This window comes from Muntiacus reevesi, chromosome 13, assembly GCF_963930625.1.
Source record: "Muntiacus reevesi chromosome 13, mMunRee1.1, whole genome shotgun sequence".
Taxonomy (NCBI): Eukaryota; Metazoa; Chordata; class Mammalia; order Artiodactyla; family Cervidae; genus Muntiacus; species Muntiacus reevesi.
In genome coordinates, this window is record NC_089261.1 from 57,818,365 (window position 1) to 57,943,637 (window position 125,273).

The window sequence follows — 125,273 nt, forward strand, 5'->3', positions numbered from 1 at the left end:
ACCGTCCAGAACCCACCAAGCAAACTTTAAATCAAACAAGCAGAACTCACCTGGAAGCTCCGGGTTCGCAGAACCTTCAGCAGTCAGCCAGACATCCCTCCGCACCCGCCCTGCGCTGCGCTCGCCTGTCCCGGCAGCCCGGCTGCTTTGACTCCTACGGTCCCCGGCCCCCGGAGACAGCAGACACCGCACTGCTCTGCGTTGCTGCCTCTCACTGAAGTGGGGTCGGGGGCTGAATGCTCCTCCTCCTTATGGACCACGAGCCCACCCATTGGCATCACCTGGATCTTGTTAAAGTCCTGCATCCTAGGCCTTCGGCAGCAGACGGTTAGAGGATCTGCATTTGACAAGGTTTCTCAATTATTTGTAGCTGCATTACAAACCACTCCACAACGGAGATGCTAAACCAGTAAACATTTACACCTTTGCGGAGGGTCAGGGGACACGTTCATTGGAGGGCTTCTGCCAAGTGCTTCCTAAGGCTGCAGTGGTGGTGGTTTAGTCGTTCAGTCATGCCTGCCTCTTGCGGCCCCATGGACGGTAGCCCGCCAGGCTACTGTGTCCCTGGAATTTTCCAGGCAAGAGTACTGGAGTGGGTTGCCATTTCCTTCTCCAGGGGACCTTCCCTACCCAGGGATGCAACCTGGGTCTCCTGCATTGCAGGCGGATTCTTTACCAGCTGAACTAGGAGGGAAACCCCTGCAGTAGAACATGGCCAAGGTTTTCCTTGGTGGCGGGGGAAATTCCACTCGCTGCCTGGCCAGTTAATACTAGTGTGACCAGAGATGACAGCTCTTCATCCCGGGGCCTCTCCACCCCACAGGACAACTTGAGTGTCCTGACAACGTGGCAGCTGGTGCCCCATGCCAATGGTCCGAGAGAGCCGGGAGGACGTCCCAGCGCCTCCAAAGTCACCTGCATCATTACATAGGTCATGTGTAATGACATTACCTGCCTCACTCAGCCTGGGAGGGACACCCAGGGCCGTGACTGCCAACCAGCAGGCTCACTGCGGCCGACCTGAGGCTGCCGACCCTGCCCAGAACAGTCGGGGTAGCACCAGCTTCACCCGGAGCTCACAGCCCTGATGCATGGGAGCTGGGAAGGTTTTTGAGATTCCTTGGTGATGGCAGGATGTGGGGCCTCCTTCAGGGCAATGGGCTGCTCGCACTGTCCAGTCAGGAGAAGCCTCTCCCAGCCCTTGCTGCAGACGCCAGAAGGATGAACGCATCCAGACTCATGGACGTGCAGACACGCAGGGCTAATTGAACCCCACATGGTGGCTTGTGAGCACCACTCTCTTCCCAAGGAGCCTAGGTGGCTGGCTCTCACACTAGCATCTCCATCGCTCTGCCTCCCATCAACACAATTTCTATGTTTACCGCTTCGGTGAGTGTGAAATGGACCTCATCGTTGTCATGTGAATTCCCAAGATTAGTTACTAAGGCTTCTAGCCATTTAGACTTCCTTTGTGTGAAACACCCATTTTTCTACTACACGGTTTCTTTCTTGACAGTTGACATCTTTTATATATTTTGGATACTAATCTTTAGCAGTTACATGTGTTACAAACAGATAACAATTCTGATGCTGGGGTAAACTACCAGATGCTGGGGAGATGAAAGTAACCGATTGACTCCTCCTCCGCTCTACCCCCCAACCCTGATCATTCAAGCCTTCATTACTTAACCTCCCTCAATAGCCATAGTCTTGGAGTGGACTTTTTCTTTATGAAAAATTAGTATTGGAATGAGGTGCCACTTCTGCTGTGTAGCCAAGAACAATACCTTGGAGGATACTGCGTCCTTGTAGAGAAGGATTAAAAAACAAAGCCCTAAGTTATGAAAATGTGAGGCAAACAAGCTATCCTGCCAGTGAAAGTTTGTGTGTAGGTGTAGGTGTGTAAAATGACTGTGTTTGTTGCTTAGCAACATTTGACTTTCTCCTTTAGGCGCGCAAGGGGAAGATCCCTTGTTGGGAGGAGTCAAGGTGGTCCCATCCAGACGGAGCCAAGCCGGCGCTGTGGGGAAGATTTATTTCAACACCTCATGAGGCTGGGGTTGGGTTTTTTCCCAGCATGGCCCACCTGGCACTGTGCTAAGCTTTAAGGGGAAACGGCTGGGCGTGTGACTATGATCTTAAAGAGAAGTGTCCTCAGAGTTCAGGGGGACGCTACTGGGGTGATGGAAAGAACAGAGCTGAATCAATAGGAGTCTCTTAGCAAGCATGAACAGATTTCCTGCCATCAGAGTGTGCAGGACCACCTGTAACCTCACATGGCAGAGACCCAAGGCCTGGCGTTCGTGGACTGGTCACGCTTCCGGGTTTTCTCTCTCTTCCTGGCTTCTTGTTGCAGAGCCGATCTGCTTTGAACTAAGTTCTAGTGTCCCTACCCAAGCAGGGTGGTTGGGGGGGGCTTTGGGAAATAAGGAGACTTCCTGTCATTGAGGGCAGGGGGGTGCTCAAGCAATATACTGAATAAATAAAAGGTGAGGTGTTTGTACTTCAAGTTAGTGTGTGGACCATTCCAGATACACTACTGACACAGATTTCTACCCCAGTGAGTCATTCCCCTTACAGTCTTTCTCTAAGTTTCTTAAATGTATTTCCACAGTACCTGCAGTTAAGCTCAGTGTTTCTGGGAATGTAAGAAGCAAAACACATCTCTGAGAAAAATGGACCACAGGGTAATAACGGGGGCTTTGAGAACAGGAAATCTGCATGTGCTGGTCTGGTTCTTTATGCTTCTTCTTGCTCACCTCCCAGCAGGCGGCCTGTCTGAAGCCATCTCTAAGGACGCTTGCAGGATCCTCTAGGTCGGCCATCCCATGAAAGCAAGAGTTCTGTGTTCCTTACTGACCTACGGGAGGGCCAGTTAGAAGTTCAGTAAATATTTATTAAAAAAGAAGAATCTAGAGAGCTAAGGGACATGAAAGTATCTAAACATTACCCTGTAGGATTGAAGATGGATGACGGTTCATTTCTGCCAATTGAAAACCCTATAGGGAGGGACCAGTTTCCTCGGAGAAGATTTGGTACAAGGAAGGAACACATTAATACAGATACCCTGGGGAGAAAGCCTGTGTGATGGAGGGCTTCAGCCTAGGTCTCTGGGAGTTAAAATGAGCCAAAGAACATTTGCTTACTGACAAGTATCCATACCAAGAGGAAATAAAGAGCTTCAAAGAAAGGGAAGTAAACCTCAGTATTCTGGGCCTGATGCCAGATATTCCAGCGCATGAAACATGACAGACAAAGGAGACAGCACCTCGAGACCTATTCCAGACTGTATATTTTCCTCCCTTTGTGGGTCAGCCGCTGTTGAGTAATGTGTGTCCAGGAAGTAATAGAGAATGTGAGGAAAGATGTTTTCTGCTGCTCTCTCTGTAATTTTAGGAGCCACACTGTCAGGTAGGCTCAAGGTCTAAGTCATGTGGTGATGTCTAGACTATGTGAGAAGAAACAGGATGACGGTAAGATGTAGCTTATCCAAGGATGCTCGTGGCTGAACATGTACTCATAGTTTGATTCCCCCTCCCCCTAGAGTGACTGAAGGGTCAAGGCAGCCTCTGTGCTCTGCTCAGTCACTCAGTTGTGTCTGACTCTTTGCAACTCCATGGACTGCAGCCCGCCTGACCCCTCTGTCCATGGGATTCTCCAGGCAAGAATACTGGAGTGGGTTCCCATGCCCTCCTCCAGGGGATCTTCCCCACCCAGGGATCAGAACCCAGGTCTTCTGCATTGCAGGTGGATTCTTTACCGTCTGAGCCACCGGGGAAGCTGCAAGGTAGCCTCTACTTACTGGGAAAGAGGAACATTTTATCTTTTTTTTTTTTTTTTTTAGTTGTTGCCGTGTTAGGGAGCTCTATTGTTGCAGGTTTTCTGGGGCTTTGTACCATGTTTTTCTCCTTAGGCTAATATAGAGAATGATCTAGTAAATCACCTGTATCTTACTACTTGTTCAGCTCGCTCTGGTGTCTCAGAGTCAGACATGACTGAGTGATTAATACTAACTCTTGCTACTTGCAGCAGGGGAAGAGTTTTGAAAAATGTAGAATTTTGAAAAGGCACAGGGTTTATCTGACCTGAAAGGTTTATACCTAATTCAGGCAAAGTGGGGAGGCTTTCTGCAAAGATGAGAATTGCAAAGCATGGGAGTCTGAAAGACTGAAAGAGCTATGGGCTCTAAAAATCTTGAGTAGAAAAATAAAAACTTTTTAAAAATTTACTCATGCAGGCTGGGTTCTCACTACTGTAAAAGTAGAGGTAAGACTTAGCAGGCCACAACATTTTTACAATTTATATTAGTGAAAGGACCATTTAAGAAAAGCAATTTTGACAAAAGAATAAACCCATAGTGAGACTGTTTTACACAATTAGCATTATTGACACTTAGGAAACCTAAGTAGAATAAAGTCAATAAAATTATAACAGGTATTCATCATGTTCTTCCATTTTGATTCAGTGTATTCCCTTATTAAATATATATATTTCAGCATAAATAGTATATTGATCACTTAACAACAGAAACTCAGAGCCCAAAAATCTGAATTTAAGTAAATAAACACTTGGGAAGTTACTTCCTTCACCAACGTGTACTGAGCACCTATGATGTGGCCGATTCTGTAGCAGGTCTCTTGAACACGTGGCTGAATAACGCCCAGGCACTTGCCTTGTGAGCAGCTCGTATAATCCAGGCAGGAGCTGCTCACACAAAGGTAATCCACAAAATAGGGTCACTGAGGTCATGCCAAGTGCCAGCCAGCACTATATGTAATTCTCACAATCTCACCACAGAAGGCCTATTAACCCATTGTATAGATAAAACAAAGAGCGTCAGTTCCTTGCCCAATTTCACAGGGCTAATCTGGCTCCAGAGCTCTTGAAGCTTTCCTCTGCTTGTGCATAATACATACAATGATGGGCCTGTAAGTGATGGACACACGCACAGTATTATAAAAACACGGAACTAGCACTTTTGACTGGGGTGGTGGGAATAATGAGGGAACGCTTCCTAGAGGAAGCCAGGCCAGAAGGAAATCCTAAAAGATGTATGAGTATTAATGTTGCCAGCCAGGGTCCTCAGTCTTCCCCAATCAGCAGAAATTGATGAGAGGCCAGACCAGAAATTCCGGCAAGGCTTTATTGGAGCCCCTGCGGCAGCGAGTGTGAACTCTGACAACAGGGTCCCTTGCTTGCTTGCTCCCTAAGGGGCCTGAACTTGTTCCTTATATGGGGTGAGGGTGGGCGTGTGTCTGGGCATTGGGCTGGAGGGGAGTTTAAGGTGTTTTGCCCACCCCTCTGGTGGTGGTGTGTGCAGGCGACAATGCCCAGTACCCTGCCTTCACTCCTGGCTCCTCAAAAGTGGCAGGTGGGATTTTTGGTCTCTTTGTATCTTTTATTTGCTCCAACTGTGCCTGTATGCAATTGTTTTTCTTCTCATACAGTTTCTTTGCATTTTGTTGCTCAAGGAGCGGTGTGTACAGGTGTGAGCATTGCAGCAGTGCAGCACAGGGTCCCGGGTCCCAGCTTGTCTCATGAAGGTGATGGTTGAGGGAAGGTAGGCAGGAACTGGTGATGGGGAGTCCTGTGAACCTTCCCACGGAGCTTGGACTTCTCCCTGTATTCAGGGAGATTCTACCGAAAGGTTTTAAGCTGGGAAACAACATGGCCAGACTTATGTTTTAGATCCACCTTCTCTGATGGCATTTCAGAGCGGTGGATCTCAGAGTTAAGCATTTTCCTGAGGGCTTTTGCATTTCCCTGGTGGCTCAGCTGGTAAAGAATCCACCTGCGATGCGAGAGACCTGGGTTCAATCCCTGGGTTGGGAAGATCCCCTGGAGAAGGGAAAGGCTGCCCACTCTAGTATTCTGGCCTGAAGAATTTCATGGACTGTATAGTCCATGGGGTCCCAAAGAGACTTGACTGAGTGACTTTCACTTTCCCAGAAGGCTTTTAAAACAGAGGGCTGGGCCCCATTTACTGAGTTTCTCATCCAGTCGCCTTGGTGTGAGACCTGAGAATTTGCATTCCTAACAAGTGATGCTGCTGTGGCTGCAGGCGCCACACTTGGAGACCTCCACTGTTGTTGTGTAGGATGTATCTGAAGGGGGTGAGGCTGGAGACCATTTAGGAGGCTAATATCAGTAATTTAGGAAAGAGAAAAGGAACATCTAAAGTCAAATCTAGAATTAGAGTATAAGCTTTATAAGAACAGGAATTTTGTCTCTCTTATTTAATTCTGTATTTCCACCATCTAGATTACTGTCTGAAAGTGAACATGTTAGTCGCTCAGGCGTGTTCGACTCTTTGTGATCCCAGGTACTATAGCCCACCAGGCTCCTCTGTCCATGGGATTCTCCAGGCAAGAATACTGGAAGGGGTTGCCATTGCCTTTCCTAGCGGATCTTCCCAACCCAAGGATCAAAACTGGGTCTCCTGCAATACAGGCAGATTCTTAACCATCTGAGCCAACACAGAAGCCTCGATTACTCTCTAGCACCTAGTAAGTGCTCAATAGGCGTTCACAGAAGAAAAGATGGAGTTCCAGGTTTCTAACCTGAATCACTGAGTGATGCCATGAATAGTGCTATATACTAAAGGATGAAGGATAGCTTTGGGATGGAGATTGTGATATGTTTTGGATATGTTGCGTCTGAGCAATGTGTGAGAGTTCCAGGGGAATAAAATCATATGATAGCTAGGTATGAGAATCTAAAGCCCAGAATGTAAGAGCTCTGGGTCAGAGATACCCATTTGGACCCCACTGGCAAGTGGATAGCTGGTAGGTAGAGCCAGGACATTGGTCAATGAACTTGCTCAAGTGGAGCAGTTGGAGTGAGAAGAGCCAAGAGTTTAGAGTGAAGCACCACAATTTATGGAACAAGTAAAGAAGAAGGAAGACCAAGATGGTGGTCAGGGAGGCAGGAGAGAGCTAGGGGAGTGCAGTCATGGGAGGCAGGGGTTTTAATTATTTGCTTTACTTTTAATTATATAAAATTTCACACATAAAAAGAGTGGAAAGAGTAATACGATTTCCCATAGAGCCCTCAACAATGGTCAACTCACAACCAATCTTATTTTACTTATGTTTCTACCCACTTCCTCCTGCCAACTAAATCATATTATTTTTTAAATGAAAAATACACATCATATTGGTTCATTAGCAAATATTTCAGTATATGTCTCTAAAAGGTAAGATCTCTTTACAAAAACATCACCATTATGTTAATTCAACTAGTCCTCTGGTTGAATGGCTATTTGGGTTATTTCTGGTCTTTTACACAGTCAAACTTTTTGAGAATGAAGGAACAACTCATAGTGCCCAGGGAATCTGAGCCATCTAATAGAAGACATTAAAGAATTCATCTGATTTTTCAATATGAAGGTCACTGAACTTAACCAGGGCTAAGGTGTGTATACATAAGCTACCCAGCAGTATGCAGTACCTAGCTTGGCAAGGATGGTTTTGACGTCATGGTACAAACTGAAACCAGAATATTGCAGTCACTGGGTGACTGTAAGAAAATGGAGATGTCAGAATGTATAAACTACTCTTTGAACAAGTTGGACAGGAAAGGACACAGAATTGTAACTGGATAAGTATTTAGAAATAAGAGGTTTTATTGGGGGGCTCTGTTTTATATATTTATGAATGTATTAGAAGATATACAGTGTGTATGGAGATATAAAGAGAGTTGAAATGAAATGAAAGGGAATGTTGATGGCAGAGAAATGCTGTAATCCTTCATTTTTGAAGAGAAGACTTGCAGTTGTTGAAAGTATGGTTGGAAAATCTAAACATGTAACAAGCATCTTTAAAAAAAAAATGCTTTTCCTGAAATGTTTAGGAACTCAAGTTGCCATGAAAAGGCAACTTTCACTGACCTGACCCTTGTCCCCTTGAAGCTTGCTATAAAAGAGGCATCTGTCCTTACAACAGCATTCTATGATCTCTGCTACATTTCTGTCACTACCGCCTAGCCGAAACCACCATCTTTTCTTGTGGCCACCATAGCAGCCTCTGTCCGGCCAGCCTGCTTTCACTCTTTGTTCTTACGTGGTTCCCATTTTCTCCAGAGAAGCCAGGAAAATGTAACTCAAAATCCTGCCTCTCCCCTGCTTTAAGCCATTCAGTGACTCAATATTGCAATTGAAAAAGACTCCAGAGTCCTTGGAAGAGTGTGCAGATGATGATCTGTAACTTTTTCAGTTTCCTCTCACTATCCACATCTTAGCTCAAAGATCTTCGCTTAGAGGGGCCATCTCTGGCTGCCCTACCTAAAACAGAACCCTGCCCATTCCCTAAAGTCACTGTTTATCACCACGTCCTGTTTGTTCCCCCTGGCTTAAATGATCACATCTTCACTCACCTTGTGTTCATTGTCTGTCTCCTCAATTAAAATACATACCAACCAAAAGGAAAAGCTTTTAGTTCATTGTAGTAACCCTGAGGCCGTAAACAATGCCTAGAACACAGTAGCCACTCAATAGACATTTGCTGACTCTTTTAATACTCTTCTTTGCCTCTTGCAAGGACCTGTTATCTTTGTCCCACTTATTTTCTCTCCTTTGCTTTTACACAAAACATTTCAATTGAACAATTATGACTTTGGGGAATCAAACTTTGAAATGGACAAAATGGAGTTTGAGTTCCTTAACAACAAAATGCAAACTTTAGGGAGCTTTATATAAGCAGAATGGAGTATCCCTGAGTTAACTGGAAAAAAAAAATCCTGATCACCTTGTCTCAAGTGGAAAAGTGCAACATTAGCCTTTCTTTTGAAAGATGAGATAACTCGGGATATGTGCTGATGCAGAGTGGAAGAATCCTTTAGGGAATCAGAAGAAGGGTATTCTTGGTGACAGAGTAACCCTTTTGATCCAGCTGTACAGATAAATTGCAACCCACAATGCTAATGCCTGAGACTGCCTAGTTTGGAGGCAAAGTATTAGCAAGCCAATTTGGCTACAGATCTATGGCTAAATATTCCAAGCTACTTTATAGATAATGAAGATTGTGTTTTGAGTTCCACGTCCCTGACTTTTGGGTTTGGTTATTATTTGTCCCCATACTCAGGAGACAAAGGAAGTGTTGTTTATCAACTATCCTCCAAAAATTCTTGAGAAGACAGTGGCTTAAATGTGATTGATCCACTTGGATATCCAAGCCTTATAGATCAATTATTGCTGATCATTGTTTTCATTTTCAAATAAGTTTCCTCATCACAATGGCTATAGTCAGAAAACATTAGCTAGAGTAAATTATAAAAAGCAAGATTTTTTAAAAGAAAAATCTCTTATAAAAGAAAAAGCTTGACTATATTTACACAACAGACTTTAAAGGTGATGCCCTGCGCCATGCCGCGCTCAGTTGTTTCAGTCATGTTCGAATCTGTGACCCCATGGACTGTAGCCCACCAGGCTCCTCTGTCCATGGGATTCTCCAGGCAAGAATACTGGAGCAGGTTGCCAAGCCCTTTTCCAAGGGAACTTCCTGACCCAGGGATCAAAGCTACATTTCCTGTGTCTTCTGCATTGCAAGAAGTTTATTTTCTCTCTCTCTCTCTTTTTTAAAATTATTTTTAATTGAAGGATAGTCATGTATGGATGTTAGAGTTGGACTATGAAGTAAGCTGAGCACCATAGAATTGATGCTTTTGAACTGTGGTGTTGGAGAAGACTCTTGAGAGTCCCTTGGGCTGCAAGGAGGTCCAACCAGTCCATCCTAAAGGAAATCGGTCCTGAATATTCATTGAAAGGACTGATGTTGAAGTTGACACTCCAATACTTTGGCCACCTGATGCAAAGAACTGACTCATTTGATGATACCCTGATGCTGGGAAAGATTGAAGGCAGGAGGAGAAGGGGATGACAGAGGATGAGATGGTTGGATGGCATCACCGACTCAATGGACATGAGTTTGAGTAGACTCCAGGAGTTGGTGATGGACAGGGAGGCCTGGTGTGCTGCAGTCCATGGGGTCGCAAAGAGTTGGACACAAGTGAGCGACTGAACTGAACTGAATTGCTCTGCAATATTGGTTAGATTGCTGCCATACATCAACATGAATCAGCCATAGGTATACATATGTCCCCTCCCTCTTGAACCTCCCTCCCACCTCCCATCCTTTCCCACCCCTCTAGCTTGTTACAGAGCCCCAGTTTGACTTCCCTGAGATACAGCAAATTTCCATTGGCTTTCTATTTTACATATGGTAGTGTGTACACTACCTAGCTACTCTTTCCATTTGTCTCACCCTCTCCTTCCTCTCCCTCATTGTGTCCACAAGTCTGTTCTCTATGTCTGTGTCTCCACTGCTGCCCTGCAAACGGGTTCATCAGTACCATCTTTCTAGATTCCATATATATGCCTTAATATATGATATCTGCTTTTCTCTTTCTGACTTACTTCACTCTGTATAGTAGGCTCTAGTTTCATCCATCTCATTAGAACAGACTCAAATGTGATCCTTTTTACAGCTGAGTAATAATCCATTGTATATATACCCCACAACTTCTTTATCCGTTCATCTGCCGATGGACATCTAGGTTGCTTCCATGTCCTAGCCATTGTAAATAGTGCTGCAATGAACACTGGGTACATGCATCTTTTTCTATTTTGCTAATATGCCTAGAAGTGGTATTGCTGGGTTGTATGGTAGTTTTATTCCTAGTTTTTAAAGGAATCTCCATCCTGTCTTCCCTAGTGGCTGTATCAATTTACATGTTCACCAGCTGTGGGAAATTGTTCCCTTTTCTCCACACCCTCTCTGGCACTTGTTGTTTGTGGAGTTTTTGATGATGGCCATTTTGATCAGTGTGAGGTGGTCTCTCCTTGTAGTTTTGATTTGCATTTCTCTAATAATGAGTGATGCTGAGCATCCTTTCATGTGTTGATTAGCTGAGCATCTTTTCATGTGTTGATTAGTCATCTGTATGTCTTCTTTGGAGAAATGTCTGTTTAGGTCTTTTGCCCACTTTTGATTCCCAGGGTAGGCCAGATGGCTTCACAAGTGAATTCTATCAAACATTTAGAGGTGAGCTAACGTCTATCCTTCTGAAATTCTTCCAAACTTGCAAGAGAAGGAATACTTCCAAACTCATTCTATGAGGCCACCATGACCCTGATACCAAAACCAGACAAAAACATCACACACAAAAAGAAAACTACAAGCCAAGATCACTGATGAACATAAATGCAAAAATCCTCAACTAAATTCTAGCAAATAGAATTCAACAACATATTAAAAAGATGAAGTTGGGTTTATCCCAGGAATGCAAGGATTCTTCAATATATGCAAATCAATCAGTGTGACACACCATATTAACAAATTGAAAGATAAAAACTTTATGATAATCTCAATAAAAGCAGAAGAAGCTTTCAAAAAAATTCAGCACCCATTTATGATAAAAAACTTTTCAAAAAATAGGCATAGAAAGAATCTACCTTAACATAATAAAGGCTATATACAACAAACCCATAGCAAAATTATTCTCAATGGTGAGAAACTGAAGGCACTCCCTCTAAGATCACGAATTAGACAAGGGTGCCCACCCTCATCACTGTTATTCAATATAGCTTTGGAAGTCCTAGTATGGCAACCAGACAAGAAAAAGAAGTAAAAGGAAATCACATTGGAAAGGAAGAAGTAAAACTCTCACTATTTGCAGGAAAATTCTTTACCACTGAGCCACTGGGAAAGCCCTTAAAGGTGACAAAATAATACTAAACATTCCAGTCCTTGAGTCCTTTCACCGTTCAGCTAAAACTATCACAGCATCGTTAACTGGCTATACCCCAATACAAAATAAAAAGTTAAAAAAAAATAAACTAAAATTTTTTTAAATAAATAAAAACCAAGTTTTAAAAGATATCAGCCAAAGAAATAAAAAGTTAAAGACAAGTTTAATGGAAAATTTCAAAGGCTTCTCTGTCAGTCTTATTAGTTTATCATAAGAGAAAGATAAAGGAAAATCTAAAAGTACAACTGGCAACTCTAATTTCTATGTGACTTTGTTTCTGTTGCTCATTTTGAAATGCCCTAAATTGTATTTTTGAGGTAAAATCCTGTGGGTGAGGTCATGTTCACCAGCCCTTGAGATTTACTTTTCAATTTCTGGCTCAGGTCCTGAAATCATTCTTCTTATGTTCCCTCTCCAAACCAAAGGGAAGGGATTCTTTGTGTCTATCAATGCTGTGTTCTCAAGGGCCTGGTTGTGTTCAAAAGGAAAGCAAAAACAAGACTTACCTAAGGAGTCTCCTCTTTTAAGAGTGAAACCCATCAGTTCCTCCTTATAATCAGGAGAAGAAAATGTTCCCCCATACTCTTTTTCCAGGAATAAATTTTGAAAAAAGAAATTATTTTAAGAAATTTTTACACCTCAGTAGAGTTATACCTTAACTCAGAAAATCTGGTCTGTCTTCGCGAAGCTTGATATGACAGTTGTCTAAACACAGCATGCAGGGGCTGTTTCTGCACATGCATGAGTCTTACCAGAACAGAATATTTTTACATAAAACTTTTCAAGTTCCAGGACAGAAACTTACAAGTGTTTTATGTATCCTTAGCTTAATACCAAAGAAAAACGTTTACAATCTCTAAGAAAATAATAAAACCTAATCTAAATGGATACACCTAACATCTTTACACAATAAAAAGAGGGGGGTTGTTAATATACCAAGTACTTCAAAAGATTATCTGGTGAAGTGCTCACAAGCCTCAACCATTAAGGTCAGAGATAAATGACAAACACGGAAGGGCTTCCCAGGTGGCGCTAGAAGTTCCAATGCAGGTAGAATAAGAGATGTGGGTTGAATCCCTGGGTTGGGACGATCCCCTGGAGGAGGGCATGGCAACCCACTCCAGTATTCTTACCTGGAGAATCCCAAGGACAGAGGAGCTTGGCGGACTACAGTCCATAGGGTCACGAAGAGCCAGACACGACTGAGGTGACTTGGCATGCACGCAGAGTGTGGAAGATGAGAAGACTTCTGTAGCAGGGACTTCTAGCTACCTATCCAGTATTCAGCAGGATGCTGGTATATATGTCTAACAACAACAAAAAAGAAAGAAAGTCTTAATTTTTTGGTGTTTGTCTGTTTTTGTGGTGTAAATGCTCCCATTGTGACATACTTCAGGCTACCGATGTGTTTAACAACCACCTTGTTAAAAACAAACAAACAAACACCTGAAAATTTAACCATTAGTTCTCACAAGCCAGAATGAGCTACTTGGAGCACATCACTGCGTTTATCCTCCTCTTCTTCATCACTAACAGAAATTCCATTTTGTTGCACTGACAATTTTCTAAGATTAAAAACAAAAGAAAGGCATTTTCCAGTCATTTTTTTTCCCCAGTCACTTTTTTTCCCCAGTCATTTTTTTTCCCCAGTCATTTTTTTCCCCCAGTCATTCTTGAAAACAGACCATAAGATACCATGTGCTGATGAGAAGTATGCACAGGTCATGGTGGCAGTGATGCTGGTGGTGCGACCCTCAGAAGAGCTTCAGAGGGGTGCTGTGTTGAGAATACAATTTCTGCATCCACAGTCAAGTATTTTAGGTAGACTCACTCCAACAAGATATTTAGTGGATTGGTCAGTCTTTAAAAGGCTTTGGATGCAGAGATTGTATTCTCAACACAGCACCATGAACGTTGAGTGAAAAGAATATTGGCTGCCATTATTGAACACCTCCAGTATACCAGATACCACGACAAGCACTGTAGAAGCACCAGCATACTTGTTGTGTGACCTTGGGCAACCCACTTAACATTTGGATGCTTCATGTTTATCTATAAAATGGAGATAATGTAATAGCTATATCATGGGGTTGTTTTGAAAGTTAAAGGAGTTAATAATATATATGAAGGTGTTCAAAGCAATGCCTGACAAACAGCAAACACTAAATAAATGCTAGCTATTATTAGCATGATTATTATTCCCCACAAACGCTACTGGATAGGCACTGTTATTACCAGCAGATGAGGGTAAGGGCACCTGTTTCATAGGGAGGTTGTGAGACTATCAGGAGACGATCCCTCTCAAGTGTTTAGCATTGTGTCAGGCAGACGCTCAATAAACTCTAGCTATGATGAGTTCAGTACAGAACAGCACTCAGATGAGACTCTTCAGTGAGATCTGTGCAAAATAGTGTGGAGGAAAAAAGTTTTGTGGGGATGGGCGTGGGTGGGGGGTGCGAGAGAAGGTTAGTGTTATTCACCTATTCCTATAATGTACTTATGGTGCCTTGTGATATATAATTAAGCTCTCAGAGGATGAGAGATATTTGACATGCAATAGATATGAAACAAATATATGGACATGGCAAGAATGAAAAGGAGCGAGAAGACTTCGGCTTGGGGGCTTTGGCATAGCAAAGAGAGAACTCGGGCTCAGGGAACCCGGAGTTGGCCCTGATTCTGCCATTTAATGGGTTTTGACTTTGGGCAAATTATTTAACTTTTCACTTCCCTCATTTGTTAAAATGAGAATTCTGAACTCAGTGCACTCATCCATCCCAACTTTTTGTTGTCTATTAATTGATTTATTTATGTCTTCGGCTGCACCAGGCCTCGGTTGTGGCATGCAGGATGTTTAGTTGTGGCATTCGAACTCTTAGTTGTGTCATGTGGGATCTAGTTCCCTGACCAGGGACAGAAACCAGGCCCCCTGCCTTGGGAGCACAGAGCCTCAGCCACCGGGCTACCAGGGAGACCCCATTTCTACTTTAAGTAGGAATTTTGTTTGTTTAGTATCTAGGAGATGATGTTGGACCATAAAGAATAGGCCAAATTTTGGAAACTGGAGCTGCGGGTTCATACACCAAGTATGAATGCAGGACATAATATTTAGATGCATTGGGGTAACACTATTGCAAATTTGCCAGCATTTTGCTTGAGAGTATGAGTGAGACCAGGAAGGAAATGTGAGTCAGGGTCATGCTTTGAGAACCTTGGGTACCAGGCCTTGAAGTTAGAAGTGTATTGGAAGCACTGCTAAACTACTAAACTTTTCTCTTTTTTAATATTTATCTAATGATGCTGGGAGGGATTGGAGGCAGGAGGAGAAGGGAATGACAGAGGATGAGATGGCTGGATGGCATCACCAACTCGATGGGTATAAGTTTGAGTAAACTCCGGGAGCTGGTGATGGACAGGGAGGCCTGGCGTGCTGCGATTCATGGGGTGGTAAAGAGTCGGACACGACTGAGCGACAGAACTGAACTGAACTGAATTATTTATTTGGCTATACCAGGTCTTAGTTGCTCCATGGGAAATCTTTGATCTTTGTCACAGCATTTGGGATCTTTATTTTGTTTTTTTCTAGATATGGCATTAGAACTCTGGTTGCAGCAGTTCCCAGACCAGGGATTGAACCTGAGCCCCCTGCATTGGGAGAGTGGAGTCTTAGCTACTGGACCATCAGGGACATCCTCACTGAACTTTTCTGAGCAGGAGAATGACATGCCCAAATCACTCCCCTTGGGAGATTATTTCAGCAAGGAGAACTTTTTAAGGATCATCTGAGGTATGGGGGAGGGGGAGAGGACCACTCTAGAGGCCTAGGCATGAGATCAAAGCAACTGGGGGCATGGGAAAGGAAGGATATGAGAGAGTGTCAAGAAGGATGTGAGTATCACATGGAAGGGATGAACCCGTGGAAATTCTCCCATATGATTTAATTGGCAAGGCACTGATGTGACAGTTCAGCAGTTTAGTGCAGAGTCATTCATTCTTGGCACAACCTAGGGGTCTGAACATTTGTTAGGTGAATTTGGAAACAACAGTTTGAACGGTAGGTGGTAAACTCATAAACCCAGGGATCAGCCTTTGTTAATAATGGCTGAATCAACAGGTTAGATAAGCAAAGAGAACCCTATCGATTTATTATAGTTTAGGAATTCGGTAGCTTTAATATTCACTGTGAGTTTGGGGCGATAGCAATATTGAAATTCCTTGTGGTAGAAGAAGGGAGGAAGGTCTTCAAAGGCCAATGACTAGATGCTGCAAGTACTACCTGACCCAAATGGAAGCGTGGTCTCAGAGAATATATAATGCTAAGCAAGGATTCTAGAAGGCCCCACACACTTCAGAAACTGTTGAAATTCTTCCAAAATTCTACTGTCCCCGGGATATTTATCATCAAATGTCCACAGTGCACAGACTGTTTTGAAACTCTTAAGGCTAACAGCTTTCGACAAATTCTTAGAAGTATCATTGGATCTGAAATTTAGAGTTGAGAGTGAGGACCATCATGAGAAAAAAAGCATTACTGTGAAGTATGTTCTACTCTGGGTTTCCCAGGTGGTGCTAGTAGTAAAGAAACCGACTGCCAATGCAAATAGATGTAAGAGACTCCTTCGATCCCTGCGTTGGGAAGATCCCCTGAGGAGGGCATCTAGTATTGCATTTAGTATACCCTAGTATTCTTGCCTGGATAATCCCATGGACAGAGGAGCCTGGAGGCTGCGGTCCAGAAGGTCGCACAGAACCAGACACAACTGAAGCAACTTAGCATGCATGCATGCATGCACATGCTCTACTTTAAGAATTGGAATTTTCACGGTCATTCTATTACAGATTTATTTCTTCAGCAAATATTTGAGTGTCTACCGTGATAGGTCTGTGCAAACTTTGGGGATGTAATGAAAACCAAACCAAATAGAGCTCCCACCTTCATATTACATAGAAGGCTGTAGTCTTCCCATGAATATTCAACAACATGCCTAAATACGTCCACAACTACAAGCAGTTCAAAGTTCTCTGGAGGGAAGGGTAGGATGAGAGAAAGGGATACCAACATCCAAAATGTATGATTCTCGCCACCCCATTATCCCTGGAACACCCCCCCCCCCACTTTATTTTTGCCTCCTGCTTCTTTTTCCTTCTAGTTTTATTGAGATGTGATTGATATCCAGCACTGTATAAGTTTCAAGTGTATAGCATAATGACTTGAATTACATACATCATGAAATGATGACCACAGTAAGTTTAGTGAACATCCATCATCTTGCCTAGACACAAAATGAAGGGAACTTCCTTTATTAATGTGAAGAACACCGCACCAGTGATCCTTGGCAGGCTCCTTCCTGGGAAACATTCACTTCAATTCACTTAAAAAGCTGATACACAAACTCTACATTGCATTTATTTTTTTCTGTAGAACCATCTCTCAACATAAGCTTTTGGGTTCATAGTTTGCGTGTATAAAATTTGCAGCCAATTTTAAGGGCCCACCTTTTGGTAAATGATTAATGATTGATGGACAAACTGCTTACATAGCAAAATAAAATTGTCTTCTGCCCCGTGATACTTCCTTTTCTGCGAGAATCTGGTCCACCACCCTAGTTCAGCCCATCCACTTTCTCTGATCATACTGCTGAATCTTACCATTATCCCAGACTGTCCCAGCTCCAGGATTTTAATCTCCAGCATCCCATTCTCAGACTGTTCCTCAGCTTTGGGGAGTGGCTCCCAGCTCCAGCAGTTGTCAGCGCCCTCCCCCACCCCAGACCATCATTCCTTCGATCTTCTCACCTTTCCATCATCATCACACTCTTCTGTGTCCTCACCTCCTTCCTTATCACGGCTTTTCAGAGTCCTCTCCCTTGCCTACATCCTCTGCCTTCTGACCCTGGTTCCCCCATCACATCTACCTGCAAAATTCCAGCTCTGCCCGCTTAGGCCGACTGAAGCTAGAGGAAAAGCCACAGCCATGCTGACTGGCCTCGCTTTAAATTCATGACCACTAACCTCAAACAGGCACTTAACAGCACTGCCTGGTAAATTTGCTCTCAAACTCTTCCCCAGAAGATAACTGTCTCACGTCTGCTCCTCTCTCTTAAACCTCCAGCATCTCTTCCCCCCTCGCCATTGTCAGGAAGTAGGGTCTGTGGCTATTTCACCAAGATAAGAGACGCAGAGACAAGAGAACATCCCTGTGTTTCCAGCTCTGCAGTCACCAGCCCGTGTGTAGCTGGCTTCACACACTGCCTTCCCTCCCCTGCTAGCTTCTCCCCGCCTCTTCCGTGAAAGGGGGAAAGAAGACTCAGCTTCAGGGTCCTTTGCACTTAGAAACTCTCGCTGCAAATCCTGTGGTAGGCTCCCTCTTCCTTTAGGACTTCTTTTTTTGTTTGTTTGTTTGTTCGAAAGGAAGTAAAAATAAGATTTTATTATTTACCACTCTAATGGATAGGATGTCTAAACATACCATTAGATAATGCTGTTCCTTTAGTCCTGTCATTTTTTTTTTTCATTTATTTTTATTAGTTGGAGGCTAATTACTTTACAATATTGTAGTGGTTTTTGTCATACATTGACATGAATCAGCCATGGATTTACACGTATTCCCCATCCCGATCCCTCCTCCCACCTCCCTCTCCACCTGATTCCTCTGGGTCCTCCCAGTGCACCAGGCCCGAGCACTTGTCTCATGCATCCAGCCCGGGCTGGTGGTTCAACAGTGTCAGGCTCTGCGCTTGGCACAGCGGGTATAGCGATGAACAGACACAAAATCCTGCAGTTTTGGTGAGGGAAGTCCTTAGGTAGTGATAAGTGAAGTGATAAGTGAAGTGCCCATGCCAAGCAGGGAACGAGGATACGAAGTGTATGTATTTGGTGGAGATACGGTGGGGGTGGGGTGAGATTTCAGAGGGACCAGGGTAGGCCTCATTGAAAGAGGAATGTCTAAGTGAAGACTGGAGCGAGGTGAGGGAGAATCCTGTGGGCATCTGAGGGAAGGGCTTTCCAGGGAGAAAGCAGCTGGTGCAAATGTCCTGAGGTGTGAGTGTGGCCCGGGTGATTCCAAGACTTGTGAGGAGACCACGGTGACTCGAGGAAGGAGCAAGGGATAGAGCAGGAGAAAAGGTCCGGAGCAGTCAAGGGAGGCAGGAAGGAAAGTTCATGAAGGGCCTTCTCCACATTGTGAGAACTTTTGAGTGAAATGGGGAGTCAAGGGAGGATTTGGGAGCATGCAATGATATCAAGGCAACCCACATTGAAGTTTTCACAACTGTCTCAATTAGGTCCTTTTAAAAACAGTTCAATTTTCTATTGCTGTTGAAAGAAATACCTGGCACCGGGGGCAAAATCAGATTTCATAGCATGTGTGGACATGAGTGTGGGTCAACTCTGGGAGTTGGTGATGGACAGGGAGGCCTGGCGTGCTGCAGTCCATGGAGTCGCAAAGAGTTGGACACAACTGAGCGACTGAACTGAACTGAACAGTGGTATTAGTAATTATCATTTGGGGCTACTAGACTTTGCTGGGTAAGATCATCTATAGGTTAAAAAAATTAACAGCTCTTTGTCTTTTTATAGCTTACCCCCAGAATCCAAACGGATTAATCCTCATGTCTTTTTTAAAAACAGCTTTATTGAAATAAAATGGACATGTCATATAAGTTGCCCACTTAAAGGGTACTGTTCAATGAGCTTTAGTATATCTATATAGAGTTGAGCCATCATGATCACAGTCTAATTTCATTTTATTTATTCATTTATTTTGGCTGCACTGGGTCTTAGTTGCAATATGTGTGCTCAGTTGCTCAGTCGTGTCTGACTCTGTGACCCTATGGACTGTAGTCTGCCAGCTCCTGTGTCCCTGGGATTCTTCAGGCAAGAATACTGGAGTGGAGTGTCATACCTTCCTCCAGGGGATCATCCCAACCCAGTGATGGAACCCATCTCCTGCCTTGAGAGGTGGGTTCTTTACCTCTAGCGCCACCTGGGAAGCAGTTGCAGTATGCAGGATCTTCATTTGAGACATGTCGGATCTAGTTCCCTGACCAGGGCTTGAACCCTGGCCCCTGCTTTGCCAGCATGGAATCTTAGCCATTGGATCGCCAGGGAAGCCCCAGACTAATTTTAGAACATTTTTGTCACCCTTAAAGAAACTCCATAACCTTTAACTATCACACCCCACCCTCAGCCCTTCCATTCCTCCAAACACAGGCAACTATCATTCTACCTTCCATCTCTATAGGTTTGCCGGCTCTGGATATTTTGTATAAATGGAAGCTTACAATCTGTGGTCTTTTGTGTCTGGCTTCTTTCACTTAGCATAAAAACCCACTCCGGTGTTCTTGCCTGGAGAATCCCAGGGACGGGGGAGTCTCGTGGGCTGCCGCCTATGGGGTCGCACAGAGTCGGACACGACTGAGGTGACTTAGCAGCAGCAGCAGCTTGTGTCGGTGCTTCATTCCTTTTAATGACTGAATAAGGTTCCATTGTATGGATATAGCATACTCTATTTATCAAAGGAGGGTTTGCACAGAGGAATGACCTGATCAGAGTGGCATTTAACAAGGCTCACTCCAACTATTGTTTCAAGGAGTAGAGAATGAAGAATTGTGTCAAATGTTGATTTTAGGGAAAATAAGATGAGGCCCAAGAATTGTTCTGTAACTGCTCAAATCATTTAATGAAGAAATTAGCAGAAATATTCTGATCTGTGTATAAACAGGTTTTACATATTTTGGGGGACTTGTTGCATTTCCTCTGAATAATTAAACATGGATGCAGAAATAATAAAATAGCTAATAAATAAGAATTTTAAATGAATGTGCACATGTAAAAGTACATAAACAATTGGAGAGTACCATTAATTTTCTAAAAATACTGGAGGTAATGGTTCTTTTCCTACATGTGAAATTTATTCCTCAGAATAATTATTCGCCTCTAAACATAACTCAGCATTATGGTAATTATCCAAGATTTCGTGCCAGCTTACAGAGAGCTGGCCAAGAGAAAAATTAAATCTTACGAAAAGATACTGTCAATGTCTATGCAGATCAGGTTGCTGGGAGCTAGTTCGTTTTTATTTGGAGAAGTTGGTGTCATTTGAAAGACTTAGAAACTGGTTGGAAAAATTGTAAAGTTCTATTGTGGCATTTGTCATCTGGAGCAGCCAGGTAACCAACTGGAATCATTAGATCCCGAACTGGCATAAAACACACGTATTGATTGATTCAAGGTTTGGTATAAGCACAGGCAATAGTCATTAGGTTATCCAGTTCTGGGTACGTGCAACTTCTGGGGCTTGCAAATCGCTAAGTGAGGGGCAAAGAAAACTAGACATTAAAAGGGCGAGCCTCGAAAGGTAATTGTCAAAATGCACTTCTCGTTTCCAGTGCGGTTCGGTGGGCACGGTGGGAGTGTGGATGAACATTTCGGAAATAAACACTGACAGCGAGACTTCAGCGGCAGGTAAGGCTCAAGGCGGTTCCCCCTGGACGGAAAGAGGCAGGGGCAGTAATGTTTTCTCCTCGCAACAAGCGGGGCGTGGGGCGGAGGCGGGGGAGGCGGCGCGGGCCCAGCGCTCGCGCCGGCAGGGCCGGGAATTTGGAGAGGATCCCTGGTCGGGCGGCGGCGGCGCGCGAGTGCGCGTGTGAGCGAGCGAGCGAGCGAGCGGGCGGGCGGGCGAGTGCGCCGAATATTGGCAGCCGAGGAGTGGAGGCTGGGCGGCTCCGACTCCCTGACGCCAGCGCGACCAGATCAATCCAGGCTCCGGGAGCGAGCGAGCGGGCGGGCGGGAGGAGGAAGGAGAGGCCGAGCCGCTGAGCCCGGGCCGACGCTCGGGGAGGCACCCTGCGAGCGCAGCGCGGCGCAGCGCCCGGCAGCCCGGACCGGGGCCGCGGGGAACCCGGCTCGCCCGGCCAACTCGTGCGCCCGCGCGGATGGGCGCGCAGCCAACCCGGTAAAACGAAACAGACCCGAACCCAACTTTCCCCTCCGCCGCGTCCCCGCCCTCCCCTCGGCGCCCCGGGCTTTCCAGCGCCGCCGCCGCCGCCGCCTCGGGCTGGGGCGGGCGCGGGCGGGCCGGCCGGCCGAGACGGAGCGCGGGGCCGGTGGCGCGGGCTGCGGCGGGGAGGGGGGTCTCTTCCCCGCGTGGGGCGGATCGGGGGACCCCCACCCCCGCCCATGATGGCGCCTCCCGGCCGCTCTAAAGGAGCAAACCTGCCACCTTTTGCCCTCGGCGCCGGACCAGCCGGGCAGGGCTCGGGCCGCGGTGCCCCCCGCGTCTTTGTTGGGTCTGCGGTGGGGAAGCCGCGCTCCTGGGCTCCGGGGTCCCCGGGCTCCCGGCCCTGCCTGCGCCCGGCCCTCCGCGGCCACCCTCCCCCTCCGCCCGTTTCCCTTTCCCTTCCTGCAGCCGGGCTTGGGCGGTCGGCGCGGCCCGCGGGCCCATTGTGTCCCGCGCCGGCCCGGGCGACCCCTGCGGGAGTCGGAGGGCGGCCGCCGGCGCTGCTCTTTCCGCGGAGCCGGGCTCGCGCCAGGGGGACACCCGGTGCCCTGGGTCCCTCCGCGTGCGGGGCGGGCTCGCTCCTCTGCCCCCCACCAGCCTCTTGGGGGTCGAGGTCAAGGAAAGTTCGCACCGAAATTCCCTCTAATTTATTCAAAGGTCTGGCAGCGGCGTGTAATTTTTTTTTTTTTCTCTTCCGCCTATCCCCCCTCCCCCTCGCCGAGTCTCCGACTGTCGTCTCATTCCTTTCCCTTTCCCGGATTCGATTGCCTCACTGCATGTGTGTTTGTGAGTTCGCGGTGCAACAACTGTTCATTTACTCTGAGCCCGGTCTTTGTTAAGTGTTTCTCCGGGTTGTTGCTGCGGGAAGGTGGGGGTGGTGGGGGTGAAAGAGAAGTGGACTTGTTTTTCTAGTTGATTTATATATATGAAGGCTTCCAGGGAGAGCGTTTTCTTGATGTACTTTGGGAAGGGCGGGGGAACCGATGCCCGCAGGTTCTTGTAACAACAGTAGCTGCGGCTTTTATTTTGCGGCGCGGACGTCGTTTCCATGCACTTGCAAGATCGCCGGTAAGGCACTTCCCTTTCTGAAAATCCGGGCGCGTCTCCCAACCATCTCCCGAGAAAGCATCGTTGTCTAAGGGCTGTGACAACCGGCCGCCTGTTTCTTTCCCCCGAGGTTCTCTTGCCGTTGTAGCTGAAGTTTCTTGAGTAGATGGAATGACACAGAAGTTGCCTGAATTCTCGGTCTGTGGTTCCTGCTGCTGAAACTTTGAGCTCACCGCTCAATCGCAGAATGCCTTGATTTCAGAACATTTCTCGCTCTCGTGGCCTGCCGTGGATAGCGTGCTTACCTTCAGGAACACAATGAGGAAACTGTTCTCTGCGCTGGGTTGATTTTTCATCTTGTTTCTAATTACCGCCTGATGCTTTATTGGAGGTAGGTGAGCTGTACTGAAGCCACGATTGAAAAAGAATCGGGCCCGAATCAGTGTTCACGGCCCGGGGTTTTTCAGTGGTATAAATATTTTGCATCAGTGTTATTCTGTTGGAGGGGCCAGGCCTGAATATGCTGTAACTGATTTAAGTCCCCTCTCCCTCCGTCTTTCTCTTTTGCAGTTACTTGATATTTCTGTGCAGGTGGTGTACATTTGTGCACTATTGCAATTCTTTAGGAAACTGTAACCAGGGTCTTGGGAGATGGTTTTCTAGAGGTGGGTGATGCCAAAGCCTCTGGAGGATTCCGGCAGGATCGGGTTTCTTCTGAGGGTAGGGATTTGTCCTTGATTTAGTTTTGACTGCTCCAGCCATAGGTATGTAACAAAATACATTTTTCCTGTTTTCAGGGTCCTTTGGTGTTATACCCCGAAGGAGCTGATGACCTTTGCATTTTAGAGAAGTGACAAATTTTATGCCATTTAACATGTTGACTTGTTATACCTCTTGGAATTCAGTTTTCTACTAAGCTCAGTGAAGCATTCAAAGGAAGTGTCTCATTTTTCCAAATACATTTATTAGTTGAAAACTAAATTGCAGTTTGTAATTTTGATTTCTAGTAATTCTGGGTTTAATAACTTGGTTAGATTGGAAAAAGAATAAACTTGAGTGTAATTAGATGAGTGTATTTAAGCTGCAGTCGCCGCCATAATCAAGGCCAAGTTGTGTGTGTATAAAAGATCTCATTTGTGTAGTCTTACAAGGCTAATGGAGGCATCATTGAGGCTTTATAAATAATGTAAGTTGTGTATAATGTAGAGTCTCCAGAGACGGCACAGAAAGCATCATTACCAGCCTTTTCAACCTGCTTGAGATCTTAAATTGATTTACAGCACTGAACTGGTGCAAAATGATACATCAGGATGACATGGGGTCAGCCTGTAAAAGTCTATGATGTCAGCCTATTAGTTCAGTCATCATAATTAAACCGTATTACAGGGGCAGCTGAGCAGGAGTCTGGCGTTATCCTTCAGATATGGGTGGTACATGGATTCTGTTTATAGCGGAAATGCGGAACTGGTGAAGAACACTCGTATTTCTGAAAAAGAAGAAAGGCTTTCAGAACTCTTGAGTTTCTGAAAAGAATTGTAGATAAATTAAGGGATGTTAAGTCTGCGTTAAGTAGCTTTCCACTTGGTAGTGGACAAGCAGATGCTTTGGGGGTGCTGATAAGGACCTTTGCAGCTCTGATCCCTGCACTGAATCATGCTTCATTGTGAGCTTGAATTTAACTTGGCCTTAGAGACCTTCTAAAATAGCAGAGGATCACATACTTTGCATCTCTGATCCTTAACATGGAGTCACACTGTATTGAGGTATCTGCTGATACGTTATTTCTTTAACTAATCAGAGTTACCTGCTCTCTACTGAAAAGAGACACTAATATTTGAATTGAACATATGAACAGTTCAGGAAAAGAAGATCCTTATTTTCTGCTTAAATTTCTGGCACTCCTTGTTCAGTGTATCTGTCATCTGGGGTTGTGCTATCCAATCTGGTAGCCATAATCACATGTGGGTATTTAAATTGGAATTAATTAAAATAAAATAAAAATCCACCTTCCCAGCAGCACTAGCCACATTTCAAATGCTCAGTAGCTAATGTGGCTAGTGGCTGCCACATTGGAGAAGGTATACACAGAATGTTCCCATCGTCACAGATGGACAGTGTTGGACACTGCTCCTCTAGAAGCTTTGCCTCTCCTCATCCTTGCTCTCTACTCTTCTTTCAGCTGCTACTCTGCCTGTTACCTCTATGGATGAGTTTGTGGGGTCAGAGACAGAAAAAGCTGCATCACTTAATTTTGCTGTTTACTAGTTGCTTTTGTTAAAAAAGCTTGGAAGTGACCATTGAAGCTGCTGCATAAAATGAGGTTGACTTTTCTGTGGATCCTATTTATCATTGGTGTCATGGACACTAATTTGATTTGGAGCTTTGGGTAGGAGAATTACTAGTAGCTGATTTTTTTTTCCCCTGGTATTTTACCATATCCTTGTCTTTAACACTTGTATCTCATTTAAGCCTCAAAACTTCCCCAAGTACTGTTGTCAACATTTTACAGGTAAGGAAACTGAGTTCAGAGTAATTCATTGTCTTGCCTCAGGCTACATAACTAGTGATTATATTCTTAGCAGTGACGTGAACAAGGCCGCCTCACTCTAGAGTCTCTTTTAACTGTTCTCCCCCTTTTAACTGACTTTTTTAAATTGGAGGGTAATTGTTTACAGTGTTGTGTTAGTTTGCTGTACAATGTCAATCAGCTTTAAGTATATATGGGATCTTTTCTCATAGCTCAGTGGGTAAAGAATCTGCCTGAAAGGCAGGAGACTGGGTTTCGATTCCTGAGTTGGGAAGATCCCCTGGAGAAGGAAATGGCAATCAGTATTCCTTCCTGGAGAATCCCATGGACAGAGGACCCTGGCAGGCTGCAATCCATGGAGTTGCAAGAGTCAGACACGACTTAGCAACTAAACCACCACCATAGATATATCCTTCTCTCTTGAGTCTCCCCGCACCCACCCATAGAGCCTCACTTTTAAATATATTAATATATCTAGAGTACCCAACTCATCATTGTTCTGCTGGGCTTTATTATTCTGGTGTAGACACAGCTTTAATTTTATTTTTACGCTTTTAGGCATATTTGCCTTTTCTTACTGCGCTCTGCTGGGTCATTTTCTGTTGTCTTTTAAGTGCTTAAGAAAGGAAACAGTGATTATACGTAACTAAGCAGAACATAATTAGAGGAATAATTCTGGCATAAAAGTAATATATTTCAAAGCCAAATTAGTTTTATCTCTACTTGTCTAGAAACCTATCACTTTCTTTTCCCTTGCTTTTTTCTTATATAAAATCACAAACTGATCGTGCTAAAAAAAAATGTTCCAATAGTCCTGTTTGTCTCATTAAAATTAATCTTCCTTTGGTTGGTAAACACTGCATCTTGAGATGCAAATAGTTCACTGCAAATTCCTTGGAAAACTTTTTTCTTTACGTTTAATGTCTGCTTCAGTGTAGTCTTGTAGTTCAGCCATTGTTAAATTTGGGTGGGGGCAGGGCCATCAGGGCTGTTTAAGAAATCTGATGAAACCCTGGATCCTCTGTCTCGCTTGCATCCTCTAATCCAAACATGCTTATTTGCTCTGGTAAGCTTGTGTGTACACAAAAGTACCCCAATTGCGTGATATTTCAGGTGAAGGACATCCATGGGCTTGCCTTGCCAAGTGTGCTGATAAACATAGGATTTGTAATTTCTTTCACAAGCACAGAGATACTGAGTGTTAAAAACTGTTCGGATGACTTTCTGCTCCAGTTGGTTCCTATCGAGTTGAGTGATCAGGGATCAGGGAGGGACGGCGGACTTGGCTGAAGTCACCGGCCAGTAATGGAGGAGGGAAGCCCACGCTTGGATCTCTCTCACTGTCAAGTTCCCAGGTGTTTGGTTTTTTTCCACCATGCCTGCAGTGTTCCTGGGCTTCCCTGGTGCCTCAGATGGTAAAGAATCCGCTTGCAAGGCAGGAGATGTGTTATTCCTGGGTTGGGAAGATCCCCTGGAGAAGGGAAGGGCTACCCACTCCAGTATTCTTGCCTGGAGAATCCCAAGGACAGAGGAGCCTGGAGGGCTACAGTGTCGCAAAGAGTCGGACCCAGCTGAGCAGCTGACACTTCCAGTGCTCCTGGGGCTTTGGGTCCGATCATACCCAGCGTTACTTGGGGAGGGGAGGAAAGAGGAATTTTCTGGCATGATTCTGACTTTGTGTGCCCAGCATTGTTTGAGATGATATGGGATAAAGTCTGATAGCCTCACAGAGACTCTTTTACACAGTAAAATTGATCTTTTTCTTTTTTAGAGAAGGAAAAGAAAATGCCTCATTTAATCAATGAACCCTTTCTAGAGAATGGGAGATCCAAGATTGTACAAAGCGCAAATGAAATCAGGCAATTCTACTATACAAACCTTCTCTTTCAGCTCTCAAGAAGAAAAAAGAAAATCACATTTTTCACCAAAAGCTAAAGATTGAGGTATTTAGGGAAGGAGCTAGGGGGTACTCGGGAGAGAACTGGAAGGTCTTGGGAGAAAAAGGATCATTTAAATATTAAAAGGTAGAGAAATTTGACTTTAATTATTAAATGACATTGAGGTTGATGAAGTGTTCTCTGCCATTGTACTTCTGTTTGTGGTTTTTCTTTTCTTTTTGAATCGCTGTTACTGGTTTATCGTTAAAGGACATGCAAGTAAGCAACAGCCAGATGGAAGAGATGCGCAGGACACGGTACCAGAAAAAGTGCTCCATGCCCTCTGCAGGCACCCCTCCCTCATAGCATCTTTTTTTTTTTTTTTTAAACCACGGCTTGCTTATTTATTTGGCTGCATCAGATCTTAGTTGCCACACGTGGGATCTTTGTTGGGCATATGGACTCGCTAGCTGTGGCTTGCGGGCTTAGTTGCTCCGTGACATGTGGAATCTTAGTTCTTCAACCAGGAATTGAACCCGCGTCCCCAGCATTGCAAGATGGCTTCTTAACCACTGGACCTGGGGGAAATTCCTTCTAAGAGCATCTTAATGTGTATTCACCAGCCTGGAGGCTCTGGTCTTAACATTTTGGTACTAAGATGAGCAGGACTCGCTTTGATAGCAAATAGAGTCATCTCTGTTTTGCCTTGAGCTGAAATCTCTTGACTGTTTATATCCGTTTTCTGCTATTACCTTGTAGTGCAGCTATTCCAGCTAATCTGGTGATCTGTCATCTGATTTGCTGCAAAAATACCTGAAGTATTTTTAATACTTCTTCTGGAGTTACTGTCTTTAAAAAGAAAAAAAAAAAGCTAAGCTAAGTTGCATGAATGTATTTACTTAAATCTAAGCCTAATCTTCACTTTGGTGTTCATTATTTTTTTTTTTTACATTTTAATAATCATTTTATTAGTAACAGAAGAATCTCCCTAGTATTTACATAGTGCAAAAAACTATTACCCCTAAAATGTGATATAGCAGTCATCCTTCGTAACAGCAAAAGAACAAGAGGAAGATCCCTTCATGTTATAATTCACACTAATTTTGCTAGTTTTTAATTAGAGCATTACAATGAAGACCTTAAATTATAAATTCATGTGGTATGTTTAGAAATTAAATTACAAAATAATACAAATCCTTTTAAAGTCTAATGTGCCAACAAAGTTTAATTAGAATTCAGGTTTCAGATTAGGCAAACAGTTTGATTCTGTGAAGTGTGTAAAGTTTGGAAGGAACAAGGTAGGAGGAAGATAAATTATTTCACAAACTTTTTTTTAAAGATCAAAAAAAGACAGTGTTTAAACAGATAAATTAATGTTCTACCTTGTTGGCTGCAACATACAGAAAGTACTTACCTTTATGTTTTTGTTTTTTTTTTTAAGCAAAGTGTTCATTATTAAGATAGTTTCAGTTTTAAAGACATACTGCTAATCCTAGGCAAAAAAGTAACATTGACAGCCATTGCTGGCTGACTTGCAGAAGTAGCAGGCCCTGTAGAACATTCATTTGCATAATGAAAACTGTCTTTCAGATGGGAAAAACCAATCTTTAATAAGCAGTTCAATTCCAGTAACTGCATCAGGTTTTTAGGCAGATACTAGGAAGTGCAGTATTTGAGTAGTTTAACTTAACATCTTTGTGATTTTTTAATAAGCTAAAATGAGAACTTTAGGGAAGATCTCTGCTTGGTTCCTGTGCTCAGATAGGAGCCTTATTTAGAGCCCAGGCCTGTGGTGTGTGGATTGATTTCTTAACTAATTTTCTTGAGACAGACAAGCTTGCGTTTCAAGGAACACATAGAACATACACAACAGTTAATTATGCATTTTATGCTTTTAACCTCATAATGAAAATAAAAATTCACTATGTCATGTTTTCGAAAAGGATAGGAGTCTAGCTTTTGTTTCAAAAATATATGCATAATTATTTAATGCTTTATTTGTAATTTCCTTTTAATTTTAGGGCAGCTGTATTGTATTTTTTCCTACAATCTCAAATAGGGTGTAGTTACTCAAAGTATTCATTCATTTTACCTCTCTATCTTTTGTGGTTTCTTTGCGGTGTGCTTTTGCAAAGTGAAAGTATTTCAGACCTCTATAGTTTTTTTTTTTCTTTTAGTTTCAAATACCACTAGAGAAAAAAAGGGAACTAATTATCTTTCAAGTATTATAATTAGGCATTAAATTAAATCATTATTTAGTTAGCTAAATGCAAGATCTTTTGGGTTTTTTCAATTGAAAGAGAACATGTCTTCTTAATGGAGGAGAAGGGTATGAAATATCTCCTTACTTGATAATTTTGATGTCGTATAGTGATAAGCATATGCTTTACTTAGTCAGCAAATCTTTATTAGTTCAGAGTGGCTCAGTAGTTAGTGAGAGGACAGAAAAAAGTGAAAAATTAGATGCAACATTGCGAGAGTTGTTACATAGTATTAATAATATGAGGGTAAGTTGTACAGAGAGCACACCTGAGGTCTTCTTTGGTGTGGAAGGACCTGTAGGTTTGCATGGGCCGAAGGGCGAGACATGGGGGCAGAAGAGCGGCTTGGAAGACTGGAGGGAACATAAACCTTAAGAGAACTTTCTGCCGTGATAGAAATGTTTTGTAACGAACGCTCTTCAGTACTATAGCCACTCATGACAAGTGGCTGTTGAGCATTTAAAATACGGCTGGTGCAACTGGGGACTGCATTTTTAATTTTCGTTAATTTATGTTTAAATAGCTACCTAATTAACAGTGCACTTTTTTTTTTGGACAGCACAGATCTGGAGGCCAGCATGCAGCTCCAGAGGGTATTCCCACAGTGGGTGTCCCTGACGGGGTCCCATAGGGCAGTGGTCCCCAACCATTTTGACACCAGGGACCGGTTTCATCCAAGACAGTTTTTCCATAGACGGGGGTGGGTGTGGGGGATGGTTTGGGGATGATTCAAGCACATTACATTTATTATGCCCTATCAATGTAAGGTGCACTTTCTGTCATTATTACATTGTGATATATAATGAAGTAGTTATGCAACTCACGATAGTGCAGAACCAGATCATCAGGCATTAGCTTCTCACAGGGAACATGCATCCTAGGTCGCTCACATGCCCAGTTCTCAGTAGGGTTCGCGCTTCGCTGAGAATCTAGTGCCACTGCTATCTGACGGGAGGCAGCGCTCAGGCCGTAACTGGAGGGATGGGGAGCAGCTGTAAATACGGATGAAGCTTCCCTCGTTCACCTGCTGCTCGCCACGCACGTCCTGCTGTGTGGCCCAGTTTTTCACTGTGGGTTGCTCTGCCTGGGGTTGGGGCCCCCTGCTGTAGAGTGAGGTGGGAGAGGTGCTCCCCACGGTGAACTTGGATGGGGATTTGAGGGCCTCAGCGTGCCTGAATAAGGAAGCATTGGGAAGTCACTGAAGGTGTTTGAACGTGCAGTTTGCACTGGAGAGGGTAAAGCCCATATGCCAGCAGATTGATAAGAAAGCACTTTGAGTTATCTTTCTGATGGAGTGGGTTTTGTGAGTGAAAAAAACCCACTTGGTAGTTATTTGACGAATGAGTAATGGGAAAGAGAGCTGTCAGAAATGACGCTTAGGTCTCCAGTCTGTGCGAGCATGGTTGTTTAGTCACGTCCAGCTCTTCGACTCCACGGACTGTGGCCCCTTGGGTTCCTCTGTCCATGGGATTCTTCAGGCAAGAATACTGGAGTGGGTTTTCATTTCCTTGGCCAGGAGCTCTTCCTGACTTGGGGATCGAAACTATCTCCTGTGTTTCCTGTGTTAGCAGGTGGATTCTTTACCATTGGGTCACCTGGGAAGCCCTTCCAACCTGAGTGGGTAGAAAATTAATAAAGCCTTTACTTTAAGAATAGAGAAGAACTGGCTGTGGAAGGAAGCATGTGTGAATGACAGGTTGAATGTAAGGCGGTGTACCTAAGTATTCTACGGGCAAGTTAGAGACGCTTAGCTAAGCTAAAGTCTATGGAGGGGCTCGGAGCTTTTGTAGACTCCACATAGTCAGCTGCTGGGAAGGACAGTGGAACATCTAGGAATGGATGGGCATTTGGAGAGGGTCATGAATGGAGAAGCTGAGAGCTGATGGGTTGCCTCTTCCACTGATGTCCACAATTAGGAACTAGTAGAAAGGAGAGGCATGTTTGGAGTAGACCAAAGAAGGGACTGGAAGATGTGGGGTCAGGGGAGTTAAACCAGGAAGCCAAAAGGAGAGAGAGAGCCCAGAGGAATCTCTGGGGAGCGTGTTGTGTGGTTCCAGGTGAAGGTGAGAAGGTCAGGGTTCATCAGGTGAATGCAGCTGAGATGAAGAGGCTGCGTAAATTAAGAGAAATAGTCTTATATGCCCTCAAGTGACTTACATTTCAAAATTATTGATACTTCTTCATATTTGAAAGTTGAGGGAAAGAAGTTAATGGACAAAGAACCATCACAGATGATGGAGTTAGTGATCTGGAGACGGTGACGAAACCACAGTCATGGTAAGGAGGGAGACTGCGAAAGAGGCAGATTGGGGTCCATAGAAGAGAGGGAAGCGGTTGGCCGCGCTCATGCCAGCTTGGCTGGTTTCCCCAGTCCCTCCATTGGGATAGTGAGCGGGAGTGGAGGATCAGAAAACAGTACTGAAGGTATAAGAATAATGAAGATGTTTTATGAAGACGTTTTGGAATAACTGTCATAGGTGGCATGCTAGGAAATCTATGGAGAATTTAAAGTTTGAACAGCCCAAGGAAGCCTGGGGTAAAGTTTGATGTGGCTGTAGAGCAGACTAGTAATTGTTGCTTTTTAGTGTTGATATAACTTGGTGGCCTGAAAGTAAGATTGGAGAAGAGTGCTGGCAGAGATGATTCTGGCCTAGGGATAGCAAACAGGTTAAGAAATGAGGCATTAGAGTCAGGTTGCCTGGGTTTAAGTCCATGCTCCTAACATTACTTACCTTTTTGTTTGTTTGTTTGTTTGTTTTTAACTTTGGGAAAGCTACCATTAACTTTTGAACGTCAAGTTTCCTCATCTGAAAAATAGAGATAGTAGTCTCAGCCTCAGAATTGATATAGTAAGATGAGTTATCCTTCCATATTTTAGCCAAGATGCTGCTAATCGTAAGATGTTATTTCATATACTGCTTAGGAAAAAACCATCATGTGGGGACCACATGCCCTTGATTGTAAATTTCCTGGTTTGGAGCGGGTGCCTCTTGCTGTCAGCAACGCAAAAAATACATGAAGGGCTTAGCCTGGGACCTGGCACATGGTGAGCCTTCAGAAAATATTAGTGTTCATTTGTAAGAGGCAATGTGATTTTGGAGTCTAGAATGTTAATGAGAGCAATATCGAATCCAATCTAGATAAGGGGTCACAGGTTCTAAGGGGTCTAATGCATTAAATGAATTGAAAAGGGTTAAGCAATGAGAATCCCGATAAATGAAATTGTAAAATATCAGGTTTGGGAATTTGTAGAGCAAGTGTTTCCCTGACAATTCCAGATAAATCTTTTTAAGAAAAGTATAGTAGTTGAATTAAGAAAAGAATCTCCTTTGATGATTTTTAAAAGTTGTTTAAGTTGGCCCAGAGCTTTTAAAAGTATTCTGAATTTATCTTTGTGCTTTTCTCTCAGTATTCATCGGTGTTAAAAAAATTTTTTTTTAATCAGAGAATACATTCTCAGTGCAGAAAAATTCTGGCATGGATTCTTGTCATAATGTCAGAATGGAAGGGGGAGGTTGATTTTTGATAGTCATTGATTGAGTGAATTGATTGTCATTTTCAAAAGATAGTAGAAGGTAGTATTAATAGCTACCTATAGAGCTCTTCTAATCATGGCTCCAAAGGCAGAAACCATAAGGAAAAATTTATACATTGAACATCTGTGTGACCAAGCACACATTCATGAATTTGACCACACTCAAAAACACAACCTTTCAAATCTGCAGCAAGTTAAACTTTCTTTGTAAGAAACTTTTTAAATCAATAGGAAATACACCCCTGCAGAAAATTGTTACATGGACCTAGAGAGTATCATACCAAGTGAAGTCAGACAGACAAAGACAGATATCATAGGATGTTATTTATATGTGGAATCTAAGAACATAATACAGTGACCTTAATTGCAGAACAGAAACAAACTCACAGAAAATCAACTTTCGGTTTCCAAAGGTGAGAGTGAGGGAGGGATAAATGAGCAGTTGGGTTAACAGATACACACTACTGTACATCAAACAGGTAATCAGCAAGGGCCCACTGCATAGCACAGGGAGCTGTGTTTAATATCTTGGTAGAGTTTGTGCTGTTTGTTTTTGTTCAGTCTCTAAATCATGTCTGACACTTGTGACCCCCATGGACAGCAGCACACCAGGCTTCCCAGTCCTTCACTGTCTCCCAGAGTTTGCCCAGGTTCGTGTCCGTCGAGTTGGTGATGCTATCTAACCATCTCAACCTCTGCTGTCCTCTTTATCTTTTGCCTTTGATCTTTCCAGTGAGTTGGCTCTTTGCAGACTGCTAGGCTGCCAGGCTTCTCTGTCCATGGAATTCTCCAGGTTAGAGTACTAGAGTGGGTAGCCATTCCCTTCTCCAGGGGATCTTCCCGATCCAGGGATTGAACCCAGGTCTCCTGCATTGCAGGTGGTTCATTACCATCTGAGCCACTGGGGAAGCCCAGTTTGTAATGGAAAAGAATCTAAAAAGAATATATGTATAACCAAATCATTTTGCTATACACCCGAAACACTATTAACCAACTGTGCCTCAATGAAAAAATAAATAAATTCTGATCTCTTAAAATTGGTAAAGGGCATGAGCAAGCAATTCACAAACAAATGCAAACTAATAGAAGTGAGATGTTCTGCTGTGTCCTGGATGAGACTCTTCATTGGAATGGGGACAGTGTCTTCTCTTTTACTTGATTGTATCATTCTTGTGGACCAGGAAGGATCAGTCTGGGGAAACTGCGCTTTTTCTCACTGAAGGAAAGGAAGCCACAATTTCCCTGACTCCTGAGAGAAGCTGGAGTACAAAGAGGTACCTGATAAATCTTAAGTTGGAGTTTTGAGAGACAAGCCAGCTCCATCCCATTTCCTTAATGTTGCCCCACGCCCCTCATGACTTTGGGCTCGGAGTCTCCTTGTTAGCACGTGAGGTGTCCCCAGCACTTCGGGGCTGCCAGATCCAGGCAGTTTCCCAGCTGGCATGATCAGTGCACCTTAAGGACACCAGTGCTTCATAGAGCATATCGAGATGGGCCCCTTTCTCTCCTGCCTGAGTCATGGGATTGGATCTGATTCATTGCAGTGTTTCCTTTTTCATACGAGACACAGCGATGGTCTTGAAACGTGGTTTTAATTATTGAGCTAGACTGGCTCATAAGGTATTAAAAACATTTCCCTACATAGTAAAGCCTCGTATAAAGTGAAAAAAATTTCAAGATAGGCATCAGCATTTAATTGTCTCTTAAGGGTAATACTGTAAGTCTCCTGCATACAAACAAGTTCTGAGAGCCCGTTCCTAAGTCCAGCTTGTTGGTAAGTCCGACAAAGTTAGCCTAGGTAGACTTAACTAACACAATTGGCTATATGGTAGTACTGTACTGTAATAGATTTATAATACCGTTCCCCTAAATAATACATTAAAAGCAATAAAGGAGCCATTTTTGATCTTACAGTAGAGTACCTCGAAAAGTACAGTAGTAAGGTACAACACCTGGCACGCAGGGTACACTTGCATCTTGAATGTCCGAGGCTTGAAGGTTTGTATGTAGGGGACTTATTATAGTTAAGATTGTGGGTGTAAGAAAGGCTTTTCATGTGACACCAGTTGTAGGTGGGGTCCTTACCTAACTGAGGTACACTTAGTCTTATCTCAGCATTGAGTTTTTTACCCGGCCACTAGACAGAAGAGAATTTGTCAGCATCTTCTGCCCCACCATCTCCTTTGTTTCAAAATGATCTACAAGTATTTCAACATTTGGCGGGGACGGGGAAGCCTTTGAATCTCACCCACAGGCTTACCCCTGGACCTGTTACCTCTCCTCTTCATTCCTGAGTCCTTTTGGGGTGCGATGACTGGGAGCAGGGGGCCTGAACCTGTAAGCTATTAGGCAGACACATCGCTCAGACTCTTTAAACAGAGTTGGGGAGGGAGGAGCAATGCAGGCACCAAGAGTCTTTTGGTTTTATCAAAGTGTGTCTTTAATTTTATGGGTAGCTTTGCAGAGGGAGTGGTAAGGCTGCAGTGGGTGTCTCTGCAGGAATCACACCCTCAGCCCTCTGCCATCCCATCTGTTGCAGCTTCCTGTTGTGCTGTATCCGTTGCTGGCTTTGCAGTCCGGTATAATTAACAACTCTTTCTTCCCCCAGTGTTCGTGTTGTGTGCTCGGGACTTCTATTCAGTTTGTTCAGGCTCGAGAGAACGTTTGATTAGTTTCAAGTGGTCGTCTGTTAAACTGTGAACAAGATTAACTTGATTATCATTGAAATGATCGGCATCCAAACCGTCTTGATAGCATTTATTTGCATGGAAACGCTGAAGACTTCTGTCTTGTCACACTGTGCAGGCTGAGATGTTGATCTGTAGTCCAGGAAAGCCTGCTTTAAAAATAGGTGCACCCTCACTGAGTGGTTCTGCTTTTTGTTGAGCCGGTGTTAATCAGCTCTGCAAGTATTTGACACGTCCAGCACCGAGTTCTATCTCAGGGAGGGAGAGAGAAGCATCTCAGACAGTTTTTGTCCTGCAGAAGCAGTCTTACTACCGATAAGTGGAGACTATGATTCTTTGGTGGCTCAGAGGGTAAAGAGTCTGCCTGCAATGCAGGAGACCCAGGTTCGAACCCTGGGTTGGGAAGATCCTCTGGAGAAGAAAATGGCAACCCACTCCAGTATTCTTGCCTGGGAAATCCCACGGATGGAGGAACCTGGCGGGCTACAGTCCATGGGGTTGCAGAGAGTCAGACACGACTAAGCGACTTCACTTTCGCTATCATGATCATACAAAAAGTTAAATAACAAGGCATCATTATTCATGTTATAGCATCTTTGAGGATGTAAGTCCAGTAATTGGGATGGCCTTTTAGAATCAAGGGATTGAAAGAAATTGGATGCAGTTGATAGAACTCCTGTGTCCTGCCCACTTCCAGCTTAGTGGGTGGAGTCTTTCAGCAAGTTTTTGAGACTCTTTATTTATACTTCTGTTGGTAGTGTCTCTCTTAGCTTGATAAATTTGACATAAGGGGTCATAAATGTAGGATTTGCTCTGAGAGCTTGTAATTTGGGGGAAAAACATGAACTTTGTCTAGTTGGCTTCTGTTTTCATAGCTTTTATTAGAGTTGTCTTAGAAGACTTAGAAGATAATGGCTACCCACTCCAGTATTCTTGCCTGGAGAATTCCATGGACAGAGGAGCCTGGCGGGCTACAGTTCATGTGGGTTGCAAAGAGTTGGACATGACTGAGGGACTAACGCTTTCACTTCACTTTCATTTGGTTTTTAGACTGTGTTCCTTGAGGGTATGTAGACAGTATCTTTATGATTTTTGTGTTAGCCCAGTGATTCTCACTTTGCACATCAGAATCCTATGAAGGACAGCCACTGCACAGACACCGGGGCCCATCCCTGGGGGTCTGATTTTGGGGTTATGGTAGGGAGCATTTAAAAAAGCATCACAGATGAGTTTCATGTACAGCAGCAATAAGAATTGTCGGCTTGACACGTGGTAGTTTTGAGTGAATTTTTTCATTTCAGTATCTTTAAAAACATGTCAGGAAACAGGACCTGTGGTGTGTCGTAGGTCCTTTGTGAGCGAGCACGAACGATGTCTTGATAGGTCCTTTGTGAGCAAGCACGAACGATGTCTTGATACCCAGCAGTACTAGGTGCCAGGTGATACCTAGGCTAGGTGCTCCATGCTCCCCAGGTAGTTCTGAGGGTTACTGTTTTCCACTCCCTTTTTTTCTCTGAGGAGAAAAGAGAATATGTGTCTTTGAAAGCTTTCCCTTTTCCCTTCTTGAAGGAATCAGCAATTCCTTGTGTGCTGGCGTCTAGAGGTGGGGGCTCATAAAGACAGTGGTTGGGACCGCAGGCACCAGGAGCTCACGAAGAGGAGGAAAGTGTTAGAGGAGAGCGGAGGTCGTCGGCAGAGCCTGGAGGAGAGCGGGGGTCGTCGGCAGAGTCTGGGGGAGAGCGGGGGTCGTCTGCAGAGTCTGGGGGAGAGCGGGGGTCGTCGGCAGAGCCTGGAGGAGAGCGGAGGTCGTCTGCAGAGTCTGGGGGAGAGCGGGGGTCGTCTGCAGAGTCTGGGGGAGAGCGGGGGTCGTCGGCAGAGCCTGGAGGAGAGCGGGGGTCTGCAGAGCCTGGAGGAGAGCGGAGGTCGTCGGCAGAGCCTGGAGGAGAGCGGGGGTCGTCGGCAGAGTCTGGGGGAGAGCGGGGGTCGTCTGCAGAGTCTGGGGGAGAGCGGGGGTCGTCGGCAGAGCCTGGAGGAGAGCGGAGGTCGTCTGCAGAGTCTGGGGGAGAGCGGGGGTCGTCTGCAGAGTCTGGGGGAGAGCGGGGGTCGTCGGCAGAGCCTGGAGGAGAGCGGGGGTCTGCAGAGCCTGGAGGAGAGCGGAGGTCGTCGGCAGAGCCTGGAGGAGAGCGGGAGTCTGCATGGTCTGGGGGAGAGCGGGGGTCTGCAGAGTCTGGAGGAGAGCAGAGGTCGTCCGCAGAGCCTGGAGGAGAGCGGAGGTCGTCGGCAGAGCCTGGAGGAGAGCGGGGGTCGTCGGCAGAGCCTGGAGGAGAGCGGGGGTCTGCAGAGTCTGGAGGCGAGCGGAGATCCTCCGCAGAGCCTGGAGTAGCACTTGGGCGTCACAGCTGTGGGGAGGGCAGCGCTGTTACCACCAGCATCTCATGGGGAGAGGCCAGGGATGTGGCCAGATGTCCTGTGATGCCGAGGGTGAGAAGCCCTGGACCAGGGGAGAACCAAGGGGACTAGGAGGCAGATAGGACCCAGACGTGGCTGTGTCCCTGGTCGCTGCTGCCGCCACACCTGTCTGCCGTTGGCTGTGTCATTGTCGCCTGCCCCAGATCCTCCGGAGTTGAGAGTACTGCGTTTTGCCCCGTCTCTCCATAGCAGTGTGACTGCCAGCTATGTAGGAGCCATTAAAATGCATGTCTTAATATTTTCTAGAATAAAATGTGATAGTTGGCAGAGTCTTTTAGTTATTTTCCATCTCTACATTTACTTGAATGGAACAGTGTTAACCTCGTGGGAAAAAAAAGAGCCAGTAATTTTTGTCCTGTTTTGTGTATATTTTCAGTAAAGGACCTAAAGTAAAACTGGAAGAAAACATTAAAAAAAAATCTAGTCAGTCAATCTCTGAGGAAATCAGAATGAAAGGAAACTTTACAATCTTAACAGAGGCTGGCTACTAAAAACTTACTTTTTAAAATATTAGTTCTTAGTGAGTTAAAGTTGCTCAGTCATGTCCAACTCTTCGTGACTCCAAGGACTATACAGTCCTGGAATTCATCAGGCCAAAATAGTGGAATGGGTAGCCTTTCCCTTCTCCAGGCGATTTTCCCAACCCAGGGATTGAACCCAGGTCTCCTGCATTGCATGCGAATCCTTATCCAGCTGAACCACCAGGGAAGCCCAGGATTACCGGAGTGGGTAGCCTGTCCGTTCTTTAGCAGATCTTCCTGATCCAGGAATCAAACCAGGGTCTCCTGCCTTGTAGGTAGATTCTTTACCAGCTGAGCTACCAGGGAAACCCAAATTATTTCTTAGAGCATCATTTATAAAGGAAAGGTTTGAGATAGCCCAAGTGTTTCCCTTTTAGGAGTGGATAAGAAAATACAGCCTGTACTTCTACTTTTTTAAAAAAGAAAAAACCTTGAAAAATTCTGGAGATGATGATTGTGATGGTTGCTTAATTGGGTGAACATACTTAATGCTACTAAAGTGCACATTTAAATGGTTAAAATGAAAATTTATGTTTTGTATATTTTCACAAATAAAAATAAAAAACTGCCATATGAAAGAGGAAAAAAAACCACTGCACAGTAATTGGTAAAAATAAACTAGATTTCAAACAAAAAAGAATAATCAGTGAGAATGTAAAGAAAATGAATTTCTTTAGAGGAGTTTAATTGTAATGTTCCACACTCATCACAAGAAAAGAATATTAATACTCAAGCACATATGTGGGCTGTTAGTGTGAAGTAATGGTGCTAATTGCCTTGTGTCTTTGTTGAGTTATAACTTTTTATCTGTTTTAGGCTCTATAGATGAAAATGGACTTAATCTCATACTTGCTACCCTGGTAAAACTCTTGGTTTTTCCATATTCTAGGAAAGTGGCAAGGTACCAAGAAGGAAAACAACACCAAAAACAAAAATAAGTTGGGGCGGGAAAGAGCTAGAGGGATTAAAATAAAACTGTAAGCAAATCCCTGCTTGTCAGTCCCTCTCCTTTATGCATGAGACAAAGGAGGAGGTTATTCAGGAGAAGCAGGATGGTAGACGGGTTGCCTTGGCAAGCCCTTAACCTTGCTGCACTTTGGTTTCATCATCTCTAAAACAGTCTTTACGTCATGGGATTCCTGTAAGGATTAAGAGAGTTAATAGGTATAAGTGCTTGGAGCTTCATTGTGGCGGCAGTGGTGGTGATAGCAGAATGATTTTCTTGCTCTCTCTGCATGCTTGAGCTGTGTTGGAAATTGACGGCAACCAGGGATACGCTCTTGCGTGGTGTTCCCCATAGAACCACCAGCATGACAGTCCTTTGAAGTGGGTGGTGAGAGTTTATGGAGTCTTCGAACTGGGATATTTCAGATATTCTGTAAAGACTGCTGCCAATAGGCTGAATTTCGAGAGGAGGATTAGAGTGATTCCTGTGACAAAATAGGTTTTTAAGTTTTTATAATATAATAAAATGACTATAGTTAACTCTGTCGTCTACATATTTTCCACAGCAATATTAGAATCTTGAACAGGCATTTCTTTAGAATTTGCTATGTTCTCATAGTATAGAATAGTTTTATGATTAGTGTAATTAAGTAAAGTGTGCTAAGGAATGAAAAGCTTCTTTGATAAAAGCATAATACCTATTTGAGAAGCAATGGTTAATTTTTATTAAGGCTGCTTTGGATTATCCATTCTGTAGTTCATCCCCACTGATGCACATGGTTGATAGCTGAAGCTCGTTTGGATTTCTGCATCAGGGTAGGTAACAGAAAGCCCGGGGTGCGCAGGAGATGGAGTTGTGGTGAAGAAATGGCCTAGGTTTTTGTCCACCCTCCCTTAGATAATTACAGAGCCTGAACACGTCCTGTGACTCTTATCACAGCCAACCTGACGATGTGGTTCTTCCACCCTTCACGCCTCCCCTCCGCTTAACAGCTGTGAGCCTGGTGATGCTGCGAACTGCAGCCTCCCCAATTTTTCCTGCTGTGCCTTTATGTAAGCACTTACAGAATTGCTCAGTTAAATAGTGAATTAGTGGAGAGTAAAACTTTCTTAGAAAGTTGAGCATACAGAGGAGGAGAACTTGCATTCGGAAGCCTTCTAAGTGCACTCTGTTTATTGGATTTTTCCATCCCCATTGGTAAATAACTGACTCTGGGGAGGCTACTAGGTAGAACTGGACTAAACAACTGATCTGAGGCGAAAGAGGCCTAGGTTTATGGTGCAGGTCTCACCTAATCTGTAGGTGACGCCTGCTCATTCCCACAGCATTATTTCCCTAACCCGATGAAAGACAAGCGCCTCTGCTGCTGTTCTGCTCTTAGTTGGAGGGAGCTCTTGCTGTGGGGTAAAGCAGGCGGCCACTCTTTGCTCAGTTTCTCCTCGGAAGGCCTGTTAAGTCCAGCTTGGGTTTTTGGCAGATTGAAAACAAGATGTCATTGATTGTGAAGGGGAGTGAAATCTGGCCGATCTCAATGTTTGTCTCAGCGGTTATGTAAACTTAGATTTTAAGGAGTTATTTTATTCTTCCAGATAACAGACTGACATACTGGGAAGGACAGGACCGAATTGCTATTGAGGTATCTGATTAATGCAGAACATTTCTTTGGTAAAAAAATTCATGCATTGAAAAATGTGAAGGATATTTGAATTATTAATGGGAAGGGGACTAGAACGGGGAGGAAACTTATTTTTTGTTATAATATGCCACTTTGTAAAATTGAGTTTTTTGATCATGTGGTTGAATTGCTTAATAAAAAAGTACATTCCCATCAAATATCCTGTTCACCCAGAATTAGGTCATATATCCCAAATGCATAAATAGGAATACATTTCTGTGAAAATCCTAGTTCAGTGATAATTCTCTTCTACACAGAAACACTTTCAGTGATTTTTTTTTCTTTATAAAAAGATAAATCTTGCCACCTGTTAGTCATAATGTTGTCTTCTGGGGCCATGTAGAACAAATCTGTTAACCTACTTTTGAGTTTTTATTTGTTTTTATTATTGGGGCTTTAAAATTGGAAACAGTTATTGGTTGTAAGTAAAAATGGTCTGCTCTCCTGCTCTCCTCTCCACCAGCTCACTCCCTAAAGTAACTGCTTGTTCAGATTTGTTTCCTTCCTGGCTTTTCAAGGTACACATATATTTTACATGTACAGGTTTTGTTTCTATTCGAGTTTTTAAAATGAGATTGTACTGTGTGTAGTGTTCTGCAGCTTTTTTTTAACTGAACAATTATCATATTTTTTTTTCCATGTTAGACATGAAAGGCTGTCCTCCCCCCACTTTTTTTAACAGTTAACATCTTTGTTGGATGTACTATAAGTTAATCATTCCATTATTGTTAGACCTCTGGGTTATTTGGTACGTGAATGGTCTTAAACATAGATCAGGCTCATCTGAGGATGTTGCTTCCCTGGGAGCTGTTTCTCCGGCTGTTTTCTCTCATAACCCTCATACCACAGGGTCCACAGGAGTGGGGGTCTCCCCGCTGCCCGCCTCAGACCATTCTTCCAGCATCCTCCATAAAAACACCCAGCTGTGACTGTCGTGGCAGACTGTGCCACACTCCCCACCCTCCTCCCTCATTACTCCAGGATTCACTGTCCTTGTTCCTTCGTTGGGGCTACCTTGGTGGCACAGACAGTAAAGAATCTGCCTGCAGTGTGGGAGACACAGGAGACATGGGTTCGATCCCTGGGCCGGGAAGATCCCCTGGAGAAGGAAGTGGCAACCCACTCCAGTATTGTTGCCCGGAGAATCCCATGGATAGAAGCCTGGTGGGCTACAGTCCATGGAGTCGCACAGAATCAGACACGACTGAGTGACTAACACACACTCACTCTCTCTCTCCCCCGCTCCCTTTCTGCCTCCCATGATCATTCTTGAGAGAAGCCTGGTGGGCTGCATTCATGGGGTCGCACCGAGTCAGACGTGACTGACTCACACACACCCGCTCCCTTTCTGCCTCCCGTGATCATTCTTGAGCTACTTCTCTGGTGACCTTGACCCCCACCTCAGGTACCCCATCTCATAGGGCTGTGATACGGGATTTTAAGACCCCAGAATTAAAAATGAAACAGACATCACCAACTTTATGGTTAGGTGTTTTCTTCGTAAAATGTATTTGTTCATAGCCGTAACTTCAGAATGTGTTACCCATTCAGTCATGTGACCCCGTGGACTGTATAGCCCTCCGGGCTCCCCGGTCCATGGGATTTTCCAGGCAAGAATACTGGAGTCGGTTGCCATTTCCTCTTCCAGGGGGTCTTCATGACCAGGGATTGAATCCCGAGCTTCTGCATCTCAGGCAGATTCTTTACCATTTGAGCCACCGCAGTAGCTAAGGCCTGGCCGTTTCTGCTGGACTGATGCCAGCCTTTATCATCTTGAACTACAACTGCTGTAGCTTCCTCACTGGTCTCCTTACTCCTTCCTACGCCATGTCAGGCCTCTTCCTCCTGCTCCCCCACCTTCAGCCTGTTCTCAGCCCGCCCACACCACAGTCACCCCGTGAGGCTGGCGGTGGGACCACGTTGGCATCTCTGCCCCCAGCTCAGTTCAGAGGGAAAGCTCGAGTCCTTGTGGCTCTCCTGTCTGCTCCTCCCCCTTCCCTCTCTCCATCCGGGCGGTGTTGGACTCCGTGCTGCCCCTGGAACATTTCAGGCACATTCTTGCCTCTTGGCCTCTGCCCTTCCTTGCTCCCACTCTGCTTGACATGTGCATCCTCAGATTGGCTCCATCCCTCACCTTTTTAGGCTTCTATGGGAAGATCACCTTCTCAGTGAGGTGACCTGACCACTAGAATGTAGGTCTCATGAAGGCATGAACTTTTTTTTTTTTAAACTGTTTTTTTTCCTCTTGTTCAGTGCTGTGACCCAGTGCTTAGAATAGTGTCTAATATAGGGGGCCCAAGTTTGATTCCTGGCCAGGGAACTAGATCCCATATGCCGCAACTAAGACCCGGAGCAACCAAATAAATAAATATTTAAAAACAAAGAATAGTATCTCATATATTCTGGGGGTTTGTCAAATGAACTGAATGACTGCAGTGGTTATCAGCTTTTCTTTTTATCATTTTCTTTGTACAAAGTTCAAACTTCACTGGACAGACAAAAACTAGGACACAAACTTTCTTTGTGTGTAAACAGAATATTAAAATTAGCTTACTGTGAACCCGCTCTGTAAATATGTTACATTTCTCAGCATGTTAGAATTTTCAAATCAATTTTACGTATTCCTATTTAAGGCTGGTAACAACCCAGTGGGGTAGGTGGTGAAATCAAAATTTCATGGAAAAGCAAATTGAGGCTCAGAGGTGTTTTATTTAAAGAGCAGCTGCTAAGTGGAAAGCTTCCCTTTAGACCTGCCTTTTTTCATTCCAAGTGAAGCTCCTGTTTCCTCACTTAGAAACGTCTTAAAATGACAGAAACACGGTGGGGATCTGATCTGAAAGTCTGGAGACGGGGTCCTGATTTCTCACTCTGGGCTTTCGCCTGCCTTTTGTGTCCATTTCGCAAGCGCATAAAATAAATGGTTCGCTTTAAAATTCCTGACAATGACAGAGCAACAAGTTTTATTTCTCTCACCTGTGGAGGAAGTGGCCTCCACCCAGTTTTACTGAATTAGGAGGGAAGTGATTTTTCAAGTGATAAAAAGAAATAAAATTCCACGTTCTTCCCAGAGGAGGAGTTAACAATTGGGAGAGTGGCGTGAGACCGCATGTTGGTTTGTAAAAGGATATAACTTGTAAAGATGTTTCCTTTGATGCCTGTGATGAATATGGATGTGTTTCCCTTTTAGAGGGTTCTGATTAAATGACTCAATTAAGAGCAGAGCTGGAGGATCTAAATATAGGGAGAGGGCGCAGGCGGCCTGCCCCGCTGTGTCACTCGCCCCTGCAGATGTGCGTGTTTGTGGTCATAAACAGCACCTGTGAGATGGGTGCGGGAGCAGCAGTGTTCCAAACGCTGAAATACAGCAGGATTGGTGGGTTGTTGTTTTTAAGTACAAAGGATAGTTTTTTTCCTCCCCTGGCCTATTCTGTTTTCATCTGTGAATTTAGTATTTGAATTACTTATTGTTTTAACCTGATGAATAGACTTCAGTATCTGTTCTGGTTTAAACTGTAGAACTACCGCTTACTAGAAAACGATCTGGAAAAAGTAAGTCAACCTCTGATCCTCAGGTTTATTAGTAAAATGGAGATAATGATATGCATCTTGAAAAGTTGGTATAATAAGTCAGTATGAGTGTGAAAACTACCAGTACCATCCTTTCAATAAGGTAATAGCCCAACTAAAATAGTTTCTTCCATTTGTTAATGATTGAATCATTCATAACTGGTCACTTAATGGAAATTTACCACATTTAGCATTCTTTGCAAGCTATAAAATTGCTCTTTGATGATAACTTAAAAGACTCAAAAGAAATTTTTTTCTGAGAGACAACTACTGCAGACCTTTTCCTCTTGTAGACAGACAGTAAAGTTTGAAAATGCCTCTGCTCTTCCAGTGTTTGAATAAGCAGTTGCAAGCCAGTAACTTGACAGTTCTTGAGTTGAGGTGACTACAGATGAGATTTATCAGAGTGAGGTTGTTATGACCTGGATATCTTGGAAGGCTTACCACGTACAGAAGGACAGTTTTCCATTATAAGCATAAAAGAGGAGGGACATTCAGGAGGAATACAACTTTTAGGAACTTCCCTGTAACTCATACGGTAAGAAACCTGCTTGCAATGTCGGAGACCCGGGTTCGATCCCTGGGTCAGGAAGATCCTCTGGAGAAGGGAAGTGGATGTAGAAATGTAGATGTAGAAATAAGCCAAGTTTCTTGAAGTTGAGGACAGTGAGGAAACTCTACTTTAAGCATCTCCCTAACTAATAAACAAGTATCATCTGGTGAAACAAAACCAAACTGACACTATTCTGCAGGGGATATCTGTGACTAAGAAAAATTGATCAGGTGCCCTGTCAGCAGCCTGAATTTGTCAGGATGGAAGGACTTGTGTGTGCAGAGCAGAACCAGAAAGAGTTCTTGTCTTGAAGAACTTTCCAACACAATGAACATATATTGAAGAGCGTACTCAGTGTAATTGAATATGTAAACTACAGCACTGTCGTTAGAGACACATCTAAGTGTGACATCCATAAATCCTTGATTCCTTTTCATTGAGAGGATAGTGCTTCTGAAATCATTTGGCTGATACATTACAGCTTGCAGTGAACTTCCAAGTGGCAGGTGGTAAGCTCGTCCTTTTCTGTTTGATTCCTACGATTCCCGCTCACTTCACAGCCCGTTGAGAGAGACCACATCTCGGCAGCTCTGGCTGGCTTGTCCCTCAGATCACACCTAAGAGACTGGAAGAGAGGCTGTTGGTGCCTGTGTTTTAAAGGCACCGGTACCTGCATGATTGCATGATGAAAACTAGCTTTCAAGAGCTGGTCCTCTCTTCCAGCTTCACCTCCTAGTTTCTCCAGATTTGGAAAATTAATCTCTGAAAAAAATTTTTAATGAAAAAGAGGCAGACTAGCTATTCTTTGTCATCAATCTCACATTTAGAAAGTGGGGAAAGGTTTGGAAGTAACTGAAACAGGCTTAATAGTAAGAAACTCAGGAAAGTTAAATCTGTCCTCTGGGTGTTTGAGCTTTCCTGGTGGCTCTGCTGGTAAAGAATCTGCCTGCAATGCAGGAGACCTAGGTTTGAAAGATCCCCTGGAGAAGGGAAAGGCTACCCACTCTGGTATTCTGGCCTGGAGAATTCCATGGACTGTATAGTCCATGGGGTCGCAAAGAGTCAGACACGACTGAGCAACTTTCACTTTTCTGGGTGTTTGTAACAACACAAAGACCAGCAGAATTCCTCTGTGGTCTACAGTGGATGTTCATATTACTTTCTTGTATAGGAGCTATAAATATGTATGTTTATAGCTTATATATATATATACATGTATATATATACACACGTATATATATTTACCCCCCTAAGGACTCAGTCAAAGTAGAGTTCCTTTTAGCCCAACTTCCGAGCAAAGAAATAGGCGGTTTAAAAAGTGCCTTCAAGTCTGCCAAAAAGATAAGAGATTTTAGTCATCTGCACTTTCTTGTTCTAGGATTTTTTCCCCCTTCATTTTGATTAGTGGCAAGCTTTATTTAGCTGCGTTTGACCTGTTTGGAATTGGGAAATGTTGAATGGAAGTTGAGGGCTAACTGCTGCTTGTTTGATATAAGAAAAAGAAATACAGAGGGACTTCACCTATTTTCTCCTACAGGACAAGTATCTCAGAAGTGAGTTCCTAGTTGCAGTAACCGGGAAAAGGAAACATTTGAACAGATGATTTGTTGAAATCAAATCATAGACGATTTTTACTTGGGGATCTTTTCTGAGACTGAGATAGCTAGAGAAAACCTCTCTCTCTCTCTCTCTCTCTCTCTCTTTTTCTCTCTTTTTCCTCATTGGGATGGCATTGTACTTGTGTAGCAATTTTAACTTTTTTTTCCTCCCTTGTTTGCCTTGATGGTGGATAATGGTGTAGCATTTTCCTTAAGGAACTGTGTGATCAATAATCTATGGTGCCTTCATGCAGAGCTGTTTGGAGTTGGTACCATTCCTATTGTGTCCTCTGTGTTTCCAGGGTACTCTCTCTGCCTGTCTTCACTACTGGTTTTCCTTGGTACCCTTTCTAGGGTTGGTTTTCCAGCTGGAAATGTGAGCATGTGTGGCTTCAGCCTTCCTATTCAGGCAGTCTGTGGGGTGTCCTTGGTTCTGCTTTTAAGTAATAGGTATTTTAGCTTTATCCAAAGCTTGGTAGTTTCCCAGTTCTTCATAACTTTTCATTAATTCTGTAACCTAATTTTATTCAGACCTGTTTGGTATGGTTCTCCCCTTCTTTCTGTGAATTCGCCATTGTACTCTTCCCAGGAAAGCTCATGGCAGTTCTTGGATTCTTGGCTTAAATGGGTTGCTCTTTCTGTTTTAAAATATATTCTAGCATTGAGTCTCTGGAACATTTTTCTTTGCGGGTCTTCATCTTTTTAGGCATTTTCAACCCAAATCTGTAGTGTCTCGTCTGTGATTTCTGTGGTTTCTATGAGTGTCAGGAATGTTTGGGTGTCTGTTTTATCCTTCTTGGGAACCATGATTTGTTTTGAGGCATCTGCTCTTGGTTAGGAGTATATATGGAGAAGGAAATGGCAACTCACTCCAGTGTTGCTGCCTGAAACATCCCATGGAGTACTATGGGGTCACAAAGAGCCAGACGCAGCTGAGCAGGAGTATGTGGCTGACGTTAGTAAATGAAATAAAGCAGGTTAAAAAAGAAAAAATAGTCCATTTTGGAGTAATGAAAAGTTATATTACAGATTTCCTGGTTTGTTCACTTTTTGACCCTTTTTGATGTTTCAATTCAAGCATCTCAGGGGAGGTAAGAGTTCTCATCAGGCCTTGAATCCTATCTAAAATTGGATGTTAGGGTAGAGACACCTTTCCACAGTACTAATTAATATTGCTGCCAGTCACTTTATGCAGTATGCCTCTGAGGGACTTCCCGTTTCCATGGCATTCTAGTGAGGTGTGTGGTGAAATAATTTAGACTTGACAACTACTAGACTACAGGAATCATATAGTCTGCTTATGATTTCTCACAAGCCCCACGATAGCTCTTTGAGAACTGGAGTCTTTTTCTGTTTCTTTACAAGGTCATCCGGAAAAGGCAATGGCAGCCCACTCCAGCGTTCTTGCCTGGAGAATCCCAGGGACGGGGAGCCTGGTGGGCTGCCATCTGTGGGGTCGCACAGAGTCGGACACGACTGAAGCGACTTAGCAGCAGCACAAGCTCATCAGTTTAAGAAGAGCTGGTGCTATATGTCAGGAAATACACATGCAGTTTATTTAGTTACTTGGAAATACTTTCTCCAGCAAAATGGATCAGACTTTTTCGTAGAAAGACAGTCTTTACATAGTTGTCTTCTTTCTCAGGTAACTTATCCAACGGTTAAACAGTTCCAAAGCAGAGTTAATCAATATCCCATACTTTTAGTTCCTTGATTCTTTTGATCTTTATGCCTTGATGTTTTACCATTAGAGTTAAGACAGTAATGAACCAAAGAAGAAGTTGGGGGCTGGGTGAGCCGCTTGCTTCACTGACAATAGACCATTTATCTACTTTTTTTAAGTTACCTGGGAGGAGTCTTTGATACTTCTCCCCCAGTAGCTTTTGGAGCCTATATTTTATGCTGCTTTTGTTGAATAATTTAGTTGTTCTCCGTATTTAAAGGGGTCATTTATTTTGTCTAGTTCACTGAATTCCAGCCAGTGCACGAGTTGTAGCAGCGCTAGTCTGAAGCTGCAGAGGGCGACTGGCCGTCGTCTGTCCCCGCTTCTCCTGCTGTCCTTGATTTGTAGTGTTCGGAACCCCCACCCCACCCCCGTGTCTTTTTATCGTATCTTCTGATACAAACTGGAATAATTTTCCTTTGAAACTTTCAGTGGGAATCTGGGATCTGAGGTATTGCCTGGCAGAGAGTGTATTTTGTTGATATTCACACAGTTGGATAATTACATGTTTCTTTACTAGATGAGGCAGAGATGAAGAAAATGCCCCTTGTGCAATTGGCTAATGAGGGTTCCTTTCAATATAGAGCAAGTTCACACAGCAGTTAAAGTTATTTTACAGCTTTTTGCTTTTTTTCTTTGAACGTTTAGAAATGCCACGTAAGTTGCAGAATTCAGTAGCCATGTCAAAAGGAGCATTACAAGAGTATTTTTCACATTTGGCTCTGATAGTGCTAACAGAAATCCTTTCCATGAGTGAGACTCCATAGGGAGAGGTACTGACTTTAGAACCCTGTCTTAAACTGCATTTTTATTACATCCCAAATTGGGTCACACTGTAAGTCTAATCTGATTTATAAGTAGACTTTGTATGTGGCTTGAATTAATGAATTGAGGTGTTTTTTTTTTTTTGTCATTTGCAAATATTTGTGTATAGAGGCTTTTTAAATTTTTTTAAAGTTATAGATTTTCATTAAAGAATGTTTGACAAGTTTTAACAAGTAGGAACGAGAGGGACTTAACCTTCCAGACCCAGACACTGTTAATACTTTGATATATTTACATAGTTGTTCAAGCTATATACACAGTTTTATATTCTGCTTAAGGTTTTTCCAAGTTATCATTTTTATGAAAATAATTTTTAAGGACTACATAATATTCTTTTGAGTGGGCTGTATGTACTACAGCTTCCTTAACTATTTTCCAATTTTTAGATATTTATTTTTTTCCTTACAGTAAAGAATACTTTGATGAAAATCATTGTGCAAAAACAGTTTTACGTTTTCAGTGCAGAATATTTCCTTAGTGTAAATTTCTAGAAGTGAAGCTACTGGAACAAATCTCGCCCTTTTTTAAAGACTTCTTGGGGGTCCTTTACCAGTTGAGTGCTTTTTCTTCTTTGTCAGTGTGAAATGTTTGTATTTGGAGAAGAGGGAAGGAAATCTGTTTGCTGACTCATGTTTTTATTTTGCGCTTAAAACTGATAAGGCCACTAAGCTCTTGACATAAACTAAAGCAGGAAGTACCAAAAGGGGCAGAAAAAAATGAGTTATCTTGCCAAGGCCATCGTGTCATGGACTCTTGAGTTCCTGATGGGAGGTAGGTTACTTGTTCGACTTGAATATAAAAAAATGCTTAACCCAAGGGGGCAAAAATCAGTCATCAACCTGTGTTTTGTTCCATATGCACATTTATATGCAAGAGTTTGTGATCATCTTCTCATTTTAATATTTTTAGTGGCATCAACCCCCCCCACCCCCCACATTTGACCCTAACAGTGTTTGGAGACAGTATTATTATTTTGTTGTTGTTTTTACTTTATAGGGAGGCCTGGACTGCTGTGGTTCATGGGGTCGCAAACAGTCAGACACGACTGAGCGACTCAACTGAACTGAACTGATTACCAATGTTGTGATTCAGTTTTTTGATGTTGTTGTTTTTGTTCCCTAGGTGGAGAAGCCTTCTATATTCTTAGCTCTCTTTCTAAAAAATGAATCTAATCACACTGATGCTCTGATTTAAAACCTTCCATTTGTCCACAGGATAATAGGTATCACAGGTCCTTCACGGTCTTGCCCTGCCCTTATCAGCCTTGTATCATCTACATCAACCTTGAACCCTAGCATTTCCCTGATGTCTGTTAGAACTAGCTATTTAGAAAAGTGGTTTAAAATATTGAGCCTCTAGAGCCAGAAGCATGGGTTCCCACTCTGGCCCCACCACTTACAACCGCGTGCGTAAACCTTGGACAAACTAATTAGCTTTTCTGTATTTCACTGTCCTTACCTGTATAGTAAGGAAAACAAACGCTCACTAAAGAGGGGTTGTCACAAAGTTTAAACTAGGTAATAAAGGGAACCGTGTCTCTCCTGTAACGATCACTCCAAATATTAGTTGTATTGTTTTGCAAAATTCTGCTCATCCTGTAATGATATTTCCTCTTTGGGAAAGCTTCCTGAAATCCCTGGAATTAACTGTTCCTTCCTTTTCTTCTCTCCTTTTCTGCTTTTACATATTGTCGGCGGCGTTTTTCCCGCGGTAGAGCTTTTGTGACAGTGTTGTGGCTGGTTCGCGGTTGGCACACGCGCGTCCAGGGGCCGCCTCTCCCGGTCCTGCGCTCAGAGCTCGCCGTGGTCCCCGCGGGGAGCTCCATTCCCGCTGAGACCCGCTCCGCGCAGTCCTTGAACCTGGCGTGCGGGGAGCCCGTCTGCCCCCGGGGAGCTGGCTGTGGACCCCCTGGCTCTTCAGGTGGAGCCGTCTTCGTCTCCGGCCTCAGAGGGGTGGCTCAGTGCCACTTCGGTGAATGAATGTCCTTTTGAATAGTTAAAGCAAACGTCTGAAATTGTGGTCCTCAATCTCCCCAACTCCCCCCACCCCCCGACCCCCCCCACACCTTCTGTGATAAATTCATCAGTTCTAGAGTTTAAAATAGCCCCAAGTGATTTTGATAGAAACTCACCCCCTCAATTTGAAAACCATCGACTGAAATATAAAAACGCAGTTTTTGGAGTTGAAGAAAAAGACATACAGGATAAGAAGAAATGTATTCCTTTGATAAATTGTTACTAGAGGACAAGGAAAAAAAAGTTGTCTTTCTTGTTCTTTTGTACGATTAACCTTTAGCAACAGTAAATAATCGTTGCAGGAGGTCCACCCTGACCAAGTGTGAGTCTTGATGCTAGCTCAGTCTTTTATTTTCTCTTATTGTTAGGCATAAATAATGCCACTTTCAAGGGATTGGTAAATCTGAGTAAACCTCTTTACAGAAGGGAACAGCTGAGCCCCTATAGCCGATTGAGTAAGCAAAGCTCCACCTGGGCCTTCTGATTCCTTTAGGGGGCTAAATCAGTCATCAGACATTTTTTGAGACTGGTATGTGCCAGGTACAGGGCTCTGCTCCAAAGACAGGAAGACAGTCAGATAGAACTCCTTTTTCCTCTAGTGAGGAAGTAACTATCAGCATGTACAATTTGCTGTGACAGCAGTCCATCATTATTATCCCTTTCAGTTCTCAGAATCAGTAATGATTTCCCCCTTTTATTCCTCTTACTGGTAATCTGTGCCTTTTCTTTTATTGATTAGTTTTGCTAGAGGAATATCTGGTTTTATTAGTATTTTCAAAAAGCCAACTTTGATTTTATTTTCCTATTTATATATACATATATATGTTTAATTTTTGCTCTCATTTCCTTTTACTGTCTTTGGGTTTAATTTGCTGTGCCTTTTTTTTTTTCTTTTGGTAGATACATAGAAAATTAGTTTTCAGCTGCTTTTCTTTTCTAATATACACTTAAGATTATAAATTTCTCTGGATGAGCATGGATTGAGCCACATCCTACAAGTTTGATGTGTCAAATTTTTATAATCATGCCATTTAAAATACTTTCTAATTTCCCCTATATTGTCTTCTTTGACTCACAGGTTATTTAAAAGTGTAATTATTTTCAATAACTATTTCTTAGTTGTACTATGATCAAAGGGCGAATTCTGTATAGTTTTATTCCTTTGACATTTGTCGAGATTTGCTTAACGGCCCATTATATGGTCAATTTGGATAAGTATTCCATGTCTTTTTTAAAGTACTGTGTATGCTGCAGTTGCTGGGTGCATACATGAATTGAGTCAAGTTTTTAAACATACAGTCTCCTATATCTGTCAATTTTTATTTGCTTGTTTTGTCATTTACTATGTTGATCTCTGCTAAGACTGTTCGTCATTTTAATTATGTCAGTTTCTACTTTATGTATTTTGAAACCGTTACTGCTTGGATAAAAAATTAGGATTGTGATATGTTCATGGTAGGACACCTCTTTTAACATTATGAAATGCCCCTCTTTTATCCTTGGTGATACTTCTTTGAAGTCTCTTTTGTCTGATTTATAGCTATGTGAACTTTTTTGGTTAGAATATGCACAGTACAGTTCTTTCCATTCTTTTTCTTTCAACTTTTCTCTGTCCTTATATTTGATGTGTGTTTCTTGTAAGTACACTGTATGTTTTCATTTGGCTTATTTAGTCTCTTGATTTGCAGGTAATTCTTGAGACTTTGAGCATTATATCTGAATCTTACTGTTCTCTATTTGACTCACCTATTATGTACTCCTTTTTGTTCTGAAGTTTTTTTTGTTAATCATATTTTTAAATAGAATTCCATATTTTTAACTCCTCTATTACCTTCTTATTGCTTTTAAATTATTCTTTCAGTGGTTGCTTTATTATGACATGAATTCATAATTTATATCAATAATAATTTAATGCTTTAGCATGGCCTGGGTAGTATAAGGACCTTAGAACTCTGAATTCATTTATCCCTTCTGCTTTTTTGTTATGCATTTTAATTCTGTATTTTAAACACCACGAGATATTCCTGTAATTGTTTTGTAAAGTCAGTACCCTTATGGAACTCTTCATTCTTTCCTGCAGTTTCTTGCTTTTCTCTTGTTCTTGAGAATTCCTCCTGGAAGCCAGTTATTTCAGATTTTGTTTGCTATAAAGCATTTTTATTTCACAGTCATTTTTGAATTTTTCCCACTAAGTATGGCGTTCTGAGTTACCAGCTATTTATTGCATTTGGCATGCTAAAGATATCATTTTACTATCGTTTTGTTTTCATTGTTCCTGTTGAAATGTCAGTTGTTCTTCTTCTTGTACTCATTTGAAAGTATTGTGTCTTTTTAAAGATTTTTGTTGTAGATTTTCAGCAATTATACCATGATATGACACATTAAAACTTGTGTATTTCTTTCTATTTCTCCTTCTTGGGATTTGTAGGGCTTCATGAATCTGTGGCTAGATGTCTGTTGGCAGTTTTGGAAAGTCTTTGGCCAGTAACTTTCAATATACATACATCCTCTCTCACAGTTTTTCTCTCCTCCTTTCCTTTCATCTCGATCTAGTCTAGCATTAAGATTCTAGGCTGTGTTTCTAAACACTGTCCACTTCAGTTCAGCCCTTGCACTAGGGCATACCTCTTCAAGGGTCTCAACGGAAAACCTGGTATGTTCACCAGAGTTTCTCCTTCTTGGCAGGCCCTCAGTGCTGTTTTTTTTTTTTTTTTTTTTTTTTGGTGGGGGGTGGTTCTCCTCAACACCATGAGACTCCTGAAATCTCTGCTTGGTCCTTTAGCTTCTTTCGTCTTGGCTTCTTACAACGTAGCTTTGCCTAATACCTTGAGGAGAAAAGCAGTGAAGATTGTTCAGCTTATCACTTTATCATTTTTCACATCTTTCCAGATGTGGCCCCTGATGTCCTTAGTACTTTGATTGCTTATTGATACCTTTAAAAAGTTGGGCTTTCCCCCCACCTCAGTTTATTTATTTGTGTTTTATTCAACTTTTATAGTTGTTTTGGGGAGGAGATTGTTTTGATACCTGCTAGTCAACCTTAGCTGGAGTTGGTGCAGAGTTATCATCTTTAATCTTTTTAACCATTTGTGTTTTTAGCTAGTGAAGAGTAACTGGAAGGTTTAAATGAAACAACTTGACTAAAGTATTTGGTACAGTATGTGTTCATGTGCTTCATTCATTTCACGTCAGTAAAAAGCATATTTGAAGAAGCAGGGAGTGAATTTCCTACCTTAATTGCCTAACAGTCCAAAGGTGTAGATTTATTTACTGAATAAAGACCCTAAAATGTTGCTACATTTATCTAGTATAAGTATAACTAACTACCTTTTCTTTTAGCATGAGATACTTAAGCAAACCAAAAACAGATGTTAAGACTGTTGTGTTTTTAGTTTTTCCTGTTGCTTTTAATTTTTGTTGATTGAGGTGTGTTTCGAAATAAATATTTTAGAGCCCATGAGTGATCCTAAATATAAAATATCACAGTATCTGTTGAGAACTTGAACTTTTTTTGCACTAAGGGGTATATTGCTTCTACCTCATAACTCTTATAAACAGTAGCATACTTCTTTTTAAATTGCATCTCAATTTATTCATCTATAAAATTGCAATGATTGTATTACCTAGTGGAAATAGTTATTTAAAGGATTAAATACTGTGCTAGTCTGCTGCCATAACAAAATACCACTGATGGAGTGGCTTAAACAATGGAAATGTATTTCTTACAGTTCTGGAGTCTGTGAAGTCCAAGATGAAGGGTCCAGCCAGGGTGGTTTCTGGTGAGAGCTATCTTGCAGGCTTGTAGGCAGCAGCCTTCTCTCTGTGTCTGCAGGTGGCCTTTCCTCGGTGGGTGCACCTGTAGGGCAGGAGAGAAATCTCTCCCTTCTTCTTATGAGGCCACTGATCCTCTCAGGTTAGGACCCCACCCTCATGACCACATTTGACTTGAATTACTTCCTTGAAGGCTCCAGGTTCCATCTTCAAATACAGTCACACTGAGGCTTCAATATGAGTTTGGGCCGGGGGGGTGCATAATTCAGTCCATAACACACTGTAATACATAAAAGCACTTAAAATAGTACCTGGCCCATGGAAATTGTTTAATAAATTGTGATTTTGTGGTAGAGATGATTTTAAACATCTTCTTCCCCTTTTTTTCTTTTCTAGGTGCTCACTTTGGGTTCCTTTTGGAAACACCAGGAATGGTCATTTCTACTCTTCAGGACCTCGGCACGAAGAAGCTAAGGAGAATCTTATGTAGATAAAGTGAAGCCTCTTTCTCTGCCCTTTCACATTTGGGGACGTCTGTATTTCTCCCTCCACACGGAGTTGTGCGCAGCACCATCATGAACGTGACAAGTTTATTTTCCTTCACAAGTCCAGCTGTGAAGAGACTTCTTGGCTGGAAACAGGGTGATGAGGAAGAAAAGTGGGCAGAGAAAGCCGTTGATGCCCTGGTGAAAAAACTGAAGAAGAAGAAGGGTGCCATGGAGGAACTGGAAAAGGCCTTGAGCTGCCCCGGCCAGCCCAGTAACTGCGTCACCATTCCCCGCTCCCTGGACGGCAGGCTGCAGGTCTCCCACCGGAAGGGGCTGCCGCACGTCATCTACTGCCGCGTGTGGCGCTGGCCCGACCTGCAGAGCCACCATGAACTGAAGCCCCTGGAATGCTGCGAGTTTCCCTTCGGCTCCAAGCAGAAGGAGGTGTGCATCAACCCCTACCACTATAAGCGCGTAGAAAGCCCTGGTAAGTGAGTCCTTTCCTGTAGATGCATTTAGCAGATTTGTGTTGTTTCTCGAAGTCATCCCTTTCCATGTTTTTTTGTTAGGGGGAAGGTCATGTCTGTCAGTCCTTGAAAGGGTCATACGTTCTAACAGCACCGTCTCTAGTTAACTTTATTTCTTAGGAGCTGCTGCTGCTGCTAAGTTGCTTCAGTCGTGTCCAACTCTGTGCGACCCCATAGACGGCAGCCCACCAGGCTCCACCGTCCCTGGGATTCTCCAGGCAGGATTCTTAGGAGCAGGGCTGTGAAAACTGTCATGGAGGTATTGATACCTCTACCTTTTCATAAATTGTTTTCTTGCAAAATTTATTCTTTATGTTTCCCTTTGGTTCTATGCATTTCTCAAGACAAAGTTAGCTAGGATTTAATTGCAAGGGAAGAAAATCAGGAGAGAAGCATGGTGTTGCTGTCTACATATTTGAGGGTGGTTGCCAGTGATTTATATCACTTTATCCTTAAAAATAGCTCTTTTTATCATCTCCAGTAGAATTTTGCTACGGCATACTCCCTGTGGAGGATATGAAGGAATTATGTTCTGCTGTGGAATCATTTGATACTATTACTTTATACAAGATACTCCTAGTTTTTACATGTGTGACCTTGGAGGGGGTGGAAGAAACATAATAAAGGATATACTTTTAACATTTACTTGGTTTTGACTTATTGAGTCCACATTCTAGACAGTGGCATCAGTTGGAAAGTGATTAGGCAATCTCAGGCACTTAAATATCTCAGTGTCAGATTGGAATCAAATTTGTTGATGGATTAGTTATTAATAGCTAATGGTTACCAGGGGTTCCCAAATGAGGCTGTGTGTTAGATTCATGTGGCTCCCTTCCAGAAATTCTCATTTTGGCAGAGCCCAGTGATCTGTATTTTTTTTTTTTTTTTTTGATCCACGTTTAATATGTACTCCAGGTAGTGTTGATGGGGGCTATTGGATTGGTGTTTGGGGACTATGCTACATCCCGTAATAACCTGGTTGTCAAATAAAAGGCATTCTGTTTTCTTATGGTTTCTAAATATGGTTTCTAATATTTATGACATTTAAAAAGGAATAATAAACATCTTTGTATCCACCACCCAGTTGCCTTCAGTAACTACTGTTCTGAATTTGATGGTTAGATTTGATGAACATCATTCCCAGGCATGCTTTTTACTGTTGTTTTATATGTATGAATCCTTGACAGTATGTATGTCATTCAACAGACAGTATGTTGTGTATTTAAAGGTATTGTATAGTAATATTAGAGTATCCTTTTACAACTTGCTGTATTCATTCAACATCATGGTTTTGTGATTTCAGTATTACACACTTTAGGGTGACCTTGTCAAGGCCTGTGAAAAACCCTTAGGAGGTTTATTAGAATTTCATTGATTTCATTTGGGGAAGGATTGACATAGTTCTGCTCTTGAGCGCAATATTTTTCTAAATTTATTTAGGTTTTAAAGTTTTCTCCATGAAAGTTCTTGCAGATCTTTTCTTAGATTTATCAGTATTTCTAGATAACCAGGTTTTATTGTATCCTTTTAAAAGTTACATTTTGTTACAGTTGTTCATGGCTGGAACTGTGCTTGATTTTTTTCCAACAAGCTTGGTGAATTCTCCTTATTCTAATATAGACATTCTTTTACTGCTTGTTATACCCACCGTGATGTAAATTTTAATGTATAATATATACAACAGGGTCATTCAGGTACATGGCTTTTTGATTCCCATAGTAACTTTAAGAGGTACAGAGGGAAGATTCTAATCCCACTTTACAAACGGTGAAACTGAGGTCCCTGTAAATTAAGTGACTTGTGTGTCAGACAACCAAGAACTGTGTTGAGAAAACATTGTGGATCGTTTTTCTCCAGCCCTCTCCCTCCATCCTGACGGCTCATCCTGTGCAGCGGCACTTCCTCCTGACTGGCGCCCCCTGCAGGGGGACGCGTGCACTGCAGAGAGTGTTCTTTAAGGATGCATGCTCTAGCCATGTAACCTTCCTGCTTCCCATTCCCTTAAACGCAGCTTTGTGTTCTGGTCCCCGCCTACCTTGCCAGCTTCTCTTCCCACCTTGCTTCTTTGATGTACTTCCCTGGTGACGCAAGTGGTAAAGAACCCGCCTGTCAGTGCTGGAGATGCAAGAGATGCAGGTTTGATCCCTGTGTTGGGAAGACCCCACAGAGAAGTAAATGGCAACTGGCTGTAGTATTCTTCTTGCCTAGAGAACCCCATGGACAGATGGTCCTAGTGGGCTACAGTCCATGGGGTCGCAACAAGCTGAGCTGACTGAGCACACACACGCTTCGTGTGGTTGAGTCACATGGGAACACTTGGATGCACTCCTCCTATGCACCTCATTTCTTCTCCTTTTTTGCCTAGTTCACTCTTATATAAGACACACTTTTATTTACCATTTTGTTGGTCTTCCTTGCAAGATAGTAAATCAAGCTCCAAGATGGCAGGAGCCATGTGTATAATTAACATTTTTACTTTTAATAGTGAGCACAATTCAATACATTTCTGATGTTAAAGGCAAACACTGCTTTTAATTTCTCTGTTTGGCTATTTTTTCTTTCTTGAGAGATGAGTTTTTGGTTTGTTTGTACCCTCTGACCATTATCTTCCCTGTTGTTTCATTTCATTGCCATTACTATCGGACGTTAGATGAATATTAAAACATTAAAAGTTAATACGGAAATATTTTATTACTCTTAATAATTTAAAGACCCCGTTGCTGGGAAAGATTGAAGGCAGGAGGAGAAGGGGACGACAGAGGATGAGATGGTTGGATGGCATCACCAACTCAATGGACATGGGTTTGGGTGGACTCTGGGAGTTGGTGATGGACAGGGAGGCCTGGCGTGCTGCGGTTCATGAGGTTGCAAAGAGTTGGACACAACTGAGCGACTGAACTGAACTGAATAATTTACATGTAATTTTAATATATGTGCTGCTGAAGTGAGCACTAATTTACGTGTAAAAGACTTGACAGGTAGGAGTTGGAAAACCAGCTAAAATAAGGCATTTTGAGACTCCACGGATATCACTTCATCCTCCCCTTTAACCAAGAATCTGGGGAGCCATGTGTAGGCCAGTTCTCAAAAACTATGAGGCCAAGATTTGGTGAATTTGAACATGTCAGGATTTTCCTTATGTTTTTTCATACTGTGAAGAGGATTGAGAACAAATGGACTTTCTCAGAGACCACCATGAAGCACTGCCTGCACTTTGGGGGGGAAAAGCTCCACTAAATAAAGTGCCTGGGGGGCCTCAGCCCCGCACACTGCCAGTTACACAGGCATGTGGCAGGGCACACTCGTGGCTGTTGTGTGAACTGGGAAACAAGGGGGAGTTCTAACCTGCAGAGGCACCGCTCAGCACTGCATTCCTTTGAACTTTTTTTTTTACCTTTGAACTGGTTTACCTCAGATACAGTATTTCAAAGAGCAATTTAGCAGTTGAAGCATAAGTTAGTCAGGTCTCCCAAATTTGTTGTTTTCTGCCAAGGCCCCTGTTGAGACCTCAGGAGGAAAATCCAGGAGAAACTGCAAGTGTCTGGAAGGTTTAGAGCAGTGGGTTTTTCAAAGTGTGTGGTCCCCAGACTAGCAGCGTTGGCATCACCTGGGAACTTGGTTGAAATGCGTATTTTTAGATCCTTGCACAGACCTACTGAATCAGACTCTGGGGATGGGGCCAGGAGTCTGTGTTTGGACAGGCTCTCCAGGTGATCCTGATTCAGGCTCAGAGTGTGAGAACCACTGGTTTCCAGGCAAATCATCAAGTCCAGTTGACAAGATGAGGTCTCTTATTGAAAAGAGATGCTAATGAGTTAGAGTTTGAAATCCCTCTTTATTTAGAAAGTTGCATCTTGTTAGGGGTATAAAATTGACTTGCTCTCTCCAGAATGTCCCTTCCTGCTGATATTTATTGAGATTAGCATTCTGATACAATGTGTCTCTAAGGGGGTGGAAGATTAGAGGGGGAGAAGGGAATGCTTTGTTGTTTGACCCAGTAGACATTTTCCAGTTGTTCTTTTGGGTATCTTTTACTATCTCTGTTTCTTTGACCAAAAATAATTTTAATAGATTTAAGTAACTGCTGTTTTTCTTTAACCTATGCCACTTGTTTTGATTTTTTTAGACACAGAAGAGTCTAAAAATTGTAGTGGTGGGGGCAAGAAACCAAAAGTTATAGAAACACTTGTACTCATCACAGTTAACAATGGGATTTACCTATGGCTCATTTATGTTGTGGTTTGACTTCCCTGGTGGCTCAGATGGTAAAGTGTCTGCCTACAATGTGAGAGACCCAGGTTCAATCCCTGGGTCGGGAAGATCTCCTGGAGAAGGAAATGGCAACCCACTCCAGTACTCTTGCCTGGAAAATCACATGGATGGAGAAGCCTGGTAGGCTACAGTCCGTGGAGTCGCAGAGAGTCGGACATGACTGACCGACTTCACTTCACTTGACAGAAAATAGCAAAATTCTATAAAGCAATTATCCTTCAATAAAAAATAAATAAATTTTAAAAACCATGCGATAGAGTGTGAGAGGCAAGAACCTTTCTTTTGGGCTTCCCTGGCGGCTCAGACAGTAAAAAATCCGCCTGCAATGCAGGAGACCCGGGTTCAGTCCCTGGGATGGGAAGATCCCCTGGAGGAGGGCATGGCAACCCATTCCAGTATTCTTGCCTGGAGAATCCCATGGACAGAGGATCACAGAGTCGGACACAACTGAGTGACTAATTTCTTTTGTTCTTTTTTTTGTAAGTACTTAGCAGAGGTAGTACCAAGGTCCAGAGTAACTTGGCCATTAGTGAAACATGCATCTTTGGGAAAAGTATTGATAGAAAGCAGTAAGACTTGTCTGCTAGTGTGTGGACAGTTATAGGAAAGAGGAAGCTCTTGCGGCTTCTGAAGACTGAGGCCCTGCTGGTGAGGTAACCGGTGACTGTTACTTGGACTTTTGGTAGTCTTTAGAGTCCAGGCTACTTATTAGTGGTTGGGTTAAATGGCGGTCTGCTTTTTCTTGACCAAAGAAAATGCTGACATGATGAAGTCAGTCGTCTCACTGTGAGGTGAGAAGCCATTCCGTGACTATCTGCTGCCATTAAAATGCTTTCGTGGAGATTTCTTGTCTTTTTTTTTTTTTTTAATGTTTTTCACATGGTTCCTGAGAATTATCTCCTCTACTTTGAACTTCAAAGGCCATATCGAATCTGAGCTTGAAATTCTGACATTTCAGTTTTGATTCTGATCTCTAAAGTAACACCCTGCTGTTCGCTTCCTGGTGTTCCTTTCATTTTCAGCATCATAGCTCCCAGCTGTTTAAAATTCACCTAAAATCCTCTTCAGGATTCACCTGAAATCTTCTTCACCTGTTGACTGAATGCAGCTTTTGCCCCTTTGGCTGCCTCAGTCAGCGGGTGGTTCCTAGCTCCGTAAATTTTGCCTTAAAATCTTAGAACTGGACAAGTCGGTGGTTCCTGGGGTCTGAAGGGGGGTGTGCGTGGCTGTGGAAGGCAGCGCGGGGGAGGACCCTCGGGTGGACGGAAGTGCTGTGTCTCGGCTGTATCTGCGTCCGTGGCTTGACTGATCCTATCCTAGTTTTGCACGAGGATACCGGGCACAGGGCTGGCAGGACTTCTCTGCTGTTTCTCACAGCTGCATGTGAACCTGCCATTATCTGAATCTAAAAATGGTCATCCCTGAGAGAAGCAGCTAGTCTCGAATCAGTCACCCGAGTGCCCCTGCTCAAGACAGACCGTTGTGTCTGGCAGGCAGCCGAGGTGCTCTGTGAGAGCTTTCATTTCGTCACACAGAATATACTGAAGGCTCAAGATTTAATAAAGTTAATGTTCACAAATAGAATCAAAAATTTTAATGTGTTTCTTCACGTTGTAAGTGTGGTTTTTCTTGAGCCAATGATGACAAAAACCTCTGTGTAATTAAAGTGTCTTTTTTTTACAGTCTTGTATTAGTATATCCATTTGGAGGATGGGGAAGGGTCGGGGGGAAGTATTGACTTTTCCTCCAAGTTTATCTGAGTAATGTGAATATCTTGGAGTCTGGTAACTGAGGTTGTAAGCCAGATACCAAGATACAGCAGTTAGAAGCGTTGTGAAGATTTGGGATTAAACATCAACAATATCAACTATAAAAATTAAAGCTTTATGACCTGTGCATTATAGTCAGTGTTCTCCAGAGAATCAGAACCAATAGGATAGATATGGATCCTATGTATTTATAAGACCCTATTAAATTTAAAAATTTATTAATTATCCTACTAATAAGTCTACTGTTGGTGCTTCCCTGGTGGTCTAGTGGTTAGGATTCAGTTCTTGGTGCTGAGGGCCTGGGTTCAATCCCTGGTCAGGGAACCTAAGATCCCACAGGCTGAATGGCATGCCCCCCTCCAAATAGATTTTAAAAAGTTTAAAAAGAAGTCTTAATATCTATTATAGATTTATTATGGAAGCTGGCTCACACGAGCATGGAGGCCGAGAAGTCCCACAATCCGCTGTCTGCAAGCTGAGCAACCAGGCAGGCTGTTAGTGCAATCCCATCCTTAGTCCAAAGGCCTAGGAACCAGGAGCGCTAGTGTCCAAGGGCAGGAGAAGACAGATGCTCCAGGCTTTTTGTTGGCAATCAGCATTTGGGTGCAGTCCACTCACATTGGCAAGGGTGATCTCCCTGACTCAGTCTGTCGTTTCAAATGCTTCTGTCCTCTGGAGACACCCTCAAAGACACAGCAAGAAGTACTGTTTCACCAGTTGTCTGATCTTCCTTTAGCCCAGTCAAGGGCTAAAATTAACCATCCCACCCCATGAAAAAAAACCCAAATAAAATAGAAGCAATATTGTAACAAATTCAATAAAGACCTTTAAAATGGTCCATATAAAAAAAAAAGAAAAGAAAATTTCTCTTCACTCAAACATCTACAGTTCATGTATAGCTGCCCAGGAACTGAGTCTGCCCCAGAAAGACAGTAAGGAATCTGCAGGAGAGCCAGGTTCAATCCCCGGGGCCCTGGAGGAGAGAATGGCAACTCGCTTCAGTATTCTTGCCTGGAGCATTCCACGGGAAGAGGAGCCTGGAGGGCTACAGCCCATGGGTTGCAAAGAGTCAGACACGAATGAGCGGCTAACACACACACACAGGAGATACAGGCACGTGAGTACAGCCGTGTGCTACATTGAGTGATACAAGTGTATGTATGGGGGACACAACCAACGCTTACAGGCCTGAGAGTGGCCACAGAACTCAGCTCGCCTGACTCTAATGCGTCGGACATTGTGTTCCAGTCTGTGTGGTGGTTCAGATATATGTGTCTTAACGTGTATCTGTATATTTCGTTGTACAAAGGATTTAAATCAATTTACAAGGAGACTTATAGTAAAGTAGAAAGTATTACTAATAAAGTAGGCCAAGGGAAAAAAACTTCACAAGGAAAGTCAAGACTAAGGAAAATCAGCAAACGTGTGTTCCAGGAATCACTTGATACAGATGTGCCGTGTAGAGTTACTGTGTGTGTGTGTGGTCCTAGGCTGCATGGCTGGCTCCTGCTTTTGGTGTGGGAGAGAGGTGTGTTTGACCCTGAGATGAAGGGAAAATGCTCTGAAGATGGTAGAGCATTTGTGCCTGAGGGTGGATGGTGGGTTAGAGCCACTGAGGCAGTTTGCAGAGACTTCCCGCTGGAGGCGATCCTTGGGGCGAGAACGGTGTCCTCAGACTTTGCAGTTCCTTTTCCATCGTCCGCTCAGGGCTCTATTCTCCCATCCACGTGGAAGTTTTGTTTTGCAAAAGCATTTCGCTACTACTTCTGCTTCCGTCCAAGCTCAAGGCACAGCCAAGTGGACATGGACTTTAGATGGTAAACTTTTCCCCCCTATATTGTCAGTGGCATTTGGCTTGTGTCTGATAATTCATCACTGTCATCTGCAGTTTTATTAGAAACAGATGAAGTAGTGTAATTGTGCATGGGATTTTATACCCAGATCTCTTAGTGGATTCCTTTATCTTAAATCCAAGACAAAATATGAAGCTTATTATTTTGCTCTTTTCTTCTTTCCTTGAGCAGCTGTTCTTAGTGCATGATTTGGGGCACTGGTTTTGTGCTATTTATGAATGGATGAACTCATGGTAAGCTTTAGCAGTTACTATGTATTATTTGTACATAAAACAGAAAAGTACATAAACTACATAAGTTGAAGCAGATATCTACATAATTATGTGACTTGTTTCTGGGTAGAGTTTTTTTTATTGCCAGATCTTTCCCAACTTAAATTTTAAAACTGTGATCCACAGATTGTACAAAGTATCTTGCTCATACTTTTGTTTTCCTGACCATTATCCTCTACTTCATTCCTTTTCTGTCTCTGCAACAGTTAGGTGGACTAGAGAAGATATTTTCAGACCTCTTGGATTCACTTAAGGTTCGTTGCGTGGCTGTTCCTACAGTCCATAAGGCTGTAGGAAAACTAGCCCGCCAGCAGCTATTAAAACCCAAGCACGCACGCAAAGAACCATGGCTGATGGAAAAGCAGTTTTGAAACCACAGAGAAACACTTGTAATAAAGTAGTTCACTGATTGCAGTTGTGAGGTAGTAATGTTTTCAATCAAAAGGAAAAGCCTGGCTAATAACTTCCAAGATTAGCTTGGGGTGAACTAACATTGAGACCTGTGAGTTGTGTGCTGGGGCTTTTAATTCCCACATGGGGCTCCTCCTGAAACAGCAATTTCTTGTGGGTCTGGGAGTGTTTTGTGTGGTTGTGGCGGGGACGCTGCAGGTGACTTGCCCTGGGTTGGTGCAGTGCCTTAGGCTCTGGATGGACACTTGAAAGGAGAGAGAGAGAAGGGAAGGAAGGTTGGCTTTTGTAATGATCTCAGTCTGATTCTCTTGGTTTTACTTTCAGCCGCCTTGGTATTAGCTCTTCAAAGCTTAAAGAAAAGACTGGACATGTCTTTCTCCCAGAACTGTCCCATCTCCTTGTCTTTTTCTACTTTGAAATGCAGTACTCTCTCAAATGACCCAGCCTCATGCCTGACAACCCTGAGTTAGCCAGATCATCAGACCTCAGCCCTGATATTTGGAAAAGTGAGATTTGTCTGGGGAGGAGGTAGGGAAGGAAAGAGTGGAGGTTTACAGAGCCGGGCTGAGGCACTGCTGGCAGCTGGAAGCTACCCTGACTACTGTGTTAAAAATCTCAAGAGGGCCTGGAGAACAGGAGAACTAAAAAACAGATTTTGTTAATTTGCTAGCTTGGCACTGTTAGATGCTGGTCTCAGGACTGGTTTGAAAGGCTGCAGTCTCGTTTGCCCTGCGTTTAGGCTGGTCTAGGCACTCACGACGCCAACAGCAGTTCTTCCCTGTGGGTGAAGATGTGTTGAGGGACTGAAAATGTCCCTTAACCCGTTTCACCTTCCGAATTACCAGCGCCCTCAACTGAATTCTCCGTTGTCGTGACCTTCAGCACCGAAGCCTGCCCTTTAACATTCATTCCATTCAGTCTGCTCTTCATAACACTGGTATAGGCCACATGGGTTGTATCACTAGAAGTAATGTTAACCTCTCTGAGAAAGAAAGAAATCTGGAAACAGACTTTGTTTAAATAAAGAGATTGAGATCCACAAAGGACTGTTTGGCATTTTTCTCCCCTGGTTATTTCTTTATTTTTTTTTATTTTTTGAGAGAATTTTTTTTCAAAATTAGTTTCCAAAATTAGTAACTTTTAATTTATTAGCTATATGAGGAGTAGACTTTTTTTTTTAATTAAAAAAATTTTTAAATTATTTATTTATTTTTGACCTCACCAGTGGGCATATAGGATCTTAGTTCCCTATGTGCATGCTAAGTCATGTCCAACCCTTTGCAACCCCATGGACTGTAGCCCACCAGGCTCCTCTGTCCATGAGACTCTCCAGGCAAGAACACTGGAGTGGGTTGCCATGCCCTCCTCCAGGGATCAAACCCGCATCTCTTATGCCTCCTGCATTGACAGGTGGGTTTTCTACCACTAGCGCCACCTGAGAAGCCCTCAAGCCCATTCCTTGCATTGGAAGCGCAGTCTTCCCACCACGGAAGTTCTACCCTCCGCCCCCACCCCATTCTTTAAATGCTTGTTTTTATGCTCTGGAATCCATTTAGCAGACCTTACAATGAAAGATGAGGTTTCCGTCCTACTGCATCATGATGTCATTTCCAGAGCAGCTCTCTGAGATGCTGCTGTTCTCGGCTCCTGCTCTCTCACCAAGCAGCCGTTTCTTATCTGAGTTAAGAGTGGGGCTCACATGGGCACACATCACCTGCCCACCTGCCCACTTGCCTGGGTGGGATCTTCAGTCAGGAAGAGGCAAAAGGAGAGACTGTGCCTCTTTGAGTATTATTCGGGCAGCTTCTTGTAAACTGAAGGTAAACATATATATGACAACAGAGTGAAATTAATTGTATGTTTTTTCCTGTGTGTTTCCCTATAATTCCATCTAGCTGGCTCTGTAGCAGACTCAGCAGGATTTTTTCTGTGATAGTATTGTTTCTTCAAGCATGTGAAAAGTGTCTCCAGGGTACGGTGCTGTACTGGACGGGTTTTTTTTTTTGTTTGTTTGTTTTAAAGAAAACATTTTTAAAATTTATTTTTTAAATTGTGGGGAAATTGCTTTACAATGTCGTGTTGGTTTCTGGGCAGGTATTTAGGTACAGTGGTTAAGTTAGGAAAGAGTTGTGGGCGAGTGCTTTTGAGACATCTGACTACAGCTCTTCAATAGGAAAAAGAACAGCTGATGTTAAAATGAGTTATTTTTCAGAGAGAAAACTGATGGGAGCATGTCCTAAGGACTGAGGTCAGCTTGAAGGGACTGTTCCTGTCTAAAGTAGATAGTATGACCAACAAGATGATTAAGGTCAGAAATGAATTATCAGCCACTGGAGGATAAAAACAGGGATCCAAGCTGATAATGAATGAGGGAAAGGGCTTCCTAGGTGACTCGTGGTAAAGAATCCGCCTGCCAATGCAGGAGATGCAGGAGACGCAGGTTCGATCCCTGGGTCAGGAAGATCCCCTAGAGGAGGAAATGGCAACCTGCTCCAGTATTCCTGCCTGGGAAATCTCATGGACAGAGGAGCCTGGCAGGCTATAGTCCATGGGGTCGCAAAGAGTCGGACATGACTCAGTGACTAAACAGCAGTAAATGAGAGAGGAGGGCTGTTGCTTACAGTAGAATGCTGACTGGTAGATGTGGAGTTCTCTGGGAAATTCAGGATAAATGGGAACTATTAGTTGTAGGGTTAAAATGTGGTAGGGCGGAAGCTCGGGTCAGAGGGCTTGGACTAAAATTTGGCACTTGGTATTTTTGACCTTGGGCTGGTTCCTCCTCCTCTTTGAGCTTGTGTTTGCTAACCTGTGAAATGAGGAATGATAATATCTACCTTCCAAGGTCATGCTGAGGATTGAATCATGCACGTGAACAGGCTTTCTGCACTCTTGGGAACATTAAATGTGGCTGAAACAGTGATACAAAGAGCATAACTTCTATGCCCATCTTCTTCAGAATAAGAACAAAATTCGTAATGTTAAGTTTTCACCAAGCACATCTTCAGAAAACTATACTACAGTTGATTAATGAACAACTGCTCCGAGTTTAGAGCCCTCCACACTGTGGAAAATCCATGTATGAATTTAAAGTCAGCCCTCCATATCCACGGTTTTGCATCCTGGGTTTCAACCACCTGAAGATCATGTAGTACATTTTTAGTGAAAAAAAAAATCCATGATTGTGGATCTGTGCAGTTCAGATCTATGTTATTCCAAGGGCAATATTTATGGTATTAATAACAGTAGCAATAAAAATTAGAATAGCTACTTTTTATGTGCCAGGCACCGTGCTCATGGATCCATGTGCATGCTCATTTCCTCCTGACCTCAGCTGTAAGCGGTACAGAGAGATGCCAAGCAGCTGGGCCTCTGAGCAGCTGTTTGTGTCACGTGGCTTTAAGGGAGAGGCGGCATTCAAACTTCTACTTCGCAGTTGAAGTCTAACCACAAAATCCATGCTGCCACTCACCACACTACTGCTTCCCTAAAGGAGTCATTCCCCACACTTAGTTTTCTTTCTTTGACAAAGGAGAAAGGTATCCAAAATTTTCAGTAGCAGAGGATTTAATCTAAAATACATATGTGCACCAGCAGGTTGAGTTTGGGATTGATAGGAGATCAAATCAGTCAATTCTAAAGGAAACAACCCTGAATATTCATTAGAAGAACTCATGCTGAAGCTCAAATACTTTGGCCACCTGTTGGGAAGGGTTGATTCATTGGAGAAGACCCTGTTGCTGGGAAAGATTGAAGGCAGGAGAAGAAGGGAATGACAGAGGATGAGATGGTTGGATGGCATCACCGACTCAGTGGACATGAGTTTGAGCAAGCTCTGGGAGATGGTGAAGGACAGGGAAGCCTGGCTTGCTGTAGTCTATGGAGTCGAAAAGAGTCGGACACGACTGACCGACTAAACAAAAAATGATAAATTGAGGGTCTACACCTGTGCTTCAGATGTTTCTGGAGATTTTATTGGTATTTATTTTGCATCAGTCAGTCTTCATCATTAGATAACAAGTGTCTGTTTCCTGGAATATATTTAACAGAATCAAATTTGATCTCAGAATGAGAACTAATTGCAGGCTGCTGCAATGACAAATGACTGCCTGGTGTGACACCTGGGGAATGACCATTTCCGTCCGTATCAGTAGCAGCCGATAGATGCTTAGGCCCACTAGGCCGGGTCTGACCAGAGCCCAGGAACTTGTTAAAACTGACCTGTGTAATATCAGGGGACACCTGTCTCCACTGCTGCCTGGTTGTATATTTGTGGGCAAGTGAGGTAGTCTCTAGCTCAGTATTCATCCTTGGTCAGAGTTGTCATGGGAATTGTTACTGTTCTGCAGTCACTAAATTGTGTCTGACTCTCTGCAACCCCATGGACTGCAGCATGCCAGGCTTCCCTGCCCTTCACCATCTCCTGGAGTTTGCTCAGACTCATGTCCATTGAGTCAGTGATGCCATCCAGCCATCTCATCCTTTGCCTCCCCCTTCTCCTCTTGCCCTCAATCTTTCCCAGTATAGATTAGTTAACATTTGGTACAGCACTTGACATAAGTCAGCACAATATAAATGATGAAATACAAAGAAACCTGTGAGAAGTACTAATGTTCCCATTTTACTAGTAGGAAATAGGTGTAGAGTAAATTCCCCATCAGTTGGCTCCTAAGTAACTGAACAAGACTTCCATCCAGAAGTCCAAAGCTAAAACCTGCTTCTAACTCTTTTTAAACTTTCTGTGAACCTTATGAAGGACCTTTTCCTCTCCTGATATTTTAAGCTGACACCCTGACTTTTTTTTTAATCTCTAACAAGCTATGAAGTCTCTGATAACATAGCACCTTCCTTCTGTGGGACTTAAGCAAATAAATATTGGGCAGAGGAAAGGAACCTGGGGTAAGGATGGAAGAGGAACTGGAGAGAGGAGCCGGCCACAGTCGGCCTCCCAGAACAGGGTCTCTAGCCCTGCAGGGAAACGGAGGCTCCTGCATCTGAATTCACCCCGCCAGGACCCTGGGCTTCTTGATCTGAAGCCATTGCTTTTTCTGTGGCTCTAAGCCTTCTGACCAAAAAACCTGGACACTGAATTTTCTTGTCAGCTTAGTATACAGCTATGCTGGTCTTCTCTGTGTCATTCTAACTTAATCTACATACCTGAGGATTGAGACTGATGCTGTGTTGGGTTTTAGAGGTGGGAGGGATGCTGCTTAGACATCTAACAAGGTGAGAAAATTGAAGTCCAAGTTCCACAGCTAGTTAGAGAGAGACAGGACAGGAAGCGTGGGGCTGCGTTGCCAATAAATACGGTAACCGCTCACCTTCCCCACCCAGGCTGCGTTCACTCAGACACCAGAAGGTCTCATCTGTTGTGGGGGGTGAGGCAGAGGAATCTGCCTCGAAACAAGTGTCTTCCTAATTGACTGAGGACTATGCTTCGAGCAAGGTCTATATTAGTCAGCTTATAATAACCAACCCAGAAATAGTAATATAATTCACAAACATAAATTAATTGAAAAAAAAATTTATTAGGGACCTGTTATATACCAGGCGCTGGACGATGCAGAAGAAAAAAGCTCAATTCTCCCCCGAAGGGGCTGGTTGTCTGATTGAGGTAAAGTCAAATTAGCAGTAAAATGTTGCTGATGCCATGATAGCCTAAGCCGCAGTGGGCCTCAAAGAAAAGAGAAATTCATTTCTTCTGGGGGTGAGTAGAAAGAACAGGAAAGATACCCTAAAGGGAATGACACCGAACCTGAGATTTGGAAGTATATCAAGTGAGCAAAAGTACAGGAGCATGCAACCAGCAGGTGGAAACTGCTGGCAGCCTGGGGCGGCTGGGTGAGGAGCAGGGGGAGAGAGTGACCCCAGAGGGTGGTTTGGAGTCTGCGTCTGCAGTAGGTCATGGAGTCTTAGAGGACATCCTGTGGATGCATATCTTGCAGATAAGATGTTTCAAGGGGATCCCCTTTGGTGTTTGGAAAGAGGGAATCCCCTATTATTTAGGAAATTGGGTTCTCAGAAGTTGATTTCGATTTAGGCCCTTTTAAACACATTATTGACTGGAGAATTTTTGCAGAAACTTAATGCCTGTAGCACTATTATGTGTCTGGTCAATAAGGTGTTAAGTAAATTTCATCTTTTTTCACAGATACTTTTATTGAATACAGTTCATTTCTTTGTTTATATTTAAGTTTTATTCACATGTTCATCTTATGTTCATATATGTGTCCTCAAGACTGAGTCAGTTCTAATGAGGTAGATGAAACTGGAGCCTATTATACAGAGTGAAGTAAGTCAGAAAGAAAAACACCAATACAGTATATTAATGCATATATACGGAATTTAGAAAGATGGTAATGACGACCCTATGTGCAAGACAGTACAAGAGACACAGATGTAAAGAACAGACTTTTGGACTCTGCGGGAGAAGCCGAGGGTGGGATGATTTGAGAGAATAGCTTTGAAACATGTATATTACCATACGTGAAATAGACCGCCAGTCCAGGTTTGACGTATGAAACAGATCACTCAGCGCCAGCGCACTGGCACCACCCAGAGGGATGGGATGGGGAGGGAGGTGGGGGGGTTTATGACGGGGGGACTCGTGTACACCCGTGGCTGATTCATGTCAATGTATGGCAAAACCCACCGTAATATTGTAAAGTAGTTAGCCTCCAAATAAAATAAATTAATAAAAAAAGAGTAATTGATACATTCCTCAAAAGTAAATAACACAAAGTGAAAGGAAGTGAAATTGCTCAGTCGTGTCTGACTGTGTGCGACCCCTTGGACTGCAGCCCACCAGGCTCCTCCGTCCTTGGGATTTTCCAGGCAAGGGTACTGGAGTGGGTTGCCATTTCCTTCTCCAGGGGATCTTCCCAACCCAGGGATCGAACCCCGGTCTCCCACATTGCAGGCAGACGTTTTACCGTCTGAGCCACCAGGGAAGCAAATACTACAAAGTTGCTCTCTTTAGACAAAAATCATCTTAACTTTTAAAAAGATGTTCCCTCCAAAAACTAAGCAGAAGAATGAAAAGAGAATGTTAAACAGACAATCTCTTTCCAGTCTTACAGTACTGAGTACAGTCATCTGGTGGTTATTATAAGCAGACCTTGATTCAAACCCTGGCCCTCTGCTTAGCAGCTGTGTGACCTCGGACGTGTCCCAGAGCTGGGCTGAGCCAGCTTCTGCATCTGCCATGAGGATTCGGGATCTGTTATAAAGTCCGGGTGGACGGGGACAGTCACTGTCCCCGCCGTGTCCCGCCCAGAGCCTGGCCCCGGGGTTCGGTGAGTGTATATGGAGTGCCCAGCTTCACACCCTCCCTTCTGCCACGTCACTACCAATACGCACACAAGATAAAGTGCCCCCATTCAGGGACTTGGGGCTCTATTTGTGTTAAAATTTAACCTCAATTAAGTGTCCTGAGACTCTTTTCTTCAGTGTAGTTTCCCTGACATATCCTGAGTTCAGGAATTTTATTTCATAATTGCATATACTATTAACTTTTAAGTAGTTTTACCCTCTCCACCACTCTCTCCTGGAAATGTTTCTATTGAGGAGGTCACGAACACACACTGAATCGAGGGACATCTGCTTGGTACAGTTATGATCCTGGGCACAGCTGCTCTGGCAGGTTGACTACCCTCCCCATCCTCACCACCCCCGCTCCCCCCTACCTGTTTTCAGAAGAGAATTGAGGCCGTGGGACCTGATCCCGGGGCCCTAAGCTCCCATTAGCCCTGGACCACCATCCTGCTCGCGGGTGACGTTGCTGACTGTCCTGAGCGAGGTGTGGTCTGGCATTTGGGCCCCACGATGCTCCAGATGAGCAGCAGCAGCAGCAGACTTGCCCAGTTCACGACTAGAAGGGCCCTGGGCCTTCAGACCCCTTGCTCTACGGAGTGAGGAAAATTGAGATCCTGGGAAATATTGCGGAGTGAGGAAAATTGAGATCCTGGGAAATAAGTGACTTTCTCAAAGTCACAGAACTAATCATTATCATCATCAGGCTAGAACTTGGGCATCTCCAGTGTAACCTAAAGTCCTTTTCCAAGTCTTCAGAACTAAAGGGTGTTTATGTACTGCTGGGTTGCAGCCAGCTTATTTTCCATCACGTCTGTGTGGACAGCCTGGAAGCTTTGTTATCAGAACTCTCTTGTGTGTGAAAAAAAAATTTTTGTCCATGAACATTTGGCCTATCGTAGCCTCATCTGCCTTCATCTGGTTATAAGACTACTTTATGCAGATGACTTAGTGATAGAATTTCAAATCCTTCAAAATCTTAAAAACGTTCACAAATCTGGAGTGTATACAAGAATACCTTCCACAGCCCAGCCCCCGTCTCCGGTGTTAACTATTGTTGTTTCTTTTTCATTCCTTTTGCCTATACCCTGGTAACTCAGAGAAGCTGAGTCCAGTGGCAGAATCACAAATGTCTCCTGCAGCTTGGTTCCTGAAACAAAAATACATCTTGAAACTTTCTTAGTTTGGTTTCCCTATTGACTAGAAAAGGGATTTTATTTCATTTTTTAACTGAATGGTGGTGGTGCCTTTAGTTGCTCAGTTGTGTCCAGCTCTTGCACCCCATGGACTGTAGCCCGCCAAGCTCCTCTGTTCATGGGAATTTCCCAGGCAAGAATACTGGAGTGGGTTTCCATTTCCTTCTCCAGGGGGTCTTCCCGACCCAGGGATTGAACCCACATCTCCTGCCACTGGGGAAGCCCCAACTGAAATAGATGCATAAATACTTTGAAAGGCAGAAATTTGACTTTTTTTTTTTCTCATGAGCGATTAGGAAAAGATACATACAGCAGTGTACTAGGAATTTTTGAGTCGGTGGAGGGAGGTATAGTGAAATTATCTAGGTGCCTTCCTCCTTACCCTCCAAACTGGAATCCACCTGAAGAGATGGTGTGAAAACAGCTCAGGTTTTTTGTTTGTTTTAACCAGGGTTCGGACTCCTGAAATATAAGGATATTACAACACATTCTGATTTTTAAATGATTTAATTCAAAAAGAAATTTATGTGCGTAAAGAAAGTGTTTAAACACTGGGCCCCTCTTTCAGATGAGATTCTCGTAATTCAAATGAACCAGTAGAAACAGTCCTTAAAGGGAAGCTGCAGACTTGAGTCGTTCTCTCAAGTTGCCAAGTAGGAGTAATTTTATCAGTGTGCCAAGGAAAAGGGTTCCCGGGAGAGCCAGTACTCCCGTGTTTCTCTTTTCCCTAAAATAGAAATAGACTGAAACCTGGAAAGAAATACTAAGGAAGATACTCCTCACCCTCTTTCCCTTCCTATTTCTGACCTGAGTCAGATGTAGACTTTGCAGATCTCACTCCTCTCACCTGGCTCATCAGCCTCTCTCCCAAGAAATAAGAATTTCATAGAGGTTTGTTTACACGTAGATAATTGGTCTGAGTATTTTTTCTTTGCTCTTCCCCCAGTAGCAAACATAGCTTCATACTGAAATATTGCTGAAATGAAAGGAAGAGGAACTGGAAGTCAGGGAGACTCTGGGTCAGAGCATGCATCTCCTGTCCTTCAGGAGTCAGCGCAGGCGAGGCGCCTGGGCCTTGGTTTAGAGCAGCTTGGGTGTGTAGACCTAACCCTGCCTAGCTCGCTTCCCCCCATCTCTTCTCTTTCACATTAATACTTCATTCCAGGACTAGCAGCTGTTTCAGACCCCGATACCATTCCTAAATTTAGTCAGTTATTGTTTATAGTTTGGATGACCATAAAATTTGCTGGCCAAACCAGAACACTTTGGAGAGTGATGTGCTAAGTCGCTTCAGTCGTGTCCAGCTCTTTGCGACCCGTGGACTGTAACCTGCCAGGCTTCTCTGTCCATGGGATTCTCCAGGCAAGAATACTGGAGTGGGTTGCCACTTCCTTCTCCAGGGTGTCCTCCCGACCCAGGGATTGAACCCATGTCTCTCATTTCCTGTATTGACAGAGGGGTTCTTTACCACTAGCGCCACCTGGGAAGCCCTTTTGAGAGTGACATTGGGTCCCCTATTAATAATTCCATCAGAAAACAGCTACAGGCTGGGACTGTCCCAGGCAAGCCAGAATATACAGATACGTTATTTATTATTTTCAAGCTACACGAATCAGATTTGATAGTGATTCACCTATTAGCATCATCAAGGAGTTAGAAATGTTTCATAATTGAACTTATTCAACTACACTGGAGTTTTCTCCTGTGAGTTGTGTTGACCTTAACTTTAATTTGTCCAGAAGCACTTCTAGAATTTATTCTACTCATTTACCCCTTAAACAGACTGTATCAGACAGAATTTAACATTCTTGGGAAGTTAGTCATCAAGACAGCAGAACCTCAGGGGTTGAGAGTGCCCGTTGCCTTTGTTTGAATCCCAACTCTCCACCCTTTCTCTGGGACCTTAGGTAAGTTATCCCCTCCAGCTTTCTTATTTGCAGGGTGTGATAAAGTGCTCAGCGTGGTTCCAGACTTAAAGTAAATATCAGTGGTGGTAATCTGAACTTTGTAGATTTTAGTGATCGCCTGAAAACCAATTTGATGAACGTCTCCTTGCTTCTACACAAATACTCTTAGTTCTAGAATCTAGCTTTATATCTACCTTCCTCCTTGCTGTTACTTTTTACTGTAATTTTCTGAGAAATTGTAACTTGCTAGTATTGTGATGACGAGTAAATAGGAAACCCGTACATTCACACCACCCCGGCACAGCGTGCCTTGCCAGGCACTCAGAGCCACAGGTAACATGGCAGGAGCGTCTTCCCGGAGGCCAGTTATACTGCCTTGTAAGTGGTTCAAGACACCACTTTCGTGTTTGATAAATAATGAAGAGTAGAGTGTAAGCTGTGTATGGATTGATTCAGATCAATCAAAATGTCAGTGTAATTTCAATTCCAGTGGTGCTGCTGGGACCCCAGCTGGATCCACTGTCCTCTGTCACTGAGGCATACTTTGGTAGAAAATGTTGAGAAATCCTGGGGAGATGGATCTCAGAAACATCCTAAGGGTATTTTAAGAGAGTTTGAAGCACTGGTTGCTGCTTATTATTAGAGGGTTAAATTGAACTTTTGGTAAATTGGACAAAAATGTCCTCTTCCTTGAGTGTATAGGAGGATATCCATTTATTTTTTTACCTTGAAGTTCTGGTTAGTACCTTTGAACAGCCCACAGAAGATGTTGCATGCTTTAAATGTTAATCACCACTTTAGCATGAGACTTCTTGCAGCTCTTTACTTTTGGTATCTTCAGTTGGATTTCACTGTAGGAGCTAGTGTGTCTGTGGTAGCAAACTAAAGTTCCTTTCCTGAATGGGGATTCTGAATTGGGAGATGTACATCTTACAGCCCCAGAAGACGACACGGTAGGATAAAACTGTCTTATTTGGAAATGTAGTAGAATTCGAGAACTCCAAGGAATGGTTACCAAACCTTGAACATAGGGTTGGAAAAGGAATAGATAATGGAACATTTTAACCATTTATTTTTTTAACTCACAAAAGATGGTTTTGAATTGCCTCTTTACATTTATTTTTTGAACAGCTTTATTGAGGAATAATTGGCTCAGAATAAACTGTACATGTTTAAGATGTACACTATGATTAGTTTTAACATGTCTGTGAGAGCATCAGCACAGTCGAGACAGTGAACTGACTCGTTACCTGCAGCAGTTTGCTCCTGGACCTTTTCAGTCTCTCCCCCCAGCCCCAACCCTCCTCCACAGACCGCTGCTGTGTTTTCTATCACCATACACTGTTTTGCATGTTTAGATTTTATATGTGTGGGATCACACAGTATACACTTTTTCTGTCTCCCTTCGCTCAGCGTATTATTTTGAGATTGACCCATGTTGCTGTGTGAATCAGCATTTCATTCCTTTTTGTTACTGAGTTGTTGCTTCGTTTCTAAGTGCAGCTCTTTTTGTGACCCTGTGGACGGTAGCCAGCCAGGCTCCTCTGTCCGTGGGATTCTCCAGGCAAGAATGCTGGAGTGGGTTGCCATTTCCTGCTCCAGGGGATCTTCCCGACCAGGGACTCTTGGGTCTCCTGCATCAGCAGGTGGATTCTTTACCACTGAGCCACCAGTTGTTCGATCACTGAGTCACGTCCGACTCTCTGCGACCCCGTGGACTGCAGCATGCCAGGCTTCCCTGTCCTTCACCATCTCCCGGAGTTTGCTCAGGTTCATGTCCATTGAGTCGGTGATGCTATCTAACCATCTTATTCTCTGCTGCCCTCTACTCCTTTTGCCTTCAATCTTTCCCAGCTTGAGGGTCTTTTCCAGAGTTGGCTCTTCACATCGTGTGGCCAGAGTATTGGAGCTTCAGCTTCAGCATCAGCCCTTCCAGTGAGTTTTCAGGGAGCCACCAAGAAAGTACCCTTATTATTGAGTAGTGTTCATATATGGGCTTCTCTGGTGACTCAGCTGGTGAAGAATCTCCTGCCATGTGGGATACCTGGATTCGATCCCTGCATTGGGAAGATCCCCTGGAGAAGGGAAAGGCTGCGCACTCCAGTTTTATGGACTACATAGTCCATAGGGTCACAAAGAGTCAGATGATAATTAAAAGGTACCGTTTAAAACTGATCCACTAGACAGTGTAAGGTTAAGTAAGGAAAAAATGGAAGACATTAAAAGATACAAATAGAAAAATCATCATATAACAGCAATATAAAACCATCTTTAGAGTTTCCTTTTTAAAAAACACAAAGACAAATAATTACATCACACAGAGAAATATAGTAAATATAATACAATAACTAACAAAAAATAACATGACAGAGTTGATACCAAGCAAGAGTCATATCAATAAATAGGCTTAATCACCTATTAAAATTAAGAGATTTTCAAGCTGGTTCATAAAGCAAAACTTTAGGCTGTCTTCAAGAGACCCATCCCTCCCCCCACCCAAGAAAAGTGATTAAAAAGTTAAAAATCATGGAATTGGTAAAGATATATCAGGCACCTGTAAACAACAAGTGGAGGGTTGTGATTGTGACCTCGCACAAAACAGAATTCAGAAGCCCAAAAGGCACTGGCGCAAATGCTTCAGCACGTTATTGACTGGGGCGTTTTTGCAGAAACTGACATGGTGGGTGATTGTTTTGTAAGTGAATATTGAAATACCCTCGTTTGAGTAAATAACTTTTTTTGCACTTAATGTATTTATTTGAAACTTCATATGTCTCACTAAAGCATTCTCATGTTTCATTGGAGTGTGATAGCAACATAGCTGACATCTCTGTGCTGGAGAACAGAACGCCTCTTACACATATACAATGTGTCACTGCACTTTCCCTTAGAAGAGCAGACTTCTCTACACTTTTTGGCAGCATTTTTCTTTTAGTCCTCTGGGTATTATTTCCTCTCGAGTATGTTCATTTATTTTACCTGATAGTTGACAAGGTGGATTTCTTCAGGGGCTTTTTTAGAAATGAGAGATTTCGTGGTGTGTCATTTTTTAAGATGTAAAGTTGCATTTACAGTATACACACAGTTGCAAAGACCTAACAGAGTGAAATGTGAATGATTAGGACAATCATGAGTTGTGTAATGAATGCTGAATCAATTTTAAACTCTAAAACTTCATGATACGTATGGTCAATGATACGTTACAGTGAACATACATGCACCAAATATCATAGCAACCTCCTCTATGAAGTAGAGTATGGCAGGAAAAACAAATAGAAACACCCCAATAATAGGAACTTTAATACACCAGTCTAAATATCTGACAGGTTGTGCGGGAAAAACCTAAGTAATCAGAGCAGCCAGAGGTTGGAAAACTGCCCACAGGCCACGTCAAGTCTGTTGGTTGCTTTTAGAAGTAGACCTTTTTAACGCAGCCGCACCCAGCTGCTCTCCAGGTGCGATGCCCAGACTTCTCCCTGCAGTGACCTCTTCTGTTGCGGGCACAGACTCTAGGGCCCACGGGCTTCAGTGGTTGTGGCACGCGGGCATGGTTGCTCTGCAGCATGGGGAATCCTTCTAGATCAGGGACTGAACCTGTGTCTTCTGCATTGGCGATTCTTTACCCCTGGGCCACCAAAGAAGCCCCATTTCCATTACTTTTGAACGTTGTATTGACACTACCAATCAGTTCCGTTAGGCACAAGAAAATAATTTGAAAGGAAGAAGTAAAATTAGCTGTGGGAGACATGATCATTTGCTGGAGAACTAACTCTACAGTGAGTCAATGGTAAAAATAACTGAGACAACAAAAGAATTCATCCAGTTACAAATAAAATAACATAGAAACGTCAATAACCAATATGTAAATAATTACCAGATAGAAGGTATAAGTGAAAGTGAAAGGTATAAGGTAAAGGTGAAAACTCCATTTAAAATAGCAACAGAAAAGATAAAATACTTAATAAACTTAATAAGAAATGTTTAAAATGTAATACGGTGTTATAGATTAAATTCTGTTCCCTGCAAAATGTATCTGTTGAAGCCCCAATCAGAAGTACCTAAGAATGTGACTGTATGTGGAAATAGGGCCTTTAAAAAGTTAAAATGAGGCCATTGGGCTGGACTCAAAACTGACTGGTATTCCTATAAGAAGAGGAGAGAGGGACGTATATACAGAAAGACACCAGGGAAGTAATATGGAAGAAGCACGGCAGGCAGGTGGCCGTCTGCAAGCCAAGAAGACAGGTTTCAGAAGAATCCAACTTGCCAACACCTCACTGGTGGACTTCCAGCCGCCAGAACTTTGAGTAAATAAATTTCTGTGGTTTTGGCCCCACGGTCTGTGGTATTTTGTTACGGACAGGCCTAGCAAACTAATACAGATAGTAGCTATGGAATAATCCTGAAAGATGCAAAAGTACACTTGACCTCCCCAGTTCTTGAATAGAATATCTTGACATTATAAGATATTAATTCTTACTAAGTTAATGTTTAAACGCAATGTGATCCCAGTAAAAGGACCAATAATCTTTTTTCTGGAGGTCGACAAGGTGACCAGCAAAGTTCATATGAAAAAGTAAGCATGTGAGTAAAGCTGTGAAGTGGACTGTGAGAGGGGACCAGCCCTACAGATATTAGCGTATACTGTAGTCTCTGCGGGGCTTCCCAGGTGGCTCAGTGGTTAGAATCCGCCTGCAGTACAGGTGATGCAAGAGACGTGGGTTCAATCCCTGGGTCGGGAAGATCCCTTGGAAGAGGAAATGGCAACCCACTGCAGTATTCCTGCCTGTAAAATTCGATGGATAGAGGAGCCTTACAGGCTACAGTCTGTGGAGTTGCATAACATCAAACTCGACTGAGCACACATGCACACATAAAGTCGGTATAATTAAACCAGTGTGATACAGGGCAATGGACTAGAATGGAATGGGATGGAATGTCTGAAAAACACACCCTAATATACGTGGAAGTTTATGAGAAAGGTGGTACCTCTGACTACTAGGACAGAGGTGGGCTTTTTAATAAATGGTATTGGGGCAGCTGGCTAGCCATTTGGAAAGATAAAATTAGATCTATTCCTTATGGTATAAATAAACTGAACTCCAGATGAATCAGAGATTTAAATAAAATATGATACCTTACATGCATTGGAAGAATGCTTGGATGAATTCCTCCTTACAACCTGGGTGTAGAAAAAGACTTTCTATGACTCAAAATCCACATGCAATTAAAAAAAAATTTTTTTGATTACCAAAAAATAAACTTGCACATAAACAAAATCAAGAGGCAAACTGACAGACTGTGATAAGCTATTTGGAACATAATATATCATGGGCTGATGTCTCTAATATATATAAGATATATAGATAAGATATTATATAAATAATAATGTATTTTATGTAAGATATTATTATATCTTATATAGATAAGATACAGTATCTATAATATGGATATTATATCTTTGTCTATATGTTTATATGATTTATCATTAATGAAAAATGGAAAGACCAAAAATGAGCAAAAGATACAAGCAGACATTTCACAAAAGAAGACTAAAATAGGTCTTCTGAAGTACATGAAAAGATGATCAACATGAAAAGATATATATAGAAATATAAAAGGGCACCAAAATGCCCACCATTTTTTCACCCATCCAATTGTCAGAAACATAAAAAACTTGACAAAATAGTCTGTTCAGGAGACTTTGAGGGAAAAATCATTTTCGTTTGTTGCTTGTAGCTATGCAAAATGGTACAACCCCTATGCATAGATACTTGATGATAACCAAATTATATCTGTATTTACCCTTTCACACAGTATTTCCACTTTGAGGATACACCTTTAACAGTACTACAGTATATGCATGGAGTTATTCATTGCAGTATTGTATATAATGGTTAAAATATTGCAAACTACCTAAATGCCCAGATATAGGAGACAGGTTGAATAAACTACGGTGCTGTTAGCTATAAAAACAAATTAGGAAGATCTCTATAGGTAGTATGAAATTAATTCTAGAATATGCTAAGAGCCATGTCACTGGTAAAGATGCTGGGAAAGATTGAAGGCCAAAGGAGAAGAGGATTAAATGGTTAGATAGCATCACAGACTCAATGGATGCGAATCTGAGCAAACCTCGGGATATAGTGAAGGACAGGGAAGCCAAGCGCAAGTCCATGGGGTCTCAAAGAGTAGGACACGACTTAGCGACTCAACAGCAGCAAACAGTTGAAAAAAGCGAAGTGCAGGGGCTGCCTTTCTTTTTAGTAATAAAGATGAAATAAGAAAGCAAACATTATCTTCTCATTTCCTCAAGAAGATGCACAGGAACCAGAAAAAAAAATAGATTATGCTCTGAGGAGATTAGATGGGCAGGCTGAGTGAATTGTAATATGTGCATATAATGAGGTGTTGCACACAGCACTGGATGGATCATACAAGCAGCATGTTGAGCTAAAGCCGGACACAAGGGTGTATATGATTGCAGTTATATGATTACATTTTACTATAGAAGTGTGATACCCCAGTACCTTTTTTAAATTCATTAAAATATGCCTGTACCTACATCAGGAGTGGCACAGTCATCTCACCTTTTAATTATGAGAAGTGAGGAAAACGGTATTGATCTTGTCAAGTTCATCTGTAGAGTGCTGCTTTGTTATAGCTGGCGGTTCACTTCCGAGGTCACAAAAGCTGATTGATCTCACCCGTGGTGTACACCAAGGGCAGACCTGTGTTTAGAGCCAGACAACAGGTACACGGGGGCACGTGCGCAGAGCATCCACCGGAGGTGCAGAAATACATGACCTTCCCCTGCCGCTGTCATCTGCAGGCAACGGGGACGAAGGAAACGCCCAATTCTAAAACCCTTAGGCCATAGGAGTCGCTGAAACAGGAGCCCAAGTAAGGTGGGGAGGGGAGGGTGAGAGAAGAGAGATGGAGAGCTGATTTTTCTGTTGCTGTCTGGTGCTTCTGTTGGTAGGAGGGTTTGGTTCAGTTCAGTTCAGTCACTCAGTTGTGTCCGACTCTTTGTGACCCCATGAATCGCAGCACGCCAGGCCTCCCTGTCCATCACCAGCTCCTGGAGTTCACTCAAACTCATGCCCATCGAGTCAGTGATGCCATCCAGCCATCTCACCCTCTGTCATCCCCTTCTCCTCCTGCCCCCAGTCCCTCCCAGCATCAGGGTCTTTTCCAATGAGTCAACTCTTCGCATGAGGTGGCCAAAGTATTGGAGTTTCAGCTTCAGCATCCGTCCTTCCAGTGAACATCCAGGACTGATCTCCTTTAGGATGGACTAATTGGATCTCCTTGCAGTCCAAGGGACTCTCAAGAGTCGTCTCCAACATCATAGTTCAAAAGCATCAATTCTTTGGTGCTCAGCTTTCTTCACAGTCCAACTCTCACATCTATACATGACCACTGGAAAAACCATAGCCTGACCAGATGGACCTTTGTTGGCAAAGTAATGTCTCTCCTTTTTAATATGCTGTCTAGGTTGGTCATAACTTTCCTTCCAAGGAGTAAGTGTCTTTTAATTTCATGGCTGCAATCACCATCTGCAGTGATTTTAGAGCCCAAAAAAATAAAGTCTGACACTGTTTTCACTGTCTCCCCATCTATTTCCCATGAGGTGATGGGACCAGATGCCATGATCTTAGTTTTCTGAATGTTGAGCTTTAAGCCAACTTTTTCACTCTTCTCTTTCACTTTCATCAGGAGGCTTTTTAGTTCCTCTTCACTTTCTCCCATAAGGGTGGTGTTATCTGCATATCTGAGGTTATTGATATTTCTCCCAGCAATCTTGATTCCAGCCTGTGCTTCCTCCAGCCCAGCGTTTCTCATGATGTACTCTACATATAAGTTAAATAAGCAGGGTGATAATATACAGCCTTGACATGCTCCTTTTCCTATTTGGAACCAGCCTGTTGTTCCATGTCCAGTTCTAACTGTTGCTTCCTGACCTGCATACAGGTTTCTCAAGAGGCAGGTCAGGTGGTCTGGTATTCCCATCTCCTTCAGAATTTTCCACAGTTTATTGTGATCCACACAGTCGAAGGCTTTGGCATAGTCAATAAAGCAGAAATAGATGTTTTTCTGGAACTCTCTTGCTTTTTTGATGATCCAGCAGATATTGGCAGTTTGATCTCTGGTACCTCTGCCTTTTCTAAATCTAGCTTGAACATCTGGAAGTTCTCAGTTCATGTATTGCTGAAGCCTGGCTTGGAGAATTTGAGCATTACTTTACTAGTGTGTGAGATGAGTGCAATTGTGCAGTAGTTTGAGCATTCTTTAGGATTGCCTTTCTTAGGGATTGGAATGAAAACTGACCTTTTCCAGTCCTGTGGTCACTGCTGAGTCTTCCAAATTTTCTGGCATATTGAGTGGAGCACTTTCACAGCATCATCTTTCATGGTTTGAAATAGCTCAACTGGAATTCCATCACATCCACTAGCTTTGTTGGTAGTGATGCTTTCTAAGGAAGGGTTTAGAGGCCAGTATTTTCTAGCTGTTAAAGGTAAGCATCAGAATGGTGACTATAAAGGCAAATTGGGAAGCGGTAATTCAAGTTGTAACAACTGAAAAAGGGAAAGTGTGTGATTGTGTAGGTAATTTAAAGATATTGCACTAGTTCAGGGCATGTGTCTTATTTTAGAATATATTGGGTTGACCAAAATGTTCATCTTATGAAAAAACTCGAACCTTCTAACCAACCCAATAGATTTCTCTTGGTGTTGGGAAAGTGCTTATGACTATTGGGAACTTTTTCTTTAACCAAAGTAGTTTACATTTCAAGTGATTACTGAAAGGTAAAAGGAAGAATTATGTCTTTTCATCTTACTTTTTTCTCTTCGTGGGTTTTTTTTTTCTTTTTCTCTTAACTGGAGTATAGTTGATTTCAGTGTTGTGCTCGTTTCAGATATACAGCAAAGTGACTCTGCTATGTACATATATATATACACACACATTCTTTTTCAGATTCTTTTCCATTATAAGTAACAATCATGCTTTTGATTCGGACAAACTCCATCGCTGTGTGAAAAAGGAAATACATTTATTACACTAAAAAGATTTGTTTCTAAGGGATAAAATTGTAGGGAAATCAGTGAATCTTATGGAGGATTGTGGAGACCTTTAAGATACAGCATATGAGACCTTTTAACACCTTCAGAAACTGATTTTTACTTAAACAATTTTCAGCTCATGAATCAGTTACAATCCAAGTGTTCATAGCACTTTTTCCTAGAAATGGTATAAGCCGTGGGTAGATTGACTGGAAAGTCCTCAAAAATCTGCTTAATTCCTAATGCCACTAAATACGGTTTCTTGGGGGAAATGTATTCTGAGTCCTAACTCCCAACAGCAATAACAGATTTTAAGTCTCCCGCTTCCCCTCTCATGCAGCTTACCAGATGGACTGTTCTTCTTCTTCTAACCACGGCCACAAGAGCAGTAGGGATTCCAGGGACCTGTGTTACTGGGGAGGAGCCGTCTGGTGACCCTGGCAAGAAGCTTAGGAAAACCCAGTTAGGGTTCTGGTAGCTGGCCCATCCCTTCCCTTCTCATCGCCCTTCTCATCACTTTGCCTCTGGAGTTTTCTGGAGATTGAGAACCACCATGCTAGTTATTGACTCCTTAGGTTCCTAACACACGGAGCTTTGGGGAGTGATTTGACTTGTCTTATTTCCTTCTCTACTAGTGCCTACGTTTTTTGGACTTTTGTACCTTGGGCATTCAGTAGAGAAAATGCAGATTGTATTGCTTCCTTTGCCTATCAGGTAGTGATAAGGATTGCTGGGAAGTGGCAAATACATTCAGATCCTTCGAGGAAGGTGTTCATGAAGTGTGACCACTAGGACACTCTATGAAGTCTTTCCCACGAAACATCGTATTTTATCTAATTAATTATCTTCATTGGCGTTTGGATTTTATACTGCTCATTGTATGGATCCTCTCAACTTTAGTTACTATTAGCACACTTTCTGTGGTTTAAAGTGAGCTAACGTGTCCATTTAAAACATCTGTGGTGAGTAGGGACCACCCTGCTGGTCCAGTGGCTGGGATTTTGCCTTCAAATGCAGGGGGCACGGGTTCAGTCCCTGATGAGGGATCAAGATCCCACGTGCCTCGCAGCCAAAAAAATCAAAACAGAAGCAATATTGTAACAGACTCAATCAAGACTTAATTTTAAAATGTTTGTGGTGACTAATTCACAGCATTCAATAAATATTATTAACTCCTAAGTGTAAAAGAGTTAAGAGTTACCTCCCTTTTCCATCAGGGAGGTAAAATGGAATTGTCAGTGGTGATGTATGTTCTTAGTTGTGCCTTGGTTTTTAGTGGGTGAGAAAATTAAGAATCAGGGAACTTTTAACATTTTTCACGTAAAAGAATGTATTTTGCGAACTTTGCCTGGGCACTCTGTTGATGCTGCAGCTCTCTGGCTAGGCCATCAATGATTCTGAGCAGACCATCGTTTTTATCGCATTTGTTCCCGAGTGGGAAATGGCTTTTCATTTGAATGGTGCTTTTGAGTTGGCAGCGCTACAAGGTTCAAATAACTTGTTGTGACTTACAGATTATGTTTCAACTTTGTTGTGTTTTAGTGTGACCTTATTAAAAGCTTTTCATCATTCTGATTTTGTACCCTCTTTTTTTTCTTGCCCTTTCCCCCTTTCCAGTTCTTCCTCCAGTCCTGGTTCCGAGACACAGCGAATACAACCCCCAGCACAGCCTCTTAGCGCAGTTCCGCAACTTAGGGCAGAACGAGCCTCACATGCCACTCAACGCCACCTTCCCGGACTCTTTCCAGCAGCCCAATAGCCATCCGTTTCCTCATTCTCCCAGCAGCAGTTACCCCAACTCTCCTGGAAGCAGCAGCAGCACGTACCCCCACTCTCCGACCAGCTCAGACCCAGGAAGCCCCTTCCAGATGCCAGGTAGGTTGCCGCGTTCGGTGATGTTCTGTGGTCAGTGAGACGCGTCCTCACAGTGCCGTGGAGAAGCCGGGTTTCCTGGAACGGGGAGAGCTCGCAAGCCTTGGGCCACGGCACCGTGCTCTAAAACGCAGGATACAACTTGGAATGAAAGGAGACACCTCGTAGCCAAGCAAGGCGGTGTTTTATTTGTCCAGCACAGATGCCTGAATATGTTTTCGTGTTTGATTTTTGGAAGGTTTTGAAACAGCTGCATCCTTCTGGGAGTGGCATGGTTGTTCCAGCCTTTGCTCTTGATAAAAGCGAGCGGAAAAAAAATAGCACGCCACACACATTTGCTGTTTTCATGCAAGGGGAAAAAAAAAACCCTGTTATAAATGCAACCTCAGAAGAGATATTTCCTGGGGGATACACACACACACACCCCCACACACTTAATTAAATTCGTTTAAGTGGTGATGTAATCCTGAGAAACATACACTTGAACAACAAAGGACTTGCAACAGAAGTACTGGAAACCATCTGCTTGTTTAACTTAGCAAAGACAAAAGACCATTATCCTTTTGTAGCCTTCTCTGAGGGTGTAATGTCTGTCAATTAAATGATTAATTAGGACATTATATTTTTCGAGTTATAGGTTAATAAGCCCAGCATCTCAGAACAATAAAAATGATTAGTGCCAGATTTCTAGCCAGTCAGCCTCACAGGGGGTGCATCAAGCAAAGATACACTTGACATCTATTAACATTTCAAGAAGGGAAAAGGAGTGGGCAAGCATGTTTAACATATTGAAATGTTTGGGGGCAAATTTGAATCCGATAGCAGAGCTAGTGTCTTCTCAAAAATTGAAAAGTGACCCATACTTGATATTCGTATCTTTTATTTATGTATTTAGTGCTTTTTTACATTTTAAGCCTGTTTATATTGAACTTGCTTGTTTTTCAGTCAGAAACTGTTTAAGATGAGGATGGGAGATAGATTTCTTTCAAAATTAAACTCATATCGTCTGGTGATTTCCTGTCCCTTTCTGGACCCGTTGAGTTTGAGGAACAGGTTGGAGGCAAGGAGATTGTTTGGGGCAGCTTTGAAGCAGTGGCAGACTCAGGGTAGCCCCAAGAATGGAAAATACTGAAGATTATTGCTTGAATTTACACCTTGTCCCTGGCTGTCAGGGATTGAGGCCCAAGCTGAGTAGAGAAAACTTGGAGTAGAGAAAACTTGGAGCAGAGAAAGCTGAAGGGGTGGGAGGAGGGCCTCATGGAGAGAGCAGAGCATCACCCATAGTATCCGGTCTTCCCACCAGAGCTGATGCCACAGGGGGTTGATGAAGTTTTCACCAGCCTGCTTGCAGAAATTTATTGGATTTGGTCTCAGAGGAGGCTCTTTGTCTTCGTTTTTGGCTGGAAATAAAACAGAGGCAGTGTTACAGCTGCAGGGAAGAAGCTGAATTTTAAAAAGCTGTAGAAAGGGTAGAAAAGGCATCCGGATCAGGTCCCCGGGGTCCTGTCTCTGTGCTCTGGGGCCAAGCTCGTAGCAGCTTGGGGCTGAGGGGGTGGGGGTTGGGGGAGACGGTGGAAGTGGCCAGGGTGTGATTCAGCGGGAGAGTCGTTCTGGGAAATCACTGGGAAACTCTGCAAGAGCCGTGTTGGCTTTTTCTCTTTGACGGTTGCCCTGAGTGGTGTCAAGTACTCATCCAGGCTACGGGTTAAGGTAAAACTCTTTCCTGCTCTGTCGTATGTGCTAGATGGTACCATGGGCTTGCCATAGCCCTTGAGGAACTTGTTTTTCCATCCCAAAGGATTATTTGTGGGAAAGCCATACCCTTTATTTTACTTAAGAAAGTACAAGACTGGAACTTCCCTGGGGGTCCAGTGGTTAAAACTTTGCCTTCCTGTGCAGGTTCAATACCTGATCGGGGAGCTGAGATCCCACATCCCCCTCATGGCCAAAAAAACCAAGACATGAAACAGAAGCAATATCGTAACAATTTCAGTAAAGACTTAAAAATTGGTCCACATCAAAAAAAAATTAAAAGTGAAAAATGTGAAAGCACAAGACTTGTGTTAGTGTTGTTTCAAAAATCACGTTGTTTGCGTCTTATTTGCCAGTTGATTGTGAACTTTCCAGAAGAAATGTATACAAAAATTCTGAAATAGATAATTGTTTGACAAACTGATTTATTTCCTCTTATTCTGCTGCTAGAGGCTAGTGATAGGAGTGGATAGGAAGTTAGGTGGTCCTAGCAGACTTCATGAAGTCATGGAAATTCACAGTTTGAATCAGTAAGTTGGCTGTCGTGAAACTCAGTTGGTAAATTCCTAAGAGCCCATAGATTTAATGCATGAGACCCTGAAGCTCCTTTTCTGAAATAGTTCTGTGTAGCTTTCAAAAGTTTTCCATCCACCAGGGAAATGACAAAATGCAGAGGTCCTTTGAAAGTGGGTTGTGTGCAAGCACATTTAAATGCTCTTCTGATTGTTTTAAAAAGGAGTGCTCCTGGGTAAGCAGACAGCTTCTAGAACTGGTATACGATGCTTTCCTCCCACTGAATTTTCACTACAGTCATATAAGAATATGAGATGGTAGCCATTTTCAAAACGCATACACCAAGCCCAATGTTTGTATCATCCAGTCTTCAGATGGGGAAGGTGAAGTGGCCACTTAATTTAAGAATTTTGGCGTGGAAGAGAATATATGTTTTAAGCTTGTGTGCTTGTGTGTTTACTAAGGATAAACAAATCTTTTTTTTTTTTTTTTTCCCAAATTTTGTAGCAGATACACCCCCACCTGCTTACCTGCCCCCTGAAGACCCTATGACCCAGGATGGCTCTCAACCCATGGACACAAATATGATGGCGCCTTCTCTGCCCTCAGAAATCAACAGAGGAGGTAAGATGAACTGCTGCTTATTCTCATTTTAGTCTGAAGTTCTTTGTCGAAATGTTGCTTTCTCTCACAAATTTTTATTAGTCTTGAAAAAGATAGCTGTTTGAAAAAGAGCACTTACAGTAAGAGAATTTTAGTAGGAAGACTCCTTGGATTACAAATAAGCCTTTTATATGAAGAACAGACGCACCGATTTAGCTAATGAAAGTCTAAATATAATTGTGCAGCCATCTGTTTAGAGCCTTAGTACTTAATACTTCCAAATTGATGATAAAACAATATTTTTAAGTGAAAGACAAAGGGATGTTGAGGGGGAGAAAAAAGTCAGTATAAAATTGAAGTAGAGTTTTCACTGGTGATTTCCAAAATGAAAAGTTCATATAACAAGGCTTTGCAAAAGCTTCTTTTGTTGTCAGGATAAATATTCATAAGCCCCATCTTCTTTCTGGCCCTCATCTAGCATAGTGGCAGCTGAACCAAACTAATAGCATTTGTTCCCTGCGTGCATGCTTCAATTAATACAAATTGAAGGACTTCTCAGGTGGCTCAGGGGTAAAGAATCTGCCTACAATGAAGGAGACACGGGTTCAGTACCTGGGTTGGGAAGATCCCCTGGAGTAGGAAATGGCAACCCACTCCAGTATTCTTGCCTGGAGAATTCCGTGGACAGAGGAGCCTGGCGGGCTATAGTCTGTGGGGTCACAAAGAGTCTGACATGACTTAGTGACTAAACAACAACAATGCAAATTGAAGTTAAAATAGAAGTTCATTATTAGGTATGTCTTATTTCATTGTTAGCACTTTTTTAAGTAAAGGAGTGGAAATAACCTCAGACTATGTCAGAAGTCGCTGATATTCTTTAAGTTTTTCAAAGTTGATGATGAACTCAGAGAACTTTCCTTCAATGTGCAGTGCAATAAATTGGAAGTTATACCTTTTTAAGGTGTAAACATTTCTTATATCTTTTTTATTGGCTATGTGTTTCATTTTTTTACTGACTCTGGATTTAATAATCTGTGAAACATCCTCTCAAACATATAGTTATGAGCTGACAAAGATTCTGGTTGGGGAAAATAACTCCTATTCACACATCTTTGGAATGTGTATTTGGGGAACAGAAGAGAATGGACACAGCCTGAAACAGTTACGAGCATGTGGACTTGCGGCTATGGTTGTTAAGCCCATACTGTCTGATTTTGGAAAACAGACCTTTAATCGGCTTTCAGATTTTTCCTTTAAATGGCTTAAAATTGCTTCCCCATTAGAAAGTAAGTTTACAGTTAGTGTTTTTCTAAGGACTGCTGGCTCTGTTGGACCTTGGTGGTTTTCCTGGAGCAGGGGTCAGCACACTGCAACCCACAGGCCACATCAGCCTGCTGCCTCTTTGTATAAATAAAGCTTTATTGGGACATAGCCATGTTTATTCATTACGTATTATCTGTGACCGTTTTCGCACAGCTAGGGCACAGTTGAACAGCAGCCGCAGAGGCCATATGGCCTGTAAGACCTTACTGGCCTTTTACAAAAAAAAATTGTCAGTCTTCAAGCTAGGTGAATAGTACTTTGATCCTGGTAGCTGATTAAAGCCTTCTTTTAATGACGTTGCAGCCTTCTTTAAGATTTGGCACCTGTAAATCTGAAAGAACCTTGCTAATTGACATAACAGTTGATTGACAAGGGATGACTAGCAATCATGGAAAATGGTGTTTGTTTTTAACTCACCTGCTTAAGTGTATAAAGCAGCTAATGTATGGATGGATTTTTTTAATGATTATTTTTCTTAATTTCTTTACTGTATTCTAAAGTAAAGGGCATTTTAATATTCATGGAGGTTGATGTTCAGAACACAGAGGTCATTCTCCTTTAACAGAGTTCATGCTTCCAACATGGATTTTCTTTCTTTTTTTTTTTTAATGATTGTATACTCCAGGCTTCATAAAAACTTCAGATCATTACATATTGACACAGTGGAAATATATGGTTTGTATTCCTGGAATCTCTAAAGCAGTGATATAAGAGGTTTTACTGCAGAAGGAACTTATCTTTAGGACCTTTTAGCTGCAAATGTTTAGAAGTGTGTTCTGTTTGGAGATTTGTTAGTCTTAAGAGATTTGACTTAACAAGCTGCATCCTGTCAGTAAAGTTGGGTAATTTCCATTGTTGGCCCATTCTGGGAATGGAGAGACAAAACACACCTGCTGTGCATGACTTAAAGCAAATATAAGGAAGTTAGCATGAAATCTGGGTGAGAGAGATATGATTCATCCAGGAGGAATGGCCAGCTGGCAAGATTTCTTCCTGAGTTTGAGGACTGGAGCACGGCTGTAACTGTGAGAGTTATTGGCGGCGTGAAGTCAAGTAACTTCTTATCAATAATTAGAAACTGATTTTTCATTGCTTTGAAAAAGCATCGGTGTACTGAGGCATTGTCCAGAGTCATTCCTTTTTTGTGCCAGCACCTTTGGCATATTTCCTGTCCTCTATTGTTCTCCCTCCACTTGTTTTTTTTTCACTTGCCACTTGTTGCCTTTCTTTAGATGGTGAGCCAGGGTCAGTGGTGGGGTCATTTCCATTTTGGCAAATTATAGAGCCAGCAGTGTCCCGGGAGTGTCCAGCACATACCGCTGGAGTGCTTAGCTGTCGTCTTGTTGATCCGATAGCCATCAGAGAAAATTATCTTCCAATGAAAGGTGAATGCCCCACTTAGCAAGGAGTCCCTGCTTCCGAGATCAGAGATAAACTCTGTACCTGATAATAGTGGTGGCTGTGTCACATCTTCATTCCATGACCCTGAGCCAACTTTACGCCACAGTTTCAGTTTTCGAACACCCGGGGCACTCATGGCTGACTCTAAGCTTTCCTTTCTTACAGATGTTCAGGCAGTTGCTTATGAGGAACCGAAACACTGGTGCTCCATTGTCTACTACGAGCTCAACAATCGTGTGGGCGAAGCGTTCCACGCCTCCTCCACCAGCGTGCTGGTGGATGGTTTCACGGATCCTTCCAACAACAAGAACCGCTTCTGTCTCGGGCTGCTCTCCAACGTTAACCGGAATTCCACCATCGAAAACACCAGGCGGCACATCGGGAAAGGTGAGCCTTCACCGGCGCTTCCCTTGAACGTCTGTCTGTCTGTCATGTTCTCCTTCCCCCAGGACTGAGCGACAGTCATTCTTGGAGCCAACGCCAGATAACATACACCTGCTCCAGTTTGTAAATAGTTTTTCAATTTGTGTCATCAGGAAGTTCATTTCCCAATCAGTGATTTTTGTGGTCTACTGACTCATAATTGTTATTTAATTAGTTGAAATTGTAATGTGCTATTTGGGGATACTCTTCTGTCATATGTTTTGCTGCAGAACGAAATAGCTGTTAAAAATTCTTTACATCCTACAACTAAAAGCAAATGCAAACAAGTAAACTCGAATGTATTTTAAGTGGAATACATTAACTTACTGGGGAAAAAAAATTCAAAATAACTTATGAATATAGTCATAATGCAGGAGACCTGGGTTCAATCCCAGGATTGGGAAGATCCCCTGGAGAAGGAAATGGCAGCCCACTCCAGTATTCTTGCCTGGGAAATCCCTTGGACAGAGGAGCCTGGCTGGTGAGTTGCAGCCCATGGGGTCGCAAAGAGTCAGACACAGCTGAGCGACTAGCATAGTCTTTTCGTATCCTTGGCCTGGGCCAGGTAAGGTAGAGTGCCAGCAGACATACCCTGAGCTCGCCTGAGTCGTCTTGATTATTTAGTGGCAGAATGAAGGAAACAGTTATGAAACTTTAAGATGTATCCATGTTATAAAATTAAGCAAATGACTAATGTGGATGTTGTGGGGACCCTGGGTTTTCACTGTGGTATAAGAGACATGAAGGAGGGGAAAAAATAAACCCTGTGGAAGTTTTATTGCTGAAAGGGTCAAGAGGCAAAGATATCCAGCAGTACTAAGCACATCCAGTGATCAGATCATCTTTTCTTGACACCATGCTGCTAGAGAGGAACCCAGCCTTTGGAGAAAGGGCCGATTTCAAGGCTGGAACAGGTGGGCACAAAATGAGCGTAGGATGTTTTGTTATGTCCAAAAGTAAAGAAATAGGTACGCACGGTGGAGACATGTCACAGGAACCCAACTCGGAGTGATTTCCACTGCCAACTTGGATAATTGTAACACTGAAATAATTAAATAAATACAGTGATGAGTTTTAAACCACTGGAGAACAATAGTAATTCATAAGTCCATACCAATAATAGGTAAGTAAATGAATGGCAGAAGCTGATGGCTAAATATAGTGTGAGTTGGTGGAAAGTCTCCATTTTGCAGCCCATCAGGCAAGAATTGTCAATGGATGCTAAGTATAGAGAGAATTTTTTTATGAGAATCAGGGTATTTGTATGATTTTTAAGTATCTCCTCACAGACTACCTATTACTTACAAGGGAGAGTAAAAATCAGTTATTGTATCCTGGAGAAATTGGAGAACAGCTTGACTAGGTGATCAAAATAACCATCACCAGTGAGAGACAGATGGCTGTCATGTCTGCAGCTGTGGTACCCTGGTGAGGAGGTAACATCACCTACAGAGAATTCCAGTTGAGAATGCAAATCTGAATCTAATCATAGGGTACCTTCAGACAAACCACAGATGAGGAACACTGTATTAAAAAGGGTGAGGAGGGACTGTATTCTTCCAAAATCTCAATGTCAAAAGACAGAGATGTGAGAATATTCCAAATTAAAAGACGTTAGTGAGATAGCACAGTTCTGTAGTAATCTGACCCTGGACATGATCCTGTACCAGACGGGGAAAAAATACTACAAAGGTTATTCTTGGGGTTAGCAGACAAAGCTAGAATATGAGTGATAGAAAGGATAGACATAGTATATCAATGTTAAGTGCACTGGCATTGCTAACTGTACTGTGGTTTGTAAGAGAAGACTCCTGTTCTTAGGAAATACATAGGGGTAAAGGGCCATCGTGAAATGGTTCAGGAAGAAATCATATATGTCTTTTATATTTATAGATTAATAGAGAGAAACATCTATCCATCTGAGAGTCCTCTATCAGAATATATACACACGTGTGTGTATATGAGGGTGTGTGTATATGAGGGTGTGTGTGGAAGAATAGATGGAGGGTGGTACCCGTGGTGAACATATGGAGCAAATTGTCACAACAGATGAATCTGGATAATGGTTACATGGATGTTCTTTGTTTTGTTTTTCTTTGTTGTTTCTTCTGTGTCTATAAGTTTGAAATTATTTCCAGAGTAAAACTTTTTAAATGACCTCTTGTGAAATTTAAACCAAATTAAAAGGTTATTTAATAGATCCTTAAAAGACATTAGAGATGCAGTTGAGCATTTAATCCTGGAAACAAAAATAACTCCTCTTAAAGCAGGAATTGATAGATATTTCCTTAGTATGGTTAAGGCAAAAAAAAAAAAATCTAAACTACACATTTAATGATGGAATGCCAGAACTTAGGTTCATAGCATATAGATATCTTCCTGTGGTCTGTAAACCCCTGAAACTGTATATAAACACAGTTTTGCATACATTTGGGACAGAGGAACATATCTTTCATTACGTTCTAAAGTTGACCATTACTGCACAGTAGTAAAAAGCCATTGTACTCTGGAACGTTCCTAATAACAATTAGGAAGAAAACATGGATTCTGAGAATGCTGCTAAAATTGTTCCAGATGCCTGACTAGAAGCACTCAAATGAAAATTTATAAATAATGGAAATAAGCCAAATTACCATTATTTGTAGATGATATGATTGATTGATAATATTCTTGGGATCGGCTTTGAAGTGAAATTAGAAGGCCAAAAACTCTTGATGTATTTTGCCAAATTACTTTCCAGGAAGTTTTTATTAATTTTCAGTCATACCAGAAACTTGTGAGTGTCTTTCCGTTTTTACTCATTCAAAATTACTTATGGTGATTGTGTCTAATAAAATGATAGGATTGTTTATCTAGAAACTGCTAAAGAATCTATTTTTAGAAATTGTATGTCAGTTTTCTTTGATCTGGCAATAACCAGTTAGAAAAATATAATGGAGAGAAAAAAAATCACATTCTAAGTAGCAACAGAATGCATAAATAAGCTGAACCAGCGATATATGAGAATTATATAAAGAAAACCAAATTTAACTGAGAGAGAAAGAAAATTTGAATAAATAAATGGCAGTCGATGTTCCTTAAAGAGAAGACTTAATATTGTGAGAGCATTATAAGGATATTCTAATTCTTCCTAATTTAATTCATAGTTTAAAACAATCCATGTCAGAATCACAGTGTGATGTTTTTTGAAAGTTGGAAGATGTATATTATGCATATTTTCTGGGAGTGTGTATTAAAGGGACTTCCCTGGTGACTCAGATGGTAAAGAATCTGCCTGCAATTGGAGAGATTCGGGTTGGATCCCTGGGTATAATTTAGTGAAAATAGCTGAACTTTTTAATGGAGGAGTAAAGAAAAGAATTTTGAGGTGAAGGTTAATAAAAGATTATGAAGCTACAGTTGAATTAGTGTGTAGACAAAGCCACTGAATAAAATAAATTCAGACTGTACTATATATAAAAGTTTAATGTGTGTTAGGTAAAACATAACAAATTGGTAGACTGTTTCAACGGTCCTGTAATAACAAAGTTAGCTTTGCAGGGAGACTAAGGGTACGAATCCTGACCTCATTCCACATATGCAGGTGGGTTAATAAGTTGAGTTATTTTAATTCAAGCTATTGAAAAGTTTGAAGAAAGCATACTGATCAGAGAGGCAGAGATTTTCTAAGCATAAAAAGCAACAGAAAAGTTTACAAGAGATTTGTCTGTTTAGAGATTTCAGACTTCTGTGGGTTAAAGAAAAACAACAGCATGAACAAAATTAAAAGACAAAGGACTAGCAGGGAAACAAATAGGAAATAAATTATTTATATCTTTCCTATATGTGCAGCTCATAAAAAATATTAAAATACTGGAACTCCAGTGGATAAATAGGTAAGAAATATGAACAGTAAATCCACAAGAGAAACACAGGTGGTGAGTAAGCAGAGGAGCACATATCCAGACTCACGTGCAAATTAGAACAATGTTGTTTTCCAGCTATAAATTAGGGGAATTTTGTTGTGTTTTGAACTAAGTACTGGCATGGGTGAAATGAAAAAGGTACACATCTGCTCTTGGAGACATGTAAATTGACATGAGCACTCTGGCAAAGTGAATCAAAAGCCTTCGATCCAATGACTTAACTTCCAGGAGTCTCTCTTATGGATATTATCAAGAATTATGTGGCGACATTGATCATGGCATTGTTATCATAACAGAAAATTAGCATTGACAGAATGGTCCAGTAACGGGAGAATCCTTTAAATAAATTGTCGTATTCAGTCAGTCATGGAAATGTGTTAAATGTTTGCAAAGAAAGTTTGGTGATACCCAAGACCCAAAATGATGTGTATTCATAGTTATTACCTCTGGGCCACTAAAAGAGTGATCATGTTTTCTGCTTCTTTATATTTTGCTTTACTTTCTAAATTTTCTAAAACGAAAATTCCTCAGTTTTATAATCAGGAAAAAAGTAAAAAAAACAAACACACACCCCCTCAAATTGTTTTCTCTACATCAGACAGAAAAATGGGCTTCTGCTCCAGCGGCGATGTAATTGTTACAGGAATCTTAGCCATTGTGTATACTTATAAACACAGCACACAGTATTTTGGATGAGACAATGGTTTTGGCGCTGACTAAGCCTTGCCAGAGTTACCTGCAAGGTCTTCTGTTGAAAGCCACGTGGGATGTGACTCTTTGCTTGGTGGCCTGTAATGATATGGGGCTTTGTCAGAGTGGTTTTTTTTTTCCCCTTTCATTTTTTTTTTAAGGATTGGATAGGATCAATTTCCTACACTCCTGGCACTCAAGATCTCACCGGAAGAAGTTTGAAGCAGATGATAATTCAGCGAGTTCATATTCTACCCTGAATGATTTTTTCTGGGCTTTTTTTTTCCCTGGACCTTTCCTTCTTTCAGCTCTCAGCAGTACTTCCTCCACCTGTGGTTTTCTGGTTCTTTTACTCCTCTTGATCCTCCCTTTCCTTACCCTGAAATTTTTTGAATGGCTGAGCTGCAAAATAAATACAAGAGAGCTTATGTGATGAATATGTGTAGGATCCCATAATCAAGTCCAGCTTTATTATGCTCTGTTTTTTAAGTGAGAATGTGCTCTCAATCCATGGCCAAATAGGGCATTAAATGCTTTTCAAAATGAAATTGCTACCCTCTGTTAACTGATTTTTAAGTTAATACACTTTGCTGTGTTATTAAATATTTTCTAGAAATTGTCTAGACATGCATGTTGACATGTGAACTTTGTATTAACTGATATTGTTAACTAAGATTTTATCAATTGTGCAAGACTTAGAGAATGTTTATCTAATAACCGTGTAAATTTACATTCTGAAGCTACAGCGATGCTTGTCAGCTGTGAAAAGCAATAATAACCATCCCGTATGCTTGTCTTCCTGCAGGAGTTCATCTTTATTATGTTGGGGGTGAGGTATATGCAGAATGCCTCAGTGACAGTAGTATTTTTGTGCAAAGTCGGAACTGCAACTACCATCACGGATTTCATCCCACCACTGTTTGCAAGATCCCGAGCGGGTGTAGTTTGAAAATTTTTAATAACCAAGAGTTTGCTCAGCTGCTGGCACAGTCTGTGAACCACGGCTTCGAGACGGTCTATGAACTCACAAAAATGTGTACTATTCGCATGAGCTTTGTGAAGGTAAGTGGTTTTGATTCCTCTGGTCAGGGTTTAATGCACTTCTGCATTATATATAAATCCGTATCCTTTTGATACATGTCTGTAGACACCAACTTATCATCTAGCCATTTTAACCTTTAATAAGATGTCAGCTATTGGGAAAATATCATTGGAATGTAGGAGTGTTTGTGTTAAATGTTAATAATAGCAGGTTTTTAAAAACTTCCGTATTTGAGTAGCGCTATTTTATCTATTGTAATATTATTAGAATATGTTTTATATATATATAACATATATACTCTAAATGCATGGTTGTCTTATGAGATCAATCCTATAAACACACCCCTCTTTTTTTTAATTCTATATTTGTTAGTATTTTTATGATGATAAACACTTGGTGCTTTTGTTTTAACAATAAGCAAGTGATTTTTTTTTTTGTAGAGTCCAAGTTTTTTTTCAAAGCAAAAATTTGTCACACTGGGATTTATGTTTGATTGGTCGAGGATTTTTTTTAGTGGTTCCAGCAAAGCTTGTGATTTTGTTATAATTTAAGAGTTTAATAAAGCCCTTGCCTCAGCGCTAAGATGGTGCTGTTAGGTTTGAGGAGGGTGAAGGTTACAGACATTGTTCACTAGAATTGACCTCTTTGCTGCCTTTTCTTCTGCCTCTGAGAACTAAAAATTTTAAGATGCCATCAAAGTATAAAAAAAGTTCAAATATCTGATTAAATTTATAAGTCAGTAGGTAGCTCAGTGGTAAAGAATCCACCTGCAACGCTGGAGACACAGGTTCAATCCCTAGGTCAGGAAGATCCCCTGGAGGAGGAAATGCAACCCACCCCAATGTTCTTGCTTGGAAAATCCCACAGACAGAGGAACCTGGTGGGCTTCAGTCCGTGGAGTCACAAGAGAGTCAGACACGACTTGGCGACTAAACCACCACCAACAACAACCTACTGTGGCTGACTTGTCTCTGAATTCTCAAACATAGACTTTCCTCCTCTGTTACCCTGAGTAGCAAAACTAATTATATATTTGGGCGAGGCAATCACCTTTCATGTCCTCTCCTCAGAAGCTCACGGAACTTGTTGTTAGACCTGTTCTGTGATGAATTTATTACAGAGGATAATTTCAGAACCTTACTTTGTTATTTACATCAAAGATAACTTTCCCTGAAAATCGTTTTTTCTCTACTTCTCTGAGTCATGTTAGGAGAGTTTCACTGTGTTCTGTTAGTGTTTGTTTTCTTGAAACATAATTCAGCAGTTTCTTATAGCCAAGTCTGGTACCTTTCAAGTATTGAAGAAGGTTTTCCTACCTTTTAGAGAGGTTTTCCTATATATTGTATACCTATGAGACTACAAAGAGCTTTCTCATCCGTTATTAATGTGCACGGTTTAATTTTTTTTAAACTTTATTCTTTTTTTTTTTAATTGAACCATTTTTAACATCTTTATTGAATTTGTTACAGTATTGCTTCTGTTTTATCATTTGGTTTTTTGGGTCACGAGGCATGTGGAATCTTAGCTTCCTGACCAGGGATCGAACCCATAGCCCCTGCATTGGAAGGCGAAGTCTTAACCACTGGACCACCAGTTATAGTTCTTCAGTCACTAAGTTGTGTCCAACTCTTTTCAACCCCTTGGACTGCATCTCGCCAGGCTTCCCTGTCCTCTGTCTCCCGGAGTTTGCTCAAACTCATGTCCATTGAGTTGGTGATGCCATCCAGCCATCTCATCCTCTGTCATCTTCTCCTCCTGCCCTCAATCTTTCCCAGCATCAGGAACCACCAGCAAAGTCCCTCATTTTTGACTTAGCATTTTGACTAAAGTGAATTTTAAAATTAGGACAGTGACTTGCCAGCATTGTTTGTGTTTATTGTTTTTATTGATAGGGAGGAAATATAATAAATAAAACATGAAGATCCATATTCTAATTCTGTCATGTGATTAAGGCCCAGAGATTCCTTCCTGATCCCCCTGTTCATTATCTTTAAAATGGGTGGCTGTAGTTAGGTAACTTCAGTCATAACTGGAGTCCCTTGATGAGTCCAGTATTATTTTCAAAGGACCACTCTAGGAGAATTTATGACTGTAATGCTCCAGTTGACTTTCTTCTCAAACTTATTTCTTATTGATTACCCAATCAATTTTAATGATTTTACTTTTACAGATTTTTAATTATTTACTTTTACACAAGTGAAAACCACCTTTACACTAATAAAAAGTGTTTATAATCAAAGATATGCATTAAAAATAGATTAGCATTTCATTCATTCTGCAAACATTTTTTAGCACCATTCCAAAATAGCAATACAAAGATGATAAAACACCTAAAGTCTCTAGCTCCAAGATGCTGATGGCGTCAGTCTGTGTTTAATTATAATATAAATTGATAAGGACTGGAATGAAGGGTTATACAAGCTATAAAGTACAAGGCTGAGAAGCTAGATTTGGAGAGTTAAACATTTTAACCTCTTGCTGACATGATAAAGGGCAGCTACGTACTACATTAGCAACAAAAAATGTGATCACTGTACAGCCTTGTTCGTTATTAGCTTAAGCACAGCATACTTTTTCCTCAGCATCTTAGAGAAAAGATATAAAACATTTCAATAATATTAATAGCTGATTTTGTACTATTTTGTGAAGATGATCAATTTTGGACTTTAAACATGTATTTTATAAGGTATTTGCACAGTAAATTCCCCACTGACAATTCTACGTCATTTCAGCTCAACAAGCATCTCTAAAGCTTCTGCTTTGTGCCAATCACTGTGCTAGATGTTTGAGATAAAAAGTGAGACCCGGTCTCTGCCTTCAAAGAACTTACTGTCTAGTTCAGGAAACATGCACTTAAACAAACCTTTTAATTAAAATTCGCAGTATGTTGATATATGTACAGATGCATGGATGTTTATACCTATGTGGTTCATATATTTCAAGTTTCTTCTGAAAGTTCTGATATTCAAATACATTTCTTAAAATTCCTGAGATAGATAAAGAGAACCCAGCCTTCTGTGACACCTCTCAGGAAACAAGGGTTTATCAGTATCTCATATGCCATCGTCCACCACACCTGTAAGGATTTGATGTTTGCAATAGCAAAATTATTTTTCTCTTTTTCATAGAGACTTTTCTTCTGTCAACTTTCATGTCCTAATTCACTAATCCTGAAGGTCTCTGGCAATCTACCCTCTTGTACAAATGACCCGAGTCACTGGTTAGGTGTTACTAATAGATTTTTGGATACTTATGTGCTTCTGCCAGATTTGCTTAGAGATCAAAAGGTCAGGAGCTCTGTGTTTGCAAGGGAACTGTCAGTGGCTGAATAGGGAGAAACAGAATGTCAGTTTGTCTTACATACCCTTTTTTTTCTTATTTTCTTGATGATAAGAATTTAACAATACCTGTCATCATCGTATCAATAACATAGGAATGAAAATGAAAGCTACAAAGTGGCTATTACAGCAGCCTTATAATGTAGTTTGGGCTTCTGTGGTGGCTCAGACGATAGAGAATCTGCCTGCAGTGCAGGAGACATGGGTTCAATCCCTGGGTTGGAAAGATTCCCTGGAGAAGGGAATGGCAACCCACTCTAGTATTCTTACCTGGAGAATTCCTTGGACAGAAGAGCCTGGCGGGCTGCAGTCCTTGGGGTCACAGAGAGTCGGACACGACTGAGCGGTTAACACTTCATAATGTAGTTTAAAACTTTGATTCCCTGAGACTCGTACTTTTTTTTTTTTTTTTTTAATTTTTTTTTGGCCATCCTGCATAACATGCGGGACCATAAGTTCCCCAACCAGGGATCCATCCAGCCCGAGTCCCCTGCGGTGGAAACGTGGAGTGCTAACCACTGGACCACCAGGGAAGTCCCCTAAGAGGCTACTTCTTAATCTGGAATCCACATGTGGCCTCTGGGGAGCTGTGACATTGTCTGCCGAATCACGTGTCCACATCTGTGTTGTGAAGAGAACCATCTGGTTGTGTGAGCTGTTCTTACTCCGTAAAGTTGACCCACTGAGTCAAGCCAGTTCAATGACTTCCGCTGTTGTTTCTAGGGCTGGGGAGCGGAGTACCACCGCCAGGATGTTACTAGCACCCCCTGCTGGATCGAGATCCATCTGCACGGCCCCCTCCAGTGGCTGGATAAAGTTCTTACCCAGATGGGCTCACCTCATAACCCTATTTCATCCGTGTCTTAAACGCCTCGGGCTTCTGCCTCTGGAAAACTATTGAGCCTTGCATGTACTTGAAGGATGGATGAGTCAGACAACCATCTGAACTGACAAAGGAGCCTTGACAATACTTGACCTCTGTGACCAACTGTTGGATTCAGAAATTGAGAAACCGGGGTAACACACTGTTGATATCAAGAACCTGTTTAGTTTACATTGTAACGTTGGACTGTAAAGTCAACGAAAACGCATACCTTTTAGCAGGACTCTGTGTATAGCTAAAGGAGAGAAGGCCAAGCCAGGGACAAATCGCCTGTTGGAAAAACGATCCTAAGAGTCTTTTGTGTTTGGCACTTTCAGGTCATCGTTTGGCAGAAGTTAAGCATTAATAGTCTTTCTGACGTGTGTTTTTATCAGGTTTAGAGCCTGCGTGGAGTCTTCTCTTCGTGGGTTTTCATAATATTTTAAAACTATTCGTTTAGTAAAGGTTTTTGTTTGTTTTTTAAGTAAAGGTTAATCTTGGTGATATACATAGTAATCTTTCTAAAATTGTATGCTGACCATAATGCTGTCAGAATAATGTTAGACATACGCTCTTTGCTAAATATATATGTACAGAATATTTGAAAGTTAAGAATTGATTAGACTAGTGGGTTTAGGAGTATTGAAGGGGGCGGGGGGAGAGGGAAGCGACAGATGTAGAATATACTGTAAAAATTCAGTTTGTTGCTTTAAAGAAACAAACTAATGTCTGAATTTTGCTGTGTTTCAATTTTTTGGAGATTTTATCCTGTTTTTTTTTTTTTTGCATCTTCTATCTCATCCTCTCCCCCCAAAAAAAAAAAAATTATGCAGCTGGTTAATTCATGTAACTGTGAGAGCAAATGAATAATTCCTTCTGTTCTGAAATTGACTGCCTATGTATTTCAATACCAGTTGAATGGAGTTGCTTGAATTTAATAAGGAGCTTTTGTGGAGTTTACAATACAGAAATAGGCTTTAATTTTCAAGTGAATTATTTGCCAAACCTAGTAACTCTGTTAAATATTTGGAGGATTTAAAGAACATCCCTGTTTAAACCAATTTCAAACTTAAAAAAAATTTTTTTTGTACTATGTTTGGTTTTGTTTTTCTTCTGCTAATCTTTTATATTCACTTACGCTCTCATACATTGAGTACTTTTATTCCAAAACTAGTGGGTTTTCTCTACTGGAAATTTTAAATAAACCTGTCATTATTGCTTACTTTGATTAAAAATTTGTTGTTTCCTTTTTTTCACACATAAGATTTTAGGATTCATAAAATTCACTACTCTCTTGAGAGATTTTTCTCAAATATTCTTTGCCAAACATAACTAAATGACTAGAAAACTAAATTGCAGAGGCAGGGAGACTTAGTCATGAAAAGAGCAGTTCATGTCTGCTCAGTCACTAAATCATGTCTGACTCTTTGTGACCCCATGGGCTGCAGAGGAGCTCTCTGTCCATTCGATTCTCTAGGCACAAATACTGGAGTGGGTTGCCATTTCCTCCTCCAGGGGATCTTCCCAGCCCAGGGATGGAACCCCCGTCTCCCGGGTCTCCTGCGTTGGCAGGCAGAATCATTGTGCCACTTGGGAGGCCCCCAAAGAGCAGAGTCACTTTAAATCAGAAAAGAAAGGATATAAAGGAATTTTAAATGTGAAGAAAAAACAGACTTGCTCAACTTGGAATTCCGGATCTAAATGCACAAGATTTTTTTATGTGAGGAATTTCAGCAGCAGCTGTTATTGGTGGATACCTCTCAATCAACCAGAAGTCCCAGTTACTGAATTTCAGATGAGGATGCAAGGGTGACTGAAAGGATGTGTGTGACATGGGGAGAGGGAGGAAAACTAGAATTGCAACAGGACAGAATTATTGCCTCTGCCCTCTCCTGGGGACTGGCTGATCCCATTCTCTCTCTCAGCCCCAACACTGAGTTGGCCCATGAAGGACACAAATTTGGGGAGACTCAGATCTGGCCAAACAGATCCCACTGTTTCTCCCGTACATTTTTGTACCTCTTTCCCCGGGGTATTTATCAGCCTCATTTATTCTCCAAACTATGACCAAGCAGAAATTTCCGCGTCATCTTGTTGTTTCCAAACACATCATGGTGTAAACGTAGGGAGTCAGATGGAAGACCTCTGTCATAACACATTCATACGAGCATTGCTGGTTGGTTTCACTGCTGTGAACCTCTGTACCTTCATAGGGAGATAATGTTGTTATGTCCTCGCCACAAAGGTGAGGAGAGGATCTTTTGGAAGAAAAATATGTGTGAATATACCTTGGAAACACAGCTGCCATGCAAGTACGTGGTCAGTGTTTGCTTGGATCTTCTCCGCACTGTTTTCCCCCTCACCTACTAAGTCATTCCTGGCACAGGTGATCTGGATACTTGATGGTAATTGCTATGCATTTGTGGTAAGTCCCTTCAGCAATGTCTGACTCTTTGCGACCCTATGGACCATAGCCCGCCAGGCTCCTCTGTGGATTCTCCAGACAACAGTATGGGAGTGAGTTGCCATGCCCTCCTTCAGGGTATCTTCCCAACCCAGGGATCCAACCTGCATCTCTTACACCTTCTGCACTGGCAGGCTGGCTCTTTACCACTAGCGCCACTTGGGAAGCCCATGGTGATGAGTGAGCTATAATAAAGAGATTAACACAAACTTCCCTGGTGGTCCAGTGGCTAAGAATCCACCCTGCAATGCAGGGGACATGGGTCCAATCCTTTTTTGGGGAGTTAAGATCTTCCTTGGTTAGGGAGCTAAGATCCTATATGCTGTGGAGCAGCTAAGCCTGCAAGCCACAACTAGAGATTCTATATGCTGCAAGGAAAGATCCTGCATGATCCAACTAAGACCTAACAAAGCCAAGTACATAATTAAAAAATGAAAAATTAACAAAGTTTTCAGGCTTCAGCAATGAAGTATAACTGGAAATTATCTAAGAATAAAGAGTTCAGTTCAGGATTTCTCACCTTGTTCTTAGTGGACAGCTATTTTTCACTTTTTCCATGTTCCCTAGGGCTGCCTATTGGGACAGTTGTGCAAGTGGTGTTGCTATGCAGGCAGCCAGCTTGGAAATCTACCAGGTGAAACTCCCAGATGTTCCAGGGCCCTAGGAGTTGGCAGTATGGAGCCTCTATCAGCCCTTCATGCTCAACTGCGATTATTGGTAGTTTTGGAAAAATCCTGGGACCATTTTCATCAGCCATGTGTGTGCTAAGTCATTTCAGTAGTGTCCAATTCTTTGTGACCCTAGGGACTGTAGCCCACCAGGCTTCTCTCTGTCCCTGGTATTCTCCAGGCAAGAATCCTGGAGTGGGTTGCTATTCTTCCTTCAAGGGATCCTCCTGACCCAGGGATCAAACCCGTGTATCTTTACCACTAGTGTCAGCTGCGAAACCCTATGTCATCAGCCATAGGAGGCTTTTAAGTCTCCTGGAAGTTTTTCATTAAAGGAATAAAAAAGCCAAGCAACCATTTGTTTGGTTTACTGGGAAAAATGTAAACTAGTTCAAACAAAAAGTAACTAATGTGAAGTGTGTCATGGTAGCTGTGTTTTCTGCCCCTAAGAAACCACTAGCTGGGCTGATTAGAGGTGGAAGACCCTGGAGCCACCGCCTCACCCCACTACTTCACAGACTGGACTCCCAGCGAATTCCGAACTTCGCTGCACTTGTTTTCTCAGCTGTAAAAATAGAGACAATAAAGTCTATCTCACGGGTTATTGTGGTGATTTAGTCAACCTCATGAGTATTAGTACTACTGGTTAAATCTGGCTCAGAAGACAATCTGAAAGGAATTCATTTCAACAAACATTTGATGAAGACCTACTTACCATTAAGGCATTTAATAAGCACAATGGAAAATTCTGAATTTAAGGACTTTTGAGCCCAGCATGGGAAATGGGAAGAGAAAAAACTAGCAATTCATGAGTATCTACTGAGCCAGGCTCTGTGCCTAGAGTTCCCACACGTCTTCCATCCTCGCAAGAACATGTGAGTTACTGTCTTTGACTTTTCTTTTTTTTTAAATAAATGAAGAAACTAGTTTAGATGTGAAATAACTTGTCCAAAGTCACCTAGCTAGGTATCGTTGTTTTTCAATTGCTAAGTTGTGTCTGACTCTGTGCCCCCATGCAATGCAGCATGCCAGGCTTCCCTATCCTTCACTGTCTCCCGGAGTTTGCTCAAACTCATGATGTCGATGATGCCGTACAATCATCTTATCCTCTCTCACCCCCTTCTCCTGCCCTCAGTCTTTTCCAACATCAGGATCTCTTCCAATGAATTGATTCTTTGCATCAAGTGGTCAAAGTATTGGAACTTCAGCTTCATCAGTCCTAGCTAGGTAGCATAGGACTGATTTTAAAATTCTAGAATTAGTTTCATTCTGATCTGATTTTAATATCTAGAGTTAGTTTTATTATATTCTTACTCTTGTCATTTTTCAGACATGTAAATTTACTTATAAAATAAGGCAAAATGAAAAGCACAGAGAAGCACAAAGAAAATTTTAAAAAAAGAGTTCAGACTTGGCTGAGTGGAGATCAATGAAGGTTTTACAGAAAAAGTTGTGTTTAAAGTTGAGCCCGGAAAGCTGGAAGCATTTTGAAACTGAGGCAAGAGAACAGTCAAAGTCTGTATGATAGCTACCTGATATTTGAAACACACCAGCATCTGTCCACCAATTTCTAAAGACCCGCCTCCAACCCACAGGCTTATTTTGGGGTTTTCCATACAGTATAACGTGATATTCCTTCTGCTACTATCACATGGTCCAGGCGGGGGCCTGTTCAGGGACTGGAAGTAGAAAAGTGCCTGGCTGTAGCTAGGGTAAATCTTAGAGGAGTTGCCTGCTGCCATCTCTTGTGCTATCTGGGCTGGAGATGAAAAATGAGAAAGACAGGGTTCTCAGGGAATCTGGGTTTCCAGCCCTAGGATGTCCCAAGTGCTGCCACAGTCCTGTTCTTGGCTCTCCGGGGACACGCCAGAATCTGTGAAGAATCCCCTCTTCTGCTTCATGTACTTTGATTTTTGTTACCTGCCAACGAATGTGATTTAAGCAATTGACTGTTTAAAGCCAGACCATTTTTATAAATAATTTTGAAAGTGAAAGTTGCTCAGTCATGTCCAGCTCTTTGCAACCCCATGGACTCCAGGCCAAAAATACTGGAGTGAATAGCCTTTCCCTTCTCCAGGGGATCTTCCCAACCCAGGGATCAAACCTAGGTCTTCTGCATTACAGGCAGATTCTTTACCAGCTGAGCTATCAGGGAAGCAAGGGTTAGTACAGGTGACTTTAAATTCTTTCTTACTCAAGATTTTAAAAGTCCAACAAAAAGAAGAAAGTGAAAGTCACCTGTACTAACCCTTGATAAGTAAATTAAGTTTATCCTTGACCTAGGCGATTATGATAACTTGGCAGAGAGATATGCAGCAGGTGATGAGAAACTCAGGTCTGAAGGTCGGTCTTCTTTCAGAGATGATAATTGGCATTTATTAAGCAGTTACTGACACCAGCCATTGTACTGGGTGTTACAAGTGAATATATCCTTAGCCCCACCCTCAATTTTGGACTGGCTCCAGATTGGGAAAGGAGTACGTCAAGGCTGTATATTGTCACCATGCTTATTTAATTTCAATGTAGAGTACATCATATGAAATGCTGGGCTGGATAAAGCACAAGCTAGAATCAAGATTGCCGGGAGAAATATCAATAACCTCAGATATGCAGATGACACCACTCTTATGGCAGAAAGTGAAGAGGAACTAAAGAGCCTCTTGATGAAAGTGAAAGAGGAGAGTGAAAAAGCTGCCTTAAAACTCAAGATTAAAAAACTGAGATCATGGCATTCAGTCCCATCACTTCATGGCAAATAGATGGGGAAACAATGGAAACACTGAGAGACTTTATTTTCTTGGGCTCCAAAATCACTGCAGATGGTGACTGCATCACTGGTCATCAGTGGTCATCACTGCAGAGGCTTACTCCTTGGAAGAAAAGCTATGACCAACCTAGACAGCGTATTAAAAAGCAGAGACATTGCTTTGCCAACAGGGGTCTATCTAGTCAAAGCTATGGTTTTTCCAGTAGTCATGAATGGATGTGAGAGTTGGACTATAAAGAAGGCTGAGTGCCGAAGAATTGATGCTTTTGAACTGTGGTTTTGGAGAAGACTCTTGAGAATCCCTTGGACTGCAAGGAGATCAAACCAGTCAATCCCAAAGGTAATCAGTCCTGAATATTCACTGGAAGGACTGATGCTGAAGCTGAAGCTTCAATACTTTGGTCACCTGATGCAAAGAACTGATTCATTGGAAAAGACCCTGATGCTGGGAAAGATTGAAGGCAGGAGGAGAAGGGGGCGACAGAGGGTGAGATGGTTGGATGGCATCACCGACTCAGTGGACATGAGTTTGAGCAAGCTCTGAGAGATGGTGAAGGACAGGAATTCTGGAGCGGGTAGACATTTGCTCCTCCAGGGGATCTTCCCAACCCAGGACTTGATGCCTCTGGGCTCAGTCGCAGGATGCTGACTAGGGATGATACTGGCCTGGGATGGGCGTGGGGAAGGATGTATACTGGCAGAAGGGGCAGATGGAGGGAGAACTAGGCACATCTGGGGGCAGAAGATGCAGTGTAGCTGGACTGTAGGGCAACTTGCAGTGGTGAAGAAAAGAAGGGAAAGGGGGCCAGTCATTAAAGATCTTGTTTATGTTACACTGAAAAAGTGAGATGTTTTGCCCCTAGGATTTTAGCTCTTAGCGATCTCACCCTACAAGCGGTTCAACCGCCCAAGGTCCAGGAGAGAATTTACAGTGAAGCACACACCCGAGGGGCTCCTCTGGTGGTTCGGTGGTAAAGAATGCAGGAGACGTGAGAAACACGGGTTCGATCCCTGGGTTGGGAAGATCCCCTGGAGGAGCAAATGGCTACCCGCTCCAGAATTCTTGCCTGGAGAATCCCATGGACAGGAGAGCCTGGCAGCCTGCAGTCCACGGAGTCCCAAAGAGTCAGACATGACTGAGCAATTGAACACATACCTACACACGAGGATGAGAAAGGAACTAACACAGTACGAAAGAATCACTGAAGCCAAACAGTGACTGTCAACAAGGAGGGTTTAATGAACAGCACGAAGAGAACAGATGGAGAAAGGGTGAGAACTTAAGGTTTGTTTCTCAGAAAGTCCCTGGTGACCTTAGAAGTTTTGGTGGGGAGGGTTCATAAAGCCAAAAGAGAAGAGTTAGAGAGTCTGGACTGAAAAAGTGGAAGCACAGAGTTCTGATTCTAGAAAAGCTGAGTGGTGAGTAGGAGACAAAGAAGGAGAAGTGAATATGGGGAGTGGGGACAGAAGGAAGTGAGGAAGGCCGTGTTAGAACAGAGAGCTATTAGGTGCCTGCGAGATGATGTCTGCCCCCACTGAGGTCGGCCCCGAAGGCTGGACTGAGGAGGTGTGGAAAGGTTGAAACAGATGCTCTGAAGAGAGGATTCAATCAGCCGTAAGTTGAGCCCCGGGGAGCGCATCAGTGGCAAGGCTAAGGCAGGGGATGTGAACTGGAAGTAGATCCCATCTTCATGATTCCATAAAGGCTCTGGAATTGGGGGCGGGATTAGGGAAAATGAGCGTGGTCACCTTCCCACATTTCCAACAGCTGAAGGAGGACTAAGGTAGAAAGGATGACAGAGGATGAGATGGTTGGATGGCATCACCGACTCAATGGACATGAGTTTGAGTTGGCAATGGACAGGGAGGCCTGGCGTGCTGCAGTCCAAGGGGTCGCAAAGAGTCACACATGACTGAGTGACTGAACTGAACTGAAGGTAGAAAAGCTGCTTGCCCACTGCCATTTCTATGGAGCATGGGTGTGGAGCCTTCAAGTAAATTCTGGACTGGTACAATATCAGCTGAATCATTTACCACCATAGGTATTTCTTAAAAGAATATGTTTCATGTATTGCCTGCATTTGATCTGCAGTGTTTTCTAACACTAGCAGAATCTATTAAAGAGGAACAATTTGCCCAATCCATCGAAAATTATTGTACTAGATTTAGGTTTCATTACTGTTTCACCCAACCTAAAAGATGAGCTGTTAGCCTCAATATTAGTTGATTCTTCAATACATATACTTTTTTTTTTTTTTCTGGGAGAATTGGGATTGTAAAAACTGTAGGCAGTTTACTGAAAAGCTTATTTATATTGAGTCCGGTGATTATATAAGTGTTATACTTTTATCATTCTTAAGAGGTTTCAATGCAGTGGTCCCCAAAGAGGATGCCTCTAGGACTCCTCGGGGCTGCAGTTTCCAAGCGCTGAAACTGGAAGCCTTTCAGCAGATCTGAAGCCCAGTGCTGGCAACTGAAAGGCCGTAATCCACGCCAGCTGAAGTCTAGCATGGTATTTAAAAGGCAGGGCTGTATTATGTTTAAAAGCTTGGGACTGACTTTATGAAAAGCTGACAATGTATAAATTCTCCACCTCGGTCAGCAAACCAGTTAATCAGAGTAACACACGTCTCTTTAGCCCTTAACATTTAGAGTAAGTTTTAAAAAGAAAAAAGAAGGGAAAAAAAATGAAATTGAGCTGCTGTTACCCTTTAGGACATCCCCTTTGAAAACCTGAGAGAGAAAACGTTCTTCTTTCTCTTGATCCTGGGTCAGGTGGAGTCACTTCCACCTTATTTCCATCCCACGTGGATGTGGCCGTTGAATCAGGGCACCTGAGTTTTAGGGACCAGTTTTCAATGCCGGCTCCGTCACTCTTGAGCTGTGTATTTCAGGCAGATGAATGAACGTCCGAGCTTTAGTCTCATTATCTGTAAAAGAGGAAGATGGCTTCCATGTTCTTGTAGGTTGTGTGATGCACTCTGATTCACAGGCACACTATGAACATCTGGTAGTGGCTTGGTGGCCCTGGGGATGCTCACCGAGCCAGCATCATAAATGCAGGCCTCTCAATAAAGGGGGTGGTAGGGTTCTAAGTATCTCTGGGAGATGGGAGATGATTTAAAACTCAGAATTTCTCAAATCCCCACAAAATAATAAACATTCTAGTAAAGAAATGGCAACTATCTAGTAAACAATGTTCTAGTAAAGAACAGTCTAGAAAGGAAATGGCAACTCACTCCAGTGCTCTTGCCTGGAGAATCCCCATAGAGAAAGGAGCCTGGCGGGCTACAGTCCATGGAGTCGCAAAGAGTTGGACACAACTGAGCGACTAAGCTCACAGAAATAAATATGCAGTGAGTTCTGGCAAAGAAAAAAATGAAGGAAGAAAACGCAGTGCCCAGTGTGTGCCATAACTAATGTTAATGAAACAAATCCTGTCCTTTTCTTCTGATGCTTCCAACAAGAGTCCCATCTGTGGATTCTTTTTTATTTTGTTTTTCTGCATTTTTCCCTCTTTCAATTGAATGATTCTTTGAATTCTGTAATGCTTTACAACTTTCCAGAGTTTCACACCCATGATTTCATATGTGCTCAGTCGCTCAGTCGTGGCCAATTCTTTGTGACGCCATGGACTGTATCCTGCCAGGCTCCTCTGTCCATGGTATTTCTCAGGCAAGATACTGGAGTGGGTTGCCATTTCCTCCTCCAGGGGATCTTCCCAACCCAGGGATCGAACCGGCATATCCTGCACTGTGGGCAGATTCTTTACCACTGAGCCATGGAGAAAGCCCTGTGATTTCATATAATCCCGTAACAACCCCCTTTTCCTCCCCCCCTGTGCTGCCCCTGCTTCTCTCTCCTCACTGGTAATGGCTAGTTTGTTCTTTATATCTGTGAATCTGCTTCTTTTTTGTTTTATTCACTCGTTTGTTATATTTTTTAGATGCCACATATAAGTGACATCCATCTATAGATTCTTGACTAAAGAATCTCAAGGTGACTATACTGCAAGTTTTATCCTATTTACTAAAGAATTTTGCCTTCAAGGTGCTTATAAATACTGATTTTCCTTTTTTTCCTTTGGCTATGCTTCATGGCATGTGGGGTCTTATTTCCCTGACCAGGGATCAAACCTTCACCCCTTGTGGTGGAAGCCTGGAGTCTTAATCACTGACCCGCCAGGGAAGTCACTGGTGAAATGAAAATAGTGAAATGAAATGAAAATATTGCTTCCTACATTACCCCTAATTTAGAGACTAGCTCCTTGTTAGGACATCTCTTACCCTGGTGATTTCCAGTTCTACAATCCTTTCTTTAATCCTGGCTCCCTCCTGGGCTATTTGACATGGATGTTTACCACAGCGGATCTCAGACCTGTAAGTTGCACCACCAGTCTTAGGGTGCTGCTAACCCCAAAGTGTTCAAGCCACTCTTCTGTGCTCCCTCTCCCCCAGATTCTATTTCCTCTGCTGAAAGAACACCCCACTGGGAATTCTCACCCAGGGTACCCCTTTGCCACAACCTCAGCCTTTGTTCTTCTGCACAGTGCCACGTTCCACATTCTTGTTTACCCCTTTGTAGGCAAGGCTTTATTTTGGTGGTGTAATTCTGTCTCCACCGGTCAGGACATGGACAGCCGCTGTTCCCTACTTCTGGAAGGTATGATTCCTAACTGGGTAAATTGGCGGCCACTCTACCCTGGGTGTCTGCCTAAGTACACAGCAGATTCTCCCCTTACCAGTCACCAGATATTAATAGCTCATTTGTATCTCATAAAACCCATTAACTCAAGGCCCTACCAATTTTCCTACTCCACCCTGCCACTTGCCTAAATATATTTAGAAACTTCAATGAGCACAGGTCCTTTGGAGAGGAAGGTGACAAGATAAACCAATTTAACCTTTATAGGATACGTAATTCTACTTAAGTATAAGGCATTAAAGGTAACGCCATTAAGAAATGTTTCTGAAGTTAAAAGCCGTAGGACAATAAAACACTTTAAAATTTGAGCCATTGAGAAGCCAACCCTAATGGGTTGTGACGTTGATCTATCTTTAAGATGGGTGGATGGTTTCTACGTATATTCCAGGAGCTAGCTTCTGGCTTTCGGGAGACTGGGAGTGGGATGAAGTAAGGGAGAGGGAAAGGCTTTGAGTCAGAGATTGCGTCCTCATCCTGCCTCTGAGCTCCCCTCACCATGGCCTCTATAAAGTTCTCCAGATCCTCAGAGGCCATATTTTCTCTGTAAAGTGGGAAACACTCCTCAGAAATGTTGTAAAGATCAGGGACAATTCTGTAAAATGCTGCTTGCCATGCCTGTCACCTGAGTTGATGCCCAATAAACAGTAGTTGCCATGATTATGTTTACTTAAACCAGTGGGGTAATCTTTTTTAATGGAGGTATAATTGCATTATGAAATTGTGTTAGTTTTTGCTATACAACAAAGTGAATCAGCTGTATGTACTATATGTATACATAGATCCCCTTCCCCTTGGGCCCCCTTCCCACCACCTGCCTCCCAGCCCACCCATCTCGGTCATCCCAGCGCACGGAGCTAGGCTCCCTGTGCATACAGCACCTTTTAACTTATATGTTTATCTGACAATTCACCGTAACTGCCTTCAAATTCAAAACTGTTAAAATTGTATGGTACGGGGTAAAGAAGTTGTATATGCGTGCATGCGTACTCAGTCATGTCTGATTCTTTGCAACCCCATCAGGCTTCTCTGTCCATGGGATTCTCCAGGTAAGAATACTGGAATGGGTTGCCATTTCCTCCTCCAGGAGATCTTCCCGACCTAGAGATAGAACTCGTGTCTCCTGCACTGACAGGCGAATGTTTTACTGCTAATCAATAGAAGTTGTATACACATCTCAATAAAGCTACAAAAAAGAAAGATTGTTAAAATTTAGAAAAGGCAGTCTATCAAATTCCATTAGGAAAGATACAGGTGATTTTTAAAATGAAAAATCTCAGGACCTATTCTGCAGGTAATCTGTAAATATTGATTAATGTACTTCAACTGTAGTTTTTCATAAGGACACAAGCCCAAGTTCTCTCTTATATAGCCTGCCCTTAATCCAAGCATTAATGACTATTTTTCTGTCATAAGATTGTTTTGATAATCAGGCTTTACTCATTGGAAAATAATTTGAAATGCGTGATAAAATACATCCTCGTGCTTTGATAAATGAGTATAATTAGCTTCCAAAATTTTTGTTCATGAGCCCAAAGTGGTGTCAGCAATCATTAAATATTCCCATTTAAATTAATGGAAAACGTCAGTGTTTCTGCTAGTGGAATAATTAGCAGAGTGCCTCGTTTAGCGGTGTTGGAGGACCCCAAGGCTCTGTCCTGGCCGCCCTGCCTTCCTCCAGCACCCCTTCCTCCAGGGAGGCTTTCTTCACTCTCCTTTCTGTACCGCAGACTGGGCTCCAGCCAGGGCATCTCTCGGAACCCACACACCTACCTACTCACCTGACATCTCCACACGGGTGTCCTCGTAAACAACATGGTCAAAACCAAACTCACAATTCTCAGACCACTTCACCACCACCTAAGTCTTCTTCTCCTACTTTGCAAATAGCATCACTAATTTCCTGTTGTCTAAAGCCAAAACCTTTTTCTCATTCCACAGCAGCTCAATCAGTAGATACTGTTACCTCTCCTCTCAAAACACATCCTCAAGCTATCCATTTCTTGCCACCTTTGTTCCTCCCATCCTCCGCTCGGGCAGTATCATCTCTTGCCTAGAATACAGCCATCCCTTCCTGACTGGTCTCCCCGCCTCCCTTCTCACCCCTGCTCAGTCGATTCCCCACATGGTGTCCAGAACAAGCTTTTAAAAATGCTAATAGTTTTTTCTCTTCCTAGTGCTTCCAGTGACCTCCCCCTGGGCAAATAGAATCAAATTCAAACTCCTCCCACTTGCCTCAGCGGTTCTTGTCTCTGGGGAGTGACTGGAATTGAATAAGAGCATTTTTGATTGTCATACTGATTAGGAGGGGGGCAGCTCCTGACATTTAATGAGCAGGGTAAAGTAATCCCATGGATGGAATTTACCAGGCAAGAAGACTGGAGTCGGTTGCCATTTTCTGCTCCAGGGGATCTTCCCGTCCCAGGGATTGAACTCAGGTCTCCCACATTGCAGGCAGACTCATAACCCTCTGAGCCACCAGGGAATCCTTAAGTATACCAGATGTCCCATAATTGTGGGACTCTCTTTATTCTGCCTGCTGATCTGTATCCAAGCCTGGATGTGGACTAAATATGATTTTTATTTATTTATTTATTTATTTATTTTTGGTTGCAATGGGTCTTTGTCACTGCTTGTGGGCTTTCTCTAGTTGCGGCTAGCAGAGACTAATTTTTGTTGCAGTGCATGAGCTTCTCACTGTGGTAGTTTCTCTTGTTGCGGAGCACCGGCTCTAGGCATGTGGCTTTCAGTGGCTGCAGCCCTCAGGCTCAGAAGTTGTGGTGCAGGGGCTTATTTGCTTTGAGGCATGTGGAATCTTCTGGAACCAGGAATTGAACCCCATGTCCCCTGCATTGGCAGACGGATTCTTATCCATCACACCATGAAGGAAGTCCCTGACTCACTATTATACATTAAACACAAAGTAGAAAGGATGTGCTTTGTTTGGCTCTAAACTTTATCAAAAGATGTTAACAATTTCAGAAATCACCCATCTCCTGGGGAAGCCACTGGCTGTGTCTGAGTCACTATGGCAAATTTCCTTCACATGCACAGTGATCCTACTTAGATGGGCAAACATTCATTTATTTCATATCTTCCAATAGAGCTGTGCCTAAGCATTTACATGTTGAAATACAAAATGCTTTATTATAAATTGCCTTTTAAAACTATTCCTTTAGCACAAATTAGATTGGTTGATGATACCAGTCTAGGCTTAAGAGTAAAACTTTTGGACTAACTAGGTTCACCCTTAGAGGGACGAGATGAGGGCCCTTAGATGTAAAGCACAATTCGTTTGCCAGTGTGTGGAGTATGGTGGTCGTAACAACCTTATAACAAAATAAACAGTAACTGACATGGGACCCATAGGAGGGGCCTTACTCTTCTCAGGAGAAAAATTGCAGATGAGGTCCATTAATCTATGGACCAACCACAAACTTGGGGCTGGAATTTCAGTTTTACTATCACTTTTGTTTCCTTAGAGGACTGGATAGATTTGTCTTCTCAATATATTTTTAAATTAAAAAAAAAAGTTAAGGTGAAAAAGGAACCATATTATCTGGGAACTTCATTTTAGGGCAGGTCCAGGGGGTTGCAAAGAGTCAGACACGACTGAGCAGCTGAACTGAACTGAACTGGAGGACCACTACAAAGTGTATTTTTTAAGGAGGCATCGGGTCTCAGGTTTGAGAACCACTGTGAAATATAAAGAGCATTCATCATTTGATCATGTCTAAAACTACAAGTTTTTGCATTATGAAATAAAATGTTAAGACACTTGAACCCATATTGTGGCAGAGGTGGTACCCAGACTCACTATTTCAAGACTGCACATCAGTGCTAACTGAAAGTGATGTTCACAATATTTTGCAAGCTTTTGTTTTCCAATTAGGTGTGGTGTTTCTTGTGATCAGTTGCTTCAATTGTTTCCAACTCTTTGCAAGCCCGTGGACTGTAGCCACCACCACCCCCCAGGCTCCTCTGTCCATGGGGTTCTCCAGGCAAGGTTACTGGAGTGGGTTGCCATGCCCTTCTCCAGGTGATCTTCCTGATACAGGGATTGAACCTGTGTCTCTTATGTCTCCCTGCATTGGCAAGTGGGTTCTTTACCACTAGCACCACCTGGACAGCCCAGTGTTTCTTAGTTAAATTATATTTGTGGGCACGTGTGGAGGACTTAAAAGCTCATATATGTGAGATCCTGTTCAAACCGGGGTGGAAAACAACATCATAATGGATGAACATGAGGTTAGGTAACTCCCGGAAAATGGTTGTTTGTGTGTGTGTGTGTGTGTGTGTGTGTGTGTGTGTGTGTGAGAGAGAGGAGAGAAGGAGTCATGTCTGACTGTTTGTGACCCCATGGACTGTAGCCTGACAGGCTCTTCTGTCCATAGGATTTCCCAGGCAAGAATACTGGAGTAGGTTGCCATTTCCTTCTCCTTCTGCCCGAGCCAGGAATCAAACTCACATCTGCCTCATTGGCAGGCAAATTCCTTACTACTGAGCCACCAGGAAAGCTCAGGTGGACTTGTAGACTTCACGACATCCTCAAAACCATACGTGACCAGTAAAGGGTTAAGATACAGCCTACTGTCAACCCCTGTCCCTTTATGAAATAAACTGAGGACCAAGCAGCTGGGTGGCTTGTCCAAGGCCCGGCAGCCCTTGATGTCTTAGCTACATCTAGAACCCAGTCTCCAGGGACCTTCTCACCCCTTATCCATGTTGCCATCCTATCAGAGAGGGCTGATCCTCTGGCAGTTTTCCTAGCAAGGTTTCTTGAACTTAAATTCTTAAACTGATGTCAAGATCCCACTTGTTCTAAATTAAATATAATATGAAGAGGTACCACTTTAAAACTGTGGGTAAATGTCTATTACATTGGTCTCTGTTTTACACCAAGACTACATAACTGTACTACAATTAAGTGCTATTGAATACTCCATTGTTTTTTCCTGCGTGCGTTTTGGAGACACTGTGAAATTTCATTTAAATTTGTCTTACAGGTCAGAATGCAAATTTTGTAATAAAGTTACTGAGCTGTGTTTGAGCTTTAAAATTGCAGTTGCATAGGCTCTTGGTTTCTAAAACTGAAATGACTTGCTTTATTTGTACATGAATCAAGTTATTTAACTCTTTTAAAGGGACTATGAATTTTATTACTTTGTTTTCTCTGTTGGAAATGACCATCAGAAGTTCCCTGGAAAATTCTTATTTTGACTCCATTTTTATGCTTTTAGAAAGAGGAACATTACTGCTGTTTGACTGGGGACAGTAAAAAGAGGTTCTGTGTTTCCGTACCTTGTGGAATGGAACCCACTTTAGAATTACTAGGTTGGTGCAATTGCTGTCAAAAGCAACAAAACAGTCTATTTTCACATGCCTATTTTCTTCGCTTTCTTAAAAGTTGGATTACAGTTAATCTACAGTGTTGTTTAATTTCTGCTGTCCAGCAAAGTGATTCAGCTGTGCAGATGTGTGAGCGTGCTCCGTTGCTGCAGTCCTGTCTGATTCTTTGGGACTGTAGCCCACCAGGCTCCTCTGTCCATGGGATTCTCTAGGCAAGAATACTGGAGTGGGCTGCTATGCCTTCCTCTTCCCAACCCAGGGCTCAAACCTACCTCCTGTGTCTCCTCCATTGCAGGCAAATTCTTTACCCACTGAGCCATCTGGGAATTTATACATACATATATATTATACATTCTTTTTAAAATTTCTTTTCCATTATGGTTTATTGTAGGATATTGAAAATAGTTCCCTGTGCTATACGGAAGGACCTTATTGTTTATCCAAGCTATAGATAATAACTTATATCTGCTAACCCCAACCTCCCACTCCATCCCTCCCCAACCCCCTTTCCCTTGGCTTTTAAATAACGCTAAAGAACAGGCGTTTCTTCCCAGGTTGCATAACTGCCTGCGCCTGCGGTGATTCTCCTGAGATCTTGGAATTATTGCTGAAAAAGTCTCACTTAGAGGGCTCAAATCAATCAGGGGTGTGAGAGAGGGGAGGGGAGAGAAAGCTCCTGGTTGCAGGAGAGCTCTGTGAGGTATGTCACTATCATTCTGAAACACCTGTCCTCTCTCTGAGATCCGGAAAAATGACTAGATGGCCTGGAAGAAGAAAGGTCAGAAAGGAAATGATAAGAACCTTATGTAAATATGGAGAAATGAAGCATTAGCATCACTTCTGTAGAAGGAACAGCTGGGGGTACATTGCAAATGCAGAACAGAATGGAGTAGAGCAGGAGGGGCCCCCAGAAGCCTAGACCAGGAGCAAAGTCACCCAAGGCAGGAGACAAACAGGAGCAGAGTCCAGAGCTGAAGCAAGAAGAGGAGAAGGAGAAGACTGTAGTCTGCCCTCCACTCCCCATACCCCACAATACCTGCCTCGCATGCTCACCAGGCACCGCCACCCTCACAGAGACACCCTCAGGTGCCCACGTGCTGCCCTGCTTGTTTGCAAACCCCACGTGCAAGCTACTTCCTCATTCGTTCATGTATGCGGGCATCCACCTAGCAAATGTTTACTGAGAGTGGCTTCTGGTAAAAGCCAAGATTTCATCTAGCCTTGGAACAGGGCTGCCAGGAAATTGCAAAGAGATGGCTCCAAGGAGATGGTTCCTTGGGATGGTTCCAAGGAGAGCCTTAATCAACTGCAGTGTGGGGTAATGCTATGATAGAATTGGGGTCACTGGCAAAATGGTCCCCCCCTCCCCAGGTTCCATCCCACGCAGTCAAGTAGTTGTTTGAGCTGACCGTAAGTGTGAGCAGCCAACAGGCAGATGACCTGACCAGGCCTGGCAATTGGGGAAATGCCCTCTGATAGTGATTAGGGGTCAGATGCCAGGTGGTGTTAATGATAAAGAACCTGCCTGCCAATGCAGAAAACGAAAGAGACGTGGGTTCGATCCCTGGGTTGGGAAGATCCCCTGGAGGAGGGCATGGCAACCCACTTCAGTATTGTTGCCGGAGGAATCCCATGGACAGAGGAGCCTGGTGGGCGACAGTCCATGGGGTCGCAGAGAGCAGCCAGCTGAGCACGCACACACGTGTTGTTATTACAACTTTATACTTGACTTCTTCTCTGGTATTCTTCCCCCGTCTCCAGCCTGGTTGTGTGCACCACCGTACTGAACGTTGGCCCCCCAAAGGTGAATCTTCAGGGGCCTTCACTGAGGACACAGGCGACAGAAGACTAGGTGGAAACCCTGGATTCCCCTTGTAAATACTGTGACCGCCACAGTTCTCTCTTGTGCCTACCTTTCACCTCTTACAAACCTCGTGTGACCGTGTGCTTTGGTTTGAGATTTTGTTTACAAATACAACTATTTAAGTTCTTCATAAAGATAATGTGCACATGGTTGATTACCCATCAGAAGGACTCATTACTGCAGAGCAGCTGTCTGGGCTCTGCTCTCTGCTCTCTTTCTTCACCGTCCTGCCCAGATGCAGCCACTGGGCCCTCTGTTGGTCCCTGTTGGTTGCCATCTCCACGGGTCTGAGTAATAAGCTTCCAGAACTCCTTATTGCCAAATTCAGACTTAAATTGAAAAAAGCAGCGAAAATCATGAGACCATTCAGGTATGACCGAAATCAAATCCCTTATGATTATACAGTGGAAGTGAGAAACAGATTGAAGGGACTCGATCTGATAGACAGAGAGCCTGATGGACTATGGACAGAGGTTCGTGACATTGTACAGAAGACAGGGATCAAGACCATCCCCATGGAAAAAAAATGCAAAAAAGCAAAATGGTTGTCTGAGGAGGCCTTACAAATAGCTGTGCAAAGAAGAGAAGCGAAAAGTAAAGGAGAAAAGGAAAGATGTTCCCATCTGAATGCAGAGTTCCAAAGAATAGCAAGGAGAGATAAGAAAGCCTTCCTCAGTGATCAATGCAAAGAAATAGAGGAAAACAACAGAATGGGAAAGACTCGATCTCTTCAAGAAAATTAGAGATACCAAGGGAACATTTCATGCGAAGATGGGCTTGATAAAGGCAGAAATGGTATGAACCTAACAGAAGCAGAAGAGATTAAGAAGAGGTGGCAAGAATACACAGAAGAACTGTACAAAAAAGACTTTCATGACCCAGATGGTCACGATGGTGTGATCACTCACCTAGAGCCAGACATCCTGGAAAATGAAGTCAAGTGGGCCTTAGAAAGCATCACTATGAACAAAGCTAGTGGAGGTGATGGAATTCCAGTTGAGCTATTTCAAATCCTGAAAGATGATGCTCTGAAAGTGCTGCACTCAATATGCCAGCAAATTTGGAAAACTCAACAGTGGCCACAGGACTGGAAGAGGTCAGTTTTCATTCCAATCCCAAAGAAAGGCAATGCCAAAGAATGCTCAAACTACTGCACAATTGCACTCATCTCACACGCTAGTAAAGTAATGCTCAAAATTCTCCAAGCCAGGCTTCAGCAATACATGAACGGTAAACTTCCAGATGTTCAAGCTGTTTTTAGAAAAGGCAGAGGGACCAGAGATCAAACTGCCAACATCTGCTGGATCATCGAAAAAGCAAGAGAGTTCCAGAAAAACATCTATTTCTGCTTTATTTAAGACTATGCCAAAGCCGTTGGCTGTGTGGATCACAATAAACTGTGGAAAATTCTGAAAGAGATGGGAATACCAGACCACCTGACCTGCCTCTTGAGAAACCTGTATGCAGGTCAGGAAGCAACAGTTAAAACTGGACATGGAACAACAGGCTGGTTCCAAATAGGAAAACGAGTACATCAAGGCTGTATATTGTCACCCTGCTTATTTAACTTATATGTAGAGTACATCATGAGAAATGCTGGGCTGGAAGAAGCACAAGCTGGAATCAATATTGCCAGGAGAAATATCAATCACTTCAGATATGCAGATGACACCACCCTTATGGCAGAAAGTGAAGAAGAACTAAAAAGCCTCTTGATGAAAGTGAAAGAGGAGAGGGAAAAAGTTGGCTTAAAGCTCAACATTCAGAAAACTAAGATCATGGCATCTGGTCCCATCACTTCATAGCAAATAGATGGGGAAACAGTGGAAACATTGTCAGAGTTTATTTTTGGGGGGTTCCAAAATCACTGCAGATGGTGACTGCAGCCATGAAATTAAAAGACACTTACTCCTTGGAAGGAAAGTTATGACCAACCTGGATAGCATATTAAAAAGCAGAGATATTACTTTGCCAACAAAGGTCTGTCTGGTCAAGGCTATGGTTTTTCCAGTGGTCATGTATGGATGTGAGAGTTGGACTGTAAAGAAAGCTGAGCACCAAAGAATTGATGCTTTTGAACTGTGGTGTTGGAGAAGACTCTTGAGAGTCCCTTGAACTGCAAGGAGATCCAACCAGTCCATCCTAAAGGAGATCAGTCCTGGGTGTTCATTGGAAGGACTAATGCTGAGGCTGAAACTCTATTATTTTGGCCACCTCATGCAAAGATTTAACTAATTGGAAAAGATCTTGATGCTGGGAAGGATTGGGGGCAGGAGGGGAAGGGGACAACAGAGGATGAGATGGCTGGATGGCATCACCGACTCAATGCACATGAGTTTGAGTGAACTCCGGGAGTTGGTGATAGACAGGGAGGCCTGGCGTGCTGCGATTCATGCGGTCGCAAAGAGTCGGACATGACTGAGCAACTGAACTGAACTGAACTGATGTCCAGGTCTTGATTTATCAATTCTGGACCTTGTGTATTGATTCCCTCCTGTACAGATTTAGCTAATCTGTACGGCTCCCACATCCCCTTCCTGCCTCCTGCTATCATGGATTCCAAGTTTGTGCCCTCTCTGCACTACAAGCCAATAAATTGAGAAACAAGTTGTTGGGGGCAAGAATAATGACATTATTCAGAAATCCAGCAGACCAAGAAGATGGTGGACTAGTGTCCAAAGCATCATCTTGCCCAGGTTTGGATGCTAGTATCTTTTCTAGAGCAAAGAGGGAAGTGAGGAGGTAAATTAGAGAAGGTGATGTTGTTAGTCACTAAGTCGTGTCTTAATGTTGTCTAAGCTATAGGCAACTTCCCTTTAGGGACTGCATGCATGCTTAGTCGCTAAGTCATGTCCCACTCTTTGCGACCCCATGGACTGTAACCCTCCAGGCTCCTTCTGTCCAGGGGATTTCTCAGGCAAGAATACTGGAGTGGGTTGCCATTTCCTTCTCTAGGGCCTCTTCCCAACCCAGGGATCAAACCCACATCTCCTGCATTGGCAGGCCCACTGAGCCACCTGGGAAGCCCTGTTTTTGGTGATTAACTTGTAGAAAAAGCAATAGCATGCAAAGAAAGGGATCCAATATGGAGTCAGATTTGTTCTTCCCCATTACACTCCCAGTATAGCAGTTTCACAATTCTTGTCTCTTTCACTTTGCCCTCAACTTCTTCTCCCAGCCTTGTAACCTGAACCTCTGTTTGCACAATGTCAAGGTTGAAGCATTTACGCTGTGTTCCTTAAACAAAGTCAAGCCTCCTGTGATTTGCTCACAGGTTGATTCTATATGTTCCGGGCCAGTAAACAGTGTTTACTATCATTACTAGGTAAATAGTATCCACCTAGAGCCAAGTCCTGAGCTTAGTCGTAAGATTGCCCAGCCTCCTCAATGGCTCCAACATCGCAACTATGCCCCTCAGTGGAAAATGTGTCTATGGTTAAGTTCAAATGGATTCTCCTCCTCTGTGTTCTATCATGTAACCAAAATAACGTTTAATTTTAGTTTGCTTTTTACTTAGACGTACTTTTTTTTGATTATCAAAATTTTATGTTTTTAACAATGTGTATTGGAGTATAGTTGGTTTACAATGATATGTTAATTTCAGGTGTACAACAAAGCAAATCAGTTATCCATACACATCTCTCTCTTCTTCTTCAGATTGTTTTCCCATATAAGTTAATACAGAAAATTGAATATAGTTCCCTGTGCTACACAGTAGTGGACTATAACCTTCTGATGATGGGATTTTTTTTCTTGTAATTTCTGATTCCTTTTCTTCTGTTTTCTTTTGCCTACTAGTGGGATGAGGTTTTTGATATGTCAGCTTGTCTAGTCTGGAGTTCTGATATTCAAACTCTAATCAAGGTGTTGCTGTGAAGAGATTTTTGGTAATTAAAGGCCCCAGGCAGTTGGTTCTAAGTAAGGGAGATTAAAGTGGATGGGGTGAAGTTTCTCTCAGAGGAAAAGAAGACATCTCTCTGGACCTGTGCACAACAGCTTCAGCCTGTGCCCGTGGTTTCAAGCCTGCCATGATGTTTTCTTCCTGATAACCCGGCCTATGGACATGAGAACTGTGTAGCCAACCCCGCCATCCGGTAAGTCAATCCCTTTGAAATCTATCTACCTATCTATCTATCCTTTCATCTATCAATCTTCTATCATCTCTAACTGCTGCTGCTTTTCTCTTTGAACCCTGCTGTTCTTTTATCACAATTTCAAGATTTACCAGTGTTTTATCATACTGTGTAGTCCACCGAATCCCCCATTCCCTGGAGCTGTTACCCCCACCTCCAATCCACATACATCATTCTCTAGCCCCAACAGACAGCCACTTTCTCAGGACTTACCTTCACTACTCTCCCAAGTTGAACTTATGTTTCCTGGATTCATATCATCCTGTCTATTGGTTTACTTCCTCATTTTGTTGGAGTTCAACAAAAAGTTATTTCCTTTAAAATAAAAAAAATGAAGGTAAATTTTGAGAAAATGTTTCACATTTTGCTCTCCCTGTTGATGGACAGTTTGGGTACAGAATTCCAGGTTGAAAATGACTCCCCCCTAAAACCTTTGAAAGCACTGATAAGAGTTTTTCTTTGTTCTCTAGGATTGCTGGTGAGAAACCCATACCAACAGATTATCAATCTGTTTTTAGATGACCTGTTATCTTTCACCACTGGAAGCTTTTAGCTTTGTCATGCTAAATTCACAACAACAGGTCTCATTGTTATTAAAATAATTCCACCAATTTTGCTAGGCATACCCAGTTCACTAGAACCTGTGAATATGTTATCTTACAAGGCAAAAGGGACTTGGCAGATGTGACTAAATTAAATATCTTGAAATGGAGAGATTATTTGATGGTCCCAATGTAATCACGAAAGTTCTTATGAAGGAAAGAGGGAGGCTAGAGAGTCAGAATTAGAGAAGGAGGTGTGACAATGGAAGCAGAGAGGGGCGCCATCCAACCTGGTGAGGGCCTGAACACCTTAAAAAGGCAGATCAAGGGTATATATTCTTTTTTGTTTGAGCTGAGAAATCCACCATCTCCTGCTTTTGGACACTGGTGTTCCTGGTTCTCAGATCTTCAGATTGGGACCAATTAGACCATCAACTTTCCTGGTTCTCCATCTTGCAGATAACAGGTCAAGGGATTTCTTGAACCTTATAATGCATGAGCCCACTCCTATTATATATAATAAGAATATATATATGCGTGTATATATATATATAGAAAGAGATAGAGAAATACAGATATATAATTGCATGTGTATATGTCAACTCAGCATTAATTTGTTCAATCATGAGTAGAAATGTTTGCCATTCATTT

General features: G+C 42.6%; 1 protein-coding gene across 5 annotated transcripts; it reads left to right on the forward strand.

Moving 5' to 3' along the window:
- The first annotated feature begins 21,376 nt into the window (after positions 1–21,376).
- On the forward strand, positions 21,377–103,369 carry SMAD1 (SMAD family member 1). Of its 5 annotated transcripts, none has more exons than XM_065904364.1 (7): positions 21,377–21,700; positions 55,739–56,317; positions 86,028–86,285; positions 89,058–89,171; positions 92,040–92,261; positions 97,698–97,954; positions 101,996–103,369. In XM_065904364.1, the coding sequence occupies exons 2-7, from the start codon at positions 55,918–55,920 to the stop codon at positions 102,137–102,139; spliced, it is 1,395 nt and encodes a 464-aa protein (XP_065760436.1). In that variant the 5' UTR covers positions 21,377–21,700; positions 55,739–55,917; the 3' UTR covers positions 102,140–103,369. The 5 variants fall into 5 exon arrangements, with proteins under 5 accessions (XP_065760436.1, XP_065760431.1, XP_065760432.1 ...); XM_065904359.1 differs by having other exon boundaries at positions 21,380–21,700; positions 89,055–89,171; XM_065904360.1 differs by lacking the exon at positions 21,377–21,700 and adding an exon at positions 22,843–23,183 and having other exon boundaries at positions 89,055–89,171.
- Positions 103,370–125,273: the final 21,904 nt, after the last annotated feature.

Excerpts from the sequence above, each read along its gene's own strand:
- SMAD1 (XM_065904359.1), top strand. The coding sequence starts at position 55,918 with ATGAACGTGACAAGTTTATTTTCCTTCACAAGTCCAGCTGTGAAGAGA. Across the intron at positions 92,262-97,697 it reads CAGGCGGCACATCGGGAAAG|GAGTTCATCTTTATTATGTT; the intron begins GTGAGCCTTCAC and ends GTCTTCCTGCAG. Across the intron at positions 97,955-101,995 it reads TTCGCATGAGCTTTGTGAAG|GGCTGGGGAGCGGAGTACCA; the intron begins GTAAGTGGTTTT and ends TGTTGTTTCTAG.